The sequence below is a fragment of the Neoarius graeffei genome, chromosome 13, assembly GCF_027579695.1.
Source record: "Neoarius graeffei isolate fNeoGra1 chromosome 13, fNeoGra1.pri, whole genome shotgun sequence".
In the NCBI taxonomy this organism is placed as follows: Eukaryota; Metazoa; Chordata; class Actinopteri; order Siluriformes; family Ariidae; genus Neoarius; species Neoarius graeffei.
The window spans coordinates 41,362,517-41,463,777 of NC_083581.1; the positions used below are offsets into that span (position 1 = coordinate 41,362,517).

The window sequence follows — 101,261 nt, forward strand, 5'->3', positions numbered from 1 at the left end:
ATAAAATCGTACGGAGTAGAGATGCCTTTCTGGTAGCCTCCTTCTTTCGGTGGTAGCCTATAGATACAGTGCTCAGAAGGCAGTTTTAATGTTTAATCTGGCATTCCCTGCCATAATTTCAGCGAGCATATTGTTTCATAAGGAAACTTTGCGAAGAGTTGTTGACTGACTGCCGCTCACGCAACACACAGGCATAGTTAGAAAGTCAGGATGCACTGGTTTACACTTTACACACACACACGTAGCCCAGCCTCTCGCTATGTTTAACAGTTGGAACTTAGCGGTTTTAAAACTAGTTTTGCAGCTCTATTCCTACTCTCTATTTATTAGTAGGCCTAAGCTAACGGTTGCAGGGATGAAGGAGTGATGTTTTTTTTGTCTTAGCTGAGTAATGTCGGCGCCCTGAGGGCATCAGAGTATATTCCTCGCACAACACATGGTGGGGTTGGGGTTGGGGTTGGTTTGCTGGCAGCTTTGTCCCCCCCAGTTCAAAAAACGTATCTGCGCCCCTGCAAGACAAAGTCAAAATTGAGTCCAAATGAAAGCAAAACCCAGTCAAGATTGAGAGAAGATTTGAAAACCAATCATTATCTGTAGCCGCTTATTCTCTACAGGGCCGCAGGCAAGCTGGAGCCTATCCCAGCTGACTATGGGCGAGAGGCAGGGTACACCCTGGACAAGTCGCCAGGTCATCACAGGGCTGACACAGAGACACAAACAACCATTCATACTCACATTCACACTTATGGTCCAGCGGCCGGCGAGGGCCTTTCTGTGTGGAGTTTGCATGTTCTCCCCATGTCTGTGTGGGTTTCCTCTGGGTGCTCCAGTTTCCCCCCACAGTCCAAAGACATGCAGGTTAGGCTAATTGGTGGCTCTAAATTGACCGTAGGTGTGAATGGTTGTTTGTCTCCCATAGTCAGCTGGGATAGGCTCCAGCTTGCCTGCGACCCTGCACAGGATAAGCAGCTACAGATATTGGATGGAAATCCTATCCAATACCAAGACTTTAGTTCAACTGGTTGGCTTCATTTCTACATTGTTCTGAAGATAAGGCTGTTTTCTTGAAGATAGAATTACTCCAGAAAAATTGGATAATGGAGAGCTCTTTGTCATCCTGGGATCTGAACTCACACCTTTTGGTCATGAGCACAGAATCATAACGTTGGGCTGTATTTTCAGATTTGGTGACTTAATTCCAAAAGTTACCTCAATATTTACACAGGGAAAGTTCTTTGTTGTCAGAGTCGGGTTATGCACATGTTAGTTGTGCCATTCAGAATTTCAAAATGACTTGCATGTTTTTTGTGCATCTGAGGTTGAAAGATGCTTCTTGAGTAGAAGCAGCCAAGAAGGGTTTTTCAATACCATCTAAAAAATAAAAATCAAGGGTTGAAAATGTGGACCGATGAAGGAAATTGAGTTTTATTTTCTTTGTTGTCAAATGTAAAATGATGTAATATAAATGTACAAGACAATTTAAAAATGAAAAATAAAAAACACTATTACTATGCATGCAATGACATATCATGCAATGATAAATCATGACACAAATTTATGACGATTTGAAAAATTGAAATAAAAAAAATAAATTGTACACGAATAACATACAATAGCAGGAATACATGTGACTTCACCCTAGGCGGAAGTAACACATATATAATGCTTGGGAAAGCATATCTAAAATGGGAAAGAGTTGTTGTGTGATTGACTGTTCCAATAGATTTAACAAGTTGAAGCTCTCTTTTTACAGACCACTGAAATCTAAAGAAAAGAGAAGAAATGGAGGTCGTACAAATGTTCATAAAAGTTATTAAGAAAAGGCCTATTTGTTATTAACTTTTAAAATTTTTTTTATAAAAGTAATAGTTTAGCTAATACGATATTATATTTTACTCTTCACTTCAAACATCAGAATGGGAAAAATTGTGATCTCTGTGACTTTCATTGTGGTATGGGTTTTGGTTTGAGCCAGATGGACTGGTTTGAGTATTTCAGAAACTGCTGATCTCCTGGGGTTTTCACACACAACAGTCTCTAGAGTTCACACAGAATGGTGTGAAAAAAAAAAACACTTGTTGATGAGAGGTCAGAGGAAAATGGCCAGATTGGTTTGAGCTGCCAGGAAGGATAGAGTAACTCATATAGTCACTCTTTACAACCGTGGTGAGCAGAAAAGCATCTCAGCATGCAACAGCAGAAGACCACATAGGGTTTCAGTCCTGCAGCCAAGAACAGGAATCTTAGAATCAACAACAAGTTCCTATTAAAGTGGCCGGTAAGTGTAATTATTGTTGGTTATTAAGAAAATGTTTTTAATTAACAAAAGGAATATTTAAGTTGATAAAGAATAGGAGCCCTGTGATAACCTGGTGACTTGTCCAGGGTGTACCCCGCCTCTCACCCATAGTCAGCTGGGATAGGCTCCAGCTTGCCTGCGACCCTGTAGAACAGGATAAGCGGCTACAGATGGATGGATGGATAAAGAAAAGGAAAATAAACATTACATTTTTTTGTCATAAAATTTTCTTCATTTTATTTATTTATTTATTTTTCAAAAAATATATAATGGGAAAATCAAATCATGAACCCAGTATTGTGAATCTAATCAATTTGTGAATTGGGTGAATTACAATGATATACTGATAACTATTACAATGATATACTGATGAATGAAAAGATGGCGAGGACTGAAATGAATATAATAGTCTAGTATATTGTTAATACTGTATATTGCTTCTTGAATAGTCCTAGTTATCACATTAATCGCTGCAAATGCGGTTTACATTGACAATATGGCTTCCACACTCATTATTCAGCAGCATATAAAATAGCACTTGATGCAGCACAGAATATTACTATTACCATTGTAAACTAAACTGAATGTTTTATATGTAGTTCAACATTTTCTTACTTCCTTGTGCATTAATTTGCTGTGAGATGTGATTTTCATACTTAATTCCTCTCTCTGACCTTCATGTCCTTGTTGGTCAATAACAGAGGTCTGTGTTTACACCCAGGTGGCTTTTACAATGCTGGGCTGAGCCATGTTATTGATTTAATTAAACACGCATTCAAATGTTTTCCGCCTATGTGGATGATGACTGTCTGAACAGACGTGGGCGCTGTTGTGAGTGGCTCCGTCTACATGCATTACACGCACCCCGAAGGCCCTTTCTTTAAAGAAGAGAGAAAAATCACAGGTGTCCTAGGCAAGCTGGGTGAAATATTGATCTAATAAAACAGCCATTTCCCTCAGTGAGCTGCTGAAGGACTGATAGGGCACTCGGATGCTCACAGAGTCCTAAAAGCCTCACTCCTTATGCTTCTCTGGATCAGCAAGGTCAGTCTGTTAGAGGCAGGGTGCTCTGATAACGGTGACATGGCTGCTGAGGACGCTGTGGGGTTACAGATAGCATCAGGCAAACAATTTAGTCCCTGAGATAGTGTGTGTGTGTGTGTGTGTGTGTGTGTGTGTGTGTGTGTGTGTGTGTGTGTGTCAGTCACGGTCGGTGTGTGTCTTTTAAAAAGATTGTCTGAGGGACATATGGGTGTGAACCAGAAAATATCCTGGATGCAACACATCATACAAAAGAGATATAATGGCCCATAAACACTGACAATTCAAATTGTGAATTAATTCAATAATTCCCGTTTCATCTCTGTGACACAGTTTCAGTGTGCATCTTCCCAAACCAGATGATCTTACAAATGTTCTTGACAAAACCTCACTTGGAGTAACAATAAATCAGGACATGCACATTTTTTCCAGACATGTTTTTCAAGTATACAAGGTTAGGAAAACAAATTCAAAGTAAAGGTCACACTGCATAGTCTACTAAAAGAATTGCTGAAAATAAACAGCATTGAAGCCATGCACCTACCATTCTCTCTCTCTCTCTCTCTGTGTAAGAGAAAGAGAAAGAGAGATCGATGCTGTGGCACCAGGCCGAGCCGAGATCCCAAAGGCAGGACCATCCATCTTTCCCCATTAGCGCAGACCACTGCTATCTCACTCATATTCCCCCGGCCGGCTGAGGAAACTGTTTTCCTTCGGCTAATTGTGAATCGTGGATGTGAGCTAGCGGCGCTAAGCTAATGAGACACACTCCTGTTGGCAGGAGTAGAGCTTTACTAGCACCATAAATCTTTTAACCATGTGTTGGAGGGAAAAGTAAGGACTATAACATGACCAAATTCCTATAGTTCCGTATCAGATATTATAGTTTATTCTTCAAAAAACTGAAAATTATGCTAATATACCTTATATAATATATTTTCTGATTGGTATAAAATCCATATGTTGACATATTTCCTTTTGAAACATGAAGTCAGAGCAACGGTGCTTGACTGATTTACACAGCCCCTGACCCTGTCTAAGCAAACATAGTTTTTTAGCAAACAACCAGTGAAAAGTTTTTTGTGGATGATTTCTCAATGCGGGCGGCACGGTGGTGTAGTGGTTAGCGCTGTCGCCTCACAGCAAGAAGGTTCTGGGTTCGAGCCCCGTGGCCGGCGAGGGCCTTTCTGTGCGGAGTTTGCATGTTGTCCGCGTGGGTTTCCTCCGGGTGCTCTGGTTTCCCCCACAGTCCAAAGACATGCAGGTTAGGTTAACTGGTGACTCTAAATTGACCGTAGGTGTGAATGTGAGTGTGAATGGTTGTCTGTGTCTATGTGTCAGCCCTGTGATGACCTGGCGACTTGTCCAGGGTGTACCCCGCCTTTCGCCCATAGTCAGCTGGGATAGGCTCCAGCTTGCCTGCGACCCTGTAGAACAGGATAAAGCGGCTAGAGATAATGAGATGAGATTAGATTTCTCAATCCCACCGTCATCTACTGTCCACCAGGACATTTCCTAGACGATGAGATGCCGTATGGAGTTATACCGTATGTGTTTGAGGCAAGCTCAAGCATTAGTGGCATGGAGAGTCACTCCAAGTTGGTAAAACAGTCCTCTGAAAAGACACAAAACCAGCACAAATTCCACCTTCAACCCAAACCATTTATTCTCCACCAAGGGCATGGTGTGTGGGAAAATGCACAGCCAATAACACAACAATGAACCATGTCCCTGGGGGTGAGACACATATGTTGTATCGAGAATTTACTTGGACGAACACAAGACTAGTACTGGATGAGTCATCAAAAAAATTTAAGAATATCTCCAAAACTATTTTCTATGTTTTTATTTTTTCTAGCTATATTATGATATTGTTGTTTAAAACACTAAGGGACTGATACAAAATGTTCTGAAACAGCAATCTGGATTTCAGGTCCACTTTAAAACATGATATTGACCACTTGCTAACAACGACGCTGATGAATGCGCTAACCTCTTGGTCCGATCGTTATCGCTAAATGTTACAGCCCTGCTGGGTCTTTATGCAGATGTGGCTGGTTTAAGGTTTACAGAAACAAAACAAACAGAGTTAAAATGGTTAAGGCTCGACTTAAATCTTGCGTGAAGTTGAGAAAACTTGGCCCTCCACGCACACTGCGATGGTTCTTTGAGGGAAGGAGGGGAGCCGTTAATCATTTATGATAGTCGGCGCTCTTCAAGGCGCTCCAGCGCTCCCATTTCCCCCTGACATTTAATTTGTCTGAAAATCAGCAAGTGTGCAGTCTGATCGTGGTGCGTGGACGTGCGAGGCTTCTTCTCCTCCTCCTCCACTGCCACCATCCCTGAACCACAATAAATTCAATTCAACTCAGTGTTACTATACATATATACGTATGTACAGGGACACAGTGGCAAGGGTTTGGGCTAGCTTAGATGCAAATCAACATCCAGAATGTGTAGACGATAAATGTACTAGGTGTTAGAGGTTAGGAATTGGTGAAACAAGCATGCTATCATAGCTTTGAAGGTACTTTTAATTTCTCCTACCAATTTGTGGTATAATCTACCCAGAAACTGTGCAAGTTTTAATCTGGATAAGTTAGGAGACAGAGATTCATTACAGTTAATCAAAGCTAAATCTAGAAAGAAAGATGGAAAATCATAAATTTATTAGCAAGCCTATGTTTTGGTTGTCTGGAGATCTAATAGCGCTTTCTTGCAACAATTGCGTCGGAGCATTCTGGTTGCCATTGTGAACATTAATTAGTTAGTGACGTGTATGAGTGTCTACGGAAGCCGAGAGAGGCCCTTCATATAATCCTTTTTTTTATTCACCTTGTTATCCCGAGATAACGACATAATTAATTCAGGATCTCGAGAAAACAACACAACTAATTCGAGATCTCGAGAAAACAAAACCGTTATTTCGAGATCTCGAGAAAACAAAACCGTTATTCCGAGATCTCGAGAAAACAGCTGAGAAATGGTTCATTCAGGTACGCCAAGAGACTTGTGATATGCTGACTTTGGGGCTATTTCTCATTCTGTATAGACGCAACTTTGGTCATTAGAATGTCTGGAATAATCGATCACCTAATAAGGCAGTATTTTGATCAGGGGTTGACACAGGGAGAGATTGCATTAAGTCTTTTAATAAGGGATAATTTCAAAATTAGTCCGCGGCACCTCCGCAGAAGACTGGCCCGGCTTCGTCTCTACTGACGGAGATACAGTGATCCAGCTGAGATCATGAAATAATTTTGTTTTCTCGAGATCTCGAATTAGTTGTGTTGTTTTCTCGAGATCCTGAATTAATTATGTCGTTATCTCGGAATAACGGTTTTGTTTTCTTGAGATCTCGAATTAGTTGTGTTGTTTTCTCGAGATCCTGAATTATGTCGTTATCTCGGGATAACAAGGTGAATAAAAAAAGATTATATGAAGGGCCTCTCGCGGCTTCCGTAAGTGTCTGCAAATCCCAACAATCAGAATATAATGGTGTATTCTGGATTAATGAAAGCAGTAACTAGCTAGATAGATTGTTTCAGCATTTAAATTGATCACCTTGCAAAGTAGCTATAGAGCTAGCTGAAAATTGTGTTTGTCATCTACTCGGCTAATTAAACTACCTAGTAAAAATCATTCAATTACTGTATATAGTGGCTTGTGCAGTAGGTGGTAGGATTCGGAATGCTATAGCTACAGCATCGAGGTATACTGTATAACTGTTGCGATGATGCAACTATACGGTATATAGAAATACATAAATTCTACAATACTATGACTGTGGCTGATAAAATCAATCATAACCAACACCAAGCGATTTCCATCACCAATCCAATATTAAAAAAAGAGCATCTATGAACACTATTTGTTTGCTTGAGGTTAATGATGAGCTGTAACTACGTTAGCATCAGACTTGGCAATAATGACAAAGACAAATGATCATTTTCTCTAAATGACCTAATCTATCATTAATGAGTCCTAATCATTGTTCCATCTGCGCTCTTCTCCTGCCTCACTAATAAACACATGAGCACACAGGAATTAAAGCGAGACAGTTTGTCATTGAGTCTTTTTATTTATTCATGATCCACATTTCAGGAAAAATATTAAAATGTGCAGGATGAAGCCAGGAACTGAGAGCTAAGAAATGACAGAGCACTGACTAATGAGCCACAATGAGATTCAGAAAAGGTTATAATGATCACAGGCAGTGTTCATTAAGGAGAACCAGGAAGTAAACATGAGGGTTCTGTGGATTCCAGGTCTGAGGATTCCCATGGAGCTTTGAACTTGTTAAAGGAGATGTGCAGAACCTTTATTTTTAAATACATTTCTGAGTGGATAGTATCTCCATCCTTGACTCTTGTATGCTGCATAAATGGGAATTTAAAAAAGTATATTTTTGAGAGTTAAAATCGACCACAAAGTTGGCATTCAAGCTGCCCCGCTGAGCCAGCCAGCCCTGAGTGTGTGATGTCACAGCGGGAACCGGTTTTAAGGCCGACGCCTTTGACAGCTATAGACCAAAGTCATATAAATAAACATTTATGGTGAAAGTGAGAAATAGCGTTACCGACTTGCTCAACTAAGACTGATTTGACTTCATTGATTGTGGTTTGACTCTCATTAAAACAGGATGGGTGTTATAACTTATGCAACATCCATGTCCATGCATGCATTTTCACTGATAAAACGTAAAAGGCTAATTAAATAATCAGATGAACTGAGACAATCACATTCTGAAGCAAATTAAATAATCTTATACCGGTAACTTAAACACACAATACAAGTTACATGGATTAATCTAAATGCAGGTAAACAACGAGTGTTGTTGTTTTTGTTGTTTTGTATCCAAATGAGGGTCGCAGCTTACCTGTCTGTTTTCTCGCTTCTTGAAGGCCGATCTTGTGGCCGATTGTTTTTGAAACAATCTGACTTTCAGTTGTTCATTCAGTTCTCCATTCATTTGCTTCTTCCACGTAAGGGCGAGATGGCAGCGATATCCAGTTTAGAAATCAGACGGCTGCTCCACTCATTCACTTTTCTTCATACTGTGTAGTCCGCCATTACTGCTGGGCTCAGGCAATTACTAAAACCCAGGACGGAACTGTATGTCATCGGTTTTAGTAACAACTGCAGGGAGGTCACTGCCCGAGTGATATGTCACATCCTGTTCTGTCTCGAGTTTTAGCAACAACCCTCGGCTCACTCCAGGAGAACTGGTGCAACTGAACTCACTTTCCTTTTTAATAAAATAAAATAAATAGTTTCCTTTTCTTGTAGTCTTCTTTTCTTTAATTGTTGGTACTGCACCCTCTTTCAATACAGGTTTATAGCCAACACTCCTCAACAGATCAGAGGTCTCGTACGAGTCTTCAGTAAAATGTGCAGAGCAGAGGAGAGACCGCTTCATAGCCGCCCAATGTGCCCATGAACTTCTCGCAAAACGCATCCAAATCTTTGCAGTTTGAACATTCTTGGGGCATGAATGCAACGTAAATCCACCTTCTGTCGTGTTGCTGCACCAGTCAGCAACACATCTACATGGCATGGTGATAAATTAGCTCAAAATGGAGGATCAGAGTTGCAGTCAGCTCTGTGTTTTAGTATAGCGGAAATGGCGATGAGACCGATAGACTTCCTGTTGTGACGTTATGGACGTCAAGGTCATTCACTCAGACCGCTACCTGTATAAATCACTTTAATCGTAAAAATTACTATATTAGATTTATTGTTAACGCTTAAAACTATTCCTGTGCCATTCTTGAGGTCTCAAGGCATTTATAAACGAAAGTGAGGCCATGGTTCTGCATATATGCTTTAAGTTTCGTGTATGTTAAATGATATATAGCAATGTTTTGCAAGTCAGAATGTAATCTGAACCTATGTATATTTACACCACACTGCTGTTGATTTCTCGATTCTGATTGGACTAAAGGTATTGATTAATGTTCTAACAGTCATGCAGCTACAAATCACACAGCTCATTAACAGGGCCTTGTATATCGGATGCTCCAAATAAATGATTATAAAAACAATGAGATGTTTGTGTGACATTTATGGAACAGTTAGACATAAAGTGGTAAGTTTTCTGATGTCTTCAGGACAGCAGAGTTTACGCTTCTGCAGTTTCTCGGAAACATGACAAAGCTGTGTATTAACTTCAAGAGAGGAAAAAAGAGGCTGGTGAAGGAATGACTGTTTATAGCTGCTATAACATAAGTGAGAACTTGTTTGATGGACATTCCACAACATTTAAATGTAACTATAAATGGCTAAAAAGTATGATGCCATTTTTTAAAAATCAATTCAAAATGGCAAACATTGGCAAAATCACTGTGGTATAATAGTAATAAAACACTTCAGGACATTTTCTCTTAATATTAAACAGCAAACTTTGGGGTTGATTTGGGCTTGTTGTTGATTACTTTTCTATAATCGCATGCCCAGATGTGTTTTATTCCTTACATCATGCATTATTTATATATAATAACATACAAGACCATTTCAAGAACTGCAATATTTAAATAATATTGGCTGGCTTTGAGTGGTATATCAGATATATGCCATTCAGCTAGCATGATATTGAACGAGTCGAAGACAAGTTCAATATCATGCTAGCTGAATGGAATATACAGTGGTGCTTGAAATTTTGTGAACCCTTTAGAATTTTCTATATTTCTGCATAAATATGACCTAAAACATCATCAGAATTTCACACAAGTCCTAAAAGTAGATAAAGAGAACTCAGTTAAACATCTCATCTCATTATCTCTAGCCGCTTTATCCTGTTCTACAGGGTCGCAGGCAAGCTGGAGCCTATCCCAGCTGACTACGGGCGAAAGGCGGGGTACATCCTGGACAAGTCGCCAGGTCATCACAGGGCTGACACATAGACACAGACAACCATTCACACTCACATTCACACCTACGGTCAATTTAGAGTCACCAGTTAACCTAACCTGCATGTCTTTGGACTGTGGGGGAAACCAGAGCACCCGGAGGAAACCCATGCGGACATGGGGAGAACATGCAAACTCCGCACAGAAAGGCCCTCGCCGGCTACGGGGCTCGAACCCAGGACCTTCTTGCTGTGAGGCGACAGCGCTAACCACTACACCACCGTGCCGCCCCTCAGTTAAACAAATGAGACAAAAATATTATCCTTGGTCATTTATTTATTGAGGAAAATGATCCAATATTACGTATCTGTGAGTGGCAAAAGTATGTGCACCTTTGCTTTCAGTATCTGGTATGACCCTCTTGTGCAGCAATAACTGCAACTAAACATTTCCGGTAACTGTTGATCAGTCCTGCACACCGGCTTGGAGGAATTTTAGCCCTTTCCTCCGTACAGAACAGCTTCAACTCTGGGATGTTGGTGGGTTTCCTCACATGAACTGCTCGCTTCAGGTCCTTCCACAACATTTCGATTGGATTAAGGTCAGGACTTTGACTTGGCCATTCCAAAACATTAACTTTATTCTTCTTTAACCATTCTTTGGTAGAACGACTTGTGTGCTTAGGCTTGTTGTCTTGCTGCATGACCCACCTTCTCTTGAGATTCAGTTCATGGACAGATGTCCTGACATTTTCCTTTAGAATTCACTGGTATAATTCAGAATTCATTGTTCCATCAATGATGGCAAGCCATCCTGGCCCAGATGCAGCAAAACAGGCCCAAACCATGATATTACCACCACCATGTTTCACAAATGAGATAAGGTTCTTATGCTGGAATGCAGTGTTTTCCTTTCTCCAAACATAAAGCTTCTCATTTAAACCAAAAAGTTCTATTTTGGTCTCATCTGTCCACAAAAGATTTTTCCAATAGCCTTCTAGCTTGTCCACGTGATCTTTAGCAAACTGCAGATGAGCAGCAATGTTCTTTTTGGAGGGCAGTGGCTTTCTCCTCACAACCCTGCCCTGCACACCATTGTTGTTCAGTGTTCTCCTGATGGTGGACTCATGAACATTAACATTAGCCAATGTGAGAGAGGCCTTCAGTTGCTTAGAAGTTACCCTGGGGTCCTTTGTGACCTCGCCGACTATTACACGCCTTGCTCTTGGAGTGATCTTTGTTGGTCGACCACTCCTGGGGAGGGTAACAATGGTCTTGAATTTCCTCCATTTGTACACAGTCTGTCTGACTGTGGATTGGTGGAGTCCAAACTCTTTAGAGATGGTTTTGTAACCTTTTCCAGCCTGATGAGCATCAACAACGCTTTTTCTGAGGTCCTCAGAAATCTCCTTTGTTCGTGCCATGATACACTTCCACAAACATGTGTTGTGAAGATCAGACTTTGATAGATCCCTGTTCTTTAAATAAAACAGGGTGCCCACTCACACCTGATTGTCATCCCATTGATTGAAAACACCTGACTCTAAATTCACCTTCAAATGAACTGCTAATCCTAGAGGTTCACATACTTTTGCCACTCACAGATATGTAATATTGGATCATTTTCCTCAATAAATAAATGACCAAGTATAATATTTTTGTCTCATTTGTTTAACTGGGTTCTCTTTATCTACTTTTAGGACTTGTGTGAAAATCTGATGATGTTTTAGGTCATATTTATGCAGAAATATAGAAAATTCTAAAGGGTTCACAAACTTTCAAGCACCACTGTATCTGATATACCACGAGAAAAAGCCAGCCAATATTATTATTATACATACACACTCTCTTCATATCAACATTCTCGAAGGCCAACGCTAGCTTACCCGAAGTTGGCGCTGTTAGTGTGGCAGTAAAGTCACCTACAGTCGGTGTAAAGTTCATTAGCATGTCAATGAAGTCACCTTTGAAGTCACCTACAGCCGCTATACTCTTCTTCATCAGTAGCACAGGCTAACAACCGAGAAACTAAGATTTCCGTCCCAAGACTCTTCTTCCACGCACACTTGCCACAGCATTTTTCACTCAGACTTAAGTATTCAGTTCCCTATGTAATTTACTTAGTTACTTTTAAAATCAACATCGACGACTACACACAACGGAGCGACTTGGGAGCCAAAATACTCTCAAAATCTTCTACTTTTAATGAAGCAAACCTTGTGGCCATGTTTGTTTACAAACTGTCACAGTCACTCACTAGCACGGAAGTTTTACATCTCCGACGTGTCTCTTTTTCAGTTTTTTTTATGTCCGTTGGTATGTTTTTCTCTTGTAAATATGTGTGAAGAATATATAATGAAGTTTTGGTTGCCTTTCGGGTGTACAGTGGGTCTTTGGTTTCAGTTTTTAGTTTATTTATTTAGTGCTTAATTATAGCATAGCTAATCCTAGCAGTAACACTGGATTAGCCCTGTCTTCTCTCATTCCCAGCCTACAAAGAAACGATTGTGTTCATGCGCAGCAGAAAAGTTTTGTCATTGAATATTTGCATGAGCTCTGATGCATGATGTCGTGTTGTCTTAACAACATGCAATATTGTAACAATATTGCATGCTCATTCTCCATTGGGGAGAGTGGTGTAAAACATGGAGGATAAGCGATATGATAGCATGCAATATTGTTATCAATAAACCCACTAGAAGGGAATAGAATACATGCTTTTATTCCATGGAAAAAGTGGCCTGTAAGTATAATAATAAACCATATTGTATGATGTTACTTAAATATTATTATAAAAATTTAAATATACTCAGTTTGGTGTTGGGAGTCATGATTTTGGATTTTAGGACGATATTTAGGATGATGTCATCACAAATTTTGGGAATTGTACAAGTTTTATTGAAGTTGATTGTTGGGCTGGATGTACTACACATGAAATTTGACAGATATCAGAACATCTTTGTGTTACATGAAGGTCAGTGTATTGTGGGCCAAGAGTATCCCAAGACAACAGCAAATCTAAAAAAACAAACAAACAAACAAACAAACAAACAAACACGCAACAGTAAATTCATCAACACAACACCCTTAATTTAAAATGGGAAGGGGCTGTCCTGATTGAACATTGCATGCTTGTTGCTAATTGGTACATCATTAATATAAGTAATGTTGGAGTTAGTCAGACTCCTCACTCTTCACTACAGTAACATTTAAACAGTTTCACTAGGCTAGCTAGATAACAGACTAAAAATCTTTTAATCAGCAACAAGTGTGTGATATTCAATAAGAAAGCCCCATTCACTGTTTCGAAATGCAACGTTGCATTTCGATCATTCTGGAAGATTTGGATCCGAAGATCTAGGATTCCTTCGGCAAAGAAGCTACAACTATACAATGCTTGTTGTGTTTCCATCATGCTATATAACTGCAACAGCTGGGCAACACCAAAGGCAGTTATAGAGAAGCTTGACATCTGCCACCGTAAACACCTGCGTGCTATCACAGGTCATCAGTGGCCTAAGAGTATGGTAACAAACGACACCTTATACAGAATCTGCAACACAACACCTCTCTCTGTAAAAGTCGATCAACTCAGGTGGTCTATGTTTGGACACATCCTTAGAATGCCACACGACACACCTGTGCAAAAAGCTTTGGAATTTGCAGTATTAGGCTCCAGCAGATACAAGGCCCGTAAAGGAAGGCATTGTGTAAATCCGCTCAGCACGCTGAAGGCAGACCTCAAGCAGAGAGGACGAGGTCCCCCTACAACAGAAAAGAAGCTCAGAGAGCTAAGGGAGCTTGCAGGATGCGAGACGCAGTGGAAGAAGATGAAGAAAGACTGAATGCAGCTGCAGGACGCTTCCATGACTTTAGATGCAGAAAACCAGTGAATGATGATGATGATGATTCACGGTTTTGTTTCTGAATTTGCTGGTGTGTCAGGATTTGTCAATGCGTTTTGCACTTACAGGCCACTCGTACCCAACTCAAGCAGCCATGTTTAAAGTTATTAATCAGCGACACAAGACAAAATTACCCAACTACAACCAACCACGGGGCGGCATGGTGGTGTAGTGGTTAGCGCTGTCGCCTCACAGCAAGAAGGTCCGGGTTCGAGCCCCATGGCCGGTGAGGGCCTTTCTGTGCGAAGTTTGCATGTTGTCTGCGTGGGTTTCCTCCGGGTGCTCCGGTTTCCCCCAAAGACATGCAGGTTAGGTTAACTGGTGACTCTAAATTGACCGTAGGTGTGAGTGTGAATGGTTGTCTGTGTCTATGTGTTGGCCCTGTGATGACCTGGCGACTTGTCCAGGGTGTACCCCGCCTTTCGCCCGTAGTCAGCTGGGATAGGCTCCAGCTTGCTTGTGACCCTGTAGAAAAAGATAAAGCGGCTAGAGATAATGAGATGAGACAACCAACCACATTTAAGACTTATGAAGCATTTCAATTTTTTGTATGTTCTGGTCAATATCATATCTGAGATCCTGTCAAATGAAGGCTAGGGCTGTGTTCCATCAGCCTGGTAATCTAGTAATGAGTGATGCATTGCCATCACTCATTACTCATTCACGTTCCGGTTTGCAATCACAATTTAACCTAAATCATACTTTTTTTACTTTCCGTTATGATACAGAACTGAGACTGTTAGTCTACAATACATACATAGATAAAAATCTGGTTTGAAACAGCTTTGAAAGTGGATTTTGCTCCTCTTTGACCTTCGGGACGTCACACAAATGTGATTTCGGTACATTTAAGTGGAAATGAAGCGGCAAACGGCCAACGTTATGGTTAATGTGCAGTAAAGAGAGACACGTACATGAGAAAAGGAGTTCAAATGGATTGTAAAAGGAACAATGGAGCAGCAGCAGTAGTACTATCACACATGTATCAACACTGCCCCCTACAGCATTATTATTATTATTATTATTATTATTATAAATTTCTCAGCTTAGGTAGGCTCTGGTCATTTGTCCATATTCTGAGGACAAGCTACAGTATAACTGATAGCTTTAGGCCTCTAGCACGTTTCTTAGGATTCTTGCAAACCGAGTAATGCATCTTTCTGCAGGAGTTCTGTCTTTATTGTGATGCCAGTTGGCGAGGTTTTTGGTAACCATGCCTAACAAACCTACAACCACTGGTACAACATATGTCTTGATGTCCCATAGATGTGCTACCTCTCTTCTGATATCCTGGTACTTTTCAATCTTTTCTCTCTCCTTGTCAGTAATGCCAGCGTCTCTGGGTACAGCGATATCGATTACCAGGCGGTTTCTCTTTTTTGCCAGCCAGTACGATGCCAGGTCTGCGGGCCTGTATTTCATGGTCTGTTTGGATGGTAAAGTCCCCTTTATTATTATTATTATACTAGACTTGTATATATACAGAGTTTATGTTATAAAGCATCTCATACAGTTCATATTAATAATAAATAATTGTTGGAGAGATTTTTTACATGGTGTTAAAGAGACTAACATTAAATTATAAACCAAAGACCTGGACTGTACTGGGATTTTCCTTTCAGACACAAAAGATTCAGGAAGCTTGGAGAGAAATCCAGTAAAAATACACAACCTGAGAGAACTGATGCACTTATAAAGGAAGATTTTTTTAACCATTCTTTATAATAAGATTGCAAACTTTAAGAAATGCTTTCCAGAATTTTTATACATGTTTATCAGTTCTTTTGTAAAATATAAAACACTTGGGGGTGTGCTGTTAATTTCCTTTTCCTCTTATATCACAGCAGTTCACCAAAATGTATACTGTAAATTTATCAATCTATATATATGTTTTAATATTGTAGTACATCCAAGAATTAAGTTCTCTCTTACGTTATAGCAGCTATAAACAGATGTTCTCTCAGGCACCTCTATTTGATCTCTCTCTTACAGTAAGTAAAAAACACACACAAAAAAAGGACAAAACTTGTCATGTTACTGAGAAACTGCAAAGCGTGAATTCTTTGTCCTGAAGGTGAATGTCCTGTCCTGTCAGAAAACTTTAAGTTAAAGCTCTGGGGTAGGTTTCCCAATAACGTTGCCGTTTAAGGTGAAAGAGCGAGTTGAGAGACGTTATTCAGCAACGAATGTTGTCTCTGTACGTGGTTTTCCCAAACTCACTTGTAAGAAGTATTCTAAAGAGCAACATTACAAAGGGCTTCTTTGCAATGCGCATCCCCGATATAGGCATGAGTAGTTGCGAAAAACAGTCGATGAGGTCACATGGCATTCATTTTTTACCAAAAAACAATAAAATATAAAGTGTTTAAAATATGTTAATATATTGTATCATGTCTGCGTGGGTTTCCTCCGGGTGCTCCGGTTTCCCCCACAGTCCAAAGACATGCAGGTTAGGTTAACTGGTGACTCTAAATTGACCGTAGGTGTGAATGTGAGTGTGAATGGTTGTCTGTGTCTATGTGTCAGCCCTGTGATGACCTGGAGACTTGTCCAGGGTGTACCCCGCCTTTCGCCCGTAGTCAGCTGGGATAGGCTCCAGCTTGCCTGCGACCCTGTAGAACAGGATAAAGCGGCTACAGATAATGAGATGAGATGATATTGTATCGTCATTAAGCACTACATATATAATGTGGTAATTAATAATTGAAACTATTTTAAATTTTTTTGGGCAATATTTTTTAATCCAAGCGTGTCTTTTTAAATTAAATGAATAAACATTCACATGAAAGAATGAGCAAATAGTAAACTAAATAATTAAGTATGTGCAGAAAAAGAGAGAGAGAGAGAGAGAGAGAGAGAGAGGTTTTGATCGGTCTCTAACTAAAGCCCACCGCACACCTTCCCAATTCGCTTACGATTTTGTCGGGCTGATTAAATCGCTTGCGAATCGTAAATGTGTGCGGGGGCACCTCGTAGCCGATTTCATCGGTTCTCGGTTCAGATCAAACTGGTCTTGATATTTTCGTACGTGATCTCCTCGTACGCAACACAATCGGTAGTGTGTGTGTTGTTACTATGATCTCATCAGTTACGATAATTTTAAACAGCCAATTGGAGTGCCAGGATTGATCACACGTGGACTGCAGACCGGGAAGCACAACTTGTGTCACTTTGGGACGCGTCCACCGGATTACAGCAAACGGGAAAAGAGGAACGAGGCTATGGCTGCAATCGTGTCAGCTTTGAAAATGCCTGGTAAAGTATTATAGCATTGTCAGTGGGACAGAAGTCGCTTGTCCGGAATCCCGGAACAAGTTGAATTTTAAGAACAACTGAACAAATTAGAAATCAACTCTTATTATTGATTTGTCTAGTTAGGATTATTATCCTTTTTGATTCTCATCTCATTATCTCTAGCTGCTTTATCCTGTTCTACAGGGTCGCAGGCAAGCTGGAGCCTATCCCAGCTGACTACGGGCGAAAGGCGGGGTACACCCTGGACAAGTCGCCAGGTCATCACAGGGCTGACACATAGACACAGACAACCACTCACACTCACATTCACACCTACGGTCAATTTAGAGTCACCAGTTAACCTAACCTGCATGTCTTTGGACTGTGGGGGAAACCGGAGCACCCGGAGGAAACCCACGCGGACACGGGGAGAACATGCAAACTCCACACAGAAAGGCCCTCGCCGGCCACGGGGCTCGAACCCGGACCTTCTTGCTGTGAGGTGACAGCGCTAACCACTACACCACCGTGCCGCCCCTTTTTGATTCTAATATTCAAAATTTAATACCTCTCTCTCTCTCTCTCTATTATATATATCACGTGATATCTTGAACATGTGACCATCTATTCGGGCTGAACGTGTACGATTTGTTGCAAATATGTGCGGGGAATTTAGAACCGATCAAATCGAGCCCATATACTCATAACCGATCGCCCGACACACGAAGCCCCAATGAAATCAGGAAGGTGTGCGCTGGGCTTAAGGAGGTTGAATTGACCTCTTATACAGTGCTGAGCGTAAATGAGTACACCCCCTTTGAAAAGTAACATTTTAAACAATATCTCAATGAACATAAACAATTTCCAAAATGTTGACAAGACAAAGTTTAATATAACATCTGCTTAACTTATAACGGGAAAGTAAGGTTAATAATATAAACTTAGATTACACATTTTTCAGTTTTACTCAAATTAGGGTGGTGCAGAAATGAGTGCACCCCACAACAAAAACTACAACCCCGATTCCAAAAAAGTTGGGACAAAGTACAAATTGTAAATAAAAACAGAATGCAATGATGTGGAAGTTTCAAAATTCCATATTTTATTCAGAATAGAACATAGATGACATATCAAATGTTTAAACTGAGAAAATATATCATTTAAAGAGAAAAATTAGGTGATTTTAAATTTCATGACAGCAACACATCTCAAAAAAGTTGGGACAAGGACATGTTTACCACTGTGAGACATCCCCTTTTCTCTTTACAACAGTCTGTAAACGTCTGGGGACTGAGGAGACAAGTTGCTCAAGTTTAGGGATAGGAATGTTAACCCATTCTTGTCTAATGTAGGATTCTAGTTGCTCAACTGTCTTGGGTCTTTTTTGTCGTATCTTCCGTTTTATGATGCGCCAAATGTTTTCTATGGGTGAAAGATCTGGACTGCAGGCTGGCCAGTTCAGTACCCGGACCCTTCTTCTACACAGCCATGATGCTGTAATTGATGCAGTATGTGGTTTGGCATTGTCATGTTGGAAAATGCAAGGTCTTCCCTGAAAGAGACGTCGTCTGGATGGGAGCATATGTTGCTCTAGAATCTGAATATACCTTTCAGCATTGATGGTGTCTTTCCAGATGTGTAAGCTGCCCATGCCACACGCACTAATGCAACCCCATACCATCAGAGATGCAGGCTTCTGAACTGAGCGCTGATAACAACTTGGGTCGTCCTTCTCCTCTTTAGTCCGAATGACACGGCGTCCCTGATTTCCATAAAGAACTTCAAATTTTGATTCGTCTGACCACAGAACAGTTTTCCACTTTGCCACAGTCCATTTTAAATGAGCCTTGGCCCAGAGAAGACGTCTGCGCTTCTGGATCATGTTTAGATACGGCTTCTTCTTTGAACTATAGAGTTTTAGCTGGCAACGGCGGATGGCACGGTGAATTGTGTTCACAGATAATGTTCTCTGGAAATATTCCTGAGCCCATTTTGTGATTTCCAATACAGAAGCATGCCTGTATGTGATGCAGTGCCGTCTAAGGGCCTGAAGATCACGGGCACCCAGTATGGTTTTCCGGCCTTGACCCTTACGTACAGAGATTCTTCCAGATTCTCTGAATCTTTTGATGATATTATGCACTGTAGATGATGATATGTTCAAACTCTTTGCAATTTTACACTGTCGAACTCCTTTCTGATATTGCTCCACTATTTGTCGGTGCAGAATTAGGGGGATTGGTGATCCTCTTCCCATCTTTACTTCTGAGAGCCGCTGCCACTCCAAGATGCTCTTTTTATACCCACTCATGTTAATGACCTATTGCCAGTTGACCTAATGAGTTGCAATTTGGTCCTCCAGCTGTTCCTTTTTTGTACCTTTAACTTTTCCAGCCTCTTATTGCCTCTGTCCCAACTTTTTTGTGTTGCTGTCATGAAATTTCAAATGAGCCAATATTTGGCATGAAATTTCAAAATGTCTCACTTTTGACATTTGATATGTTGTCTATGTTCTATTGTGACTACAATATCAGTTTTTGAGATTTGTAAATTATTGCATTCCGTTTTTATTTACAATTTGTACTTTGTCCCAACTTTTTTGGAATCAGGGTTGTACTACATCTAGTGCTTTGTGTGGCCTCCATGATTTTTAATGACAGCACCAAGTCTTCTAGGCATGGAATGAACAAGTTGGCGACATTTTGCAACATCAATCTTTTTCCATTCTTCAACAATGACCTCTTTTAGTGACTGGATGCTGGATGGAGAGTGATGCTCAACTTGTCTCTTCAGAATTCCCCATAGGTGTTCGATTGGGTTCAGATCAGGAGACATACTTGGCCACTGAATCACTTTCACCCTGTTCTTCAGAAATCCAACAGTGGCCTTAGATGTGTGTTTAGTCATGTTGGAAAAGTGCACAACGACCAAGGGCACGGAGTGATGGTAGCATCTTCTCTTTCAGTATAGAGCAATACATCTATGAATTCATGATGCCATCAATGAAATGCAGCTCCCCAACACCAGCAGCACTCATGCAGCCCCACATAAGGACACTGCCACCACCATGTTTCACTGTAGGCACCATGCATTTTTCTTTGTATTCCTCACCTTTGCGACGCCATAGTTTTGAAGCCATCAGTTCCAAAAACATTTATCTTGGTCTCATCACTCCAGAGTATAGAGTCCCAGTAGTCTTCATCTTTGTCAGCATGGGCCCTGGCAAACTCTAGGTGGGCTTTTTTGTGCCTGAGCTTTAGGAGAGGCTTCTTTCGTGGATGGCATCCATGCATGCCATTCCTCTGCAGTGTACCCCGTATTGTGTCATGGGAAATAGTCACCCCAGTTTGGCTTTCTACTTCTTTAGATAACTGCAGTGAACTTGCATGCCGATTTTCTTCAACCCTTCTCATCAGAAGACGCTCCTGTCAAGGTGTTAACTTCCGTGGATGACCTGGACGTCTCTGTGAGATGATTGCAGTTCCATCTTTCTTAAATTTTTGTACCACTTTTGCGACAGTATTCTGACTGATAAGTAAAGCTTTGCTGATCTTCTTGTAGCCTTCACCTTTGTGGTGGAAAGAAATTTTCTTTGGGGAATTCTGAAGAGACAAGTTGAGCATCACTCTCCATCCAGTCACTAAAAGAGGTCATTGTTGAAGAATGGAAAAAGATTGATGTTGCAAAATGTCGCCAACTTGTTCATTCCATGCCTAGAAGACTTGGTGCTGTCATTAAAAATTATGGAGGCCATACAAAGTACTAGATGTAGTAGTTTTTGTTGTGGGGTGTACTCATTTTTGCACCACCCTAATTTGAGTAAAACTGAAAAAATGTGTAATCTAAGTTATATTATTAACCTTACTTTCACGTTATAAGTTAAACAGATGTTATATTAAACTTTGTCTTGTCAACATTTTGGAAATTGTTTGTGTTCATTGAGAGATTGTTTAAAATGTTACTTTTCAAAGGGGGTGTACTCATTTACGCTCAGCACTGTACATATACATACATACACATATATGAGAGAGAGAGAGGGAGGCCTGGAACGACCATCACTGAACAGAGGAGGTGGTCTGAGATGCCACTTATCAGCCACCTACAATGCAGTCCTTGGCACACTTCCCAGAAAACTGAATACACATCCACACCAAGACTCGGCTAACTTCAACAACTCACATGATGGCAGAGAGAGCCAACAACCCACAGATCACCCTAATGACCCTCTAGGCTGCTAACAACGTTCACTCCTGGCCTCCAGTGACCCCAACACCGACAGGATGACTGAGAGGGTCAACGACACGTGACCTCAACGACTCTCCTTAGGGTTGTTTTTGATCCACTAGAGGATAAATACCTGGAACTCCCCACTAGTCAGACAGAACTGAAGAAGCCTTTGGGATGAGAGGTGAAACGTCTTCAAGAATTTCAAGCAAGTCCAGCTGCCTTCTTTAGCACCGATACGGCATCAACTGTGTGTTCATAAGTGTTTCTACAGAAATTATATCTTATTAGAAGGAGTGCATTAATATAAAGCTGAGATTTGCAGCTGTACTACGGTCAGTAAAACTCGAAAGCATAAAAAAAAAAGGTTTGCATGGGGCGTTGAAAGGGTGTTTTCGGTAAGGTGTAAGTTCTTGTTATTTATTTACCTTGTTAGCTCACATACTGTACTCATATGTAAATTTGTCAACTGCGTTTAAAATATGTACAGTGCCTTGAAAAAGTATTCATACCCCTTGAACTTTTTCACATTTTTCCACCTTACAACCACGAACTTAAAAGTTTCTTATTGAGATTTTATGTGATAGACCAACACAGAGTAGCACATAATTGTGAAATGAAACGAAAATGATAAATGGTCTTCAAAATTTTAAACAAATAAAAATCTGAAAAATGTGATGTGCATTAATATTCAGCCCCCCTGCGTCAATACTTTGTAGAGCCACCTTTTGCTGCAATTACAGCTGCAAGTCTTTTGTGGTAGGTCTCTACCAGCTTTGCACATCTAGACACTGAAATTTTTGCCCATTCTTCTTTGCAAAATAGCTCGAGCTCAGCCAGATTGGATGGAGAGCGTCTGTGAACAGCAATTTTCAAGTCTTGCCACAGATGCTCAATGGGATTTAGGTCTGAACTTTGACTGGGCCATTCTAACACATGAATATTCTTTGATCTAAACCATTCCATTGTAGCTCTGGCTGTATGTTTAGGGTCATTGTCTTGCTGGAAGGTGAATCTCCTTCCCAGTTTCAAGTCTTTTGCAGCCTCCAACAGGTTTTCTTCCAGGATTGCCCTGTATTTAGCTCCATCCATCTTCCCATCAACTCTGACCAGCTTCCCTGTCCCTGCTGAAGAAAAGCATCCCCATAGCATGATGCTGCCACCACCATGTTTCACAGTGGGGATGGTGTGTGCAGGGTGATGAGCAGTGTTAGTTTTCCGCCACACATAGCGCTTTGCATTTAGGCCAAAAAGTTCAACTTTAGTCTCATCTGACCAAAGCGCCTTCTTCCACATGTTTGCTGTGTCCCCTACATGGCTTCTGGCAAACTGCAAAAGGGACTTCTTATGCCGGTCTTTCAACAATGGCTTTCTTCTTGCCACTCTTCCAAAAAGGCCAGATTTGTGGAGTGTACGACTTATAGTTGTCCTGTGCACAGATTCTCCCACCTGAGCTGTGGATTTCTGCAGCTCCTCCAGAGTGATCATGGGCCTCTTGGCTGCTTCTCTGACCAGTGCTCTCCTTGCTCGCTCTGTCAGTTTAGGTGGACAGCCATGTCTTGTTAGGTTTGCAGTTGTGCCATAGTTTTTCCATTTTTGAATGATGGATTGAACAGTGCTTCTTGAGATGTTCAGAGATTGGGATATTTTTTTTTATAACCTAACCCTGCTTTAAACTTCTCCAGAACTTCATCCCTGACCTGTCTGGTGAGTTCTTTGGTCTTCTGTTCTGTCTTGGCTGCTGTTTGTTCTTCAGTGTTCTCTAACAAACCACTGAGGCCTTCACAGAACAAGTGTATTTATGCTGAGAGTAAATTACACACAGTAGGACTCTATTAACTAATTAGATGACTTCTGAAGGCAATTGATTGCACTGGATTGTATTTAGCGGTATCAGAGGACAGGGGGCTGAATACTAATGCACATATTTTTCAGATTTTTATTTGTTTAAAATTTTGAAGACCATTTATCATTTTTGTTTCACTTCACAATTATGTGCTACTCTGTGTTGGTCTATCACATAAAATCTCAATAAAAAACTTCTAAGTTCGTGGTTGTAAGGTGGAAAAATGTGAAACAGTTCAAGGGGTATGAATACTTTTTCAAGGCACTGTACATATTTTAGCCATGCCATTATTACTTAATTCAAGCTCGTACACGGTCACGTTTTCAAAATAGAGCTTTACATTAAAAAGGCTTCTATTTTACACTTATGGTTATTTTCTTTGCTCAAATCAAGTATCTGTGATGCAAACGCAATACCTGGTCAGCAGTTGCGTTATGTTTGTCCTGTGTCAGAGCTTAAGTGTGCTCTGCTCTATAAATATTTGATTCAAATTTAAAGGGATGTAAATTATATTAACAAATATATAAGAACAAAACATACAATGAAAAAAATTAGCCATCTTGAAAGTGAGAACACACCTTTTTGTCTCTACAGCTAAAACTTTAAGTAAAAACTCTTTCCTGAATCACATTAAATGTTTAATGAAATATTTCTTTATAATTGCTAATGTGCTGGATGTTGCTGCATTTTCACTATCCCTGTGAGAACTTAGCCGTCATGTGTTGCCATGACATCACAAGTTTCAACAATCTCAAATTTAAAGGGTAACAGTTAGGTTTTGCTGGTAGAACCTAAAAACACTCATGTTCCAAGTGGAGGTCAGTGCAAGCACTGGTCTGAAAGTGCAGTGCAGCTCTACGATGCAAATTGAGACTCATCTCAGCTAATTAGCGATCTACAAGATGATGCTTTGACTTTGGAAGCCAATCTGTTTGAGCAGAGTGTACAGACGAGGAGATGAGGGAGCTAGATAGACTAATGTACTAAAGCACTGCTGCACCACCCTTTTTAGGCAGAGATGAGACAAGGGCTAAATCCCATTGAACCACTATGGAAACCATTAACAAAAGTAGAAATAGAGCCCCCCCCCCCCAAAAAAAAAGTTGTGTTAATTATAAAGATTAATATGAGAGTCCAACTGGGTACATAGACATTTATATCATACCCTGTGGAGTGAACATGAATCGTTAATGGGATGACCTTTAGGATTGAATGGATCCATTAGTTATTGCAGTTTCCCCAAACGTGAACCTTTGAAGTGATCAAATTTGAGCAGTAATGTGAAGAAAACCTAAAACTTTCCATGTACCTCAGTGATTCAGTCAAACAAATGACACATGAAGGGAGATAACTGATTTATTGGAATTGTTGATGAAACAAACATTTTTTCTTTTCCACTGCCTGTCATCAAAAAGCCATGTAATAAAGAATTTGCATATGGACATTCATTCTCTTCAGATCAACAAATCTTTCCGTTGGATGGTGGTGATTAAAAAATTCAATTGTTTTCTTGCACGCGAGGATAAATTGCGTCAGTTAATTAATGTGACATCACTCACTCTCACACACAAAACCTTAAAACTTCTTAAAACACACTGTACACCTTCGAAATGACAAATAAAACCTTTACACACACACACACACAAGTGCACACTTAGAAAATAAAACAAGCTGCCTTTCTGAAAACCCGGCCATGTTCTCACACACACAGGCAGTTTATTAACTCATACTCATGTACGAGGGAAATAGCTTATTAAATAAAACTTCTACTGACTACAAGAAGCTATACAAACCAGGGCTGTGTTTCAATACCATGTTCATGACACCCTCGTCGCCTTCCCCTACCTATTTACCCTTATTCATCACTGCGTTTATGGTGGTTTCAAGAACATCAGGAAGAGGGTATTACCCAGAAGGCAGGAACAATAATATTTTATAAATTTTTACTGGCTAGTTTGTAAAACAACTATGGTACTTTATGCTTTTGATGTAAGAATGTCAACACAAGACAGTATTTCTGTTTAAATGATTAAAATAGTAAGAAAATACTGGTTACGTGCTGGGAAAATACTCGACAGATATAATATATAGCAATCTAGCTAACACATTGCTGTTAGGCTAATGTAAAGATGGAGTGACAGTAAAAACTACATAAAACTGTCAAGAGTATCAACATTTCACTCAGATGTGAGGAAAAAAAATACAAAAAAAAAAAAAAAAAAAAAAAATACCCAGCACGAGTAAAATTAACAATAATTTCAGTTAGCGTCGATGGCTAACCAGCCTGTCTGTTGTGCCACACTGAGAAGCTCCATTTCTGTGCCACTATTTGTAAACTCTGATATCAGAAATCCTGATTTTCTGAGGAATAGTTTTGTAAAAAAAAAAAAAAAAAAAAAACACTGTATATGAAACCATTAGATGTGAGCTGTATGGGAAAGTCGACGAGAGAGTGTTCAACAGTATTGAAACGCAGAGCCAGTGTATAACATTTTACGAGAAATTATACATTTTACAAAAAGTGGAAATGGAAGCTTATAACAATGGTACATTTGGAAAATTTAGAATTTTTGAAAAAAAAAAAAAAAAGGCACCTTTGATCTTTCAGTTAACAGAGATCTCAAAACTTTTGGCGCCTAACAATCTGAATTTCTGGATGTAAAAATGAACCACCTCTGTAGCAAAGGGCTGCTAGAAAATGTTACGCTTACATTTATATAAATATGTATTATTACAAGTGGGAAGGGGGGAGTCAAATAATTAAATATTTCCATTTCCAGAAACTAACTAGCTAAATGGCAAGCTATCAAAAACTGACTACGCTATGACCATTTCAATAAAATAAATAAACAAATATCAATAACAAAAATAATTCAAATAAATTCATCTATTGCTGTACAAACATGGTTATAAATGGCAGTTCAAATGCCTGTTTTCAGGAGACTACCATGTGGAAATAAATCCACAGGAATTAATCATAATGTAATATACTACCTATGAATTTAAAGGACTTAAAGGGACTCTTACAGCCGAATATAGCAAACGTTTGTATATTTTTAACAAACGAACCACTGTGTTTAATTCTCTGTAATGAAATGGAAAATTCCTGTCTGGGGGGAATTTTTAAGAGACTCCGGAGCAACAAGTTAGAGGCGCACACTGACAACATCAGGCATAAAACCTCCAAACAAGGGATCTTTCCTACTTTTAAAGAGGAATTCCTTTCAAAATGCTTGTCCAAAAGCAAAGACCTGTGCAGCTCGTCATAGCTCTTTAGTTTGTGATTTAGTAGTTTGTAATCCTGAATATACTGAAACTGTATGTCTTATTAAATATTTAGTTAAGGGTTTCTGTTACCTTTGTTTTGGTAGCAATTGAAGAAATCAGGTTCACATAATGGATCATTGGAACCTGTATTAAATGGGAAATAAGGAAGAAGATCGAGCAAGTTAAAATATGATTTGGACACAAGATTGGGGGGGGGGGGGGGGGGGGATCACATCCTGGATGAAGGATAATTTTACAGCTGAAAGGAATCTAACGAGCCACGACATTCTTAGGGTTGGGTGATATGACGATATAGCCAATATCAATATTGATTAAATTATCTCACAATACATTTTTCTAAGATACAGTGATGGGTTTTTTTTGAATAATTACTGACTAGAAGCAGCTGATGCTAAAATTTTGTAAACAAACGAAATAAAAAAACCCTATTTTTTTCTCCTTTTCAGCATTAAGAATAAATTTTTTATATCTCATGTATTATAGAAATACCTTCAAGAATTATGACATTTGTCATCACATCGCCCCACCCATGTATAGCAGTGCCACATTTAGGCTTGTGCCAATTATCGGTTATACGATACAATATTCATTATAGATCTCGTGATCTAGTGAACGCTTATGCAGTACTACACTTTTATTGTAACGTGTGATGAAAGATTTCACAATCATTGAGAGGTAAAACTATTATGAAAAGTTTAAAAGATTTCAGATATCAACCAGTTAAAAAAAAAACAAAAAAAACCACTGCAAACGTGCAGACATTCTGTGAAGGGGGGGGTTTATCCTCCACTGCCTGCATGAATTCAAGCAACACACAAATGCTACTAATTCTTTTTATAAACACGCCCTTTCCCATAGTTATATCACCATTGCCATTTTAACAATGGTTTTGTTTACGTTATCAGTTTGACTGAAGGACGAGGATCAACTCCGCAAAACGCTGTGCAATATAATGCATTTTTTTTAAAATAAGGTTTTACGTAGACAACCATGACTATATCTGTACATGGTAGCTAAAATAACCTCACTAGTTTCCGCTACCAGCGATTTAGCAAGCATTACACACTTCTCTCCTGCTGCAAGGGGGCACTCATCCGTTACACACGAGGACAAACTGACGAGGGCGTGTTATAAAACACACACACGGTAACGCAGGACTTGTCTATTCACCTGAGCAAAACCTTATGATTCAGTTACAAATCTCTACACGCAAATACACACACTATACACACACACTTCTATGCACATAACACACGAACCCTCTTTATGTCCACCTCAAATTTTAAACAGTAAAAGAAAAGGAGATTGTTTAAATAAATTAAATTGATTAAGGAAGCAGAGCTTGGAGATGGTGAAGTGCTGATAATGAACAAAAGGCAGCTCTGAGCTGCAGCAATGTTTCGCATGATGAAGCAGGAAGTGCTAAATATGCAAACAGGATTCAGTTTTTCCTTTTTCCCCCCAGATAAGTGGATTTTTTTTTTTTTTTTGCTGCTAGAGACAATATTCAAAAAGTGCCTTTAAAAATGGGTGCCAATATTTTCAGTCCATTGACACAGGCATGGTGCTAAGTGATAAAGTGAAGCAAATGGATAATACGAACAGAGACTCTCAGAACAGAGGGCCGAGATCGGTGAAGTCACAGTCAAACAGTTCGCTAATGCCCTCATGGTCCTCCAGTCCAAAGTGGTAGTCCTGTGTGTGGGGCGGAGACAAGCTGATGAAGCTGTCAATTGGCAGGCTGAAGGGATCCGAGCCAGAACCGGGACCAGCCCGATCCAGAAGGAAGTCTGATGATCCCAACGTCAAGGGGTCAAAGTCATCCATCTCACTGATACCTGGGAACGGGTCCAGTATCGACTCTGAAAACAGAATACCGGAGGCTAATGGTAATTTTCTTTTAGCCGACGAGCCGTTTGTGTAACTTCAAAAGTGACAGGTGATTTATTTTTTTGTTTTTAAAAAACATACCTGCTTTTTGACAAACTTTCTTAAATCGCTTTCCTTTCACTGAACCAGTAAATACATAGTAATTAAAAGGTTATGGTCAGGACAAGCGAAAAATCTTGCTGCTTGTCCGACTGGATTAAAAAGTTCATGTCGAGCTCTGTAGGTGCAATGCTGTAAAGTGACACATTCAAACGAATGACTTGAATGATTCAATTTGTATGTTGCGTGTGTAGTCCGACGTTTCTTCAGTTTGCCACTCACAGTTTTGCTGTATAGTCTGATGCACAAAAATGGACAAGAAACTCAAATGTGGTTTCATGTTAGCCCGTCACATCCAACCTTTCGTTAGAAGGAAGTAGCAGAGCACACTGGTGCCTCTGGTGAATGTATATAGCTAGCACAGTCAGCTTGCTTTGAGAACGAAGCTAGTACAAAGCCAAGCACGCAACACATACATCAAACACCTGATTAAAAGCTCACACTGATTAATATGTTATGTAATTTTTTTTGCAATATTTTAGGCTGCTGTAATTTCAAGCACTCACCTGTCTCATTCGCTAAAGGAAGCGGGGAGGCGCTCAAGAGCACTGCTGGTGTCGATGATCTCACTTCCTGTGTGGACGAGGCCAGACAGGGAGGGCTGTGAGTGAATGATTTTGCAGGACTGCAGCCCGTTACAGGACTACAAACTCCAGAGCTGTCCTCAGGACACAGGAAAACATCGATGGGACCCTTGGTGCTCTTCAGGGAGATCTGGTACCCCTGTGTAGCCAAATCATCAGTCAGGAAAGGCTCCATTACTGTCCATCCATCCATTATCCGTAACTGCTTATCCTGTGCAGGGTCACGGGCAAGCTGGAGCCTATCCCAGCTGACTACGGGCGAGAGGTGGGGTACACAGGGTTCCCACAGTTTTTCAGGCTTCTTTTTTAATGACTTTTAAGGACCAATTTTCATTTTTTTTAAGGACCCAATGACCAAAACTGAATATCACTGGTGTGAAATTGCCTATTGTAACAATCACTTGCTTGTTTTCCCACACTTCGTCTGCTTGTTTTCTTTATGACTCTTAAAGGACTTTTCTTGACCAAATCTTGCAAGAAGTGCAGCAATTCCTGATATGTCTGATATTTAAAACGATTTTAAGAAAACCTCAACGGTGGGTGAGGAAATGGTTAGTGGCTAAAAATAAAAAAATATAAAGAACATTCCATTTAGAGTAAAATTTATTTCACAAGATTTTCATTTTGTTCAGGAACAATTGAAACTAAAAGTATTAAATTGACACAGGGTGGCCCAGAACCCCCCCCTTGCTATTCTTATGTTATGGAATAAATTTTCTAATGAGTCTGCATGTTTCTATACATGTTATAGACAGATTGAAAGTCGTATGTTTTGTTAATCCATGTTTCCATTAATACGCATCAATGGCGGGCAACCAAGCTGATACGAAGTAGTCACATGACCCTGTTCGGGACTGATCCCAAACAGCGCCACGTGGTTCCGGGCTATTCTCAAAAGCAGACACCAGGGGTCGCCACTATACACTTTGTTCAGCCCCTGACCGCTAGTGCAGTTCGCCTGTGAAACAGGGTCGTTTGCGCGAATCGGAGCAGCGGGAACAGCGTTTTCGGAAGTTAAAAATGTGTTATTAGAAGGGAGACGAAAAAAACCCCTGATTTTTAAGGACTTTTATTGACTAACAGATTTTCATCAATTTTATGGATAATTAAGTACTTAATTTTACAAATTCATTTTTTTAGGACTTTTATGGACTTTAAGGACCTGTACGAACACTGGGTACACCCTGGACAAGTCGCCAGGGCTGACACAGACAACCATTCACACTTATGGTCAATTTAGAGCCACCAATTAGCCTAACCTGCATGTCTTTGGACTGTGGGGGAAACTGGAGCACCTGGAGGAAACCCACACGGACACGGGGAGAACATGCAAACTCCACACAGAAAGGCCCCCTTCAGCCGCTGGGCTCGAACCCAGGACCTTCTTGCTGTGAGGCGATAGTCCTAACCACTGTGCTGCCCAGGATCTATTCATTTCATGAAGTACTAAGACTCAAGTTCTGACCGAGGCTCTGTGGGAGTCTTGGAATTTAAACTCAACCTTTGCATCTCAAAACCTAATGCTTTGTTATTACCTCACTGGGCTCCGTGACTGTCATCTGCGTCTCAGGTGGGGCTCGGATCACGATGACGATCTGATCCGGGGGATCCACGGTGCTGCGCAGATCCTGACACCTCACATATCCCAGCGTGGCAAAGTGTTAAAGATGAAATTGCCCACAAAACCTTATCTTGACATGCACGATAATTGCATACGATTTATCTTTATATATTGCTTATACAAGTGTTTTAAAATATCAGCACATGCGAGTTAGTCAAGTAACACACACACAAAGGATATATTCTATTCTCGGAGTCCTCTGTGAGGAGGCGGAGCTGCAGGCTGCACTTGTTGATGAGCTCATCCAATTTGTCTTCAGCGTCAGACAGTTCAGACACTTCTCTCTGTAACTCCTGATAGCGGGCGACTGAGGCGCCATCAAGACGGTTACCACTGTATAAAACAAACAGTCCAAAAGCATCATCTTAACATCATGCATAAAAGCCACACTTAAAATGTCTCAGTCCCAGTGAAGGAGGCATGGCCTATGTGGATCTGTCAATCCTGGTGAAGGGGGTGTAGCCTGTGTATCTGTCAGTCACGGTAAAGGAGGCGTGGTCTCTGCATCTTTCAGTCACAGGCTAAGTTTACATGGACCCAAATAATCCGTTGATCATTGGATTCAAACTCATCTCATTATCTCTAGTCGCTTTATCCTGTTCTACAGGGTCACAGGCAAGCTGGAGCCTATCCCAGCTGACTACGGGCGAAAGGCGGGGTACACCCTGGACAAGTCGCCAGGTCATCACAGGGCTGACACATAGACACAGACAACCATTCATACTCACATTCACACCTACGGGCAATTTAGAGTCACCAGTTAACCTAACCTGCATGTCTTTGGACTGTGGGGGAAACCGGAGCACCCGGAGGAAACCCACGTGGACAACATGCAAACTCCGCACAGAAAGGCCCTCGCCGGCCACGAGGCTCGAACCCGGACCTTCTTGCTGTGAGGCGACAGCGCTAACCACTACACCACCGTGCCACCCCGGATTCAAACTCGATTGGAATAAAATTTCTTCATGTAAACAGCTCAATCAAAATGAAATACCCTATTCCGATTGAGAATATTGAAATACCCTATTCCGATTGAAAGCAGTGTTGTAAATAAGCATGTAATCCATCTGATATGAAACATTAGCCATGTAAATGCTTGACTGGATTGCCTTCTGCAGCTGTAACCTTCTGCGCATATTCAGTACATCTTCATGCAGTGATATTGCGACGTTTTATGGACGAGAGAAACAGAGTAAGCCAGTTAAAAATGTGGGACTGTGTACATGTCAGAGATTCTATTCTGACTGTATTCTTAGGACACATGTACTCGCACAGCTATTCGCTCGCTTTCATGTAACCGGTACATATGGAATCACCAATCGGAATGCATTTCTTATTCGAAAGTAAACGATTTGTTCATGTAAATTTAGCTACAGTGATGGAAGCATGGCCTTCGTGTCTGTCAGTCATACTGAAGGAGGCGGGGTCCATGTGTGTCAACCACAGTAAAAGGGGGCATGGCCTGTGGCTCAAAATGGCCAAAGCAACCTACTAATCCATTGTTTCAATCTTCTAGCAGTCCCGAGAGTGAAACTCAAAACACTGCTATAATCAAACTAAAACTAAAGTGAAAAGGTACAATTGTTCTTAGAGGAAAAATAAAAAGACAAAAGTGAAAACTGTCATGCAGATCTTTATACACGTGTGTCTACATGTGTATTAGCCCATTCCCACCAACACTGAAAACCGTATATTTTCCACTATTATTCTGTAACGGTGTCATGTGGGAATGGGAGAATAACAGTGAAGTGGAAACGTTCATCTATTCCCTGGTGACCCAGTAACATCTACAGAAATCCAGTGGGAATCCGACGCAATGGATTTACATTTTGCGACTGGTTGTGACATTGCTGGCGGTGACATAAATGATGTGATACTGCCACAGAAAAACTCATACTACCTCAATGTAAAGCAAACGGCAGCAAAAATCAAAATAACAAGCAAAGACAACATTAGCAGATATAAGCAAAAAAGATTTTATAAATCGCCTTTGCTTGAACAAAAATGTTCAGAAACAAGAAGAGCACTCGCTCAAGTCATGGTGCTGCATGACTGATGCCATGTCTCACCCTGAGCTTTTCATAACAATGGACTTGCCGCCTCGTGAATTATACTGTAGGTCATATCTAGTCTTGCAAGTTTTACATGTTCATGCTCTATAGCATTCCTTTAACCCTCTGGGATCTGAGGGTATTTTCTGGCACTCTAATGATTTTGGCATGCTCTGATTTTGTTCTCAATTTCAATAAAGCTAAGCAATATTTTCAAAGTCATGACTTTTTTTGTATTCAGCACAAGTTCAGCGACAATATCTGCATAGTCTGTATGTCATAATTGTACTTAAAATATACATCAGCTGTATAGCACAGTGGTAATGGTCACTGGTGGTAGTGGTAGTGGTCACTGACTACGATGCAGGAGATTGTGGTTCGAATCCCGGTCGGGGCAAAACATCATCCAGTAAGGGCCCTTAGGCAAGACCCCTCATGATACATCAGCCTACCTCAGGAATGAGTGAAGACATAACTGATAGAGTCATACCGGCTCAGACGTCACCCGGGTCAACAGGGTCTGCGTCAGTTGCTAGGGGAACCAGGGCAAACTGATGAGAAATGGGCTACTGGAACAAGACATTGATGGACGAGGATTTGCTGGAATGCTACTATACAAGCAATGTATACATGCAGCGAATGTGGGACCATTGGATACTTCAAAACCCACAATCAAGGCTAACAAAGAAATCTACTATCACAACTAGAGATTAATGAAATACAACAATGATGCTACGGCAAGGGGGAGCCAGGAAGACAGGTCACAACCAGAGATTGGGTACCAGCTGCTGACCTGAGAAGGAAGATCGTGACCCAACTGGAAACCTGGAGCCCCCGACGAATACCAAAGCTGAGTTGCCAAGTACCTTCAGAAGATCTACTAGTAGATGTGAATGCTGCTCTGAAGACAATCTCCATGTATCCACCATGGAAGAGACGATTAGAGGCCAAGATAAAGGCAGCACGGAGAGAACTATTCAGCCAGCTAGCTGAACTATAGAAAGGGAACATGGTGAATAAAGGGGCACCCAGGAAACTCCCAGGCACCCGAAACTGCCAAACAGCGACTAACAGCTCTGGCCACCCGGTTGAAGAGATACACCAAGGAGGGAGAGGCCAGGAGAACCAGCCAAGGTGTACTCTCAGTGGCAGGGGAACAACAACCGGTCAGACCCACCAAGAGCTGAGGACATATGGGAAAGAAAGGCATCACAACACCGATGCCCAATGGTTAGTGGACCTAAGAGCTGACCACAGCAACCCCCCAGAACAAGAACCAGTAACCATCTCAATGGCAGACGTCCAAGAAAGAGTGTCAAAGATGAAGAGCTGGACAGCACCAGGCCCCGATATGATCCATACGTACTGGCTGAAGAAGCTAACTGCACTCCATGAACACCTAGCAGCACAGATGAACCAGCTGCTGAGGGATGAGACCCACCCAGAATGGCTAACCCAAGGCAGGACAGTCCTAATCATGAAGGACCCCCAGAAGGGACCCATCCCATCCAACTACCGGCCAATTACCTGTCTCTGCACAACATGGAAGGCCCTGTCAGGCATCATTGCGGCAAAAATGAGTAAGCATGTGGCTCAATACATGAGCGAGGCACAGAAAGGGATTGGCAGCAACACCAGAGGAGCCAAGCACCAGCTACTGGTCGATAGAACAGTCACCCGAGACTGTAAGAAGAGACAGACCAACCTGTACACTGCCTGGATTGACTACAAGAAAGCCTACGACTCAATGCCACACACATGGATACTGGAATGTCTGGAACTGTACAAGATCAACAGGAACCGAAGGACCTTCATCCAGAACTCAATGGAAATGTGGAAGACAACCCTACAGGCCAACTCAAAACCCATTGCCCAAGTCAACATCAAGTGCAGCATATACCAAGGAGATGCACTATCACCACTGCTGTTCTGCATAGGCCTGAACCCCCTCAGTCGGATCATCACGAAGAGCGGCTACGGGTACCGATTCCGTAGTGGGGCAACAATCAGCCACCTGCTCTACATGGATGACATCAAGCTGTATACCAGGAACGAGCAAGAAATAGACTCGCTGATCCACACCACCCGGATCTACAGCGATGACATAGGGATGTCATTCGGATTGGACAAGTGTGGCCGGATGGTCTCAGAGAGAGGCAAGATGGTCCGGACTGAGGGGACTGACCTACCAGAGGGCAACATAGGTGATATCCAAGACAGCTACAAGTACCTTGGCATCCCACAGGCTAATGGAAACCATGAAGAGGCCACAAGGAAGTCAACCACAGCCAAATACCTCCAGAGAGTAAGGCAGGTCCTGAAAAGTCAGCTGAATGGTAAGAACAAGGTCCGAGCCATCAACATGTACGCACTACCAGTCATCAGATACCCCGCTGGTATCATAAACTGGCCAAAGGAGGAGATAGAAGCCACAGATATCAAGACTAGAAAGCTCCTCACCATGCATGGAGGGTTCCACCCCAAGTCCAGCACCCGGAGACTATACACTAAGCGGAAAGAGGGAGGCCGAGGGCTAGTGAGCGTCAAGACCACAGTCCAGGATGAAACATCGAAAATCCAAGAATACATCAGAAAGATGGCCCCAAAGGATGAACTGCTAAGTGAATGTCTCAGGCAGCAGAACCCTGATGAGAGCGCAGAGGAGGAACAGACAACCTGGAGGGACAAACCCCTACATGGCATGTACCACTGTCAGATAGAGGAAGTGGCTGATATCAAGAAATCCTACCAGTGGCTGGATAATGCAGGACTGACAGACATCACAGAGGCACTAATCATGGCAGCACAAGAACAGGCCATAAGCACAAGAGCCATAGAGGCCAGGATCTACCAGAGTAGATCAGACCCAAGATGCAGACTGTGCAAAGAAGCCCCTGAAACAGTCCAGCACATAGTAGCAGGGTGTAAGATGCTAGCTGGATCAGCGTACATGGAGAGGCACAACCAAGTGGCTGGGATAGTATACAGGAACATCTGCAACCAGTATGGAATAGAAGTACCCAAGTCCCAATGGGCCATACCACAGAAGGTTGCTGAGAACAACAGGGCCAAGGTTCCGTGGGACTTCAGCTTCCAGACTGACAAACAGATCCTGGCTAACCAACCGGACATAGTGGTGGTGGACAAAGAGCAGAAGAGGGTGGTGGTGATAGATGTGTCGATCCCAGCTGACGCCAACATCAGGAAGAAGGAACATGAGAAACTTGAGAAGTATCAAGGGTTGAAAGAGCAGCTGGAACGGATGTGGAAGGTCAAGGGTTGCGTGGTCCCCGTGGTAGTGGGGGCACTTGGGGCAGTAACCCCCAAACTGGGAGAGTGGCTCCAGCAAATCCCAGGAACAACATCTGAAGCCTCAGTCCAGAAGAGCGCAGTACTAGGAACATCGAAAATACTGCGCAGAACCCTCAAACTCCCAGGCCTCTGGTAGAGGACCCAAGCTTGAGGATGACATGGATACCACCCCCCTGCCGGGGGTGAGAAGGAGATTTTTTTATATGAAGATGTTGTAAAAAGCAGTTTTAGAACTGTGTTGGAATGTGTGAAAAAACATGACCTTACCCATTGTGACAAACTGTTTTGATCACTTGGTGATTCTGTTCAGTCTTAGGAATGGATCAAGCACAAAAACTTAAACTTGCTCCATTGATTTGGACAATTAACTGGCCATCAAAAAATGTCCTATTGTTTTGGGATAAAGGGTTGGCAGTGGGAGGGGTATTCAATGAGAAGAGTAAAAAATTCCAGTCCATTCAATGAGAAGAGTAGATCCAGAACGAAGTCATCAGACAGATGGTTGATGCCATACCCATCCTCCAATACATAGCATGGTTCTCAAGATTGAACGGAATCATTGGTCTGAAACTGAATTGCTGTCCTGAATCATCTGAAGTGCCTCCTGAGCATCAAATTACCATCTTGCAACAAGTTTTACCCTCCAAACAGGTATGACTAACATTTTATCCTGTTTACGGTAGGCATTCCCACCGCGAAAGAGAAACCAATTGAAACCAAAAGAGTGAAAGTGATTATCATGCTGTTACCATGTGAATAGTCTTTTATGAATGCATAAGTGGGCACTCAGCACTCCGACTTCGGTGTGACTGAGGAAGGTGACAAGTTTTGTTTCATCTAATTTAGGTAATTTAAAAAAATATGTTATTTGGCAGTGGGCACACAGGAAAGTGTAAAGTATACAAGTTTGTCAATATGTTTACCATGCTTGTATGATAAAAACTCAAGACATTAACCTAGATACATAACCTACTCATTCTGTTGAGCTTTGCCGGCAAAGCTCTCAACCCCAAAGGATTAAATACAGCCAGATAGAAATATACAATAGCCATTACTTTTCCATTATGGCAGACTGAGTGAGAATAAATTATCTATCTTGTGGTGTTTTTACCTCATACAATAACAGGGTTCATATGTGAAAGGAGCTTGCTTGCTTGTTTGTGAGTGAGTGAGATGGTTCACACTCACAGCCACTGAATGTTGTTCTTGGATTTCTTAGAGATGAGATGAATGCCCTCCAGGACATTGGTGATGTCGTAAATGCGTCTCTTCTGGACGTCCAACACCTGTGAAGCCCAGTTCAGGTCCACCACACCATCCGGAGACTGAGCCAGCAGGTCCAGGAAGCGCTTGGTGGTGAGGTTCAGGGATGTATCATAGCGTGATTTCTCCGTGCTCAGTCGGGGTACTGAGGACAGGAAGACAAGAACATGTTAACATGGCTGACTGACCGGGAACACAGTGTAGAGTGGTGAGCAACATGCACAACTATCAAAATTATACTGAACACCACTGTGACTGTGTGCACCTCTGGGACGTCCAGGTGTAGCAGGAGGAGCAGGACATGGTGGAGGTGGTCTGGTGGTGCTGATGTACTGGTGATCGTTGTCCAAATCCAACTTTCTCTTCACCTGCACATGTGCGCGCGCACACAGTCAAAGGTGACCAACATTAACTTTGTAGAAAGCAGAAAGAAGAGGAAGAACTGAATACAAAGAGAAGGGATTGAAGAAAGTAAAGGATGAGGAAGATGATGAACAGAGTTGGAAAAAAGAAAACAAGAAAAGGAAAGAGTAAGAGAATATGAGGGGGTACAGAAGGAAGAAAAGCGAGATAAAGGTAGAAGAGAGAGGAAATGGAAACAAAATTAATATCAGGAAAATGAAAAAAAAAGGAACAGGAATAAGAAAGAAGAAACAAAAGATGAAGAGGAACAGGATGGAAAAAGGGCAAGAGGATAAAAAAGAGGAGGAGAAACAAGGAAATGAAGAGGAAGAAGAGAAGAAAGAGGAAAAATGGAGGAGGGAATAAGAAAGAATAAGAATGACATGAATAGGATGAAAAGGGGAGGAACAGGAAGAGTATAAGAGGAGTGAGAGAAGAGGAGGAAGAACAATAAGAGAAACAAGAAGTGATACTCGGTAAATGTTATTATGAATATCTGTGTGTGTGTGTGTGTGTGTGTGTGAGTGAGAGAGAGAGAGAGAGAGATGGCACGAGTGTGGTAACCTTTCTTTGTCACATACACAGTACAGTGAAATTCTTTTCCTTGTATATCCCAGCTTGTTAGGAAGTTGGGGTCAGAGCACAGGGACAGCCATAATACACCCCCTGAAGCAGTGAAGGTTAAGGGCCTTACTCAAGAACCCAGCATCAGCTTGGCAGTGGTGGGGCTTGAACCCCCAACGTTCTGATCAGTAACCCACTGAGCCACTACTGAGTGTGTGTGAGCAAGGTATGTGTAAATGTGTGAAGTACCGGTGGGCGGCCCGGTGCGGTGTCTCTGCGCTGCTGTGCTGGTGGTGCGGTGTTGTGTGGGGTGGAGAACAGCAGCAGATCCGTTCCCGTACTCCGGGGCTGGAGGAGCTCCACACTGCTGCATGCCGGAGAAATGATGACGATCTGATGATCTGCACTCAGGTCGATACTACCGCTGTTCAGGAGAGTCTCAAAGTCAGCCAGGAGATCCTCCGAGCTGTGACCAGAAGCCACCGAATCCGCCATCCGAGATGCGGCCTTTCACTTTTTCTTACAACAACTACTTAAATCAGCTTCCTGTCTTAGAGTTTCACTGAAATGCCTGATGACGATGATGATGATGATGAAAATAGTAAAATTAGACTCAGTTTCAGCTGTATGCTTTTAAACTGATACTGATGACCCATTGGTTCACTAATATGAAGTGTTTTTTTTTGTAGTTTCAGAACACTACAAAACGCTAAAATATATAGATACAGTTTTTCAAATGGACTTTATGAACATGTTATAAGAGCAGGATTGTAGCTTACATTATTCATTACTCATGCAATCTTACTTTAATTGTAATGAATGAGATTAAGTCTCGGTTGTTTTGGTACTAATGGCTGAACACACATACAGTGTAAAGATTAAGAGTAAAAACTGCAACAGAAACACTAGTACACACTAATATTAATGCAGGTTATATTTTATAATCATGTCAGCTTTGAGGCAAGCTCAGGCCTATTAGGCAACAAGCACTAGAAAAGGAAATGGGCCAAAAAGCTTAAAAAGATGCACTTTTTTTACCCAATTTCAAAATGCAATCGCTAAAACTTTCATGCACAAGCTGGTCTTAGGAATAGAACACCTAATTTTTAGGGAAAAAATGCAAAAGATGTGACTCTGACAGCACAGAACTGTTTGTGTTCCAGCCCTTCCTCCAGCTCGGTGCAGTTCTCGGCTCATTCAGGAAGTTTGACCGGTTTGAGCAAACACATGAAGAACAAAACAATCATCCGAAGCTCACAGGTGTAAATATGAAGCTCCAGAAGCGCTCAGATGTTCCTTATAGCCGCTTTAACTGTCCCGGATTGAGTCGATCAGCTCAGCCGTTTCCGTCTCGCCGTCGCGCGCGCGATTGTTTTTGTTGTTGTTCCAGCTGATCGGAAACAGAGGCGCTGATATTCACGCGCCAAATCCTACTTTGCCGCGAAAAGTGGCACGTGCCGGAAAAGCGCGAGGCGATTGGCTGAATCTCGCTATACCGTCCGTGCAACGTCACAGGCTTCCTGGTTGGTGATTGGCTTCAAGATCATGTCAATCAATACGGCCCTTGACAACACAACTCGGATCAGATATAAACTCACCCACCATTTTGTCGCAATACTGACTGAATTAATGTTGATCTTTTTTTCTTAACAGAAAATACGATCAGGTTGGACACCAAAGCTCTCAGACACGAGTTAGAAAGTGTTAAATTGTCTATAGAGTGGATTATTGGATGAGTAGGGCGTGGTGAACCGGTGGTGCCGTCTCTTTTCAGGGGAAAGTTTCCACAAAATGTTGCTAGAAAGTCACCAGATGGCGTCATAGACTAATTTGGAGATTCATTTATTCGTAATGGTCATTAGCATAACAAGATCTCATCTCATTATCTGTAGCCGCTTTATCCTGTTCTACAGGGTCGCAGGCAAGCTGGAGCCTATCCCAGCTGACTACGGGCGAAAGGCGGGGTTCACCCTGGACAAGTCGCCAGGTCATCACAGGGCTGACACATAGACACAGACAACCATTCACACTCACATTCACACCTACGGTCAATTTAGAGCCACCAGTTAACCTAACCTGCATGTCTTTGGACTGTGGGGGAAACCGGAGCACCCGGAGGAAACCCACGCGGACACGGGGAGAACATGCAAACTCCACACAGAAAGGCCCTCGTCGGCCACGGGGCTTGAACCCGGACCTTCTTGCTGTGAGGCGACGGCGCTAACCACTACACCACCATGCCGCCCCCATCCATTATCTCTAGCCGTTTTATCCTGTTCTACAGGGTCGCAGGCAAGCTGGAACCTATCCCAGCTGACTACGGGCGAAAGGCGGGGTACACCCTGGACAAGTCGCCAGGTCATCACAGGGCTGACACAGACATTCACACTCACATTCACACTTATGGTCGATTTAGAGCCACCAATTAACCTAACCTGCATGTCTTTGGACTGTGGTGGAAACCGGAGCAAACCCACACAGACACGGTGAGAACATGCAAACTCCACACAGTAAGGCCCTTGCCGGCTGCTGGGCTCAAACCCAGGACCTTCTTGCTGTGAGGCGACAGTGCTAACCTCTACACCACTATGCCACCCCAGCAGATGACATGGCACCCCAAATCATCACAGACTGCGGAAACTTCACACTGGACTTCAAACACCTTGGATTCTGTGCCTCTCCACTCTTCCTTCAGACTCTAGGTCCTTGATTACGGTCAATTTAGAGCCATCAATTAACCTAACCTGCATGTCTTTGGACTGTGGTGGAAACCAGAGCACCCGGAGGAAACCCATGCAGACACGGGGAGAACATGCAAACTCCGCACAGAAAGGCCCTCGGCGGCCGCTGGGCTCGAACCCAGAACCTTCTTGCTGGGAGACGAATATGCTAACCACTACACCACCGTGCCGCCCATATTATATATTCTTTCCACATAAAGAAACATGTCAAGCCTTTTTAATTTTGATGTTTATGGCTTATAGCTCATGAAAATCAGAAATCCAGTGTCTCAGATTATTAGAATATTTCCTAAGATCAATTAAAAATGAATTTACAAAACAGAAATGTCCAGCTTCTGAAAAATATGTTCATTTATACATTCAATACTTAGTTGGGGCTCCTTTACCACAAATTACTGCATCAATGCAGTGTGGCATGGAGCCCATCAGCCTGTGGCATGCCACAGGCACAATTGTTTCTCATCTTACCCTTGACAATAGCCCAAAGATTCTTTCTGGGGTCCAGGTCAGGCAAGTTGGTTGGCCAATCAAGCACAGTAATATCATGGTCAGCAAATAATTTGGTAATAGTTTTGGCATGATGGGCAGGTGCTAAGTCCTGCTGGAAAAGGAAATCAGCATCTTCATAAAGCTTGTCAGCAGATGGAAGCACGAAGTGCTCTAAAATCTCCTGGTAGACGGCTGCATTGACTTTGGACTTGATAAAACACAGTGGACCAACACCAGCAGATGACATCCATCCATCCATTATCTGTAGCCGCTTATCCTGTTCTACAGGGTCGCAGGCAAGCTGGAGCCTATCCCAGCTGACTACGGGCGAAAGGCAGGGTACACCCTGGACAAGTCGCCAGGTCATCGCAGGGCTGACAAATAGACACAGACAACCATTCACACTCACATTCACACCTACGGTCAATTTAGAGTCACCAGTTAACCTAACCTGCATGTCTTTGGACTGTGGGGGAAACTGGAGCTCCCGGAGGAAACCCACGCGGACATGGGGAGAACATGCAAACTCCGCACAGAAAGGCCCTCGCCGGCCACAAGGCTCAAACCCAGGACCTTCTTGCTGTGAGGGGACAGTGCTAACTACTACACCACCATGCCGCCCTAGCAGATGACATGGCACCCTAAATCATCACAGACTGTGGAAACTTCACACTGGACTTCAAACACCTCGGATTCTGTGCCTCTCCATTCTTCCTTCAGACTCTAGGTCCTTGATTTCCAAATGAAATGCAAAATTTACTTTCACCTGACTTTGGGCCACTGAGCAACAGTCCAGTTCTTTCACTCCTTCGCCCAGGTAAGACACTTCTGATGTTGTCTGTGGTTCAGGAGTGGCTCCATCCATCCATCCATCCATCCATCCATCCATCCATCCAGCCATCCATCCATTATCTGTAGCCGCTTATCCTGTCCTACAGGGTCACAGACAAGCTGGAGCCTATCCCAGCTGACTATGGGTGAGAGGCGGGGTACACCCTGGACAAGTCGCCAGGTCATCGCAGGGCTGGAGTGGCTTGATATTAGTAATAATACCTTGTGGAGGGTTTCGATGATCGTCTTCTGAACAACTGTCAAGTCAGCAGTCTTCCCCATGATTGTGATTGCGTGTACTGAACTAGACCGAGAGATACACAATATTTATACTGTTTTATTTAAACTCGAAATGAAATAGTCTCATATTTTGAGATTTGGCGGCACGGTGGTGTAGTGGTTAGCACTGTCGTCTCACAGCAAGAAGGTCCGGGTTCGAGCCCAGTGGCCGACGGAGGTCTTTCTGTGCGGAGTTTGCATGTTCTCCCCGTGTCCGCGTGGGTTTCCTCCGGGTGCTCCGGTTTCCCCCACAGTCCAAAGACATGCAGGTTAGGTTAACTGGTGACTCTAAATTGCCCGTAGGTGTGAATGTGAGTGTGAATGGTTGTCTGTGTCTATGTGTCAGCCCTGTGATGACCTGGCGACTTGCCTTTCGCCCGTAGTCAGCTGGGATAGGCTCCAGCTTGCCTGCGACCCTGTAGAAGGATAAAGCGGCTAGAGATAATGAGATGAGACTTTCTTAAATAACTGATGGAAAAAAAGAGAACTTTTTCACGATATTCTAATTTTCCCTGAGGAGAAACACATTTTTGTCTGGAGGCTTTTCCCTCCAGTTCCACTAGATGGCGTCGGTGATGGAGCTGCACCGTAGAAGAAGAACGAAAACTTAAAAAAAGCGAAGAAGAGGCGGTTCAGTGCTGCTTCACAGAGGGATCAAAAGATCCAGAAAGAGAGTGTGCTGGTTCAGCCGTACACATTCCAGTAAATGATGTGAGCATTTTGAAAAGAATAGATGCCAACTTATCTGTTTACACTACAGAGTTAGTAGCGATCTGGTTGGCCCTGGAATGGATAAAAGAAAACAAAATTCACAATACTGTCATCATCTCAGATAGTTATTCAGCTCTACAAAGCATACAGTCAGGTAGATCATTCAGGGGCGACCTCATCAATGAAGTATACAGTACATTATTCCATCTAGAAGCAGTAGGAATAGTAACTAATTTTCTTTGGGTACCGGCACATACTGGTGTTGAGGGTAATGAGCAGGTGGACAAGTTAGCCAAACAAACACTCAAGCATAAAGAGGTCTCATCTCATTATCTCTAGCCGCTTTATCCTGTTCTACAGGGTCGCAGGCAAGCTGGAGCCTATCCCAGCTGACTACGGGCGAAAGGCGGGGTACACCCTGGACAAGTCGCCAGGTCATCACAGGGCTGACACATAGACACAGACAACCATTCACACTCACATTCACACCTACGGTCAATTTAGAGCCACCAGTTAACCTAACCTGCATGTCTTTGGACTGTGGGGGAAACCGGAGCACCCGGAGGAAACCCACAGGGAGAACATGCAAACTCCGCACAGAAAGGCCCTCGCCGGCCACGGGGCTCGAACCCGGACCTTCTTGCTGTGAGGCGACAGTGATAACCACTACACCACCGTGCCACCTAATAGGTAAACATCACACAGGAAACTATGATTACTGTAGCCAGCTGGAAACAGTAGAGCATGTTTTATTTCACTGCAAACAGTATGAGGAAGAAAGAAACAACCTTTGTCGGTCATTAAGCACAGTGAAACACAGCAGTTTTAATCTACCTGGCATCTTGGGTAAGGCATCTAGCCATATATATCATTTTGTTCTCAGATTTCTCAAAGAAACTGGGCTAGCCCAGAGGATATAAGGTTTTTTTTTGTTTGTGTGTGTGTGTGTGTGTGTGTATGTATATATGAGTGTTTAGTCTACGTCTAGTTCATATCTAGAGTGTTTTATACTGTTTATATTGTCTGTTTGAGTGTTTGGTCTGTGTGTAGTTCTTATCTAGTGTTTACACTGTTTATATTGTCTGAGTGTTTAGTCTGTTTTGTTTTATCTAGTGTTTATACTGTTTATTTATACTGTTTATATTGTTTGTCTGAATGTTTAGTCTATGTCTAGTTCCTATCTAGAGTGTTTATACTGTTTATATTGTTGTTTGTTTTTTTCAATTATTTTATTTTTATTTATTGCATTGCCTGTTTGCACCGTGGGTCAGAGAGGACTGAAATTTCATCTGTGCTGTATGTCGAGCATCTCATCTCATTATCTCTAGCCGCTTTATCCTTCTACAGGGTCGCAGGCAAGCTGGAGCCTATCCCAGCTGACTACGGGCGAAAGGCGGGGTACACCCTGGACAAGTCACCAGGTCATCACAGGGCTGACACATAGACACAGACAACCATTCACACTCACATTCACACCTACAGTCAATTTAGAGTCACCAGTTAACCTAACCTGCATGTCTTTGGACTGTGGGGGAAACCCACGCAGACACGGGGAGAACATGCAAACTCCACACAGAGAGGCCCTCGCCGGCCCTGGGGCTCGAACCCAGGACCTTCTTGCTGTGAGGCGACAGCGCTAACCACTACACCACCGTGCCGCCCATATATATATATATATATATATATATATATATATATATATATATATGAGTGATTCCATGCTTATGGGTACTGAAATGGGGACATGAACTTATTTTTAAAAATTCACCTAAAACCATTTCTTTTTTGACCATCAGGTCACAAAACATGTAACCTTTAATGAATGATATGTTAAAAGATAACTTTAATTTTCTGAGATGTAATAAAAACATATTTATATGCCAAAGTCAGAACGTAACAGAAGTGTTGTGGACATATATATTCTCAATTTTAACAATGTAGAATTACTTTTTGAAACATAGGAAGGTGATGTTTTAGCAAATATAATTAATAAACATGTGTAGTAGAATAAACATACACATTCTTTCAATAAGATTAACATGGTATATAGCTAGATTGTAATTAATTTGTAACAGACCCGAGATGGACAATCGTAACAGAAGTAATGTAACAGACATCATTTTGGAACTCATAGGCTTGACTTTGGCATATGAATATGTTTTTATTACATCTCAGAAAATTAAAGTTATCTTTTAACATATCATTCATTAAAGATTACAGGTTTTGTGACCTGATGGTAAAAAAATAAATGGTTTTAGGTGAATTTTTAAAAATAAGTTCATGTCCCCATTTCAGTACCCATAAGCGTGGAATCACTCATATGAAGAGTTCAGATGCAAAACCCCCTAAACGCCATCTCTGTGAAAAATGAGTTAATGATGTTGTGTGAATCCTGTCTACATCTAGTATATGTAACTGAAATATTTTTGTAAAAAAATTACATAAAAACCACTCCCCGTCTTGTCTAAAATATCGGTTTAGTATCAAAAACCTCTAAACGCCACTTCACTTTAGCAGCAAAAGCCTCTACTTTCAACAACCAATCAGAACGTGACCTGGACTCGCGTGCCATAACGTTTGTAAACAAAGTTTCGTCAGGAAAACTTCATTCACAGGAAGATTTTTGCGAAATGGCAGCTAATACCGACATGAATTACGATGGCATGAATGAACCTGTCCTCCAGATAGTGAATGGGCGGAGGAAACGTCGTGTTGTGGAAAATCATGGTTGCTATTTAGCGAAAATGAAGCGATATAGCTGCGAAAATGTTGAAAATGGAATAGTCTGCCATCACAACAGCTTGATGTGCGCCGCGGTAAGCTTAACTCAGATCGACCTGGCTTACTTCAAAAAACAGTTATACACGTCCAAAGATAAGGTTGAACAGGACGCTATACTTCTGTCTCACTTGAATATTATGCCGGTTAAGCGGAGGAGAGAACAAGTTGACGACGAGGGGAAGAGACGACAAAGAGACGTGACCATCAAATTAATTATTATTATTTTAATAATAATTAAAATAATATTAATATGAATAATATTAATATTATTAATAATATGTAATAATAAAATATAAATAATATTATTTACCATCAAATCAAATTATTATTATTATTATTATTATTATTATTATTATTACAGTTATTGTGTCAATGTTGTTAATGTTACTAACTTAAACTTGCCCTTCTTGGCAGAATATTGCTTGTTGCATTTACTGTACATGTATTTGTGTTAAGATTTTCATGTTGTTTACACCAGGTTTTTATTGCACTTCAGTATTATTCCAATGTATTTTATTTGGTTTAGTACTTTGTATCATTTGCTTGGAAAGCAAAATGCTGATGTGAAGAAAATAAACCTATTGGCGTTGTTTAAACTGTGTGGATTTCGAATTTCTTAAATGTTGACATGACAGGCCTTTTGCCTTCATTTATGAAGAGGAGTGTTGGTATTTATTTAGGTATTGCTTAAAAACATGACACGATTATCTCATGATCATAGGTCCATTAACTTAGCTATGAATGTGCCAACCACACCACCATCACTATTACAACCACCCTATATGTGTGGCATACAAATTTTCAATGTTTCCAGTTGTATCTCTGGTGATTTTGTAACACTTACCCATGTCTGTAAGGAAAAAATGGATTTAGAGGTTTTTGCACACAAAGAACCTATGGATTTAGCTGGTTTTGACGCAAAAGAAAGAAAATATTTGTTAAAAACAGTAATTTTGCTGAAGTAACATTTGTGAGATTAACACAGTGTTTTCCCTAACTAATAACCTTGTGATTTCAAATTAATCTAGGTTTCTATACTTAAATACAAAGGCCTGATAAAAAATGGCCTTTTTCTCAAAAAGTGGTCAAGTGGAGTTAGAGGGTTTTGCATCTGAACTCTTCATATATATATATATATATATATATATATATATATATATATATATATATATCTTCCATATATATCATGGAATTTTCATTTTAAGGCAACAGTCTATTCAGTCTAATTCTGACAGTTCTGCATTTAAAATGTTCATATACCAAATAATTGTATCACCTAAACTTGATAGGTAGCTGATCACATGCATAGTAAAGTAGAAGTGCCGGCCAAAAACAGACTTCAAATTCAGTTGCTTGAGCTTGAAATTTTTACCGGAGGGGCCCTAAATTGTAATCTTTCATAGGGCCCAAGATTTCTCGCGGCGCCCCTGGGTGGGAGCATGGCGAGGGCGGGCGTGTTTCTTTTCAAAATATGGCTTGCGGGAACCGTTATTCCAAAAATCTCTCATACCCCACCTTTAATCCAATAGCTACCTGTTCCACACTCCAGCCCAGTAGGTGGCGGTAATGCTCCTTTAAGTTGGTTGCCAACCGCGATAAAACCCTAAAGAAGAGGAAGAAGGTTCAGTGCTGCTGCTGGGTTTCAGTCCCTGTGGGATCATGTCGCAGGCTATATTTGAAGCGTTGGAAGGTAAAACCTCACACTTTATTGTTTTTAAGTGTTGAGTATTTGCTGAATTGATTTGTGTTTCTCCTCAAAGCGGGTGTTTGAGAGTCTCAGCGAGTGAAACAGCCCAAAGCCCTCCACACCCGCACTGTGGCAGTGTTTATATAAACATGCAGGAGCACTGATGGAGGACAGTAAGGGTTGTTGAGATGTTCTTGTTATAAAATTGGTTTTATATTTGATGTTTACACTCTTAATATCAAATGCAGGCACAGAGGTTTCATTTATACCTTCTTTCAGTCTGAACACTTTTTACATTCATGAAGTGAATTAAAGTTTCCCCCCTTGGTTTCGGCTGGTTTAGGTGTGCAGTCTTCAGTACCTGTTTCATGGAAATGCAAACTGGTCTTTAATTTATTCTAAAGAAAGTGTTCAGTTTGAATTTATTTTTGAAAGCATATTTTTCTATGGACAAAATGAGCAGAGAGCCACAGACTAAACAAAACTGCCTTGAAATGATGGTTTGCTTTTATATCCATGTTGGTCACAATGGACATTTGATGAATTGCAAAAGTTGATTCACTGCAGGATCAGAGATGGTGTATAAAGTGTTATGCTCATCTTTTTGCCCTGAAGTTAATGGGTTTTTTTCCCCTAATTTTTTTTCTTCAGATTTCTACTGCATTGCTGAGAATAAGCGTAGAGCGTTTTTGGAATTTTTTTTTTTTTTATTACTTTAAGTATAAGTTATCTACGTTTCTAGATCAGATTTTGCATTTGGGCATTTGTCATTTATATTGTTACACTTTATATAATCTTTCTTGTGTGTGTATAATCTAGTCTCATCTCATCTCATCATCTCTAGCCGCTTTATCCTGTTCTACAGGGTCGCAGGCAAGCTGGAGCCTATCCCAGCTGACTACGGGCGAAAGGCGGGGTACACCCTGGACAAGTCGCCAGGTCATCACAGGGCTGACACATAGACACAGACAACCATTCACACTCACATTCACACCTACGCTCAATTTAGAGTCACCAGTTAACCTAACCTGCATGTCTTTGGACTGTGGGGGAAACCGGAGCACCCGGAGGAAACCCACGCGGACAACATGCAAACTCCGCACAGAAAGGCCCTCGCCGGCCACAGGGCTCAAACCCGGACCTTCTTGCTGTGAGGCGACAGCGCTAACCACTACACCACCATGCCACCTGTATAATCTAGTAAATAGACTTATTACATTATATTTGCATGAGTTTAGTGGTCCAGGTTTTTAATATTTTTGAATTTAATTATTATTTACCCCCCTCCAGTTTCTTTTTCCTTTCAGCATCTGTTCTTCTATGACTAGATTTACTTTAAAGTGCATATCCTGGACCAATTTTTTTTTTTTTAAATATATGAAAGTATGTGGCGGCACGGTGGTGTAGTGGTTCACGCTGTTGCCTCACAGCAAGAAGGTCTGGGTTCGAGCCCCGTGGCCAGCAAGGGCCTTTCTGTGTGGAGTTTGCATGTTCTCCCCGTGTCTGCGTGGGTTTCCTCCGGGTGCTCCGGTTTCCCCCACAGTCCAAAGACATGCAGGTTAGGTTAACTGGTGGCTCTAAATTGACCGTAGGTGTGAATGTGAGTGTGAATGGTTGTCTGTGTCTATGTGTCAGCCCTGTGATGACCTGGCGACTTGTCCAGGGTGTACCCCGCCTTTCGCCTGTGGTCAGCTGGGGTAGGCTCCAGCTTGCCTGCGACCCTGTAGAAGGATAAAGCGGCTAGAGATGATGAGATGAGATGAAAGTATGTCCCTTTACACACTCATCCAGAAGGGTAATTTTGCGCAAGGCTATCTGTTTACGGCAGGAAAAAAAAACGCATCTGGAAAAATCCCAAGGGAGTCTGGAGCCAGATTCGTGATGTTATTTGCGGAAGCGCCAGCAGGCTGCGAGAGCTTTGCATGGTTTCAGTGCACAGCTTATGTAGACCAAGCGCTCCCACTTCTCTCTCATTGTCTGGTCTTTTGGAAAACAATGAGTACTAATCCCATCAAGATTGGTGTTGCTACAACCGCCTACGATACATCTGTTAACCATTTTAATAATTACGTGATAACGTTGATGAAATTTGCAGAAAACCACCAGGTCGTTTTCTCATAAACAAACCAGCGCTGACGTAGGATTCAGAGATACCCCTTTTCCACCAAATCAGTTCCAGGGCTGGTTCGAGGCCAGGGCTGGTTCACAACTCGTTCAACTTGCGAGCCAGCTGAGAACCAGTTTCCTTTTCCATAGCTCGGTGTGCTAAGGGGAGCCACGTCATTACATCACTATATACGTCAGTTATGTTGCTGCGTTTGCATAAACCTTGGCGCAAACATCAAAGCAACAACAACACGGAGAAGAAGCAGCAGCAACAACAATAATGGATGACTTCGTGTTTGTACAGCTGCTGCTTCTGGCTTTACGGTGCTTTATTGGGATCAGAAAATGGCGGATCCAATATGTTTGTGTTGATCGGCAGGTTTTGAGTGGATGGCGATTACGTTCTAGGAGACAGGTAATAACCTAATAACGTTTTGACTCTGAGTTACACTGAATGTCCGGCTACGACTCTTACACTTACACTCTTACTTACTTACACTCTGCGGTGTGCCCCCCCCCCGGCTGACGTAAGTGGTTCTTTCCTATGGCCCAGGAGAGAGTTGGTGCTAGCCTGGAACCGTTTTTTCTGGCTCCAGAGCCAGTTCTTTGTCAGTGGAAACAGAAAATCCGGTTCCAAACTAAGCACTGGCCCCGAACCAGCCCTGGAACTGCTTTGGTGGAAAAGGGGCTAGGGAGGCGTCCCGCACGCGACGTCATGAAAATCAATGTTTGCCGGGAAATCCAAATGGCAAGTTTTTTCAGAGGTGGACCAATTCGCCTCAAATGGCTTGATTTCACCTGAATTTTTCTGGTATTGCGTAAAATGTTCGATATTTGACAAAAGTTTCCTATAAAATAGGAGAATTATATTGATCTTGCTCCTGAATTTACCCATAATATGTATTTTAAGGGTGGGGTCTCCCCTCCTGGTGGCTTGGCAGTGTAGTAGTTAGCACTGTTGCCTCACAGCAAGAAGGTTCTGGGTTCAAGCCCAGTGGCTGATGGGGGGGCTTTCTGTGTGGAGTTTGCGTGTTCTCCCAGTGTCTGTGTGGGTTTCCTCCGGGTGCTCTGGTTTCCCCAACAGTCCAAAGATATGCAGGTTTGGCTAACTGGTGGCTCTAAATTGATCGTGAGTCTGAAATGGTTTTGTCTGTGTCTCAGCCCTGCGATAACCTGGCGACTTGTCCAGGGTGTACCCCACCTCTCACCTATAATCAGCTGGGATAGGCTCCAGCTTGCCTGTGATCCTGTGCAGGATGAGCGGCTACAGATAATAGATGGATGGGGTGTGGGTTTTTTTTTTTCTTTTTAAAGTTTAAATTGGGTGTAAATAAAATTGTATTGGTGCAATATTTTGAAGTGTTGAGTGTAGGATTTATAAGGAACTATGATTGTAACCAGCAGAAGAACTGATGTAGAATTTGGCTTTCATCTAGGCATCTGAGGTGCCCAGCTTGCTTCTTGTAAAAACAACACTCTCTGGCTAAAAAGTCACATTTGGATTTAAATGGCAAATACTCATGATTACTGCTGGTATTTAACGTTTCGGCTGGCAACAGCTCTTTCCCTAATGTGTCTGTGTTGAAAGCTGTATCCTGTGGTCATGGAAAAGGTGTTCCTGTGTTTTTCTGGAGGGTCGAATTATTGGTCTGTATCAAGCAAAGAAAACAAGTAAGGAGATTGCTGAAATGATTGGAATCGGGTTAAGAACTGTCCAATGCGTTATTAAAACCTAAAATAGGCATTATTAGCAATTTTATTAATTTTATGCATTAGCAATTTTGCACAAGACATTGCACAGTATATCTACCTCTGTTTGCACATTGTTTGTTTGCCTCTCCTTTTTTTTAAATGTTATCTTCATTTTTCATTCTACCCTTATATTTTGCATTCCATATGCACTTTATATTTCATATTTTATTTATATATATATATATATATATATATATATATATATATATATATATATATATATATATATATATATATTGGTAAGCGTAGTTTGGTCTGGCAGTTGCAAAATAAGAATTTCATTACCCAATAATAAACCGTTGTGTCTGTTATTGTGTATATGACAGACAAACATCTTGAATCTAACACTACGTTCAGACTGCAACCTGAAACGACCCATATCCGATTTGTTGTGAAATCCGATTTTTTTGTTAGGCCGTTCACATTACCAATTATATGAGACTTGTATGCGATCTCCAATATGAACGGAAAACGACCCAAAAGTGTCCCGCATGCACAAATTGACACGTAATAAGCACATCTACGTAATACGTAAACAAACAAAAAAAAAAGCGCACTCTTCAAGTTTAATGATTTTCTTTTTTTGTTTGTTTGTTTGTTTAATTATCTGGTTAGTGTTAAAGTGTGAGGTCTCGTGTGTGTTTTTGTTTCTGAACTGAAATGAAAACGTGTAGCCTGGTAACGAGGGTTGACTCCTAAATGTCTCTCTAATTTCTATATAAGTGCACTACATGTTACTAGGAAGTAATGGATTTTTAAACTCTATATAGTGCACTCGAGCTTCAGTAGGCAGTCATTTGGGATACGGTCGCTGTATTACCAAACTCTTAATTCAGGCTTAATAATTTGCACATATTTATTTCGTCATATTAATAAACTTTTTCTACATTTTTATAAATATTTATTTAGATTGTTTATAGCCAGCTGAATTCTGCAACTTTTCTCAGCGCTGGCTCAAGGTGTAGAAACACCAGTGCAGTTTGCTATGGAGATGAGGCGAGACCTGGCGATGTGGTTTTTGTGGCGGCGGCGGAACTCACACAATAATCTGATTAACGTGGGCAGCAGAGTAATGAGACCGAAGGTGTCAAATTACTGGAAATTTCCAGAACAATCTTGTAATACAGGATGGTTTAAGTTATAAATCAGTTATAGAAACTGTTTTATTTAATCAGGCTAACAGATCAACATCCAGGTCCCTACCAAATCCACCATTAGCTTGATCAATTCTATAAAAGTCTATTTACATTCTGAAAACTGTACAAATGTTGTTGTTTTCCACCAAAGAGGCGGGATTAGCCAACGCAGAATAGTGACGTTTGTCTCTTGTTGATGACGTGTAGGTCGCATGAATGCGACCTGTCCGGTCAGACTGCAGTCGCATGTGAAAATATCGGATATGCATCGGATTTAGGACCACATATCCAAGCGGCCTGGGTCACGTGAAAAAAATCGGATCTGTGTCGTTCAGATTGTCAATAACAAATCGGATACAGGTCGCATATGGGCAAAAAAATCGGATATGGGTCGTTTCAGGGTGCAGTCTGAACGTAGTCTAACACTACGTTCAGACTGCAACCTGAAACGACCCATATCTGATTTGTTGTGAAATCCGATTTTTTTGTTAGGCCGTTCACATTACCAATTATATGAGACTTGTATGCGATTTCCAATATGAACGGAAAACGACTCAAGTTTGCAAGTAAAGCATGGAGATGAGGCGAGACCTGGCGATGTGGTTTTTGTGGCGGCGGCGTAACTCGCACAATAATCTGATTAATGTGGGCAGCAGAGTAATGAGACCGAAGGTGTCAAATTACTGGAAATTTCCAGAACAATCTTATAATCTTGTAATACAGGATGGTTTAAGTTATAAATCAGTTATAGAAACTGTTTTATTTAATCAGGCTAACAGATCAACATCCAGGTCCCTACCAAATCCACCATTAGCTTGATCAATTCTATAAAAGTCTATTTAAATTCTGAAAACTGTACAAATGTTGTTGTTTTCCACCAAAGAGGCGGGATTAGCCAACGCAGAATAGTGACGTTTGTCTCTTGTTGATGACGTGTAGGTCGCATTAATGCGACCTGTCCGGTCAGACTGCAGTCGCATGTGAAAATAACGGATATGCATCGGAATTAGGACCACATATCCAAGCGGCCTGGGTCGCATGTGAAAAAATCGGATCTGTGTTGTTCAGATTGTCAATAACAAATCGGATACAGGTCGCATATGGGCAAAAAAATCGGATATGGGTCGTTTCAGGGTGCAGTCTGAACGTAGTCTAAAAGGATGTTGAACGGTCAACCTTGTGGAGGGGGAATCTTGAATGACAGTGATTGGAGTAAATGCTGTGATGTTGCATGAGGTCGTTGAAACTGACTACAGTATGCGCTCTCTAGCTTAAAGTTAAAGGTGGTCCAACAGAAGTGTGTGACTTTTTTTTTTTTTTTGGTCACAGTGTACATGGAAAGGGGTTTTAAGGTGTGCAAATTGGTAACGAGGTGATCTGATGACGGCTGCTTCCTCGTCCCTGCAGTTGCTGTAGAGTAGTTTTTCTGAAATATACATTTTTAAAAATCCACTGTTGCAGGTTATTCCTGGTTTTCTGTTGCTCTTGCATGCCTCCATTCCATATTTGTGACTTCAAACCTTGGAAAGTGTGTGGGTCACTGCTCATGTTGTAGGTCATTGCAGTTCTTTTTAGAGAAATGATGGATAAAGCTGTTTGTTTACACAGGTGTTAGTGTGTATTTAACGTGGCGTTTTCTTTTATTAATGATGTTTTAATGTGATGTTGGCAGGCATGGACAACCAGACCGTCCTTGCTGTCCAGTCCTTTCTGGACGGTCAAGCCGGTGTCCCTGATCACAGCAATCAGAACGTCTCAGGGGCTGCCATCCAGCCAATGGGTGAGTAGAGTGAAACAGTAACCCCGTACATCTCAGCGAGGAGGACCGAAATTCAGTCTAATAACTGGGACAGACGTTCAACCAGTTTCAAGTGAAGTTTAAGCATTGTGGAAAAAACAGACTTGTTAAATAATCTGCTCCATCGTACTCTTATTTGAATGTTATTGGCCATGCTTGAGGTTTTTATAAACGACTAAAATATTGACCATTACAACAAGTGACCGTTTTGGCATTTCCTCTAGCACCCCAGTAAGTGTAACAATTGCTGGAAATAAAGCTGCTCTGCTTGTGTTCATGGTAATCAAGGATGCCATTTCTTTTATTTTGGTGATTTTTCTTCATGCAGAGTTATGCTCCATGTATGAGTTTCTATAGCTGTTGATCGAGGGTTCTCAATGCACAAGGCTCTGTAGTTCAGTCAGTGGTACAATAAAAGAAAAACGTCCAGTGAGTGGCAGTTCTGCAGACAAACACCTTGCTGAGTTGGCAAAGGCTGCTGTGACTCTGATAACCTCGCTCTGTGTACAATTGTGGTGAGTAGAAAAGCGTCTCGGGACACACAACACCTCAGACCTTGAGGTGGTTGGGCTACAACAGCAGAAGGCCGTGTCTGATTCCACTTCAGTCAGCTAAGAACAGAAGGCTGAGGCTGCAGTGGGTCAAAACTAGCCAGTAAAAAATGTAGCCTGGGTCGGGTTTCACTAAAGTAGTTTAGACTGGTCTATGGGTTAAGATTGGTCTTAAGTTTCTTTATAGACCAGTCTAATGCAAGTAAGACAGTTTCACAAAAGTTAAGACTAATTTAAGTCTAATTTTAGGCTTAAAAAGTAAGACACCCTCCCCCCCAGTCTAATATGGGTCTAAGGGCTGTAAAATTTAATAAAAAAAAAAAATTCAAGCCATAAGTGCCATCAATGTCAATAACTACAAGAAAGCTTGAAATGTTAAGGCAGTGAAGTACATTGCAAGTATGTAATACACAAATTTAGGCTATTATAATCTAACTATAAAGTATTCAATAAAGAACAAACAGTGTAATGCCAGCTTATTCATTTTATTACTTGTATATAAATAATATAAATATCAATTCATTATGCATATAATTACATCACCACTCATCACTTCTCTCTCTCTCATATGCACACACACACACTACTACATCACTCCTCCATCTGCGCGAGTCTCTTCAATTGAAGTTGTAGTCTTTCCTTTTGGTAGGCTCTTCATGTAGTGTCACATCCGCGCAGGTACTGGGTGATGACAACTCCGAGGGTGAAGGAGCCTCAGCTTCAACGTTGCTCAGGGAGTTGCTGCTGGGTCTGGCGAAGCCGGTTACTCCGCTCTCCTTTCACTCCCCAGAATAAGGGCGACTCGTCGCCATAAATGTTGATGACCATTTCGGTGGTTACTTTTAGTTTCTTCAAACCCCCTCCTCCAGTGGGGGTGTTTTTACGCACGGCAGCAACATCTCGCAGATGGATTAACGCTATTCACAGATGACGTTATTTTTTCCCACACTTCATGTTTTTTCTTATTGCTACATTCTTCGCTGAATTTGCCTAATAAAACGTCTTTGTAGGAATTAAATTCCTCTAATATAGCCAGATTTTCCGAGTGGCTAAACGCCACTGAACGACCACTGTCCGCCATTTTTTTTGTTTTGAAAAGAGTCTTAAAATACCCACAATCCTTTGCAGCATAGTACGACTTAAGATAGTCGGAGTCTAAACTGCTTTGTGCAACAGTATTTGTTAGACGTCTATGCTAAGCCCGACTATACCCGCTGTCTAAGTTAGTCATAGTCTAACTTGGTGAAACCGGCTGCTGGTCTGAAAGTCTGTTTCTGCTGAGCCACCCAAGTGGGGCTTCGATGCGGGGGGGAATGCTTAAAGCCTCGGTCACAACCGGCCGTACGTGCTCCTACGGCTGGTCTACGTGCAAGAAACACACGGAGGGTGTGCGTGAAACGCACGGAGGGCGCACGTGTGACATGCTAATTTTCGAGCCGTAGACTGGCCGCAGACCGGCTGCAGAGGTTCTTTGTCATGTCAAACAAACTCTACGGGCGCTTACGTTTTTTTCAGGTTGCAAGACAAACTTGCAGCCAACGTGCATCTTTCTCCATGAACAAAAAAAACGCAGCGATTTGGGGAAACGCCAAAAATCGCACGGCCAAAAAAATCGTACGTCCGGTTGTGACCTAGGCTTAATTTAAAAGCACAAGTACATTTAAGTAGCTGTGATGAGTGTCTCTCTAATTTATGGTTTTGAAACCGTGAGCATCAGCTGATTATTGGGACCCATTCAATATTTGTCTTAAACACTTAATGTGGAGCTTAAAACAACTTGCAAAATTGCAGCTTTTTTTTTTAATTTCAGTTAAGCTTTCACATCACTTGCATTGTGAAGAAAATAAATTAATAAGTGATATACAATCCTTAAAAATGATCAAGTCTCATTTGTAAGCATCTCCAGTTCTGAGGGGAATCATCCCCCCCCCAAAAAAAAAAAAAAAAAATCCAGAATTCTAATCTTATTTGTTACAGGATTGGATTCATTTTTTTTCAGCCTCCTGAAATCAATCCTGATTTATTTATTTATTTATTTATTTATTTTTTAAATTAATATTGATCCTGGGTTATCTTTACTAGCTCTGCTTCTGTAGTTTGCTCTTTCATCTGCGTTTGGTTGCTACTGAGATTTATTTTATTTTTTTTCTTTTCCCTGTTTGCAGTTTTGATATCGTGTTATGCATTTCTGCTTGCTAATCCTCAGGGTGGGGTGTTTGGGGTGTCTTTGTACAGATGATGACGATGTCTTCCTGTGTGGGAAGTGTAAGAAGCAGTTCAACTCTTTGCCGGCGTTCTTGACGCACAAGAGGGAGCAATGCCAGCATAACACCCCCTCACTCGCCACCGTGTCCCTGGCATCCAGCAACACCTACACACCTGTACCCTCAGTCAGCGCCGTGCCACAACTACCAGCCAACAGACAGGTACATGTTCTGTTAATACAGAACCAGACGGTACAGATGAACTGGAAACAAAACTAAAGTTACAGGCAAACTATTACCGGTATAAACAAAGAAAAGGCACAGCTACTCTGTTAAAGTACATAAAAAGAAAAGGATGATCTTTGTACACAGGTGATGATGGTTTTAAAGGAGAACTGAAGGCAAGTGTTTTTTTTTTTTTTTTTTATCAAAATTCTATTTCTCATTTTTATTAAATATAGGAATGCATTTTTGATAGCTATTTTGTCACTGCTATAGCAAGTTGAGTGTTTGAAATATGCTATGTAATATCAGTCCATATGTCCAAGCAATGGCCGTAAACGAGATTCGTTGAGACTTGTGCGAGATATTGTAGGGTGGAAGTAAAACATACAGCGGAAATCAAAGTGACCAACATCTGCCAATGTTCCCTGTGTCCGAAATCACTCGCTCGTTCACTACTCCCTATATAGAGAATTACTATATAGAGGAGAAAAAAACTTTTCGGACACTAGTCCGTTACGCTGGTATTTGTCATTACTGTTGCACAATTAAAACGTGCTAGATCAGTCGGCTACTGCGAGTTGTCCTAGTGGTTAGCGTGTCCACCTCTCGATCAGGAGATCGCAAGTTCTACTCACGGTCAGGTCATACCAAAGACTGTTAAAAATGGTATCTACTGCCGTCTGGCAAGGCACGCTGCAATACAGATGTGAGTGGGGAGTCAGAGACTCACAGTTACCAGAGGACTAGCACCCCCCCCACCACCAAGGGCTACGGAAACCGGGATCAAGGCTGAATACCTTCTTCTTTGCTACTGCCTTTTATTAAATCAAATTTGAGACTTTTTAAAAAATTTGATTTCTTTCAGCACAGACAGCACTACAAAATGGCGTCCCCACTATATAGTGAGTGGGAGCGATTTCGGACATGTGGGTCTGAAAAGATGCGCACGCCCTCTTTCGAATGCTGACGTAATCAAGCTGGAAGTTGTTTGCTATCAAAACAATCAGGAAAGTTGGGGGGGGGGGGGGGGAGTAGGCAGTAATTGTCATTTAAACTCCATGTTTGTGCAATATTTCGTTTGGAAAACAGTTTTCAAAATGGCGGCGCGGACACTTCACGTTTCAAAGTCCCACGCAAGTCTCATGAAGATCGCATGGATAAGTGACGCCTGCTGTGGACCGAGAGAACTACATTAGGCCGATTTAAGTATAATATTTAATTGCAGTTAATTAGCAATACGAGTCACGATATAAGGTTACTAAAACTGAAAATGTAATTGAACATGTTAGTTAGGAAATAAAGCAAGTTTAAAAGTGACTTCAGTGCCCCTTTAAAAGCTGGTACTGATAAACACCTGCAAAAAATACTGGTGCAAATGATGTCTGTACATGCACAAGAATAAGTTGATACAGGTGGCATTTACGTGCACGCCTGCAAGATGCAGGATCACCTATTAAACCTGCATTTGGAGAATGCAGGTCATGTCTTGTATTCATGTGCAAACGCAGGTGATCTAGGCTGCATCCACACGACAACGGCAACGAGATTTTATAAAAAAAAATATCGCGTCCACATGGGCAACGGATTAGTAAAATATCAGGTACATATGGCAACGCAACGCTTGCTGAAAACAATGCAATACACATGCCACACCTCTACGTGCGCTGTAAGACGGTCCCATCAGAGACACCAGAACAATAGAAGTAGTAGGACGCATGCGCATAAACCCCTTCTACCCGGCGTGAAGCACTCACAGGAACAAACACACAACAACAAGAAGATGGCTGCGACTACGCGAGGAAATCGTGCCTTCTGTGTGTACAAATTAGTTTTATTAGTGTGCATAGTTTTATATAACTTCATTTTCTTATTGTGTGTGAACATTTTGAAAAGCATTTTTATATAATTTTATATAACTTTTTATATTGTGTGTGAACATTTTGAAAAGCAGTCTTATCCAATAAAAAAAGAAATTCAAGAAATGGTTCAGTTGTTTATTTAAAAGAAAAGCTGTATACAAAAGTGAATGCAATGCAGTGGTTCATACAAAACAGCGAGAGTGCTGCTTGTTCTAGTCATGTGGTTGTGACGTCATCATAAACAAATCCGTTCTACTCATCCAGACGACTTCGCAACGGCGCCGTTGCCAGATTTTTCCACTCTGGAACCCGTTCTCAAAAAAAATCGTTTTGGGACACCCAAAATGCCGGTGCCGTGTGGACGCCAGGCCGAAACGATAAACAATTTTATCAGATTCACCTGAATCCGTTGCCGTGTGGACAGCCTCCTAGTCTTGCCTGAGAACACGGGGCTTATTTCTGGACCACAATTGAAGTGTTAGTGTACATTAACGCTACGTTCACACTGCAAGGCTTAATGCTCAATTCCGATTTTTTTTGTGAAATCCGATTTTTTTTGTGAGGTCGTTCACATTAACAAATATATGCGACTTGTATGTGATCCTCAGTATGAACAAAAAGCGACCTAAAAGTGTTCCGCATGCGCATTGCAGGATACGACGACGTCACACGCAGTGAGCATGGCCAGTGTTTACGGAAGTAAAATCGCCCGGTTGCGGTATGACCCATCCAATCTAGCTTGAATAGCTGCATCCCCCCAAATGGAAATCAGCTCCCTAACCTCTGCGTCCTTCCATTGAGAAGATTCAGAACCTTCACAGCCCGAAGCGTCCCTCGCATTGATGTCATGCGCAGGGGCGCAGATACGTTTTTGGAACTGGGGAGGACAAAAAACTGGGGGGGGACAAAGCTGCCAGCAAACCAACCCCAAACCCCGATATGCCTGTCAAACTTGTTGTGGGTTACTATAGCAACCAAGCTCGAGCTTGCAACCTGTGCAGTCTGCGCAGCTCAACCAACCGAATATCAGTCTTTGTTTTATGTGAGTTGTTGCAACTATGTATACACTGCCGTGCACCTCAATAAACCGAATGGTAATTAGTCTTTTGATTTTTCCGTGAGGTTTGCCTTATGCAAAGAAAGACAGCATAGACGTTTTTTCCTCCCTATAAGTGGGGGGGACCGAGCGAGGTGAATTTAAATCTGGGTGGGACGAGTCCCACCGTCTATCTGCGCCCGTGATTATGCTCCATGTTGTTGTAACTTTTTTTTTGAGAGACCCGCCGCCTACTTCAGTGCAGAATAGTGACGTTTGTGGCTTGTTGATGACGTGTAAGTCGGATGAATGCGACCTGGCGGTTCAGACTGAAGTCGCATATGAAAAGAGCGGATAGGAATCGGAATTAGGACCACATATCCAAACAGCCTGGGTCGGATTTGAAAAAATCGGATCTGTGTCGTTCATATTGTCAATAAAAGATCGGATACAGGTCACATATGGGTGAAAAGATCGGATTTGAGTCACTTCATCCTGCAGTGTGAACGTAGCCTAAGATACACGGGTATGTATTTTGTGCATTATTTTACTAAATAAAATCAATCAACATGCAGGTCAACTGAAACTCCTTGGTATACTGATCTGTACACATGCAAGGCTGATGTGTGAATATACAGGTGTGTTTGGGTGGGGGGGTGTTTTTTTTTTTTTTTTTTTTAAACAAATATAAATGTGTCATCTGATCAGTGGGGAAACCGACATTTGAGTTTCACGCACTTCTGATGCAGATGAAATGCACCTGAGGGGATGCGTACTACTGAGCTTTAAACAAAAGGCAGGATAGGTTTAAAAATCTAAACTTGATAGGTTTTTAAATAAAAAAAAAAAATAGGCACCCTATGGGTACATGTGGCTACTGCTTATAAATAAAATTCTGATAACATGTCTATACAGTGTGTTTGTATATCTCAATTATCCTAGCCTCATCTCTTGCGAGCAGCGTCAGAGCTTGTAGTATTTTGGTTACCAGTTTTGTGTTCAAAATACAGTGCTATGAACTAATATTCATTTTCAAAATGGTAAAGCACTTGATGAATTGTCTTAGAAGCATTCATTAGTATTTAATGAGCACGTTTTTGTTTCACAAGTGTCGTGTAAAGATTAAAGTGAATAGCAAACGTTTATCAGATTCTCAATATATCTGCCAAAAAGCTCAAAAAAGAATTTACAAAACCTTTCATTTGACCTTTTCAGAAGGACCTTTTCAGAAGGACCAAACAAAAGCTGATATAATCAAAAGGTAAACGTTCTTAAAATAAACACCACTTGCTTGATTTCAAATCCGTAGCCCTGGCGAACCACGAGGTGAATTTTTATCTTTTTATCTGCCGATTATCTTCTGATGCTACAAAGTTATAATGAGGTTTCTCTTATTTCGTTTCTGCTTCTGATTAGTTCTGAAGTTTATCAAGAAGTAGAACGGGTAATCAAACTTGATCAGGGTACGTGCTGATTGTTACTTATTCTTACAACATGACATGGTGGCTTCACCACTCGTTCTTGTGTTCCTTTGATAACGTGAGCTCAACTGTTTGTATTGTGAGATCATGATTTCCATTCTGGTGATGGCACACTGCGCATAAGCGTTACAATTGTTGCACTCCTTCTTACAACACTATGATGGTGGCTATCGCCTCACTTTGCTTCCATGAGGCAGTAGCTGCAAAAAAACCCGAGTGTACTGATGCAGTTGCACATGTGTACAGAGGAAGTATGATCTGTGAATCTAGAGCTGACTTTATACAGCCCCTGATTGCTGGAGAACCCTACAGGTGAGGTGTACAGGTCCCCCCCCCAGCACACAGGAGGTACTGGTGAGCTTTAAACCATATATAGTCCTTTACTGGTGTCTTAGCATTTAAATTTATGCGAAGTGGCGCTACACTGATCTAGCATGTTCAGTCACTGGTCTAATTTGGTTTTAGATTTCACATCAGTGTCTTCTAAACACCATTTATATGTAACGCCAATTAAGATTTCAGTCTCCAAGGTGAAGTAAAGTGGTGGTCTACACGTTCGGTGGTTTTCCCTTCTATCATCTACTCAACTATGTGTGGTGTGGACCCTCCCCCCCGCCTTTTTTTTATTAAATGAAGACTATTGAAAGTAAATACCAGATATTTGCAATAGGAAACCTGGGCCTCCAGTGCTTGCCAGGTCTAAAGTCTTTCCTCTTGAGTTATGGAACCTTTCGTTTTTAAAGTGACTTCATATTTCTCATCTCATCTCATTATCTCTAGCTGCTTTATCCTGTTCTACAGGGTCGCAGGCAAGCTGGAGCCTATCCCAGCTGACTACGGGCGAAAGGCGGGGTACACCCTGGACAAGTCGCCAGGTCATCACAGGGCTGACACATAGACACAGACAACCATTCACACTCACATTCACACCTACGCTCAATTTAGTGTCACCAGTTAACCTAACCTGCATGTCTTTGGACTGTGGGGGAAACCGGAGCACCCGGAGGAAACCCACGCGGACACGGGGAGAACATGCAAACTCCACACAGAAAGGCCCTCACCGGCCACGGGGCTCGAACCCGGACCTTCTTGCTGTGAGGCGACAGCGCTAACCACTACACCACCGTGCCGCCCAACTTCATATTTGTCGAGGGCTTTTTTTTTTTTTTTGCGCACACGCTGGTTTTACCCATTCATAATTGGTTAGATACAGGCCACTTGTAATGTGAACACATTTGCCTTCTGAAAGGGCATAAACACGTGATTTTTGTGTGCGTTTTTTTTTAAATTTCTTTTTTTGGGGGGTATGAGTCATCGGTCACAGCAACAAAAGCATGCAGTATTTGTGAGAACTAATGATTGGGTTGGGTGATGGATCAAATGTATCCACAGGTTGTGTGTGAACATGGATTATAAATTCACATTTACTTAAGCCATGGGCATGAGTGTCATTTTTAATGTTTTGCTTCTCTTGCTGTGTTATGCCTCTCTCCCTCACATGCAGGCATCGTATGTGCTTGCCTAGACACTAGATAAATAACTTCTTATGGGTTTGTATGAAATGGGGGGTGATTTTTCTTAGGAGGGTGTCGAACAAGGCAGCAAGACCACAACCTTCTACCAGAGAGAGCCTCCTTATTGAGTTTGGGAGATGGACAAATTCTTTCCAAAAGGAAATGGCACTGGATCGATCATCTGGTAGTGGTTTGGGAAGGAAGATGTTGAAAGAACACGCGTGCATTCCCTCCTCTGTTGTGACTGTTTTATTAGTCTTCAGAGTGAGAACCTGGAGTTCTGCCTCTCTGGTTTACAAACTATGCTTTTGTTTTAGTTTTTGAAATGTCCTGTGGCGTATTGTGCACAAAATGTGCAATTTTTATTTGTTTAGAAGTGTTTTTGTTTTCAGCCCTGTTTTTGAATAAATGTTACTTGACGTGGTTGTGATCTCCTTTTTGCAAGCAAGTTTAAAATGGTTTTTATGCTTTTTGGAACTTTTTTTTTAAAGGGAAGAATAGAACAATAATGAGTGTGACTTGTATGCATCATGGGGTTAAATTGAACATTTTAAGTGCTTTAGAGGAAATACTTTAAGAAATTTTTTTTTTCATATTCCAAGGAAGCTGAATGTCTCATCTCATTATCTCTAGCTGCTTTATCCTGTTCTACAGGGTCGCAGGCAAGCTGGAGCCTATCCCAGCTGACTACGGGCGAAAGGCGGGGTACACCCTGGACAAGTCGCCAGGTCGTCACAGGGCTGACACATAGACACAGACAACCATTCACACTCACATTCACACCTACGCTCAATTTAGAGTCACCAGTTAACCTAACCTGCATGTCTTTGGACTGTGGGGGAAACCGGAACACCCGGAGGAAACCCACGCGGACACGGGGAGAACATGCAAACTCAGCACAGAAAGGCCCTCGCCGGCCACGGGGCTCGAACCCGGACCTTCTTGCTGTGAGGCGACGGCGTTAACCACTACGCCACCATGCCGCCCGAAGCTGAATGTCTTAAACTGAAAATAAAATGCAAGGATTTTTGATAAGAATACAATAGATAAGGTACTTAATGTTCAAACTGATCAACTTTTTAAAATATACTCATTGTGAATTTGACAACTGTACACTCCCCCCCCCCCCCCCCCCCCCCCAACACACACACAAAAAAAAAAAAGGTGGGCTGGGACAATAAAAGACTGAGTTGTGGAACATTTTACAGGAAAATGAGTTAATTGGCAAGTGATCATATACCAAAAGCCAACATTGAACGCCCATAACCTTTAATCAGTCGGCACTGCATTAAAAACTGAAATGATTGTGTAAAGAATGTTTCAACACTGGCTCTGTGCTGCGTCTGCCATGCAAAGCAAAAGCCCTAGGTCAACAGCAACCAGAAAAACATCCCCAAATTCTCTGGGGTCGAACTCAGTTCATCTGAGATGGGCTGACACAAAGTGGAAAAGTGTACGGTAGTCTGACAGCCATGTTTTTTAATTTATTTTTGGAAAGTATGGATGCCTCCTCTGTACTAAAGAGGAAAAGGACCATTCAGATTTGGACTGTGGGCTGGTAACAAAACCATCATCTGTTATGGTATGAGGGTGTGATTGTGCCGATGGCATGGGTAGAAGAACAACAGCTTTATTCATCACATGCTTGTGAAATTCCTCTCTGCATTTAACCCATCTGAAGCAGTGAACACACACCCAGAGCAGTGGGCAGCCATGCTAACAGTACCTGGGGAGCAGTTGGGAATTAGGTACCTCGCTCAAGGGCACCTCAGCCCAAGGCCGTCCCATATTAACCTAACCGCATGTCTTTGAACTGTAGGAGAAACCCACGCAGACACAGGGAGAACATGCAAACTCCACACAGAAAGGCCCCGGCCAGCCACTGGGCTCGAACCCAGAAAATTCTGGCCGTGAAGTGACTGTGCTAACCACTACACCACCGTGCCGCCCAAAATAAATTTATCGGCCGGGTAACTTTATACATCTGTGAAGGGACCATTAGTGCTGAAAAGTACATGAATGTTTTGGGGCAACATTATGCTGCTATCCAAAGAGTGTCTTTTTCAGGGATATTCCTGCCTATTCCAGCAAGATAGTGCCAAGCCCCATTCTGCATGTTACAACAGCGTGGCTTCGTAGTAAAAGTATGAGTGCTAAACTGACCTGCCTGCCTCCCATTGAAAATGTACGGTGCATTATGAAACGCAAAATATGATAAGAGACCCCAGGCTGTTGAACAACTGAAGTTGTACATTAAACAAGAAGGGGGAAGAATTTCACGTTCAAAACTAAAACTATTGTCCTCTCTTCCAAAACGCTTACTAAGTGTGGTTAAAAGGAAAGATGTAGCGCTGTGGTAAACATACCATGTCCCAACTTTTTTTTTTTTTTTGAATGTGTTGCAAGGGTCAAATTCAGAATGAGTGTGTTTGCGAAAAAAAAGTTTATCATTTTGGACATGAAATGTCTTTGTATTCAGTTGAACATCGGTCAAAAAGGATTTGTAAGTCACAGCATACCAACTTTTTTGGAATTTGAGGGAACAGATGCGTCGCGATGTAGCCTAAAAAAAAATCCCAATTATTTTATAGGCAATATCCCCCAGCTCTAACTCATGATATTAAGACCAATCTAATCTGACCGTTCTCGTTCATGTCATGTGGCCACAAAACCGATATATATCTGAGCTCGGACCACATGTGAACGTGACTCAAATCTGATATGAAAGGATCAGACTTCTGTGTTCATGTAGCCCTGAAAACATCAGCTTTGTGTCTTGTTAAATCTGATTCGAGTCATTTTAGCCTGGTAATGTGAACGCAGCCTTTAAAATAAAAACGAACCAATTAAAAGGTACTGCTGACTAAGTTTTTTATTATTATTATTATTATTTTTTTTTTTAGTGCGTCTAATTTTTCATGTACTCCGGGTATTTGTGTGTTTTCCTTACACAGGTGTCGACCTACATCACGGTGCCACCATCTCCTCTCACGCACACCCTAGTGCAGGGGAACGTTCTTGTGAGTGATGAGGTTCTCATGTCTGCCATCTCAGCGTTCACATCCATGGACACGCCAGTCACGGCCATGCAGTCTTCCTCTCAGGTACACGCATCAAAAAGCCTCGCGACTGTGCCTGGTGAGAATCAGTGGAGTGCAGCATAGTCATGCGTGTAATGTTAGGAGCAAGCAGTAACTCCTTGAGTCAGTATTCCGCATGACGTCACGCTGTCAAAATCAGGACTTGTGTGACACAGGTTTTTGTGATGTGCATGCGTACGATCAGCAACGCAGACCCTTGAAATCAGCTCACTGCTTCATTGCCGTCGGCTTGCTGAAGCATTTCCAGGGTCTCTGTTGCTGATTCCCTGAGTTTGACACACAGAATTTGATGTTTGCTCTCTCGTCCGTAGTAAAATCACAAACGTGCACCTGCATGTTGTCACACACATTCATGCAGCACAGGTCCTGATGTTGACGTGATATCACAGGAGTTGCTGCTTGCTCTTACTGCACGTGTATGACCTTAACTCCCTCCGTTTGTTTGCAAAACAAATAGTTCTGGAACTTTTTGATCGCACCTCATAATCTTGTGTTTGCTTTAAAGGCTTACATGAAGTTCACTTGGTTTAAACTTTTTTAAATTTTCATTTGATAATTTTAATACCTGGTCATTAAGATGCCTGTTGCTATTGTATTAAAGCCGGAGTGCGTCAGTGATTTGTTATTCAGAGCTTCATGCAGTAATTTCGAAGGTTTTTTTTTTAAACACTTTTTTTTTTCTTCCCCCCCCACAGAACAATCTGAGCATGCCCAGTGCACCGTCGTACCTGCAGAACCACCCACAGGCCTCCCAGCCCCTTCCGCTTACCCAGGCTCCACCCCTTTCTGCACAGGTTCCCTCCAGTATCAACAGCTCAGTAGTGCAGGTGCACAGCACACTGCCCCCGATGGCTGTAGGAGGAAATGCAGAGGTCCACACACTTGGTCTCCAACCATTTCAGTCTGTTCAGGTACAGGTGTGTGAGAGAGACGTGGTTACAGTACAGGAACACATCTTGATGTCTGTCTCATCAAGAATTAAAGCTATATGGCCTTTATAAATATGGTCATTGTGATGTATGTTTATTTCTGTAATTTCATCTCATTATCTCTAGCCGCTTTATCCTGTTCTACAGGGTCGCCGGCAAGCTGGAGCCTATCCCAGCTGACTACGGCCGAAAGGCGGGGTACACCCTGGACAAGTCGCCAGGTCATCACAGGGCTGACACATAGACACAGACAACCATTCACACTCACATTCACACCTACGGTCAATTTAGAGTCACCAGTTAACCTAACCTGCATGTCTTTGGACTGTGGGGGAAACCGGAGCACCCGGAGGAAACCCACGCGGACACGGGGAGAACATGCAAACTCCGCACAGAAAGGCCCTCGCCGGCCACGGGGCTCGAACCCGGACCTTCTTGCTGTGAGGCGACAGTGCTAACCACTACACCATCGTGCCGCCTATTTCTGTAATTTAAAAAAAACAAGCAGTTCTGTGGCTGGGAAGTTATTTAATTTGAGGAGATTCCCTAGCAAATAATGTGCATGAAATCACTCGTTTCGCGCAGTCAAGCAGACAGAGGAAGTCCGTGTGCGCATGCGCAGGTCTTCTGCTGCTTCTTTTCCTCCTTCTTTTGGGTTTTACAGCAGCTGGCATCCAGTGTTGCATTACTGCCATCTACAGGTTTACCTTGACCGTGCACTGACCGTTCCATCATTCTGTCGCTAAACGAACAGCTGATCACACCGAGGTGCTCGCTGACCGCCGATATTTATTAGTTTAGTCCTCCGTTTCCTTTTCTTCTCGCTTTCCGTTACTGTAGTCGGTCTTTCACATTTCATTAGTGTCCTCCAGTTTCCTCTCCTGTTTTAAATTTGTATCCCGTAATGCTTTACACGAACGGGGAAAGCTCACCACATGATGCATGACATAGTATTTTGATTTGGGTCATGGTGAAGAAAGGAAAAAAATAGCGTTTGGGGTAAGTGGTAGTGTTCTATTAGAAAAAAACTAATAAAATTGGAAGTCTGTGATTCAATTTCAGTAACTTTCGGTCCACTAAACAAAAATAATTGGGTGTCAGGGAAAATTCTTTTTATGACCTAAACCTGAAAAATCTGAAAGGCAGTCTACCTTTTTAAAGATGCTGACCAAAAAAATAATTTCTGTCATGGAATAAGTATAATGAGGTGTAAAGTAGAACACTCCCCATACAATAGGTACTAAGAGTATTAACTGGATTGTAGACTACATTTACACACCTTTTTACTCGGTTGTGAGTTATTTATTTTTTTTAATAATTAAGAACACCAAATTATTAACATATCCATTTGCCAATTGATGTCTCTTTCTTTCCTTTTTGTTTTGTGGTGTTTTTCTTTTTGATTTTCTGTGTTTCTGTCTCAGGGTGGTGGTCAGTGTGTGGACAGTCAGAGTGCAGCATTCAGCAGTGCTCCTGTTTACAGTTCAGCTAAAGCGGCACCAAAGCAGAAGAGCTGCGGCAGCACCGTGACTCTGAGTGAGCTGAGCGAATACGACAAGGTCATCATCCCCAAAAAGACCCGCAATTCAAAGAAAATACACGAAGGTATTAAAGAGCTTCGGACACCATTTGTCATTTCATTTAAAGAATCAGTTTGTCATTTTTAGAGCCTTTACTTGCTTTATACTTTCCCAGCATGCAGTGCTGGGCAAGCCAATGGCTGGAAGTTGAAACAAATGCCTGACCTAGAATGATCCTCTTCAGTATTACACATCAGTCTTTTCTGAAGCTTTTAAGAGATGTGATTTATCAAAGGTTTAGAAACCTATTTTAAAATTACACATTGCATCTTTAAGTCCCAGAAAACGTATATAAACGAATATACAGTGTGCTTAATGTGTGTTCAGAAAGTAGTGTAAATGTACAGTAATATGGAGCCTGTTCAGTTGGAATTTACATTTACGTATTAATTAAAAAAAATAAAATATTCATGAGTTTTTAAAAAAAAAAACCAACCAACCAAAAAAACGCCGAAAAGCAGTAAATTTATACAGAGTTTATATAATAGCTCTTTAAAAATGTTTCGTGTTATGGATAATGTTTTGTCTTTCAACAGGTCAAACAAAAGCCAAAGGTCAGAAGCTTAAGTGCAGTTTCTGTGACAAAGTGTTCGCTAAAAACTTCGACCTGCAGCAGCACATCAGAAGGTAAACAAGAAAGTGTTGCTCTGCCCAGTCATGATCCTCTCCTTTATGTTCAACCTCACATCTTCCTGCTGTTTCACCCGATTGTGTTCCACCCCTTTTATGTGCTTCAGTGTTTTTTGTTTGAACCCTGTGTTGTCCATCCTGTCCTGTTAGTCCTCCTTAAAGTGCCATTCCACCATTGGATGTATTCTTTGGCATAAAATACAATATATTTTGACAACATATAAATGGTATCACTAGATGGAGAAATCTTTTAGCTTCAAAATGATATATCAAACATAATTTTTTGACAACGACAAGTATATTAATTTTGCGACCAAAGTCACCTACCCTTTTAATTTCCGCGCGTGATGTCATCGGCAGGTTCCCCTTCTTGTGGACCGTGTGACGTGGCACATATCAGCAATGGCGGATAGAACGCGATAAAAAGACCAATAAATCTAGCTAATACCAATAAATCTAGCTAACTGAAAGATTAACTCAATTTTTCGCAATTTTTTTGGCCCCCATATACGAGGAGAAATGACTCTCTCACTTTGGGGGTTTCCTGGTCTAAAAATAGACCGACACGTGGTACACAAGAAGGGGAACCTGCCGATGACATCACGTTTCACTACCGCGCGGAAATTAAAAGGGTAGGTGACTTTGGTCGCAAAATTAATATACTTGTCGTTGTCAAATTATGTTTGATATATCATTTTGAAGCTAAAAGATTTCTCTGTCTAGTCATGTTGTCATAAAATGTATTGTATTTTATGCCAAAGAATACATCCAATGGTGGAATGGCACTTTTTTTTTTTTTTTTTTTCAATTGTTTATTTATTGAGTTTTTTTTTCTTTAATATACACATACAACACACTCAGAACAAACAGTTAAGCTAAGAGAGAGCAAATACATTAATATAGCTATTAAGCAATATAGAATGTGTGAAGACATTGACAAGGGAAAAAAACAAAAAAAAACAAATAATACGAATAAATAATAAATACAATAGCAAAAAAAAAAGTGCATTATTGTTATTATTATTACTATTATCTTAGAGAAGAAAATAAGGTACACAGAAATGGCACACATGGACGTAAGTCATATATAAGGCCAAAGTGAGATGTCACTCAAATTAGGTCAAATGATGATCAAGGGCGCCAATGTTTGTGCAAAGAGATCCCCTTTACCTTTCAAGTGGTAAGTGTGTTGTTCCAGTTGCATTGTGTCATTCATTATTGATTTGAAGAGGTTAATTGTAGGTGGTGTAGCTTGATTCCAGTTAAGCAATATGCATTTTTTCGCTACATAAGCTATTATGCCAATTCTTTTATTGGAGATAGAGTCTAGTGCACCGTCTAGATCTGTACCAAATAGATACAGTAAAGGTGATAGTTTGAATTCAATTTGCATGACTTTGGTTGTTAAATTGTGTACCTCATTCCAAAATTGTTTTAATTTACTACAATTCCAGAACACATGAATAAGTGAACCAATGCATGTTTTACAACGATGACATTCCGGGGAGACAGTGGGAAACATCTTGCTGAGACGGACTGGTGTTAAATACATTCTGTGCATAAATTTATAATTCTGCTCAATTACCTTGTTACAGGATAAAGAAACAAAAACATTACAACATATTTTGGTCCAGAGCTCGTCATCAAGATCTTGTTCCAAATCTCTCTGCCATACAGTTCTAAGTGACATCAATGAGGAGCTATTATAGTCCAATAGTGCCCAATAGATCACAGAGATCTTTCCCTTCAGCGTTGTGGAATTGACCATAATTTCTTCGATGTCAGATAAAGTAAGGGACATTTGCCCTGTATTTTCCAATGTGGCTATATAATGACGAAGCTGTAGGTATTTGTAAAAGTCTTTGTTTGAGATTTCAAATTCAGATCTGAGGTCTGCAAAGGATTTTAGGGTACCCTTCTCAAGTACATTTTGGAACTTGTGTATTCCATGATCTTTCCATTTAGTAAATAATGATTTCCCGATCGAGGGTGGCAGGTCTGGATTAGAGGATATAGGGGCTAAGATAGAAATGGTGGTAAGTAAGCCACAAAATCTCTTCACATCTTTCCAAGCCTGAAGAGTGTTTCTTATTACATATGTTCTTGATACTGATTTTATTGCTTTTATGTTATTGATGAATGGCAGAGTAATGATTGAGCTGGGAAAACAAAGTTCTCCATCAATGTCTGTCCAATGAGCAGTGGTTCGATTCTGTATCCAGCTAATTATGTCCTTAGTCTGTGCCGCCCAGTAGTACAATTGAAAATCTGGGAGGCCCAGCCCGCCCTTTTCTTTAGATTTAGTTAAAGTTTTCAAGGAGATTCTTGGGGTGGAATTCTTCCATATAAAAGAACTAATTATTTTGTTAATTGACTGAAAGAATGGTTTGTTTAAATAGCAAGGTAAGGACTGGAAAAGATAATTAAATCGTGGCAGTACATTCATTTTAATCACATTGATTCGTCCAATAAAAGAAATGGGAAGCAGATTCCAGTATTCCAATTCCTCTTTGATTTTGCTAAGTAAAGGAGTATAGTTTACCTGAAATAAGTCTTTTAGGTTTTGACAAACATTAATTCCCAGGTATTTAAATCCACCTTGTGTCCAGGTAAAAGGAGATATTCTTTTTAATTCTGATGAAATGTCTGTGTTAAGTAGGCAAGCATTGGATTTTGTTAAATTAATTTTGTAGCCTGATATTCTTCCAAATTTCTTAATTAGGTCTAGAGCTGCTGGGATTGATTTTTCTGGGGTGGACAAATACAAGATCACATCATCTGCATATAAAGAAATTTTATTGTTTTTTTTGCCAATATCAATGCCAAAAATATCTGTACTTGATCTTATAGCTTCTGCAAGAGGTTCAATAGCCAAATTGAATAAGAGAGGGGACAAAGGACACCCTTGACGACAGCCCCTAAATAGGCCAAATCTGTCAGACAAAGTGCCATTGACACGTACCTGTGCTTGAGGGTCCCTATAAAGACTCCTGATCCACCCAAGAAATGATTCGTCAAAATTAAATTTTTTCAAGACAGCAAATAAATATGGAAACTCTACCCTGTCAAATGCCTTCTCGGCGTCCAGTGAGATTAGCAGTGACTGGTGTCCAGACAGGGCTGAGTAGTCAATGACATCTAACAGTCTCCTAATGTTATCTGAAGCATATCGTGCTTTGACAAAACCTGACTGATCGGGATTGATTAACGTAGGCAACAGGTTCTCCAGTCTCCGTGTGATGAGTTTAGATATAATTTTGAAATCAACTGTGAGTAAAGAGATTGGACGGTATGAGGAGCATTCAGCACTGTCTTTGTCTTTCTTGTGTATCAGTGATATTACAGCCGTTTTCATAGAATCTGGGAGCCGCCCTTTCTTAAAAAAGTCCTGTACCATAGGCATAAAAAGGGGCTCTATATCAGGCCAAAATTTCTTGTAAAATTCAGCAGGATATCCATCCAGTCCTGGGGATTTTCCTAATGGTAGAGACTTAATGGTATCCAACACCTCTTCTGATGTAACAGGGCGACATAAGTGTGCGTTGTCTTCATCTGACAAAGAAGGTAGTGATAGTTTCTCTAGAAAAGACTGAATGTCTGACTCTACTGGGTTTTCTGATGTATATAATTCTTTATAAAAGTTCAGGAATGAGGACTGTATACTTTGCAAATCATATCTTAATTGGCCATTTGCCTGACGTATATGTTTTATGGTACGGTCAGTTTGTTCTTTTTTTGAGCTGATAAGCTAAAAGTCTGCTGGGCTTATTTCCATATTCATAATAACGTTGTCTTGTGAAGAACAGAAGTTTTTTAACTTTCTCTGTTTGGATGATATTGAGATTAGCTCTAACAGCTTTGAGGTTCCTCAAGTTTTCCTCTGTGGGTGATTGTTTGTGGGATTGTTCTAGGGTAGTAAGTTCTTTTTGAAGTTGAGAAGCACGTTCATTGGCAGCCTTTTTTATAGCGCTTGTATATGAAATTAGATGTCCCCTAATGACTGCTTTAGCCGCGTCCCAAATTACAGCAGATGTAACAGGAGAGAATGAATTTTCCTGCCAATATTGACCTATCCATTGCTTTATTTTTAAACAAGCTTCAGTGTTTGAGAGAAGTGAGGCGTTACATCTCCAGTATTTAGTCCGTTCTCTCTGGTGCCCTAGGGCGAGCTTAAGATATACTGGAGAATGATCAGATAGAAGAATTGGGCCAATAGTACAGGACATGACGGATGACAGAAGGTCTTGAGGTAGAAGAAAGTAATCTAATCTCGAATATGTTTTATGTCTGGTGGAGTAAAAGGAATAATCTTTGGTGGTAGGGTTAAATTCCCTCCAGACATCAATCAGACCTGCATCGTTGCATGCCAGCTGTAGGGCTTTGGATGCATTTGGATTGGATATTAAGTGTGATGATTTATCAAGATTGCCATCCATGTTACAGTTAAAATCACCAGCAATTATTCCTAGATCTTTATGGTGTTGAGAGAATAAAGTAATCATATCTGACATGAATTTAGGGCAGTCATCATTTGGTGCATAAATGTTATGCAGGATAATTTCTCGGCCATATAGCAGTCCACAGACCAGGACATATCTGCCTTCCTGATCGTGGTGCTCTTCTGTCATTATAAATGGCAAGTTTTTATGGATAAGTATAGCTGTTCCCCTTTTACTGCTTGTATAGCTTGAAAAGTAAACCTGTCCAACCCAATCTCTCTTCAGTTTTTTATGCTCTTCTTTTGACATATGCGTCTCTTGCAGATAAGCTACATCTGCTTTTTGGCTTTTCAAGAACGTAAGAACTCTCTTGCGTTTAATTGGGTGACCTAGGCCTCTGACATTGAAAGTTATCACATTAAGTGAGTTTACCATGTGTTAAGTGAGTAGTGTTGCGTCACATATTGCACTTATGAGACAAGAAAGAAAAAACAGAACATACATAAAATATAAACAACAGAGTAAGTAAACCAAAATACAGACAAAGTAAAAATCTCTCTCAGCATCCCCTGACCCTCCTCCCCAGCCCAAAAGCCAAGTCCCCAATTGACAAGGCAATCCAATTACAAAAACAACCCTGATACTGTCTAACAAAGTGTAGCCTACATTAAATGCCTGTAAACAACACACGCAAAGATGTCAGAACTTTTTTTTTTTTTTTCCCCACCCCAAAGAAATATAGGGGATCCCATAAGCCATAGAATGAACATTTCAGACCAAGTGGTAGAGTAAATTGAGTTATACAAGGAAGAAAAGAAAAAAAAAAAAGGGAGAAGAGAAATAAAAACCTTGGTCAACACAGCAAGATGATCTGAAATAATAACATTTGGGTTAACTTTATCGTTATCCATATATATAGAGTCCCATGTAGTTTACAGTCCTTGCTTGGCTTAGTGGGATCGCATAAGAAAAATAAAGCTCACCCCTCGTTGTCGTTTGCACCAACCTGGGAACCCCCAGCCATGGTGCTACGGTAGAAATCTTCAGCCTCCTGTGGTGAGGAAAGGTGGCGGATCTTTCCTTCGTGGAGTACTCTCAGCTTGCACGGATGAGGATGGAAGCCGCGGAAAGTTCCCATGTCCAGGAATCGCTGTTTCACTTCATCAAACTTGCGTCTCTGCTTCATGGTTTCAACAGACACGTCCTGGGTGAAGTACAGCTTGGATCCGTCGTGTGTGATTTCGCGATTCTTTGCTGAACGGAGTGCCAGCTCTTTGTCTTGGAATTTAAGAAAGCGGATAATGACAGCTCTGTGCTGGTTCGGCCGTACTTCGCCCAGAGTGCGATGCGCTCTTTCCAGTACGAGTGGCTGACTTGAGTCCAATCCAAGCCATACAGGTAGCATATCTTGCACGAAGTCCAAGAGCCGACGTGAGCCCTCTGCGCTCCCTCCAAGACCAAAGAGCCTGATGTTCTTACGTCTCCCACGATTTTCCAAATCTTCCGTCTTTGATTCAAGTTGTGCAATTCTTTCGGTAGCAGCTGCTAGTGATGCTTCCAGGCGATTTAGCTTGTCTTCTGTGCCAGATATACGAGTCTCGGCCTCGTCAATACGTTTTTCGTTGGCGGTAACATCTCGACTGATATCTGAAAGATTGTTCTCTACCGATAAAATAGAGTTGGCCATTTCGTTCAAACGTCCATCTATTGCATCGAGTTTAGATCCAAATTCAGACCGAAGGGCCTTGAGCTCGGTTAGCACCTCTGCTATCGCCATGTTGTCTTGGTTGCTGAGAGTTTCCTCCGGTGGTTTCTTCGAAGATTTTTTACCTGCTTTACGTGCTTTTCCGAAAATTTCACACTCTTTTACTGGCTGGGGGTTTGACATAGTCAGAGCAAGGAAGATAGCGGGGTGAAAACTATTTGGGGTAGTTTTATGTGCGAAGTTAACAGGAGCTTCCAACTATGCTGCCATTCTCTTCAGGGTCGAGCGCCCCCCCCCCCCCCCCCCCCCCCCCCCCCCCGGAATGGCACTTTAAGCCTAGGTCACAACCGGACGTATGATTTTTTTGGCCGTGTGATTTTTGGCGTTTCCCAAATCGCTGCATTTTTAATTTTTTTTTTGGTTCATGGAGAAAGACGCGCGTTGGCCGTAAGTTTGTCTTGCAACCTGAAAAAAACGTAAGCGCCCGTGGAGTTTGTTTGACATGACAAAGAACCTCTGCGGCCAGTCTGCGGCTCGAAAATCACCACGTCACACGCGCCCTCCGTGCGTTTCTTGCGTTTTTTGCACGTAGACCGGCCGTAGGAGCACGTACGGCCGGTTGTGACCAAGGCTTTATGCAACTTAATTTCAAGAATAATAAATTAATATTTTATAATCAGCATTTTTCACTCAGGGTATACATTTGGAGAAATAAAATGTTATGCAGGTGTATTTAAAAAAAAAAAAAAAGTCAAGTTTCTTGTATTAAACTTGTTTACATTAGTGTCATCGGATCACCACAGAGAACACTTTTTATTTATTTATTTATTTATTTATTTTTAAATTTTGTTTCCATGGTTTTTTTTTTTTTTTTAATGCCTTTTTGGTCCATTTTAGGGCTGTTTTGGCATGTTATACTGTTCCACTGTACATTGAACTATATAACATACAAAATCCCACATTTCTAGTGCCTTTTGTGCTAGAAGATTGATATGATAATGTAGCATCTCTGCTTAATTTAATATATGCATATAAAGGAGTCATTTATCACCTGGCAAAAATTTTGCAGTTCTTTAATAATGTGTCCGTTATGCCAAATGACATTTTTGATCAGTATTCTCAAAAAGGAACCCAAAAATTCAATCACTGATTTCTTTTAATGGTATCCATTTTGGTAGTTTCAATCTCTATATGTAGGAATAATGCACAGAAAAAATTTGACTGTAAGGCACCGACACCTTTCAGCGTTTATTGAAAATGTTCACTGGGATCATGGAAAAAGCAATGTAGTCTCCGTAGCCCTCTCTAAACTCGGGGTTTAATCAGGATTAAAGAATTTCCCATAATGTTTTTATAATTACCATGAGAAGTAAAGGTATAAAATGCCTTTAGTCATTACAGACTTGAAGTAATTGCACCGAGTAGTGGTTTAATTGAGAAATGTAGTCTCGGTAGCCCATGTAGTCTCTGTAGCCCCCAATTCTTCGTTAGAAAAGATATTTGATTCTGTGTTCATTCAATAAAGAACTATGTAAAATATCCAAATCACTTCTGTTAGCAGTATTTTTGTTTCATCTCATAATAAAATGTGAAAAAATTGCTCTTAGTGATCAAGATTCAAGAGTGTCATATCAAAATTATGAACGGGTTTACAAATATGTTCATTTTAAGTGTTAGACAAATTGTATTTCATAATTTTCCAACAAAATCTATCTAGTTATACCTTTTTAAATCTTTTTTTTTTTTTTTAATTCTGTGGAAATAAAATATACACTGGTGTAGTCTCCGTAGCCCCCACCAATTCACTGAAACGGTGGTCTTGATCAACAGGCCAGATCTTCTGAATCGGATGAGGATACCTCATGAAATTTTCACACTGTACAGTAATATTAAGATATGTGGAAACAAAATGCACTGACTAAAAATCTGAAAACTAAACTTTCAAAAAAAAAAGACCATTTTAGAACAGAAATGTGTACCCTGAGTGAAAAAATGCCGAATATAATGTATATTTGTATATGCATACAGATATTTTCCAGTATTTCTCTCGAGGGCTAGAGCTTATAAACCTTTTAAATCTCAGGCTGATGTACTGAGATTGAGGTTGTAGCACCTAAACTTTACTCTTAGTTGTCTGCTCGCTTACTCAGGTCTACTATCTGTCTCACAGAAGACCTGTGGTGATCAAGCTTTTGAGGTTGTAGCACCTAAACTGTGGAATGCTCGGTCTAAGCATCTACAGGTTGCTGATTCTGTGCGTGTGTATATGTGTGTGTAATAATATATATAGGCGCCATACCGTAAACCCGGGGACCCGGGTTCGATTCCGACCCGAGGTCACTTCCCGATCCCTCCCTGTCTCTTTCTCTCCTGCTCATTTCCTGTCTCTACATTGTCCTATCCAATAAAGGTGAAAAAAGCCCAAACATATCTTTAAAAAAAATCAGCTGGATAGTACAGTGGTAATGCTCATTGACTATGACGCGGGAGATTGGGGTTTGAATCCCGGTCGGGGCAAAACATCATCCAGTAAGGGCCCTTAGGCAAGACCCCTCATGATATATCAGCCTACCTCAGGAATGAGTGAAGACATAACTGATAGTCATACCGGCTCAGACGTCGGCCAGGTCAACAAGGTCTGTGTCAGTTGCTAGGGAACCAGGGCAAACTGATGAGAAATGGGCTACTGGAACAAGACATCGATGGACAAGGACAGAAAATACGGATTTGCTGGAATGCTACTATACAAGCAATACATGCAGCAAATGTGGGACCATTGGATACTTTGAAACCCACAATCAAGGCTAACAAAGAAACAGCTACGAGTGTTCCAACATCTGTAATCGAAATCTACTATCACAACTAGAGATTAATGAAATACAACAACGATGCTACGGCAAGGGGGAGCCAGGAAGACAGGTGAGCCAGGAAGACAGGTCAGCGGGGAGATGTCATCATCCCCACAACCAGAGATTGGGTACCAAGCCCCAACAGCTAACAGCCTCAACACAAGAGCTGCTGACCTGAGAAGGAAGATCGTGACCCAACTGGAAACCTGGAGCCCCTGACGAATACCGAAGCTGAGTTGCCAAGTACCTTCAGAAGATCTACTAGTAGATGTGAATGCTGCTCTGAAAGAACCATCACTGAGACCAACAAGCTGATACACAGTACAGCAACAGTAATCATGGAGATGCTTGGACACAAGGTGGGCTCGGGACATAACAAACAGTATCCACTAGAGGCCAAGATAAAGGCAGCACGGAGAGAAGTTAGCCAGCTAGCTGAACTACAGAAAGGGAACATGGTGAATAAAGGGGCACCCAGGAAGTACAACTCGCTCTCCATACCAGAGGCACTTTAAACTGCCAAACAGCGACTAACAGCTCTGGCCACCTGGTTGAAGAGATACACCAAGGAGGGAGAGACCAGGAGAATAAACAAGCTGTTCTCCACTGAACCAGCCAAGGTGTACTCTCGGTGGCAGGGGAACCCACCAAGAGCTGAGGTGGAAAAATACTGGAAAGACATATGGGAAAGAAAGGCATCACACAACACCGATGCCCAATGGTTAGTGGACCTAAGAGCTGACCACAGCAACCTCCCAGAACAAGAACCAGTAACCATCTCAATGGCAGACGTCCAAGAAAGAGTGTCAAAGATGAAGAGCTGGACAGCACCAGGCCCCGATATGATCCATACGTACTGGCTGAAGAAGCTAACTGCACTCCATGAACGCCTAGCAGCACAGATGAACCAGCTGCTGAGGGATGGGACCCACCCAGAATGGCTAACCCAAGGCAGGACAGTCCTAATCATGAAGGACCCCCAGAAGGGACCCATCCCATCCAACTACCGGCCAATTACCTGTCTCTGCACAACATGGAAGGCCCTGTCAGGCATCATTGTGGCAAAAATGAGTAAGCATGTGGCTCAATACATGAGCGAGGCACAGAAAGGTATTGGCAGTAACACCAGAGGAGCCAAGCACCAGCTACTGGTCGATAGAACAGTCGCCCGAGACTGTAAGAAGAGACAGACCAACCTGTACACTGCCTGGATTGACTACAAGAAAGCCTACGACTCAATGCCACACACATGGATACTGGAATGTCTGGAACTGTATAAGATCAACAGGAACCTAAGGACCTTCATCCAGAACTCAATGGAAATGTGGAAGACAACCCTAGAGGCCAACTCAAAACCCATTGCCCAAGTCAACATCAAGTGCGGCATATACCAAGGAGATGCGCTATCACCACTGCTGTTCTGCATAGGCCTGAACCCCCTCAGTCAGATCATCACGAAGAGCGGCTACGGGTACCGATTCCGTAGTGGGGCAACAATCAGCCACCTGCTCTTCATGGATGACATCAAGCTGTATGCCAGGAACGAGCGAGAAATAGACTCGCTGATTCACACCACCCGGATCTACAGCGATGACCTAGGGATGTCATTCGGTTTGGACAAGTGTGGCCGGATGGTCTCAAAGAGAGGCAAGATGATCCGGACTGAGGGGATTGACCTACCAGAGGGCAACATAGGTGATATCCAAGACAACTACAAGTACCTTGGCATCCCACAGGCTAATGGAAACCATGAAGAGGCCACAAGGAAGTCAACCACAGCCAAATACCTCCAGAGAGTAAGGCAGGTCCTGAAAAGTCAGCTGAATGGTAAGAACAAGGTCCGAGCCATCAACATGTACGCACTACCAGTCATCAGATACCCCGCTGGTATCATAAACTGGCCAAAGGAGGAGATAGAAGCCACAGATATCAAGACTAGAAAGCTCCTCACCATGCATGGAGGGTTCCACCCCAAGTCCAGCACCGTGAGACTATACACTAAGCAGAAAGAGGGAGGCCGAGGGCTAGTGAGCATCAAGACCACGGTCCAGGATGAAACATCGAAAATCCGAGAATACATCAGAAAGATGGCCCCAAAGGATGAACTGCTAAGTGAATGTCTCAGGCAGCAGAACCCTGATGAGAGCACAGAGGAGGAGGAGGAACAGACAACCTGGAGGGACAAACCCCTACATGGCATGTACCACTGTCAGATAGAGGAAGTGGCTGATATCAAGAAATCCTACCAGTGGCTGGATAATGCAGGACTGACAGACAGCACAGAGGCACTAATCATGGCAGCACAAGAACAGGCCATAAGCATAAGAGCCATAGAGGCTAGGATCTACCAGAGTAGATCAGACCCAAGATGCAGACTGTACAAAGAAGCCCCTGAAACAGTCCAGCACATAGTAGCAGGGTGTAAGATGCTAGCTGGATCAGCATACATGGAGAGGCACAACCAAGTGGCTGGGATAGTATACAGGAACATCTGCAACCAGTATGGAATAGAAGTACCCAAGTCCCAATGGGCCATACCACAGAAGGTGGCTGAGAACAACAGGGCCAAGGTTCTGTGGGACTTCAGCTTCCAGACTGACAAACAGATCCTGGCTAACCAACCGGACATAGTGGTGGTGGTGATAGATGTGGCGATCCCAGCTGACGCCAACATCAGGAAGAAGGAACATGAGAAACTTGAAGTATCAAGGGTTGAAAGAACAGCTGGAACGGATGTGGAAGGTCAAGGGTTGCGTGGTCCCCGTGGTAGTGGGGGCACTTGGGGCAGTAACCCCCAAACTGGGAGAGTGGCAAATCCCAGGAACAACATCTGAAGCCTCAGTCCAGAAGAGCGCAGTCCTAGGAACCCTCAAACTCCCAGGCCTCTGGTAGAGGACCTGAGCTTGAGGATGACATGGATACATTTTTATATATATATATATATATATATATATATATATATATATATATATATAAAATTTTTTGTAAAGGCAGTTAGACATATCCATCTAGACAGGTGTTTGGGTAATATGTTGCATCGGTCTGCATTTTACACATTTTTATGCCTCCGCCACCGTAAGGTGCAGGAGGCATTATGTTTTCGGGTTGTCCATCCCGAAACCTTGTGAACGCGATCTCTCAAAGGCTAATGAAAGGAATTTCACCAAACTTTCACCATTTGTGCGCTTTGGGACAAACATGAACTGATTTAGATTTTGAGGTTAAGAGGTCTAAGGTCAAGATTACTGAGAGGCCAAATGTCCATCCCCAAACTTTGAGAACACCATATCTCAAAGACTAATGGAAGGAATTTCACCAAACTTTCACCATTTGTGCGCTTTGGGACAAACATGAACTGATTTAGATTTTGAGGTTAAAAGGTCACAGGTCAAGATTACTGTGAGGTCAAATGTCCATCTCCAAATCACAACTTAAGGTGTGTAGTCTACCAGGCGGAGGTATCGCCGTTGGCGTCGAGTTCTATCTAGTTTTGTATATTTTGTTATATCTCCCCCCCACCTCTTATTGATTCTTTTAAATCACTTTGTGACTTTGTCAGGGAAAAGCACTGTACAAATAAATGTTTTACTTATGAATGATGCGTAGTTAAACATGTATAATGGATGTAGTAAAATGAAGCATTGTTTGCAACATTTCCAGAGAAACAAGCCTTTTGTCTGAAAAGTGATTTCAGGCTTCAGGAAGTGAAACAATTTATTTCATAATCTAAGTAAGGAAGAGCTAGCTATTTAAAGATTTAACTGTACTCCATGGATCTTTTAATATTTAAAAAAAAAAATCCCGATCGTTGTCAGTTTCACTTCCTACAGCTCCAAAAACACTTTGCTTACACAGCTGATGAAGGACATCTTGGCTTTCCTTGGAACGTACAGTATGTGTCGATCATATTTCCTGAGTTGAAATCTAAACCTAGACTAAAGTTTCGTAAAGAACTCTGCAGTGAATTTTCTCCTCTCTGTGCTGCAGTCATACGGGCGAGAAGCCATTCCAGTGCATCGTATGTGGCCGTGCCTTCGCCCAGAAATCCAATGTGAAGAAACACATGCAGACGCACAAGGTGTGGCCAGCTGGAGTGCACAGCACTGTGTCCAGACTCCCCGTCACAGTGAAGCCAGTCCCGGAGAACACGGCTCAACATTCTGACGGACATGAAGAACACGGTAGTGGCTTCTGTTCAGGTTATAGTTATGTTTACAGTCAGTGAAGCCTCATGTCCAGGTGTCTTGGGTTTTTGGGCACTCAGGCTTACACTAGATCAGCATTTCTTAACTGGTGGTCGCTGGTCCTTTATGATGATTGGGCTGCAGACTGCTAAGAAGAAAAAAAAAAAAAGTTGCTAAATGCATAACACAAACCTGACACGGAAAACCATGGAAACATACAGTATGACACAGCTAATTATTGTATCAAAAAAGGAAAAAAAAAAAGTAATAAATGAATGTGCCGCATAGCTGCTGTTTTAGATAATGAAAACTCAGTCATGCCATGTTGTGCGTCCAAACACATTCTGTCAAGTTTGATGCTCATTCATCTCTGTTGTTGCTAACAGGGTGAAATTTCCTCTCGCTAGAAAAAAACAAAACATGCAAGTTAAAAGAAAATGACAAGCATGGGTTAGACAGGCGACAGTGGTTTTATTTATTTATTTAATTTTATTTTTGGATGAGTTATAGACTGCAGGAAGCATGAAATCTTCAAAATTCATAAATTATTTAGAGATCCATAAAGCTATGGGATCTGGATACATTTCAAAATATTATCAAAAACATGTGCGCTGTTCAGGAGCCGGCACTTCGCATCGTATAAACTCGCTCATCGCATTTCAAAATGCAGGAAGGCCCAAACGTTTACAGAGGAGCTCGTTTTACCTGTAAATCTGCCGTAAACCAGTTGAAAAAAAATCTGTCCACATTGACACCATACGGAGGAGAATATCAGAAGAGCGTGAGGATGCGAAGCAGCAGAAGGTAATGTGCATTAAGACAGGTAATCATTATGCACTCAAACTAGATGTGTCCAATAACGGCATCCCGATTCTGAGACGCATTATCAACATGAAATCACATCCTCAGGTTTCCCAATGATTTGCACAGGCTATGATTTCAGCTCTGTTCTTGTTAAATCTCATTACGTTTACGCGTTTAGTTGTGCATTTGTTTTTCATATTGAGTGTACAATTTATTTAATATTAGTCTGTGTTTGTTTGATTTGTTGGGTAAATTGCGCTTACTCAGGATTATGTGCATGCATTTATAAAGTGATCCATTTTCATATTAATGTCATGTGAAGTAATTAATTTTGCACTTGATTAGCATATGCATTGCCTTTAATAAACTGATTTTCCACTGTAAATATTTGAGATGCAAGCATAACCCAATAAGCAAGTTGATTTAGATTTTTTTTGTTGTGAGATGATAATGATTATCCATCTTTATTAGGTCTATGAAATGGATAATAAACCATCCATCCATCCATCCATCCTCTGTAGCCGCTTATCCTGTTCTACAGGGTAGGGCTGTGCGATGTCCCCTTAATTGGCATCGACGATGTTTACAGTGCAAACATCGTGATGGACGATCATATCGTGGGCGGGGGGGGGGTTAATACCACATTATTAAATTTATTATTATTATTAAAAGTATTAGATACTCATCTGAGGCTTTGGCACGTAAAGAAAAAAAAGCGCTAGGTGATGTGGAATATTTGGCCTTGATAACGGATATGTGGTCCAGCTGCAACATGATGCCCTATATGTCAGCTACCGTACATTATGTGGACCGAGAGTGGGCAATGCAGTCCAAATGCCTGCAGACGAGTTTCATGCCAGAGACACATTCAGCGGACAATTTAGAAGACGCATTGTGTGAGACACTTGCCGAATGGAAAATAGAGGAGAAAAAGATCGCCTGCATAACAACGGGGCGAATATTGTCACAGCCATCAGGCAATTGAAATGGCCGTGGTTAAGTTGTTTTGGGCACAATTTGAACCTGGCCATAACCAACTCGCTTGCGCAACAGAGGGCCAGTACAGACCGAGCGTTTGGAGTTTGCCGAGCAGTCAACACTGCGTTTGCGCACAGCTGGCTTCGGAGAAATGAGCTGCGCAAAGCGCAGGTGGAAATGAACCTCCCCGAGCACTCACTGATCACGGCAAGATATTAATCTGCTCTAACAATGAAAGACTAGTATTCAAACTATGAGAAGAAACTACACTTAAGCTATTACTCATTGTTTATTTACACCATATCAATTGAAGATGCGTTTCGGCCTTTAGTGCGCACTTGAACGCGCTAATTTTTCCAATTTATTAGTGTTTGAATTATTGCACCAGCTTTTAAAATCATGATTTAATATTGTTTTTTTACTGTCTTTACATTTATCAGAATCACCTTCATTCTTCCCTTTGGTTTGACATTATGGCTTAGAGTGGACCATTTTGTGTCTGAAAGTAGGCCTATTTACCAGATTAAAGTCATTTGACTTCTGCCGAAGTCTGCGCTTCACTGCCGTTTGATAAGGTGCAATATTTCCCGACTGAAGTCGTTAATAGTGGCTATTTGTTTGAACAACATGACAAATTTTACATTAAAAGTATAGTGTAGGCTAAAAAATGAAGTCAAAATGTATTATTAGTAGCATACTGTATTTGTGTAACCACATGTTATGTTCACTAGCACGTCCCTGCACCATAGCCTACGTGAACAAGCGGTAATAGGATATTACTTTATAATGATTTATATATTTATATATAATTGTATGTTATATTTATATATTAAACAAAACTAACTAACTAAACTAACAAAAAACTAACTTTTTAGGTTAAATAGGCCCAGATGATACCGTATATGCATGTTTATGACAGGAGGGGGCGTGGTATCACGATGGTGGCTCTCCATCGTGATGGATGACCACCATCGTCGATGGACGATGGCATCGTCTATCGGCACAGCCCTACTACAGGGTCGCAGGCAAGCTGGAGCCTATCCCAGCTGACTATGGGCGAGAGGCGGGGTACACCCTGGACAAGTCGCCAGGTCATCACAGGGCTATGGATAATAATTATTAGTATGTCGTGGAAAAATGACAAACACCAACACCAGCCTCGTCCTTTTGCAAGAGAAAGAAGGTTTATTGCAGAAACGGACAAGTGATGAGGGTTCGGCACACCCTTCATACCGTCCCTTTGTTCTCAAATCTATATATACTCTTTACTAGATAAAAAGGAGACATTACATCATTGCAATTAAATGCCCTGATCATGTGCCGGGAGCGTGCTCAGCTCTAAAGCTGATTGGATCTTGTCTAATTGCTGTCTTGTACGCATATTTGCTGTGCATGCAAGGAGCATGATGAGAAACATGTTTCGGTGCAGAATGTTCTAAGTTGTTAGTCCTTGAAGAGGCAACGCTCAGAGAAAAGGAAAATTAAACAGTATGACACTAAAATTTACAAGTATTAATAACATCATGATGCAAAATTACATGCTTTTTTTGTTTACTTCCCTATGATAAACAGATTTAGTGTAGTGTTGGGTCACAGCTTGATATCCAAGATAAAATGTGGGTCCTGAAATAAAAAAAAATTTGAAAACCACTGCACTATTCTCCAGTGAAAACATACATGACTGACTCTCTTCGCTGTTCTCTTTTTGTTCTTCAGGAGTTCTGGATCGGAGCGAGGCTGAGCTCCCGTCTGAGGCAAAAGGATCCAACCAGGCCCAAAACAAGCAGCTGCTCCTGATCGACAGTTCGTACCAGTGCCAGTTCTGCACCGCAAAATTCAGCAGCTACTTCCAGCTCAAATCTCACATGACCCAACACAAAGATGAGCAGGTATGACCACACTGAGCAACACTTCCCAAACACAACCATGTGTGTTGGATCTGTGTCGGAGATCCTATTATATTCCAGTTGTAACTTCTTGGTAGAGGTAGCTAGACTTTCATTTTAGAGTTCATGATGCCAGGTGTCCTTCCAATCACAGGTCCTACATCAGCTGTGTTCCTGTTTTCATTCCTGAAATATTCTAGGGGTGCCAGTAATTCTGGAGCTGACTGTGCGTATGTATATAATCTCCATGCAGGTGTACAGGTGTGTGGTGAAGGCATGCTCCCAGACCTTCCAGAAGCTAGAGCTCTTCCTTGAGCATATCCGTTCTCACCAGGAGCACCTGACGTACCGCTGCCACCTGTGTACCAAAGTGTTCCCGTCTCTGTTTGAGCTCGGCCTGCACCAGTACTCCCACAGCTTCTGTCCTCAGCAGAACACACACAAAGACACTGCCTACTACAGGTCTTCGCTCACTCACTCACACTCCTGTTACACACAGTACGCAAATAATAGAGTGGGGCGGGGTCTCATCATCAGAGCATTATAATTGTACAATTTTATACGTCAATGGAGATCAGACATTTTGGTAAAGACTAAGACCCCGTCCACACGTAGCCGGGTATCTGCTAAATCGAAGATATTTTTCTACGTTTTGGCCTGTCATCCACATGAAAACACATCAAAAACGAATATTTAAAAAAAACTCCGGGCAAAGTGAAGATTTTTGAAAACTCCGTGTATGCCTTTTCGTGTAGACAGAGATAACCGGAGTTTTGCGTTTTAGAACGTCACGATCTGCGCCAAAAAAATGACAACAAATCTGCCCTGACGTCAAACGTGCGACCTTTGTTTACTGCAGAAGCCAGATTAAGCATGGACAAAGAGTAATGGATCGGAGTAGTGCCTTGAAAGCGTTATTGTGCAGGTGCTATTTACATGTTTAATTTTAGAAGCCCAACTACTGACAAGATTCCCAATCAACGTTTTCTTGCGTCTTTTGAAGTTTATACTCCAAAATTGTGTTTAGAAGCAATTCTGTTTCCGAGTCTGTCCAGACGAATGAGCTTGGCGCCATGTTTTATGTTTAGGCGGAAGTGACGCCAACAGAGGGCTATTCTGATGTGATTAGGGGGTAGGATTTGGGGAAATAATGCCATCTACAGGTTTGGAATGCTTATGAATGTGATTGAAAACGCAGATGTTCGGTTATGTGTGGAAGGGATTTTTTTCGAAGACGAGGTGGTGTGGATAAAACATTTTTATAAACGGAGGGGGGGAAAATGTTCGGTTTTAAAAATACCCGGCTACATGTGTACATGGCCTAAGTTTCAACCCACTTTTTTGTTTGTTTGTTTAGTCCACATGAGTAGCAAGGAAAATATCAATTTCAAAAAGTGCAGTTCCACCAGAATTCACTCAACGTTCTGTTCAAATGTAGCAGAGATTGGTTTGCTCAATCATTTCACGGTTGTCCAGGTGCCCCATGTTAATTTTTTGTAATTAAATTTATTTTAAAAATGTCTTTAAAAAAAAAAAAAGAGGGAAATTATGAGGAAATGTTCTGGAAGCTGCCGCCCCCCAACACGCACGCGCAAAAAAAAACCCCCACACACAATCCTTTGTCAATGTATCCAATTTTTATTTATTTTTATTTTTTATAAATTAAAACCCCAACACTCTCAGCATATTATTAGTCAATTTTCCACTGCAAGCTTGGATGTGTTTTTTCGAATCGTGACGAGCAATTTTACCTGCTGGCCAACCAGGTTGCAAGTTGGTAAACAAGCGAGAAACCCAAAGAGAATATGAGATGATATTTATAACATGTAGAATTGAAAATGTTTTATTGCCAGCATACTAACTAAAAAGAAGTGTGTTTGGGGCATTCACTGGTACCCGATGTGGTGTCCCACTTGAGTTAAAGTCGCACAAGCAACTCAAATTGGTTTGGTTTTTTTGCCTCCAAATCTACAGTGACAACCAACCTCCATCACCAGAGTTCTATGAACCTGTTTCAACATTACTGAGGAAAGGGATCTGTTCTAGAGTGCGGTGTAGGCTAGTGAGTTGCAGACGCTAGCTAGAACTGTGCGAGCATTGTGATTCCTTTTATGTATTTTTTTAATCTGCATGAAAAGCTTTTGTTCAAGTGTCACAATTATTTTAATTACTTTTGTTCCTGGGCGGCACGGTGGTGTAGTGGTTAGCGCTGTCGCCTCACAGCAAGAAGGTCCTGGGTTCGAGCCCCGGGGCCGGCGAGGGCCTTTCTGTGTGGAGTTTGCATGTTCTCCCCGTGTCCGCGTGGGTTTCCTCCGGGTGCTCCGGTTTCCCCCACAGTCCCAAGACATGCAGGTTAGGTTAACTGGTGACTCTAAATTGACCGTAGGTGTGAGTGTGAATGGTTCTATGTGTCAGCCCTGTGATGACCTGGCGACTTGTCCAGGGTGTACCCCGCCTTTCGCCCGTAGTCAGCTGGGATAGGCTCCAGCTTGCCTGCGACCCTGTAGAAGGATAAAGCGGCTAGAGATAATGAGATGAGATGAGACTTTTGTTCCTTGTGAGACGGGCAGTACTTTGTTTAAACTTGATTTTAAAAGCAAGTCAAGAGAAAAAGGCAGAAAAACCGTTGAAGTAACTTCTGTTCATGGAAAACTCAATGGAACGTGATCATTGCACAGGAGAAGCAGGAAGAAATTAGTTTAGTGTATGTTTATTATTTGGAAATCAGATTTTGTGTTTTGAGATTTTAAAGGTGTTGCTGTTGTGCAGGTGCAATAAGTGTCAGAGTAAATACTCCACACAGGAAGCTCTGGAGCAGCACATCCTCACTGCCTCACACAACTTCCCCTGTCCACACTGCCACAAGGTATGACTGCTGACACACACAACACTTTACAGCGCGTTGTGTAAATACCCCCTCACCCTCAGATGTCATATTTCAGACTAATTATGCAGCTCCATTAGCGGAGTAGTGCTAAGTAGAAGCCTGAATATTTAAAAATACTTTTACTGAAGGTAAAAATGTAAAATCAGGGATGAGATTTTTCCGCTTTTTGGCGGAATTACACTTTTTTGGACTCAAAAATGCTTTTTTTTTTTTTTTTTTTTAATATGTATTATTGCAAATCCATTGGGGGGGGTCGTTTATCCTGGTGACTGATACTGAACTCGTCAGTCGATAGATGTAGACCAGTGTTTACATTTTCTATTTGAATGCCTCCATTTTGATTCCCGCACAATCTCGTTTAACGATAGCTTGTATGTGAAGTAAAATTTATCTGCTTTGATTGGTCAAAACCTCGACATTAAGGATATAACAGCCAACCAGCATTCATCATAGTGAAAACTTTCCTGCTATTTCACTGTGACTTCCAAATTTGCTTGTGTTGTACATTTCGATAGTTATTGTGTTCATAATATGAAAATGCCGAATACGATTGACAAGCGAGATGAAGCTAAGGTGCGTGAAATAGATGCGAGTGTGAAGAATAAGTTCGGATGGGACTGGTTGGATAATAGTTACGCTAGCCCCGGTAGATAGCAAGCATGGATCGGTGTCGGTAACCATTGGTGAATTCATGAAAAAACTTGATGCTCCCGGTAAAGCTCTTTGTACGGTGTGTGACAATGTAATATTTTACGGATCAAGAGGATTAAAGGCTCTACAAAGTCATACTGGATCAGTGAAACACTGTAAGAAAACATTTTTGCTAAAGAGCAATTACTCCATATCAAATGCTTTTAAGCATATTTCAAGTTCAACTACACCCGCGGAGCCGGGCACGAGCAACCCGCTGGTGACTGGTACTGCTGCAATCACCACCACAGGCTCAGCTTCAACGACTTATTCCGTGAAGCCCGTCATGCCGATATCAGACAGGGTATCTCACCAGCAGGTATAAGACACAACTTTTTGTTTGAAACATTTCGTTTGTGGGTATATTGTTACAAAACCTAAAAGGTTGCACTGAACATACTGAAAAATTAAAACAAGGTGGGATATGATATTTAAGAAAGAACACTTGTCATGATACAAAAGTTTCAGTTGATGGCATGTTGAATTGGGATATTAACTTCTAGAAAAATACATATTTCATTGCTAAAATTAATGGTTTTTGGGTGTTTTAAATTGTCAAAATCCATCAGCTTCCGGGAGCGTTGACCCTGGACCCCACTGGGGACCTGCGGCCCCCAGACCCCCCGCTACTTTTCAGATTTTTTTCCTCAACATGCACTCTCATCCCTGAAAATGGGTCATTTTGACGTCAGAGTTCATCAGCGTAACCATACTGCTTTTCAGATGGAGTGCTGCTGGACATTCATCTTTATTCAATGCAATATTTAAAAAAAAAATTTTGGAACCAATGCAGAGCACTAGAGAAGTGTGTGCGCATGTATGTGTACGTACACAGGTTCAGTTAGAATTTACTAAATTGAAATTGAATGACCCCCAGTGAGCATCATGCATATGTTTATTGTTAACCTTCTTGCCATGCTGGATTGAGTAATTGCATGTGTGTAGGTCTTCCCATGCGAGCGATATTTCCGGAGACACCTGCTTACTCACGGCGCTGTTGGCAGATTCAACTGCCAGATCTGTAAAAAGCTGTTTAAAACTGAGCACTACCTCAAACTGCACACACAGATACACTCAGGTACGCACTTCTACGCTAAGTAAACAATAAAACGCTGCTTGTTGTTTTACAATAGGGTGGTGTGATGAAGCGGAGTTACTGCATCACCCCAGTGTTCGTTATTATCCAGTAAACATCACATCCACAAGTGTTTTTTATTTTCCTACTGTTACATGTTGTATTTGTTCATGAGAAACGTCATGCTTGTAGAATGTCAGCAAAACGACTTGGTTCTCACCTGCATTATAGCAGCTACAAATCACTGTTCCCTCACTAGCCTCTCTCTCCCTCCCTCCCTCGATGTTAAGACGAAGAAAACAAAACACACAGCTTATGTTAATGAGAAACTGTAAAGTGCGAACTCCTGTTTTGTACCTCAAACTCTTTTACAAAGCACTGACACTGGAGACTCCTTCCATCATGACATTACAAGCTGCATATTTTTTTGTCTTATTAAATTCAGTAGCTGCTGTGACATAAGAACAGGAACTAACTGGTTACACAGTTGTTCTACAGCAATCCATGCAACTATAAATGGATAAACATGCCATCTTTTAATAAATTAGTACACTGTAATCATTGGCAAATGATCAGAAACTCATCTTCATCACACCAGCAGCTTGCTTACAGTCAGTTTTCCTTGTGTGCATTTTTAAATTATTTTATTAATGTAAACTGCTGGAGTTGCACAAATACCGTAAAGACCCTAATACATGAGCATATTATAATTGGGCTTGTTTTTTGGTTGTGAGATGAGCATCGTTACTATGAGGTGTGGCGATGTGGTGTTCGTTCTTGTCCACACTGCAGGTGAGAAACCATATAAATGTTCAGTGTGTGAAGCCACATTCAACCGCAAGGACAAGGTGAAGAGACACATGCTGATCCATGAACCCTTTAAGAAGTACAAGTGTCCTTTCAGGTACTGCTCACACCTCACACACAGCCAGGATCACGTGAACCTGGAAAATGAACAACTCAACAAAAATAACAGCATGATGCTCCTTTTGTAACGAATGTAATGAAGTAGAAGTCAAATAAAACAAAACAAATGATGGCGCACTAAAAATAAACAGAACAATGCAAAAATTAAAATGTATAATACAAAGAAAACAAAAGAATAAAAATGTCTCCTCTCGTCTTCATCCGCTTATCCGGGGCTGGGTCGTGGAGGCAGCAGTCTGAGCATGGAAGCCCAAACTTCCCTTTCCCCAGACACCTCGGCCAGCTCCTCGGGAAGAACATCGAGGCGTTCCCAGGCCAGCCGAGAGACATAGTCCCTCCAGTGTGTCCTGGGTCTTCCCCGAGGCCTCCTCCCGGGGGGACATGCCTGGAACACCTCCCCAGGGAGGCGTCCAGGAGGCATCCGAAAGAGATGCCTGAGCCACCTCAGCTGATTCCTCTCAATGTGGAGGAGCAACGGCTCTACTCCGAGCTCCTCCCGAGTGACTGTGCTTCTCACCCCATCTCTAAGGGAGCGCCCAGCTACCCTGCGAAGGAAACTCATTTCGGCTGCTTGTATCCGCGATCTTGTTCTTTCAGTCACTACCCAAAGCTCATGACCATAGGTGAGAGTCGGAACGTAGATTGACCGGTAAATCGAGAGCTTCGCCTTTTGGCTCAGCTCCTTCACCACGACGGACCGGTAAAGCGACCGCATCACTGCGGAGGCTGCACCGATCCGCCTGTCGACCTCACGCTCCATCCTTCCCTCACTCGTGAACAAGATCCCGAGATACTTAAACTCCTCCACTTGAGGCAGGACTTCTCCACTAACCTGGAGAGGGCAAGCCACCCTTTTCCAGTCGCGAACCATGGCCTCAGACTTGGAGGTGCTGATTCTCATCCCAGCTGCTTCACACTCGGCTGCAAACCGCCCCAGTGCATGCTGATGGTCCTGGTTTGAAGAAGCCATCAGGACAACATCCGCAAAAAGCAGAGATGAAATCCTGTGGTTCCCAAACAGGATTCCTTCTGGCCCCTGACTGCGCCTAGAAATTCTGTCCATAAAAATTATGAACAGAACCGGTGACAAAGGGCAGCCCTGCCGGAGTCCAACATGCACTGGGAACATGTCTGACTTGCTGCCGGCAATGCGAAACAGGCTCCTGCTCCATTCATACAGGGACCGGACAGCCCTTAGCAAAGAGCCCCAAACCCCATACTCCCGAAGCACCCCCCACAGAATACCACGAGGGACACCGGTCGAATGCCTTCTCCAGATCCACAAAGCACATGTGGACTGGTTGGGCAAACTCCCATGAACCCTTGAGCACCCTATGAAGGGTATAGAGCTGGTCCAGTGTTCCGCGACCAGGACAAAAAACGCATTGTTCCTCCTGGATCCGAGGTTCGACTATTGGTCGAATTCTCCTCTTCAGTACCTTGGAGTAAACCTTCCCTGGGAGGCTGAGAAGTGTGATTCCCCTATAATTGGAGCACACTCTCCGGTTCCCTTTCTTAAAAAGAGGGACCACCACCCCAGTCTGCCACTCCAGAGGCACTGTCCCCGACCGCCACGCGATGTTGCAGAGGCGTGTCAACCAAGACAGCCCTACAACATCCAGAGACTTGAGATACTCAGGGTGGGTCTCATCCACCCCCGGTGCCTTGCCACCGAGGAGCTTGCAAACCACCTCACTGACTTTGGCTTGGGTAATGGACGAGTCCACCTCTGAGTCATCAGCCTCAGTCTCCTCAATGGAAGACATGACTGTGGGATTGAGGAGATCCTCAAAGTATTCCTTCCACCACCCGACAACGTCCCCAGTTGAGGTCAACAGCTCCCCACCCGCACTGTAAACAGTGTTGGCAGAGTACTGCTTCCCCCTCCTGAGGCGCCGGATGGTTTGCCAGAATTTCTTTGAGGCCGACCGATAGTCCTTCTCCATGGCCTCCCCGAACTCCTCCCAGTTCCGAGTTTTTGCCTCCGCAACTGCCCGAGCTGCGGCACGCCTGGCCTGCCGATACCCGTCAGCTGCCTCAGGAGTCCCGGAGGTCAACATGGCCCGATAGGACTCCTTCAGCTTGACGGCATCGCTTACTTCTGGTGTCCACTACCGGGTTCGGGGATTGCCGCCACGACAGGCACCAGAGACCTTGCGGCCACAGCTCCGAACAGCTGCGTCTACAATGGAGGTAGAGAACATGTTCTACTCAGACTCGATGTCCCCCGCCTCCCTCGGAAGCTGGGAAAAGCTCTCCTGGAGGTGGGAGTTAAAGACCCCCCGACAGAGTGCTCAGCCAGACGTTCCCAGCAGACCCTCACCATACGTTTGGGCCTGCCAGGTCTGTCCGGCTTCCTCCTCCGCCAGCGGATCCAACTCACCACCAGGTGATCAGTTGACAGCTCAACCTCTCTCTTCACCCAAGTGTCCAAGATATAGGGCCGGAGATCAGATGAAACGACAACAAAGTCGATCATCGACCTCCAACCTAAGGTGTCCTGGTGCCACGTGCACTTATGGACACCCCTATGCTCGAACATGATGTTTGTTATGGACAAACTGTGACTAGCACAGAAGTCCAATAACAAAACACCACTCGGGTTCAGATCGGGGAGGCTGTTCCTCCCAACCACGCCCCTCCAGGCATCATTGAAGTCCCCCAGTAGAACAATGGAGTCCCCAGTCTGAGCACCTCTCAGTACCTCTCCCAGGGACTCCAAGAAGGCCGGATACTCTATACTGCTATTCGGCCCATAGGCACAAACAACAGCAAGAGCCCTTTCCCTGACCCGAAGGCACAGAGAGGCGACCCTCTCGTTCACTGGGGTAAACTCCAACACATGGCGGCTGAGCTGGGGAGCTATAAGCAAGCCCACACCAGCCCGCCGCCACTCACCATGGGCGACTCCAGAGAAGTGGAGAGTCCAGCCCCTCTCGAGGAGCTGGGTTCCAGAGCCCAAGCTGTGCGTGGAGGTGAGCCTGACTATCTCTAGCCGGTACCTCTCAACCTCCCGCTCAGGCTCTTTCCCCCCCCCAGCGAAGTGACATTCCATGTCCCAACAGCTAGCCGCTGTGTCCGGGGATCAGGTCGTCGAGGCCCCTGCCTTCGACTGCCGCCCAATCCACATTGCACCGGCCCCCTACGGCTACCTCTGTGGGTGGTGAACCCACAGGAGGTCGGGCCCACGTCACCGCTTCGGGCTGAGCCTGGCCGGGCCCCATGGGCAAAGGCCCGGCCACCAAGCGCTTGCATACGAGCCCCAAACCCGGGCCTAGCTCCAGGGTGGGGCCCTGGCTGCGCCATACCGGGCGACGTCACGGTCCTTGATTTGATTCTTCATAAGGGTTTTGGTGAACTGCTCTTGGTCTGGCCTGTCACCTAGGACCTGTCTGCCTTGGGAGACCCTGACAGGGGCGTAATGCCCCTGACAACATAGCTCCTAGGATCATTCAAGCACACACATCCCTCCACCACAATAAGGTGGCAGTTCCAGGAGGGGAACAATAAAAATGTGAAACAAAAAAAAGGTGATGGAGAAACAAAACCCTCTCACAAATGAAGCAAAGCAATATAAACGAAAGTTATTGCATCTAAAATGCAACTCCGTGTAATCAAAAGTAAAATTGGCAAATATTAATTAAATAATGGCAGTGATTATCTATTCAAGATATTACCTGGTCTACCTGATAGTGTCAGTGTCTCAGTGCTGTGTGTTGTCTGTATTATGTTGTAGTCTATGCTGTATAACTGTGTGTGTGTGTGTGTGTGTGTGTGTAAGGACGCACGTTGGATGCACCAAAGAGTTCAACAGGCCTGACAAACTGAAGGCGCACATCCTGTCTCACTCAGGTACACACTCTCACTTGCACACATTTTTGAATACATGATGTGTACGGAGAAGGCGTGGCCTCTGCATCTGTCAGTCAGTGAAGGAGGTGTGGCTTTCAGCCGTATTTTTCATTTCAGGCTTGTCCTTTACCTGTAACTGGCTCCGCCCACTGCCAGGAGAAGGATAGCAGTGTTTATTACTGCTGTGATTTCAGCTTGTGGCCACCAGAGGGCTCTAAAGTTACTCTTCTTTCAGCTCATAAATTACTTCAGTTCAAGTTTTGTCACAAGTGATTACAGTGAAATTCTTGTGTACCTTAGGTCGTTGAGAGTATAAAAATATATAGATAAGACAAGATAAATTAAAAACAATAGAAATAAAGGGGAGGGGAAAAAAACCCCAAAACCTCTAAAACTATATTAATGAGTGGAAACATGGCAGAGATGTGGTGATTGTGTGGTTATGAGTCCTTAAAGTCCAAAGTGCAGTCGTAGTGTACCTTATCATTATGAAGAGTTCAACAGTCTGATGGTCTGAGGGAAGAAGCAGCTCCTCATCCATTCACTGTGTGTGTGTGTGTAGGCATTAAGCCGTTTAAGTGCCAGTTCTGCCAGAAGAGCTTCAGTCGCCGTGCACACATGCTCGAGCACCAGCGCTCTCACACCAACAACTACCGTTTCCGCTGCTCCACCTGTGCCAAGGGCTTCACCCGCCTTAAATACTACCGCGAGCACCGCTGCCCAATGGCCACAGCCTCCGACACCACCACTGGAACAGCTGGAGGTTTACTATTTATTCACTCTAACTTTTCTGTGTATTATATCCACAGATGTAAAAGGAATAAAACACCTTAGGATGTGCTGTTATAGGAAAATAATCTGTATTGTAGTAACAATAACTGTCTCGATTATTTTCCTATAACAGCATGACAAACACTACGTTCAGACTGCAACCTGAAACGACCCATATCCGATTTGTTGTGAAATCCGATTTTTTTTTTTGTTAGGCCGTTCACATTACCAATTATGAGACTTGTATGCGATCTCCAATATGAACGGAAAACGACCCAAAAGTGTCCCGCATGCGCAAATTGACACGTAATAAGCACATCTACGTAATACGTAAACAAAAAAAAAGCGCACTCTTCATGTTTAATGATTTTTTGTTTGTTTAATTATCTGGTTAGTGTTAAAGTGTGAGGTCTCGTGTGTGTTTTTGTTTCTGAACTGAAATGAAAACGTGTAGCCTGGTAATGAGGGTTGACTCCTAAACGTCTCTCTAATTTCTATATAAGTGCACTACATGTTACTAGGAAGTAATGGATTTTTAAACTCTATATAGTGCACTCGAGCTTCAGTAGGCAGTCATTTGGGATACGGCCGCTGTATTACCAAACTCTTAATTCAGGCTTAATAATTTGCACATATTTATTTCGTCATATTAATAAACTTTTTCTACATTTTTATAAATATTTATTTAGATTGTTTATAGCCAGCTGAATTCTGCAACTTCTCTCAGCGCTGGCTCAAGGTGCAGAAACACCAGTGCAGTTTGCTATGGAGATGAGGCGAGACCTGGCGATGTGGTTTTTGTGGCGGCGGCGGAACTCACACAATAATCTGATTAATGTGGGCAGCAGACTAATGAGACCGAAGGTGTCAAATTACTGGAAATTTCCAGAACAATCTTATAATACAGGATGGTTTAAGTCATAAATCAATTATAGAAACTGTTTTATTTAATCAGGCTAACAGATCCACATCCAGGTCCCTACCAAATCCACCATTAGCTTGATCAATTCTATAAAAGTCTATTTAAATTCTGAAAACTGTACAAATGTTGTTTTCCACCAAAGAGGCGGGATTAGCCAACGCAGAATAGTGACGTTTGTCTCTTGTTGATGACGTGTAGGTCGCATGAATGCGACCTGTCCGGTCAGACTGCAGTCGCATGTGAAAATATCGGATATGCATCGGAATTAGGACCACATATCCAAGCGGCCTGGGTCGCATGTGAAAAAAATCGGATCTGTGTCGTTCAGATGGTCAATAACAAATCGGATACAGGTCGCATATGGGCAAAAAAATCGGATATGGGTCGTTTCAGGGTGCAGTCTGAACGTAGTCAAAGTATCATTCCTTACTTATTATTTTCAACCTATTGTTTGAATGCTGGAAAAATTGTTTAATTTTGCACCAATAATTAGGACAATGGTGTTTTTGTTTGAACATGGAATTAATGCTTGTGCATTAATTAAAAAAAATGTACACTAAACTGAGTGTGTCTGTCTAAGGACTGGGTGATAAAACGATAGTGATGTGTACAGTCAACAGACGCTTCAATAGCAATAAAATTATTCGGTAAGATGTTTCGGTGTCTAATATGCGGTTTTAAAAGCAGTCAGTAAGCTCCATACCCCGTTCTTGTTTGAAACCTTTAACAAATCTCATTTGTCTAATTGTAGCTCCATCACTTATATTCACTCAGCAGTGTATTATTTACACAAATAATGGTTAAAAGAAATTGATGAGAAATCGGAATTAGGGAAAATCTAAATAGCCCAGCTCATGCATGCACAAGCACAGATTCTGTTCTGTTCTGACATTCTGAGTTTGTTTGCAAAGTTTGTGTGCACACGCAGGCGGAGAACCCACAGGCGGAGGAGCAGATTACACAGATGTTCCGGAGGAAGATGAAGACAATGATGAAGAGACGAGTGAAGGCGGTGTTGTGGGAACTGAAATGGGAACAGGAGCGGAGATGATGAGAGGAACGGAGCAAGAAGAGCAGAATGAAGGTTTACAGGGAGGTGGAGGAGCTGATGAACTGCTGGAGGAAACAGTGTTTGGCTCAACGGCTGATTGATTGGCTCTGTCAAAGTCGTGTGGTTTAGTAGGAAATCCGGCAGAGCGCGCGCGCATGCACAAAAAAAACCCTATTAAAAACGGGAAAAAAATGGAGCTAAAATGCTCTGCTACAGTATTTTAATAAATATAATTGCATAATTGGAGAATCGAGATCGCAATTCTAAGATGAAAATTGTCCAGCTGTATGTATAATTGAACACATAGAGAGAGCGAGATGCTAAGTGATCACCTGTGTCTGGTGATGTGCTTACACTTTTTACAAACTGAGTTCAGACATATCTTAAGTCCCTGTGGTGCAACTGAAATTCTGTGCTAGTTTTAACTGTGGTTTAGGACCAGCTTTACACCCTGACTTAGCAGTGAACTCTCGTTCATTAAAGGAAAACTCTGGGATTTTTTTTTTTTAAATTAATTTATACCCTGGGTCTTTATCCCATCTCTTTGAGGGAGGAAAAGTATTTTAGTACCTTTCTCTTCTTCCGTCTTTGACACAGTGCCTGTGAGGGGCTGCTTTCTGATCTTTACAAAAGACACGCAGAATTTGTGAAGTCCATTTCCAAAGCAATGCCTGAATCTTTAGCTGATTATGACGACAGGGATGAGGCATTTGAATTTGATGGCCGTCCCTGTTTATTTGCGATAAAGAGCTCTGAGAAACTGAAGAAAAATCCCAGCTAGTCTTCATTATCTCTAAATGTTGATGCGTATAATTATATAATCGGTCATGGCTCAATAGATCATTTTTTCATCCAACCGACTTATCGAGTGAGTGCTTTTTGACCTCATCCTGCCATGCTTTCATGTGTACTGATGCAAGGTCAGCTAAATAACTTTGAGCTATACCTTCACTGTCTGTATGGAATCAATTTTGTGCCAAAATGTTCATACAATACTTTTGAAATATCAAAAATTATAAATCAAAATTAAAAAAGTCAAATTTTTTTAGACTGGCAAATTATTCGTGTAATCGTGCAAAATATCAGTCTATTACTCTTCAGAAACCTTTTATTTTTGTTCCGCGTCTTTCTCAGTTTTGTTTGACGTAATTTATTTTGGTTGCGATTCCAGCTTTCTCGTTTGCGCTCCCTGACTTTTTGCTTGCAGTTTTGGCACAAACTTCACGTGTGGGTGGGCTGTCCAGGAACGCATTCCCATTGGCTAACTTGTGTTTGACTGACAGCTACGCTCAGCCATTCCCTACTCGGATTCTGGCGGACTGTTTGACGAGTGACCGATCCATTGACGGTAAACAAGGATCGAGTGGACTTCAGTGGCGACTATGATATTGAATTAATTCAACAAAGTGCAAGTGCGGGACAAATGTGTTGTATGTGTTGCAGTAGTGCACATTATGCAGGTGTTTCGTGGCAAGACAGCTGTTATATTGGGTAGTGGAGCTAAGGCTAACAGCTGTCTTGCCACGAAACACCTGCATAATGTGCACTACTGCAACACATACAACACATTTGTCCCGCACTTGCACTTTGTTGAATTAATTCAATATCATAGTCGCCACTGAAGTCCACTCGATCCTTGTTTACCGTCAATGGATCGGTCACTCGTCAAACAGTCCGCCAGAATCCGAGTAGGAAATGGCCGCAACAGCCTCCGGGGGAATGGCTGAGCGTAGCTGTCAGTCAAACACAAGTTAGCCAATGGGAATGCGTTCCTGGACAGCCCACCCACACGGGAAGTTTGTGCCAAAACTGCAAGCAAAAAGTCAGGGAGCGCAAACGAGAAAGCTGGAATCGCAACCAAAATAAATTGCGTCAAACAAAACTGAGAAAGACGCGGAACAAAAATAAAAGGTTTCTGAAGAGTAATAGACTGAGATTTTGCACGATTACATGAATAATTTGTTTGCCAGTCTAAAAAATTGACTTCTTTTTTAAATTTTGATTTATTGTTTTTGTTTGATATTTCAAAAATATTGTATGAACATTTTGGCACAAAATTGATTCCATATGTCTGCAGCAGGTCTCTTTGCTCTCAGAACAGCAATTTTCTTCACGAAAAGGTGTTTTGGTGTCGGGTTTCCTCTCTTACCGGACTGGTCAAAACGGTCACTGCAAACTCGGTGGTCTGCAAAGCGCAGTGGAGTGCTGACATCTGTTTATGGCACAACTAGCCACAAGTTCAGCTCGTCACTGTCCCCCAAAGGCAGTCTCTGAAAACTTGTTGCCACAATTCAGAAACGTGCCGACACGAATCGTTTATTTTATTAAAACCCTTAGATCGGTCAGCTAC

The 101,261-nt window shown here is 42.1% G+C and overlaps 2 protein-coding genes across 5 annotated transcripts; one reads left to right on the forward strand and one right to left on the reverse strand.

The window, feature by feature from the left end:
- Positions 1 to 24,738: 24,738 nt before the first annotated feature.
- On the reverse strand, positions 24,739 to 39,874 carry e2f1 (E2F transcription factor 1). The gene is made up of 7 exons (XM_060937738.1): positions 38,720 to 39,874; positions 37,770 to 37,872; positions 37,430 to 37,649; positions 31,059 to 31,211; positions 30,793 to 30,907; positions 29,180 to 29,396; positions 24,739 to 28,546 (listed from the first exon to the last, which is right to left on the reverse strand). Exons 1-7 carry the CDS (start codon positions 38,963 to 38,965, stop codon positions 28,296 to 28,298), a joined length of 1,305 nt encoding a protein of 434 aa, XP_060793721.1. The 5' UTR covers positions 38,966 to 39,874; the 3' UTR covers positions 24,739 to 28,295.
- An 8,035-nt stretch (positions 39,875 to 47,909) lies between these two features.
- Positions 47,910 to 99,961, forward strand: znf341 (zinc finger protein 341). Of its 4 annotated transcripts, none has more exons than XM_060937739.1 (16): positions 47,910 to 47,992; positions 54,656 to 54,763; positions 57,568 to 57,758; positions 66,606 to 66,755; positions 67,448 to 67,669; positions 69,106 to 69,286; positions 69,798 to 69,888; positions 82,872 to 83,065; positions 86,567 to 86,739; positions 86,990 to 87,198; positions 89,506 to 89,602; positions 91,259 to 91,391; positions 92,181 to 92,292; positions 96,097 to 96,167; positions 96,730 to 96,930; positions 98,789 to 99,961. In XM_060937739.1, exons 1-16 carry the CDS (start codon positions 47,962 to 47,964, stop codon positions 99,010 to 99,012), a joined length of 2,388 nt encoding a protein of 795 aa, XP_060793722.1. In that variant the 5' UTR covers positions 47,910 to 47,961; the 3' UTR covers positions 99,013 to 99,961. The 4 variants fall into 4 exon arrangements, with proteins under 4 accessions (XP_060793722.1, XP_060793723.1, XP_060793725.1 ...); XM_060937740.1 differs by having other exon boundaries at positions 67,448 to 67,663; XM_060937742.1 differs by having other exon boundaries at positions 98,772 to 98,997.
- Positions 99,962 to 101,261: the final 1,300 nt, after the last annotated feature.

Bases quoted from the DNA above. Each gene is read 5' to 3' on its own strand.
- znf341 (XM_060937739.1), top strand. From the start codon at position 47,962: ATGTCGCAGGCTATATTTGAAGCGTTGGAAG. The intron at 47,993-54,655 runs GTAAAACCTCAC...TGATGTTGGCAG, and splicing joins TATATTTGAAGCGTTGGAAG to GCATGGACAACCAGACCGTC. The intron at 69,889-82,871 runs GTAAACAAGAAA...TCTGTGCTGCAG, and splicing joins CTGCAGCAGCACATCAGAAG to TCATACGGGCGAGAAGCCAT.
- e2f1 (XM_060937738.1), bottom strand. From the start codon at position 38,965: ATGGCGGATTCGGTGGCTTCTGGTCACAGCTCGGAGGATCTCCTGGCT. The intron at 29,397-30,792 runs GTAATAACAAAG...TTGGCTACACAG, and splicing joins CAGTCACGGAGCCCAGTGAG to GGGTACCAGATCTCCCTGAA. The intron at 28,547-29,179 runs GTGAGTGCTTGA...TTCTGTTTTCAG, and splicing joins TCCTTTAGCGAATGAGACAG to AGTCGATACTGGACCCGTTC.